The following is a 114,291-nucleotide window of genomic DNA, read 5'->3' as shown; positions in this document are numbered from 1 at the left end:
GCTACGGATAAAATTTAAAACCTAGTTTGATGGGCAACTAGACAATGTGAAAGTAGAACTAGAGCAAGATTTGTGAAGCATTTAGGGACTGAGCTATAGCTCCAAGTAGGGACAAAATAAAATCTAACCTACATGATCTGATTCCAAAAGACCTCCTAGCATGTGCTGTTGAGGTTAGTGCCACTTGGGACTCTCGACCACTGGATGAAACCATGAATAGTTTCTCTGCTCATGGACCAAAACGTCCATTTCAATACAAAGGCAATGGGGAGACCAAATGAGACGTGGTGGATTTGCCTCTGTCCAAAGTGGCAAGAACGCAAGTGGTAGGGACTAAAGGTGGCTGAGGCTTGGGGACTAAACAACCATAATATATTCTTAACTGGGACTCTGCTTAGAGGAGCTAGTACATCCCCTATCAAGTGCTTATAAGCCCCACAAAAGGGGTGGCTAAGAGCTTGCTCTCTGGAGCTGTTTGCTAACTTGTGCACTGAGTCGAGAACCAGCATCCGATGCTGTTAGTTACCACCAGAGGGTGCTGAAGACCCAGACAGCAATAGCTGGAGCTTATTTCAGCTGGTCTGAGAATCCAGCATCCCTCACCTGGTGCACAGCTGCTGGAATAGAATCGAGGGGTTCTGCCTGGTACTTGTGCACCAGGCAACCTGTTTTTGGTATTCTGACAGGCCCCAGATAAAATGTTCTATATGCTTGGCAAGAGAGCGATTACTCTTATATGGGCTTTAAAATGTACAAATATTTAGGAGGAAAGAATCCTCAGTGTCTCAAATGGGTGTTTTGGCCAGTTTTTTTTTTTTTCTTCTCTCCCGTGTACTGGGAATATAACAGCCTCTCAGTACAGTAATGCATGTACCAGACAAGTTACTCCTTGAGGTGTTAATCTTTTATTCTATTTCATAGATACCGTTCTCTTCAAGACAATGCAGTTCAGACAGGTAGAGTCAAACGCTCCCTGATGCCTATTTGCAGCTTCTCTGTACCCATAACAAATTCTTTCCCAGCTCTAGTGCCCCCGAAACAGTGAATGGTTCACAAATGAGGCAAACGCTTGACTCGGACTCCCGGGCACCACTTGCTCTGTACTACTGGTAACTAATACATTGGCTCAATGCTTATCAAATACATTGGCTTGACGCCCATCAGATCCTTTGGAAGATTGTCTTTCTACGTACCATGGAAAGCATTGTCGTCAGTGTTCTAACTAGTGAACTGAGCCAATGCTGGCAGCAACAGAGTTGTGAAAGGAAAAATGTGGAGTGGCTTGTTTGGTTGATAGAGAAACAAACGTATGGTAAGTGATTTAGCTGTTCTTCAACTGAAGTTACGGCGCTGGAGCTTCCACTATCCTTAAATAGGTTTATGCTGTTAGAGTGAACTCTACCTGAAATAATCAATTCTTATTGGCAATCAATGCATTTCTTAACTGAAGTGTAAATTCCACTGAAAACCCATCAGAGGCACCCGCACCATCTGGCAGCTAGAGTTGAAAAAACAACCAAGGACAGTTAAATTTACTATTCTGCGTGTCTATCTTGGCTGTCCCTTCCCTGACCCACACTTCCCTCTGTGTCATTTAATACAGCAGCACTCCCTTAAAGGGCTGGCCAGGGTTTAGGAGTGTAATGTGGTTCATTAAACGTGGTTTCAGCCTGCCTGAACAAACAAGACCAAACTTAGAATGGCTGGCGCAGAGCCGTTTGCTGGCTGCCCCATGGGTTGTATGGTTGTATAGACAGGACCCAAGATTCAAGGCTAGTCTACACTGAAAACTTACATCAGCATGTGTGTGTCTCAAGGGTGTGAAAAATCTACACCCCAAGAGACAGTGAAGCTGACCTAACCCTTGGTGTAGACAGTGCTAGGTTGATAGAAGAATTCTTCTGTCGACTTAGCTACTGCCTCGCAGGGAGGTGGATTAACTACAGTGATGGGAGAAGTCACTGTAGCAAGTGTCTACACTGAAGCACTGCAGCTGTTCTGCTGTACCATTTTAAGTAGAGACATGGGGCTTGTCTACAGTAGAAATGCTGCAGTGGCACAGCAGCAGTACTTCAGTGTAGACGCAACCTAGGCCGCTGGGACATTCTCTGTCGGCGGAAGTAATCCACTTCCCTGAGAGGCAGTAGCTAAGTCTACAGGATGATCCACGTCCTAGACCGGGACCAGGAAATAGGCATCAATCTCGTCTCAGTGCTGCTGCACGTCACACCTTAATTACTGTTCCAGTGCTCCACTTGCACTACTCCAAGTGCTACTTAATAGAAGGAGGGTGGAAAGTTGCCCCTCTCTCCAGCTTACAGCTCTTCTAATTGCATTGCAGCTCTCTGGTAGGCCGCATGGCTTAATGGACTATGGGGCTATTACAGTTCTAGTAGGGGGTGAATTCTGTGCTTTTAACTGAAATGTGACAACTCGACCAAGGAGTTAGCACAGTACAGCCCTTTAAACCACACCCTGCCCCCTCATTCCCAAACACCTTCACAATATACAGACCCTCTCATCCAACAATGCAAACTTCTCGTCCATTAAAATCTCCCCCCCCCCCCCCGTGCCATTGTCCTACCCAAATGTTTCTTCCTTTTGATTTCTAAGAATTTTCCATAGTCCAGGTTCTCTGGTGTTGTGTTAACAATGGGAGCAGTGGCTGAGGCCGGGTGTAGGTTGCTAGGTCGAGGGTAAGCAACCCTTGACGGCTGCCTGTGACTATAACTCGCCGTGTGTGTGAGGAGGGAAAGGGTTTGTATCCCTGTAATTACAGGTCTGTTTACATCTATTCTAATTGTCTGGTGCCCTAGCAACTCACTTCCCTTGCCACTATTAAAATAAATACATTTTCTCAGATTTAACAGGTACATGTCAAGGGTCACAGTGTTCTTTCTTAGGCTTATTTATTTCTTCTAGCTAACGTAGAAGGGTGTAACTACTGTAATTTTTATGAGTGTCTCATCATTTTTACGCTTCTCGGCTCTCTGAGCTCTGGTCCCTGTAATAGGATCTCTCTGTAAGTGACTCCAGTTTATTTGTATGTTTTCTTTTGTTGTTTGTTTTTCTTTTACCCAGCTCTGGTACAGTCTATACTGCAACCAGATTGGTGATCAAAATCCTCCTTTCCTTCCTGGATGCTTCAGTGCCTCATGCCCTGCTTAGCAGCTGTGGTTTGGAGTTAAAGTTACGGGCGTTCATAGGCACCTTGACACACAGCCTGAAATGCAGACAGTCCATCAAATGCTTCCCTAGAGCTCAAAACTTGCCTTGATAGAACAAGGAGATTTGAGGAGACCGTGGAATGCCTCCAAACTGAAATGACAGAGTTGGTGCAGTGGCATTCTAACCTTAACTCTGACCCTGACAAAGCAAAAAAAAAAAAAAAAACCCACTCCTAAAAATGACAGGTTGAAAGAAGGGGAGGAAACCCTATTTACCTTTTAGCTGTGTTAGGGGGTGACATGAGTTGCAGGGTTGATTGCTGGGAGGAGGGGATGGCAATTTGCATTTCTATGCCATCTTCCAGCTGAAGATCTCCAACTGCTTTCTGGGGGAGGGTCATTCTTCCCACGATCCCCCTTTTACGGAAGGGGAAACAGGAGGAGGAGAGTGAAGTGACTGGCCCAAAGTCACTCACTGAGTCCCAACAGCAGTTACATTTCCTGACTGCCAACTGTAACCACGGAACCACTTTGTCTCCTTGTTACATCCTGCAGCATGAAGGAATTAAGCCATTGTCTGCAGCTAAAAGGTGCCTTGTTCAGGGGTCTCACGTCAATCTGAAATGCCGCTACCTAAAGAATTAGGTGTCTTCCCTTATCCATAATGTTGGGAATAAATTTGGTTAAACAATGACCAGATTTGGGAAACTTCTCTTCTGACATCAGACTGGCTACAATGAGCCAGACCATGTTCCTGGGACACCTGAAGCTCTAGTTGAAGCCGGTGAGGGGCGGCGGGGCTTTGCCTGCCCTGTGTTGAGTCACATATTCTGATCATTACCTGATACCGTCAGCAGGATCTGGATGTGCTGTGACCCATTGTCAGATCTCACTGACTTCCCTGGTTAGATGGGAGACAAGACCAGGGCGAGAATGAAAAGAATCTGGCGACCCTGGCCGTATGCATAGGGACTCTATTGTTCTCTCTCTATTGTCTTGCTAGGGCTTGGCTTGCTTGAGGGTGGTGGGGTTGCTTGTGATTGGGTTGATCTGCAGTCCATAGTGGGGAGGTGTGTGACAGAGGATGGAGCCTACCCATGTCACTGAAAGGAATATGGGCTTTTCTGGCCACACTGGGATGTTCCATGTGCCATCCACCCTGCCCTGTGGTGCAGGAGAAAACCCTGCAGTGGCTTCACGGACCAGTCCATCGCAGGAGGCCAACGTCTAGCTGGGTAACACGGGGGTTAGACGTTAAGGTTGCTTTGCCAGTGGTGGCCGCAGCTCTCGGCCACCTAATTGGTCAGATAAGGACCCACCCTCACCAGCCACACATCATTCCCCACCTGACTGCAGTGCAGGTGGGCTGGAGAAGAGATGGGAGGCCTCTGACTTGAGGAGGGAGGGGATCAGACCTAGAGATGAGCAGAGACCATGCTAAAGCTGAGCATGTCCATAGGGCTTCTTAGCTTTGAAGTGGTTCCTCCCAGTGGCGGTCAGTGTCATTTTACCCATGGTGTAGGGGGGCTAGTGACCTGCCTAAGGCCATAGAGGGCTTTCGTTTCACAGCTGGAATAAGAATCCAGGCGTTTCTAGCTCCCAGGGCCCTGTGCTAACCATTAGATTGTGCGTCAAAGATCGCCAAACACTGCTCTAACCGCTAGATCGTGCTGCTCCACACGCTCTCCTACCGCTGTGAAACGAGCCATTGCTTAGTTCCCAGCTCTCGGTGCTTTCTGATCTCAGCTCCCCTGCAATCTGAGGCAAGGTTTGAGCTCTGTCTGCGTCCCCAGCTGCAGGCGGAAATGCTAGCCCCCGGCTCCTCCATTAGATGCTGACCGCTGCCGATGCCGCTGAGCTAGTCCTGGATCCCTTGCTGCCGTGGTGCGGGAGGGTGATGGTGCAGCAGGACACACCCACGGTGGCCTCGGGGAGATCCTCCTCCTCTGCCCATTCGTTCATCTCCGGGTTGTAGCTCTGCACACACTTCTGGTATTTCTTCCCACTCTCATTCCAGCCTCCCACTAGGCAGATGCGCCCGTCGAGGATCGTTACCCCGGCCGTGCTGACCCCAGTGGGCACGGGCGCCACATAGCTCCACTGGCCTGTGTCAGGATTGTAGCACTCCACGGGGATCACATCCACCCGCTCACCTCGGGGGCCCAGCTGGCTGCCCCCTAGGACATACGCACGATCAGCCCAGGTGGCAGTGCAGTGCCAGCCCCGGGGGGTGCTGAGCCCAGCCCGGTCTCTCCAGGTGTCTGTGCTGGGCTCGTAGCTGCACACGGTGCGCGAGTAACAGTTGTTGACGTAGCCCCCGGTGACTAGGATCTTGCCGTCAATGACCGTGCTGGCGTGGCAGCAGCGAGGGATCTCCATGCTGGCCTTGCTCTGCCAGCTGTTGGTGGAAGGGATGTAGCAGTCGATGGAGGCCAGGACCCCCTCGGCGTTGCGCCCGCCGATGGCGTAGAGGAGACCATTGTAGGCGCTCAGACTGAAGTGAGTCCTCTTGTGCAGCATGCTGGCCAAATGCAGCCAGGCGTTGAAGCGAGCATCATACCTGCGGAGAGAAGGAAGAGCTGTCACCTAGCCTCTGATCCCATGCTGCGGAGGGCTGCTCTGAACCTGCCCTGGGGACATATGATCTCTCCCGTCTACCCCTGCTTGACAACGACAAGTTACTGATCTTCCTGCATCTCTCAAGCCACAGATCCTACATCACATCCCCCTCGGGCCCCTGCAGCGCAAAGCTGAGCACATGCTGCAAGGCAAACGGCTGCCGTGCGACCCTGAGCCCCCGCTGGCAGATGGCATTGCTGTTACTGTACCCGGAAAGCAATCCCGGGGCAGTCTGGCAATGCCAGAAATGCTGAATAAGATACAGGCTAGAAATAGAAAGGAGGAGACCTGACGGGTGGAATCCTGAGGCCTTTCTCAGCTGCAGGAAAAATACATGGTCCCGTTTTATTGACTTTTGAATGAATTCAGTGGTCGTGAATGGCCTGGGCCAGGCAGGCTCTGAACATGCTGCTTGCCCTGCAGTGTATCCCCTGTGTATTCCTGACCTAGGCTAGCCTGCCCTCCCAATCCTGAGCCCCAAAAGCTTCTAGCACTGTATCTTTACCTATAAGAAGCCCTTCCAAGCCAATCCTTAAACCTATTCTATTCTAGAGGGGTGGTTCTGTCCTCATCCCTGTAGTATTTGAAAGCCTGCTAGTAGTGCATGAAGACACGATTGACATCTGTCCCGTGAGGGGGTTCTTTCTCACATTCTCTCCCTGGCAGAGGCTAGTAACTGGTCCGAACTCTGTGATGGTTTGGTGATCTGGGGACAGTGTCTCAGAGGGATTAGACTGAGACTAATAAACTCCTGTCAGGAAGGCAAACTTGAACACAGATTTCTGGGAGGCAAAATGCTATTAACTGTGCTGGTTTTCCTTCGTAGCATCCACGTTCTTTATTCGGAATCGCTGGGTGCAAGCCCAACCCCAACTGTGTGTCTGGATTTTCAACAACATTCTCCACTTGGTGTTGCCAGGGTTACATTTCTCCTCTGTTAACAATAATCCCCGCACAGTCCAATGACATGTTTCATAAGAACTTTCCAGAAACCCAAACCCTCCACTTAAGCTATGCAACAAAGAAGAAAGAAAGAAGACAAACAATAGAAATTATACAGAGGGTGAATTTAGGGTTTTTTTAAGCTAATTCTGCCAAACTCGGAATCAGCTAAAGAATGGAAACTGATAATTTATATAGAGATTTGAGCAATCTCTAGCCAGAATAGAAAAGATAACCTTGAAGGGCCACAAAAAGGCAGAGAAATTACATGAAAGCTGCTCTTGCTTTCTGGACCTGTATCATTAACTGTCTGACTAAATAACAGATGTTCTTATTATTTATTTGAATTATGGTAGAGCCTGGAGGCTTCAGCTGAGATCAGGGCCCCAGTTGTGCTAGGAGCTGTACATACCCATAGTAAGAGACGTTCCCTGCACCACAGAGCTTACAATCTAAATAGATAAGACAGACAAAGGGTGGGAGGAAAAACAGAGGCAATGTGACTCGGCCAAGTCACACTGCAGATCAATGGCAGAGCTGGGGACAGATTTCAGGTCTTTTGTCACCCACTCCAGTGCCCACTCTGCTGGTCTACACTGCTTCTCTGATGGGATAGTCCTTAACGTAGCAGTATTTCACTCTATCTGCTCTTGGAGCTATATGTGTATAATAGATATTTCTGATTGGTTTAGCCTGTATTTTCCTCCTGCTCATTTACCCTTGTGAAAAATATCCTCAGAAAAAATGATGACAGAATATGCTGTTGCTTAATGCGTGTAATCCTATCTGTCCCTAATGGCCGGGCCCAAAGATTATAACAACCTACTACTCATGCACAGCAAAAGGAGTTCTCCTTTAGCTTATGTGATAGAGGCCTGCATTTGAGATCTCAGGTTCAAACCCCATTGATGATTGTGGCAGGTATGTATGCAGCCACAGGCTTGTAAACTGAGTACTTGAAATGCACTCTCATGGGAACTGTCTTGCCTTGAGGAAATTCTTGTTACCTGCACAGACTGTTGACTGCATGCTTAGCCTGGTTCCTAGCATCGTTTTGATCTTCCCCTCCTGCCACATAGAGGAACCCATCCATCACAATGACACACTGGTTGAAACTTTTTGCTGGCATCTCAGCCATCTTGTTCCAGTTTCCATCCGGGTCCCTGTAGCTAATCTCTCTGCTAAGAGCTTTCTCGGTCAAAGCTGGACGGCCACCAACTGTGACTAGCACCCTTTGGCCTCCACGGATTTTGGTTCTTCTGGACTGAAGGGTATTTTGCTGGTAAGGGAGCAGATGGTAATTCATAGCCTCCACCAGCAGCCTGTGGCACTCAGGATCTTGCATCATCCGTGGTACTGGTTGCACATGGTTGACCAAATCGGGAGCTGATATGGTGCCAAATCTAATGTTGCTCAGGAGGTTGGCAGCATATGTGACTCGCTTAGGGTCAAACTCGAGCCATTTCATGGCAATCTGGAAGGCAATGACCTCATTTGGGATCTGCAGACCATCATCAATCAGCAGCTCCTTCAGCTGGTCAAAGGTGAGTTTCATGAACTGCTCAGTCTCCGAGAACTCCAGGAAGTTTTCCTGGATGAACTTTCGAGTGGCGTCCTTGGTCTGGTTGAGGTTGTACGTCTCCGAGATGTTGGCGATATACATGCAGTTCTCTACATTTATCTCCTGAATGAGGAAGTCACTGCACATGTTGAGCAAAGCATGTATTTGTAGGCGGCTGGCGGTTGAGATGGTGCTGCCAATGGTGTACAGGGAGAGATTCAGCTTACCGGTGTAGGCGTAAGTGATAACGGTGGTCAAGCCCAGAGGGGAGACATCGTTGAATTCTACTTGTGGCAAGTTGGGATCTCTCTTCAGCAGGCTGTGGAAATACTCGCTGCATGAAGCCATGACGAGCTTATGGACATCGAAGGACTTGGTTTTGGTGGCAATGGTGAGGTCACAGAGGAACTGCTTTTGTTGCATTTGACTCATCTCCTCCAGGAGGCTGCCTCCATGGTTGGGGTTCCTGACCTCTGTGGCAGTGCAGCGGAAACCATTGGAGACATTTTCATACAGACCGTTCACGTGGTTGAGGTGATCGATATCCAGCAAAGTGTCCTCCTCCATCACATGGGCCGGGGGATCCTCGCCCTTGTCCACTTTGTTCTTCTTGGGATTTTTCTTCTTGGGTGCCATCTCAGTGGAGGTTGGCGTCAGATGGTGATCTACAGAGACAGGAAAAGTTAGAAGACACTGTAGCAAGAGGTACTGTAGATGTCTTGCTATGTAAGACATATCGCTAAGCAATTGCTATACTACAGGAGTAGGCAAAGGGTGGAGCTGGTTAGAAATTTTTGTCAGAACAATTTTCCATCCGAAAATTCCATTTTGGTGAAAAATTTTTCTTCCTCAAAATCATATAGATTTTGACAAAAAAAATTGAATGAAAAAAATTGAGGGGAAAAATTGAAAACATTGTTTAGACATGTTCAGAATGAAAAGATTTGATGTTTCATTTCAAACTGACTTTTTTGTTTAGACATTTACTTTATTTTACATACAAGAATCTGAATGAATCTTGCATCTGAAGAAGTGAGGTTCTTACCCACGAAAGCTTATGCTCCCAATACTTCTGTTAGTCGCAAAGGTGCCACAGGACCCTCTGTTGCTTTTTCAAATTTCTGTGTGTCTTAGTGTTGTGGCATGACATACTGTTTGAAATAAATGTTGTAAGCAAGAGACTCCAAGGTGCTGACCTTGATATATCTGGAGCAATGGAACAACTGGATAAAGCAAAGTCATACCTACGGTCTTACCGGTCAGATGAGGGATTTCAAAACGTTCTGAAGAGTGCACAGAAGTTGGCAGAGGAACTTCACACTGAAGCTATTTTCCCACCCATTCAAGAATACAAGAGTCACCGAAGAAGAAGACATTTTGATTCCGAGGCACGGGATAATCCCATAAGAGACCCCAAACAACAATTAAAAGTTGAATTCTTTAACCGGGTGCTAGATTGTGCAATACAGTCAGTTGAAGAAAGTTTTATGCGGCTCAAGGAACACAGCAGTATATTTGGGATGTTGTCTGATATTCCAAAACTCCTCACTATACCTGAAGAAGACCTACACCAGCAATGCAGGGCACTAGAGACAGTGTTGACACATGATGACATGCGCGATATTGATGCGATTGATTTAGGTGATGAACTGAAAGCTCTTTTAAGATACATTTCAGCAGGATCAACTCCAAAGGCTGTTCTGGAATATATGTGCACAAATAAGATGACCACCCTCTTTCCAAATGCTTTTGTTGCTCTATGCATCCTTCTAACACTTCCTGTAACAGTTACCAGTGGAGAACGCAGATTCTCCAAGCTGAAGTTAATAAAAACACATCTATGCTCTACAATGACACAGGAGAAGCTGGTCGGCCTTGCAACAATCTCAATAGAGCATGAGCTGGCCCATACTATGGACCTTCAGGAAGCAGTTCAAATCTTTGCGACCAAGAAGGCACAGAAAGCACCACTTTGATTATTCAAACAGATAAAAATGCCAGTGTTTACTATGCAGACGAGAAAAGTTACATTTGCTGTTCAGGCGTTTGAAAGTTAAGTGTTACTTAAAATTTTTTAACAAGGCATTTTAAGTTGTTAGTTCTCCATTATTGGTGTAGGTAGCAGAGCAGTACCATGAGAGGAGTAGAACAGGAAGAAGGCAGAATTGAGACCTTTCAAAGTTTTGGCCCAAGTGAGGGGATGTGGGGGCGTCATTTGAGCTCCCCGCCTCAGGTGCCAAAATGTTGTGGGCTGGCCCTGCCTGGGGCTGGGAGTCAGGACACCTGGGCTCCACTCCCAACTCTGCCACTGATTTCCTGACCTAAGGCAAGTCACTTAGGCCTACATCTTCAACTAATTTTGAGTGCCTCTGGTTTTGGGAGCCTAACTTGAAACATCAAGGCCCAAATGGTCAAAATGGCCAGTAATGTTGAATGCCCAGCCTTGGACAAATTGGGCTTGATTTTGAGAGGCGCTGAGCACCCACAGCTCACAGCAGAGTTGTGACTCCTCAGCACCAATGAAAATTACTTCCAAGGTGTCTCCATCCGGACACCCAAAATCAGTGGCCACTTTTGAAAACTAAGGCCTTATCCCCCTGTTCCTCCATGTCTCCCTTTACAAAATAGGGTAATAATATTTAAGTACCTCACAGGGTTGAGAAACTTAATAAATATTTCTAAACCACTGTGAATGCTTTGGGTAGAAGGTGCTACAGCAGAGAAGTCCATAGTCTCATTAGCCCAGGCCTTTCGAGATATTTAGACACCTAACTCCCATTGATTTCAGTGGGATTTAGGACATAAATAGCGTTGAGGATTTTGATCTTTATTCCTGTTCTAAATTAAATGCTGGGATAGACCTTAAACACACCCTGTGGACACCGAAGGAACATTTGGAAGCCACTTTTATTCTGCGTTAGTAGTAATGAATTGGCCATCTACAGTAGAAAAACAGTGGGGCTGGGGGACTAGATTATAACAGGGAGTGTTTTGATAAGACCAACCTGTTACCACACATTTCCTTGACTAAAGTAATTTTTAGAATATAGGCCAAAGCAAAACAAACAAACAAAACCCAAACCCTGTGAATTGTTCCCAGACAAAATTTAACTTGCATGCCAGTTAGAGACCCTGCAGTACCCTGGCTATTTCTGTCCAGCTCCTACTCGGTGAGCAGAGAGAGACCCATATGCTTGGGTTACAGATGTGTTACAGGCCAGAAATAGCTGCAGCATCTATGTCTCACACATACCGCAGGGCTGTTTATTCCACTTAGACATAAGTTCAGGTTTCTGGAGGGTTGAGCAATTGGGTTATATTTAGAACTGGGGAGATGGATGCTATCGTTCCAGACAGTTAGGGATTCGACTCACATTTAGCACATAAACAGAGAGGGAAAAGTTTAGTGAAAGCCTCTGCTGAGAAAGATAACATGGAACTGCAACAGGGTATTATTGTTGCATTTCCTAACCTGCTGCTCTCCTGTGCCAACCACTGGGGCAGGAGGAGGGGACCAATGTGAGGCAGATGGAGCTTTCTGACTGTTCTTGTGCCTGGCTGCATGTTCCCTTTAGGACATATGTAGAGGCTAGTCGGGAAGCAAGGGAAAGGTGCTGTGTGCCTAGTTCATGAATCCCTGGCGTGGTAATGCTGGGAAGGGGGGCGGGGGGCTGCAGGGATGGTATGCCTCTTTAAGGTGAACAGAGGAAAGTGATTTGCATGGTGCTTACATCTAATCAAATCTGGGTTTAAAAGAGTTCAGCCATTTAAGTGATCCTGCTGCAAAACTATAATCAGAGAAATAACGGTAGTGTGCGCTTCTTCCACTGTTGTGTCCATGTGGATAGAGAATCCAGTCGGGCTCTGCTACTCACCTGCTTCTTTCAGTCCAAACCCAAAGGGTGAAATTCTGGCCCCCATGGAACTAAATGGGAGTTTTGCCATTGACTTCAGGGTTAGTCCCAAGGTGATGAGCATTTTCATTCACCTCTAAGTAGTAAGAGTTTGACCCCAGCTGATATTCTCGTTTCATTTTGTCACTGTCAAAATGTTTCGATAAGGTAAAAACATTTAGTTTCCACTTTATCGTTTCAATTCATTTGACTTTTAGTACAAATTAATTTTAATATTATATCATTTTATAGACAGTATATTCTATTTAATCATATATATATAATAGTTACATTATATTATAATGTTTCAACTTTGTCTAAATAAAACAGTTTTACTTCTCAAAACAAAACGTTCTGATGGTTCCAAATTGAAATTTTTCAGAATTTCTGTTCCAGGGGAACTGTTGACATTTCAGCTTTTCATTCTGATTCAGTGAAAACACATTTCAAAATGTTGGAATTTCCCATGGAACAAAAGTCCGTTTTCTAACCAACTTTACTCAGCTCCTTACAGCATCAGTACCTTTGCTCCTATGGTACAGGGAAGGTATGCCTCTCTGCTGCATAAACAAAGGACGGAGCATCCAGATTTCACTTGGAGTTAACTTGAATTTCCTGCCTCTTGTATTTTGTGTCTCAAGTTCAGCATGACTAACACCTAGTTTGGAGTCTGTAGCTATTATGACATGCAGCTGGTGTAAAATGGTGTAATCCAGTGGAATAAATGTAGCTATGCTGATTCACTGCAGCTGAGGCTCTGTCCCTATCATTTCAGCTTCCTTGTAGTAAAGGAGTTTAGTAGAGTGTTTCTGGTTTTAAGGGTGCTGTTCCGTAGTAGTGGCTAAATTCCAAGTGCCATTATGCAAGACATTTCTAAGGTGAGAGTTCTTAATAATAACGATATTCAAAAAAATCCTTCCTGGATATTTTGTATCTCTGGGTCTGTCTTTTATGCTGTACATTCTTTGGGGCAGGGACTGCCTTCACTTTTGACTTTTATACAGGGACAAGCACATTATCTGCACTAACAAATCATCATAACTGCCCTCCCCAGCAAAGGCACTGTTTAGATTCCTGGTTGACAGTCTCAGCAGGAGGCCAAGGAATTAATTAGTGTCTCACCTCTATAGATGATCACCCCAGGTCAGAGTGGAGGAAGCTTGCACTCTTATGTTCTGTTTAGGGTCTTATGCCCATCACTGTGGTATCTGAGTACCTTCTGTGGACAGCATGGTCACCACATGTGCTATTCCTCCCCTGTGTGTAGATAGGACTGCAGTACCCAAGGCTGTGAATCTGACCCCCTTCACCAATACTAAATTCAATAACTTAAATAAATACATGCAATTGATTTGAAACTGGATGCTAGAGGTTAACCCTGTGAAGGGCCTGGCCTAGATCAACACTGCTGCAGTGCATGACAGGATGGGGGCATTGCATGAAGAGGCCCCTACGGAGGCTGGAGCCTGGACCTATGCGTCCACTGCAAACCCACCTAGATGACTGGCAGGCCACAGCAGCATGATATTTGCACATTTTCCTGACCCTCATTTTAAACTCAGACTCCTGGAGGAAGAGCTGGTCTCACTGGACTCCCAAGGGCCAGATTTTCCCACAGGTGGGCCCAGGTTTTCCGAAGAGCTCAGCATCCAACTGGATCTTTAGAAAATCGAACCCCAGAAGTCTTGCTGATCCCTTGTGTGTGTAGTATGAGTATTGGTTGCTTGCACGCTATCTCTCTCTCTCACAGTGATTATGCTCCTTTGGACTGTCTCAGTAGCTAAATACATAAATAACTAGATACATACATGACTGCACCCCATATCTTGGTATATTAACCTGTATTTCATCCCTGGTGCAACTCCATTGACTTCATTGAGTTTTGATTTATTTTTCATATATATATGTTGCATTTTATTTAAATGAGAGGGAGAATGTGCTTTACCAGCTGTGGGAACTGACCTGGTTTCTGTCATTCTCTAATCTCCCATGTATCAGGATATCTCTAACAAAGTGTTTCATTGACATATCTGTTTTGGTGTCTACACTGCAAAGTTATTCCAGAACAAGTTAGGGTGTGAATTTAGCACCATAACTATTCCAGAATAAGAGTGTTCACACAGTGAGTTATTCCGGAATAGCTATAGTGGAACAGTTATTTGAGAAAAGCTATGGCTGTCAATTTCCCCTTCGTCCCAGAGTCCAAAACTCTCAGGACCTAACCTGTGTCCTGATAGGATATTTCTGAGTTACATTAAACTTTACAGAGATAAAGTGAAGCTGGGATTTTCAAAGGACCCTGAAGGACTTTGAGCAACAGCGTCTACTAAATTACAGCAAGGTGGGGCCCCTCACTCCGTTGTCTTTGAAAAATCCCAGTTTAAAAGACTGGGTTAATGTTGCTCAGGTGTCCAACTGCAAAAGGGAAGAGCAACCTTTTTAAAATACGGTTAATTCAGAGCAGGACAGTTTTGCTGTTTCTGGTCAGATTATTACTGAGATTATTTTAAAAAGAATTTTTTTTTTACAGACTAATCCCTGGCTACGTGAAGCTTGAATGGCCTGATTAGATTTAAAAGGGCACCGATAGAAAATGAAGTAAGGATATTTTATTTTATTTTTAAATCAGTAATCCCTCCACTCAAAATTTTGCTAACCTAATCTCTGTACCAGTATAAGGAGCTGACCAAGAGCATTACCAGGTTAACAGCAAAGATTCACCTGTAGTTGGTTAATATACTCTTCCTCCCGCTTAGGTATTTTGTTTGGATTATTTTCCTTGTTGTCTGATCAAATTGCCCGTGTCACTGTCAACTAGTATTAATACCACCGAGCTGTGTTTCAGCCTGGTCTAATAACACAAAACAATGTGATTTACAAAATAAACATACTTTCCTGGCAAACTATTTGGAAGTCAAAACTCCAGGTTTAATTTAAATGCCAATAAATTGTCTTGACCCACTTTTTAAACCCCACCACCACCGCCACAGGGACACATTCCCTGTGCTATTCTTTGCCATCTGCAATCAAATTAAACATTTCAAATGACCCACACACGAAAATCTCTCTGTAAATATTGAACTTGAAAGGGCAAATATTGACTTTCCGGATCCATTCAGACGAAGTTCTCTCTGCTCCTTACCTTGGTGGTAAGACGGGTTAGTCCAATGGGGACTGTGGCCAGGGCAGAGGCTCTGCGCTCTGCACATCAAGAGACATTGAGAGACCCTCAAACTTTCCAAATGAAACATTCTACCCACCCCTCCCCCAACCCTGCTAGGCCAGCTGAGTGTTCTTATCACGTTAGCATTTACAGCAGCCTTCTGGTGGTGACAGCTGTCCTCAGCACAGGCCTGAGAGACCTGGCTAGAGTCAGGAAGAGGGGGAGCTCAGTTCCAGCCAAGTTCAGCGTGACAGTGGCTGCCAGAATCTAGAGGTAGCAAATAAACTGGATGTGCTTCCAAACAAGTTCAGATTGTTCTCTAATCTGCCACCTGCCCCGAGTGAAAGTGAGTGGCGGTGACTCCAAAAGGGACTGATCAAGGACAGAGACCATTTGAGGACAGGGGAAGGAGGAGGACGGCTCCTCAGTGGTGCGCCTCTGATTTGCACCATCTGAGAATCTGGCCCAATAATCTCATAGACAGATTAGCAGGAACGGAATAAACAAATCACAGTTTGCATCAGGGTGGTGGACATGAACTGTGACTTGGACTATTAACATTATTATGAATTATTATTGATAATAACAATATCTAGGAGCCCCAGTCATGAGCCAGGACGCCATTGTATGCAGTGCAAACACAGACCAAAATGACAGCCCCTGAGCCAGCGAGGTTACAAATCGAATTAAAACTGGCTTTTGGCAACTCTTTAAAAACCTGCTTTTCACATGTGTTTGCACCAGCCACATTTGGATGCTTGGATGCTTAAAACAAATTGGAAAAGAGGCTGAAATTTGTTTCCAGGTTCAAACAGAGATTATCCAGACCATTTTTATGCTATTTTCTTAGCTCTAGGGATGAGTGTTTTATCTGTTAGAGTTTATAATGTCCCTTTGAAGCCCAGGCAGTTCTGGGTTGAAATTCAGCCCCGTGATTCAGGCCTGAGGCCTATGTATCACTAAAATCCTACTTAAGCCCTGTTTTGAGACTTCAAGTGGGACACATGCAAAGGCATTGTCCTTTGCACAGGAGTGAATCTGACCCCCTTAAATGAATGAGGTAAATGAGCAACAGAATTAGTGCCCAGGGATTCTTCAGAACCGTTTTCCAATGATCAGACCTTCTCTTAATCATTGGATGGTATCAACTATTGTCAAGAATATTCATACTAAGGGGTATTTATATTATTCCTCCAATGTCATTATTTTTCTCACTATATTCCACCATAACTCCCAACTACAGCAGCGGGAACTGTATTTACCTATTGGTATGTTACATTGCCCAGTGTTTCGACTTCTGAGCAAAGATTTACCTCAATATATTCCTCTCATTGGATTATGACTATGTTTCTGGCATTCTAAATCTGGTGACAATCTAAGACAATGTAGTGGTGGATTTAGTTGTGGTAATGTATATGAACCAGAGCAAAGCAGCAGTGATAGGTGCTACGGCAGTGGCATGACAATGCTAGGCCAGCAGTGAATTTTGAGGTGAAAGACCGGGATGGTTGAAAGGCAGAAAGTATCAGCCTTCCCTTTCTGAATGCATTTCTTTTTGGTCATGCTTTGTGTAACTTGGACCATCACTTGGTTGTTAAATCCAGTGTGAGGTCATTTATAACCATCTTATTTCACGTTATTGTTTGCAATATAAAGGAAGCTTGAAAACACAGTTTTTGAAAGATTGTGTCCTTTTTTCTATTTTCCATTTTTCCAACTACTTTCTTCCCTGTGTTTTAGTGGAGCTAAAAGTAACGTGGTTGTTTTAACAATTTCATTGTACTCATCCCAGCACTATGCAGTTCAGGTACTAGTATTTGTTAAATTGCTGTGCAGTAGCTAATAGAGAAAGAGTAAAAGTCCCATAGGAACAGTAGCTTTTTTATCTACTTTGTAGATGCGTGAATTAAATAAAAAGGTAACATTTAGAATTGTGAGGGCTTTCTTGGGCAATTAGAATAATTTCAAGACTGGTGGGATCTGCCTTATAATAAGATACCTGAAAATGCTGCATAGGCCAGTGCAGAGCTCAGCAAAGAATCTACACTCTTCTGCAAAGTCTAAACAGTGGCAAAGGGGCCTGGAATTCTCTTGGAAATGACCTTAGCATCATTATGAGCTTGAGAACTGTAAGAAATCTTGAATACAGCCTGGGTGGATGCTGTTAAAAGCATTAAGAAAATCTACATTGTTAGCTGAAAATGGAGTGCTGTGTACAGCGCACATACAATGCCATAAGTAACTTGAGACATTGTAGAATAGGGTCTTCTCTTTCAATACGTATAATGAACATTGATATGTACAATACTAGCAAATGAATACCTATACATTATGGAGTCGGGTGTGCCTGGCTCCTAGAGTTGCCTATTTTGGTTGGACGTATTCCTGGAGGTTTCATCACAAGACATAAGCTTTAATTACAGATTAATCCAGGGTTCGGCAACCTTTCAGAAGTGGTGTGCCGAGTCTTCATTTATTCACTCTTATTTAAGGTTTTGCGTGCCAGTAATACATTTTAATGTTTTTAGAAGGTCTCTTTCTATAAATCTATAATAGATAACTAAATTATTGTTGTATGTAAAGTAAAAAAAGGTTTTAAAAATGTTTAAGAAACTTCATTTTAAAATTAAATTAAAATGCAGAGCCCCCCGGACCGGTGGCCAGGACCCGGGCAGTGTGAGTGCCATTGAAAATCAGCTCACGTGCCGTGCCATAGATTGCCTACCCCTGGATTAATCTTTAATTCCTGGAGGTTCCAGGACAATTCTGGAGGGTTGGCAACCCTACTAACTCCCATTGAGGATCTGTGTCTCAGTGGTTGCAACTCAATTGTTAAGATTGAGTTCCATTTTGTACTTAAAGCAGGGATCAACTTGTTTTGTATAAAAACCACAATGTATTCTCCCCAGTCTTACAGTATGTACTTTATGAGTGCGGAATTATTTCTGTGAGAATTTACAAGTCAGTAATGTTATTAGTTTAAGAGTTAACATTAATTAAAATATGTTTTGTTAAGAAATGTTACATCTGTGTCAGACTTTTCTTTGTCCTGAATGATCTTAACAATGGAATAAAGCAGACTCTTCAAACTTGTCATATAGTTAAGATTATCCGAAATCTTGTGCATAGGCTGTACTTGAAGAAATTAAGTGTGTAATTAAGATACTTTATTAATGATTATTAATACCATGAGGGAAATATGAAAAAAATGAATTTGCTTTTAAAATCCCTTAATTGTAAATTGTACTGTTCATGGGGTCATTATTAGGCTGAGTTAAATTTGTTAACTGTGTATTATGCCTTAACTGTGTATTTCTGACCTTAACATGTTTAGAGTTTTTTTAAGGGTAACCTTAACTCCGAATTTCATGGGTTTTAAAATTTTGATTTTGCGATAATTCCAATCTATTTTTACCCTTTAGCTATTGATATATAATCTTAACCCTGGCTAGTTCTTTGCATAGGTTTTTGTCTGGGAATATAATTGCTGGACCAGAGCAGTATTATCTGTAATCCTAGAACAACCTGCTGCCCAATATGTGTAATTCTGGGTCTGAGCATCGATACATACAATGACAGGATTGGGCTGAATAGTTCTAATTCTGTGATTGTTTCCTGGCTACCTATCATTCTGTAACTGGCACCCAATGCTATTGATATATCTATGTAATTAGGTTTAGAGGGATTAGATTTTTATCAGTAAATGTTGGTAAATGTCAATTTCACCATACACACACAAATCGATGAAAAACTATTTCTGTTGATAAAATTCCAATGTACAGGTAGGCCAAGTAAGAAAAAATGCCGTTTGAGAGCTTATTAGCGTTTGAGTTCAGAATCTTTACTTTGTGTATTTTGACACACGATGTTAACACTTTGTGTTTTAACAGTTATAAAGTTTCAACTTGTTGAATCTCAGCACCGACTGTCAGGAAATAATTACTATCTGATATTCCTTTCCCCTCCCCCCCAAATTTCCCACAAATGTGAAAATTTAAATAGATTAAAATCTAATTAAAATGCTTAAAAATGAGTATTGACGCTCTCTGTCAAAATGATGAAAACAATTGAAGTCTGCCAAGCCTGTGTGTAGTGATCCCTGTGCCTGCCGAGCAATGGGGTCATTATGAGACATTACACAACGCCCCCGTCTCCACCTCTCCTCAGACTGTGTGTGTGGGGGGGAACCGCATTATCAGGAATAACTCGAAGGGGGTCCCTGGGTGCCACCATGTAGCGGTGCCATGGCAACTCAGTCTCTGACATGGCACGGGGGCAGCAGTGCAGATATGGGCCTCCTGGTGCCCCAGTCGATATGGGTATGAGGGATGGCACCTGTCTTTATAGTCCCCAGTGAACTCAGTTGGGTTTGAGAGGGAACCACTGAAAAACCAGTAGAAAGGGGGTAGCTGGCTCTCAGTGGCCCATGGTGGTAGACAAGCCTCTTGCCAGCAACCAAAATGGCGATTGCCCCTAAGCACAGACGCTTCTTGCCAATATCCAAGATGGCAGCGTCTCCTGTCACTACAGAAGCTTATTGCCAGTATCCAAAATGGCGGCTGACCCCTCTCGGCGCAGTAGCTTCCTTGCCAGCACCCAGGATGGCGACTGGCTGTTGACCAGACGTCTGGTTTCCGTTTCCTGCCAGGAGCGAAGATGGCGGCGGGGGACGGGGAAGCTCAGTGTTGTCGGTGGGCGGTGAAGCCGTTTCCGCCACGGAGGCCTCTCCAGCAGTAAAAATGGCGGAATCGGTGCTGGAAGTTGTGGGGAAGCTGCAGTCGCGACTCTCGGGCAGTTCGGAACCCAAGAAGGTAACGGCGCCGACGGGAGGGGGCAGTGTGGGCGGGAGGCGGGCTGGGGGGCTGCGAGTGCCAGGGCCCCCTCCGGCGCGTGTCGGGGCGGCAGGGCACGGGCCCCCCGCGAATACCCCGAGCTGAGGCGAACCCAGGGGAGTGAGGGGCCGTCCGAGGGCCACTGCCAGTCAGAGGATCCAGGGGCGGGAGGGTTGGGGGGCCCTTCCAAGGGCCACGGGGCAAAGGGGGGTCAGGGATCCAGAAGAGGGAGGGTTGCGGGGGGGGGGCATTCCAAGGGTCATTGGGGGCAGGGATCCGGGGGAGGGACAGTTTCTGAGCTCTCCTCTAAGGGCTGCTGTGAGGGTAGAAGGCGGGCTGGGGTCCCATTCCAGGGCCCCAGGGGATCAATGGAGGTCCACCTTCCTGGGACCCAGGCTGGGGATGTGGGGAGAAGGGATTGAGAGAAGGGGGCTGGTTCAGCTCCTGAGAAGACTTCTGGGGGAGCTATAGGGAATATATGGGGAGGGGGCCAGGAAAGGCTCTAGGAAAGGGGGCTTTGGAAGAGGAACTGACTGAGAGGAGTTGGGTCTGGGGGATATCGCAGTGGGGGCGGTCCTGCTGGGGATGACCCTTCTGTGGGCTACATGTGTTTGAATGCACAAATGGTTTAGTATGTGCCAAGCAGTGGGGAAGTTGTAGCAGCGCTCCTGAGTATGCTTGCAATATTTTTAAGGGGTCCATATCCAAGCCCTAACCAGATAAATAGGCTCTGGAGACATCTGGGCCCCTAACTTGCGTCCTACAAAAAGACTCTTAAACAAGGAATACATTCAATAGGATTTCAGAATGGACTCCGAGGGGAATACCTGCCCCTCTGGGATGAGTTATTCTCTGTGTGTGGCTGTTTTTTATGTCAAGATATGGACTGTAGTTAGTGAAACAAATAACATAGGTCTGGTGAGGGAGCTTGTTTCTGGAAGGTACAGCTGGTCCTTCCCCAGTGATGCTGAGAGTTATGGTGGAAACCCATCATTCCTAATGTAATATTCTGGGTGTGATCATAGTGAAAGACAATGGTAAACCAAAGCTTTGGCTGTTCGGCTGATGCTGCTCAGGGGAATTTAAAGCAATTTCATTTAAGCCATGGTGGGCTCTGCTTTCTAGAGAGTCGTGGCCTGAACTGGAAGCCTAGAGCTCCTGGGTTCTAATTCTGGCTCTGACTTGGAGACTCCCTCTCTGTTCTCTGGCAAGTTGTTTAGCCTATGTAGCTTTGTCTCCACTAGGAAAATTATGTTGCAGACATCCATTGTCAGCAACAGTTGGGGAACTCAGTTCACTCTGATCTGTCCTTGCAGTTAAACTGTGTTTAGCACCAATTCAGCTGTACCCATTGCTGGCTCCCATTGTCAACAGTTGATAATTCCTGCTATAGACAAGGCTTCTGTGCCTCTTCTCCACCTGTAAATGCAGGACTCTGACTGACCCTGTGTACTGGCACCTCACTTATGCTGTTACCTTGTTCTCCAGAATCCAAGTTTTCATTGGGGGGGCAGGATCAGGGTGGGGGAAGTCTCTGTCTGTTATTGTGGAAATGCATGCACTTGGTTCATAGTTTTTGTTTTCTGCATCTGCAAAACCTAAAACAGTAAGTGCTGGTCTACACACAAATTTTGCACTGGGAGAATTAAATCTTCTTTTAAACTAATTGGCTCAAGAAACTGAGTAAAACAGCCTTAACTCTGAGGGAAATGAACTGTCCTACTCATCTCCAAGTGCTAACTCAGATGCTCAAGGATAGCTGATACTGAGACTTGAAGGTTTAACTATTTCACTGCTCATCAAATCATGTCAGAAAGGAGAGGTAAGTTTATACTATGAAGATCTACACAATCTACTGTGTGTGACAACTCATTTTGGCATTGCAAGGTATTACTCATGGTCGTTATGGGTTAGATCTCTTTTTGTGCACATGCATCAGTGAGAAAACTGCATTTTTAAGGGGTTTATTTTCTTGTTGTTTCTGTCTGGAGTTAACGTGCGATACACTTTTCATAGCACTCATAGTTTCAGGGTGTTAGTAACATTAATCCTCAAAACACCTTTCTGAGAGTATTATCTCTATTTTACAAATCGGGAAACTGAGACATCGTTGTCCAGCTCAAAGTTTCTTGGACCATTTTCTGAAACATCTGGTTACTGGCTGGTGGCCCAGCTTATCTATAATATGGGAATAATAATGTTTATCCGCTTTTGTAAAGTTCTCTGAGTTCTACTCCTGAAAAGTGCTAAGTATTAATATTATTTTTGGGACAACCTCAGAGTGCTGGCACGGAGCGCTCCGTGGGAGACTTTGGATGCTGTTGTCATGGGTTGGAAGCAATCATATTTTCCAGTGGAAGGGGTGAAAACTCTAAAATAGTTAGACTGGAGCTGTATTGTGTATTTTGTGTCACTTCAAAACTGCTTGTTTTCTGCTGAAAGGAGAGACGGGAACATACAAGCAACATAAAATGTTGTTGAAGAGAATGGGACCAGGCTATGCTGCAATAATCTGAAATATACTTGCCTCGTCAGCATTGCAATGGTCTAGTTATTTAAAAATCATTTAAAAAGGAAAATGAGCAGTTAAAATAAACAATATGGTGCTTCACAGTACTACTTCATAGGTGGGTACCTGCTAGATTAGGCTCAAGTTTATTAAGCAAATAATCCGAAAGTTTTGTTTAAACATTCTCCACACATGTTTTCAACAGCAGTGTTGTGGTAGGGCATGAGACTTGGGAAGTGAAACTCTTTTTGTTTTGTTTTGTGGTACCTAAAGGCCACAATTGTGCTGTAAAAACACACCTGAATATGGTATCCCTGCTCCAGAGGTCTTGCAGTCTGTCCATTCTCGTTGGACAGTAATACATAAGCAAATAATGTGTATATAGTGATCAGTGAGTTAGACTATTACAGACAACCGTTTTAGCAACCTAAGGCTTGGCCTACACTGAAAAGTTTATGTTGGCATAGCTACATCGATCAGGGCTGTCAAGGAAAAACACACCCTGTCAGTCATAGCTATGCTGACATCACCCCCATGATAGATGCTGCCGTGTCATGAAAGAGGGTTTCGGTCGACAGAGCTAACTTCAAGGAAGTGGTGTTCCTATACCAACAGATAAACCCGTTGTGTTGGCGTAGGCTTCGTCTGCACTATTGGGCTATGTCAGTATTGTGAACGTACCCTAAGGTGCTGTTGGCGACAGAAGTAACCAAAAGAAAGTCTCGTGTCTGACAGTGTTCATTTAAAAGTTTGCAACTCATCCTGAAAACCTGCTGAATTACAGATTATGAAAACAGCATGTAACGTATATTTATATATGCACACATTGAAAGCTTAGTGAAATGAAAACTGCCTTGATGGGCAAAGAGGGATGTGATTCAATTGTTATATCGATTCGTGTTAGGGCTTTTCAATCATGCTAAGCTCAAATCTTAACACAGGAGGCTTTCCAAGCATGTTAAACTAACTTGATTGAAAAATGCACCCTTCCTGCTCATCAAGACAGGGCCCTAAAAGCTACAAATAACCAAGGAATGAGAGGAATTGCTTAGGATGCTGCAAGAAAGTATAATTAGAAAACTTGGAGTAAATATAAAGGGAAAACTTCCTAATCGTGGGATCTTTTAGGTGTCTGAATAGTCTCCCCATGAAAGTGGTGGATGTTCCATTGCCTGAGAGGTTTGAAATTAGATAGGCCAAACCTCTAGGAAATGTACAATGGGGAACAATCCTAAATGTCCAAGCAATTGTCTGAATGGTTCCAGTATCTCTCCATCTATAATTTGCCATGATTCCTTAACTGAGATTGGTGTCTTAGGGCTTGTCTACACTTACATTTTATAGCGCTCTGACTTGCTGGCTCAGGGGTGTGAAAAATCACCCTCCTGAGCGCAGCAAGTCTGAGTGTTTCCGCAGCAGCGCTTTGAAGTTTCCAGTGTAGATCTACCCTTAGCTGACACTGCAATTGAACAGGTCCTTCTCAGCAGGAGCCCTCTGATGTAGACCTTAAGGCAGTGGTGGGCAACCTGCGGCCCATGGGCCGCACGCAGCCCGTCAGGGTAATCTGCTGGCGGGCTGCCAAATAGTTTTTTACATTTGCACGGCTGCCCGCAGCTCCCAGTGGCCGCAGTTCACCATTCCCGGCCAATGGGAGCTGAGGGAAGTGGCATGGGCCACAGGGACATGCTGGCTGCCGCTTCCTGCAGGTTGTCCACCACTGCCTTAAGGAATGCAGAGCTCATTCCAATGGGAGATGCATTCCCCATGTCGTACTCAAACTGTCAAGATGGCAGCTTCCTATCTGATTTATTTGGGACCCTTTAAAAAATATTGTCTTCTCTGTAACTAGATGGAGTGATTAGAGTATCTTGTTACATTGCCGTGATCTACAAGAGGGCTGGTTACTGTTCTTGGTTGCACTTATTTCTAGGCCATCAAATGTGAGATGCAAACTTGACCTGCCGTGTTGGTGCCCAGTTTTGTCAGAGATCCTTGTGTGGAGCAGCACCAGACGGCTCAGTAGGCCCTTGTTTCCCCAAACTATCTGTTGAGGAGTATCATGGTAATAGAGCTGTGGTGAAGGAAGAAGGAACATTGTTACTCAACAGTAGCACCTGCTTCTTAATTAGCAGCAACCTAAACGATCTGAAAGGAGTGCAGGTCACCTTTCTTGCCCATATCTTGGGAGAGAAGATGATTGGTCTCCTTGTTGTAAATCCTTCTATCAGTCAAAAATGGAGGTATAGTTTCCATCCCAATGCTTGATATCCAGGCTCCAGACCTCATGATCCGATGGGATTCCTTCACCTGCATGTATACACTGGGTGGGGTTGCAGGTAGGGTGAATTTAAGAATCAGTTAATTATTGTTGGAGCACATGTGGGATAATTCAGTGTCCCCTTCAGTATTTTAGAACAACAGTGCTAAAAAGCCATGGTTGGTTTAAATACTTTGAGGCCAACAGAAAAATTAACCTTCAACCATGGTAACTAAACCTTAAATGAAACATGGAGAAGTGGTGATCAGCCCTCTGCAGTGAGCAGAAGCCATCCCATTAGTTCTTTAGGATAGATGAACTCCTGCCTTCCTTATGTTAAGCTTTGTAAAGTCCAAAGCATCTTTCAAATATATATCAAAACACATTTTGTTCAATGATCAATGTATAACTTTTATAATCTGGCATTGGAAGGGTACTTCTAATGGCTGAGGTTAGTAGAATGTCTAATTACACCCCAAAATTAACGTTAATTTTAAAGGTAAGTGCTTCTGGGTCATGGATGTTGTCATATTTTGTGTTTGTATGGCACACAACACAACTGAGCGCTGAGCTATGATGGGAGTGTATAGGTGCCTCAATTTTAGATGCTGAACACTGAGACTTTTGAAAGGGGCCTGATTCTTGGAGGGGGGTGCTCAGGCACGTTTTTAAAGTGCCCTTTAAGAGATCTCAAGGTGGGCATCAAAAATCACTAGACACTTCTGAAAATGCTGGCCCTGGGTTTTGTATCGAGCCCTTTTACAAACTTGCTGTGTGATTCTAGATAATATAATTGGTGTCTCCATTCCGCATGAGTAAAATGGAGAGAAGACTTAAGGCTTAATGCACTTTGAGAGTCTCAAATGACAGCAGTGCAAATTACCCAGTGCTGCTGTCTTGCAGACTTCCCCTCTCTTTCTGCAACAAAACGTTACATTTCTTTGAATCAGTCCTCTACATGTTCACCACCTTAGTAGCTTGATCTGAAGTCAGATAACAGCTGCTTGTGGATATGAGTTAAGAGACGTTTGCTGCTCAGACATCTCGAGCAAGCTCCCATACAGTGCAGAATTTTCTTCCTTTCTAATCTCAGTATGTGATTAGTATGATAAATCTGAACACTTTCCTTGTTGTCTCTGCAGCTGCTGAAAAGCCTGAAGAGACTTTCTGAGTTGCCTATCACGGTTGACATCCTTGTGGTAAGAACTATAACAATCTTCTATTTTTACAGTACCCTTCATGGAACAGAATAACAAAATGTCTCCTGAAATCGAAATGTGATCGGGATATTGGGGCTAACACTCAGTTCTTGTGGAAAATGCCATGTAGGGCTTGTCTACACTGGCAATTTACAGCACTGCAACTTTCTCGCTCAGGGGTGTGAAAAAACACCCCGCTGAGCGCAGCAAGTTTCAGCGCTGTAAAGCGCCAGTGTAGACAGTGCACCAGCGCTGGTAGCTATGCCCCTCGTGGAGGTGGGTTTTTTTTAGCGCGCCAGGAGAGCTCTCTCCCAGAGCTCTGCCGCGTCCACGCAAGCTACGGTAAAGCACTGCTGTGGCAGCGCTCTAGCATTGCCGGTTTAGACTAGCCAGTGTAGACTCTAAAGACAAGTGAAGCTGAAATCAGCATCAATTTGGAAACAAGGTGTAAATTGAAAGTGATCAACCGTTGCAATGGATTACCAAGGAATGTGATGAATACTTCATCACCTGGAGTCATTAAATCAAGATTGGATCTCTTTCTAAAACCGATGATCTAGTTCAACCACAAGTTATTGGGCTCAATGCTGGAATCCCTGGGTGGTTTCTATTGGCCTGTTGTACAGGAGGTTCAGACTAGATTATCATGATGGCCTCAAGACCTTAAAATTAGGGCTGTTGATTAATAGCAGTTAACTCACGTGGCTAACTTAAAAAAATTAATCACAATTAAAAAAAATATTTACGATTGATCGCAGTTTTAATCGCACTGTTAAACAATAGAATACCAATGGAAATTTATTAAATATTTGTGGATGTTTTTCTACTTTTTCAAATATATTGATTTCAATAATAATGCAGAATACAAAGTGTAGAGTGCTCACTTTATATTATTTCTGTTACAAATATTTGCGCTGTAAAAAATGATAAAAGAAATAGTATGTTTCAATTCCCCTCATACAAGTACTGTAGTGCAATCTCTTTATTGTGAAAGAGCAACTTACAAATGTAGGGTTTTTTTGTATTTGGTTATGTAACTGCACTCAAAACCAAAACAATGTAAAACTTTAGAGCCTACAAGTCCACTCAGTCCTGCTTCTTGTTCAGCCAATCGCTCAGACAAACAAGTTGGTCTACATTTACGGGAGATACTGCTTCCTGCTTTTTATTTACAATGTCACCTGAAAGTGAGAACAGGCGTTCACATGGCACTTTTGTAGCCGACGTTGCAAGATATTTACGTGCCAAATATGCTAAACATTCATATGCCCCTTCATGCTTCAGTCACCATTCCATAGGACATGCTTCCATGCTGATGACGCTCATTAAAAAAAATAATGTGTTAATTATAATTTTGACTGAACTCCTTGGGGGAGAATAGTATGTCTCCTGCTCTGTTTTACCCACATTCTGCCATATATTTCATGTTATAGCAGTCTCGGATGATAACTCAGCACATGTTGTTCAATTTAAGAACAAGTATCAGAGGGGTAGTCGTGTTAGTCTGAATCTGTAAAAAGTAACAGAGGGTCCTGTGGCACCTTTAAGACTAACAGAAGTTTTGGGAGCATAAGCTTTCCTGGGTAAGAACCTCACTTCTTCAGATGCAAGTACTTATGCTCCCAATACTTCTGTTAGTCTTAAAGGTGCCACAGGACCCTCTGTTAATTTAAGAACACTTTCACTGCAGATTTGACAAAACGCAAAGAAGACACCAATGTGCGATTTCTAAAGATAGCTACAGCATTTGACCCAAGGTTTAAGAATCTGAAGTGCTTTCCAAAATCTGAGAGGGGCAAACTGCGGAGCATACTTTCAGAAGTCTTAAAAGAGCAGCACTCCGATGTGCTAACTACAGAACCCGAACCACCAAAAAAGAAAATCAACCTTCTGCTGGTGGCATCTGACTCTGATGATGAAAATGAAAATGCGTCAGTCTGCACTGCTTTGGATTGTTATCAAGTAGAACCCATCATCCGCATGGATGCATGGTGGTTGAACATGAAGGGACATAAGAAGCTTTAGCGCATTTGGCATGTAAATATCTTATGACACCGGCTACAACGGCACAATGCAAATGCTTGTTCTCACTTTCAGGTGACATTGTAAACAAGAAGCGGGCAGCTATCTCCTGCAAATGAAAACAAACTTGTTTGTCTGAGCGATTGTCTGAACAAGAAGTAGGACTGAGTGGACTTGCAGACTCTAAAGTTTTACATTGTTTGATTTTTTTGAATGCAGTTTTTTTTTTGTACGTTCAACTTTCATGATAAAGAGATTGCATTACTGTACTTTTTTTTTTTAATCGTTTGAAAGCCCTACTTAAAATCGATAAATATCTGAAAGTGGTCATGACCCTTTTTCCTGTGGCTTATCTGACAGATGACCTCCTAGCACTGTGATGGAACATTCCCGACTCATCACCATCAACTGAATGTGAATTTCTTTCTCCTTACTAAAATATTGAGCACAAGTCTGGTACAACTCCTACCCTAAACAATCAGTTGGTTTGGCCCTCTCTCTGTTGCACCATGGTGATTTCATTAGCATTCTTGGAATGGTTGATGAGAGTTGCGTTCTATGTTCTTAAACACTGATACCTCCTGGAAGAAGTTTGAGCGAAACCATTCTGCTTATCGTATATTTTTTTAAGGGTGTTTGTTTGAAAACAGACTAGTTGAGTTTGCATTTGTTTGTTGCTGCTCCCCTCCTGAAGCTATCATTGGAGCTTGGTGGAATTCCAGATCTTTTTATTTAAACCCTTTTAGTTAAAAAAAAGTTTCATAGCAACTCTAACATGGCCTGGTGTGAACTCTTGCTGTGGCCGCTCACTTTCTGTTGCCAAATTGGAAGCTGATGATGCAATAGAAGCACACTTGGCTTGTGTATCTCGTACGTTAGGTAGCATTGAAACGGTTAAATTTAGTCTAGCTTTCTTGAGGCTGTTAACTTGAAGAGGGTTCTGGGTAACGAAGCGGATCTGGGAGTTTGACTTTGACAAACCTGTTTTTAGATGACCAGTGCTGACAATGTTGACTGGTTTGTGGAGATCAGCTGATGTCTTGCATCTTTCTTGCAGGAGACTGGTGTTGGGAAGACTGTGAATGGCTTACGGAAACATGAGCTGGTGGGAGACTTTGCCAAGAACTTAGTAGCCAGATGGAAGAAGCTGGTGCCAGTCCCTCAAGAAGTAGAGCGGTAAGCTAGCTTGTCCATTTGTCTCGCTGGATAAGTTGCAGTAAATCTCCCAGTGGAGGTGGTGCTAGATTTCTGTGGCCCTGGAAATAAGGCTATGCTTCAAAATCATCATAACATCAGAGTGATCACTCTGCGTGAGGTGCTTACCTCATTGTGGGGTAAGTTTCCTGCCTACGGTGGCCACAGAATTGCTGACTACTGCAGTTTCAGGTCGGAGTAACGTTTTTCTTTCAGGAAACGGTAGTGTGATGGAGAGAGTGACTCTAGACACCTAGAAAATGTCTTCACAAAAGCAGGAGACAAACCCTACAATCTCACTTCCCTAATGTTGTAACACTAGAGAGGAAGCTATAGGCACAAAGCAGAGTGGAAATCCTCTTTCTGAGAGCCAGTGAAAACAGCTGTTATGAAAACTCAGCCCTTCGGTTAATACTAGCAAGTGTGTTGTAGGAACAGTGCTGTGGCTCCAGGGAGAAGGATTGACTGATTGAATTGACCGCTTCTGTGACCTAATGCATGACTCTGTGGTACTAGAGATTGGATTGTAATGGTTGCTGTAGCCCTGCCTGCTGGTGTGTGTAATTAGGAGAATGTAGCCCAGTATGGCCCCATGCATTCTTCCTCTGTCTTGAGGCAGCTGCTTTGCTCTCTCCCAGATTGCTGGGAAATCTTCAGTCCCGGTAAGTTAGGGCTTGGAGATTTCTGTACTGGAGACACTACCACTAAAGCCCCAAACTTTATGCAGGAAAGAATCATCAATGTTTTTACTATGTTCAACCTCCAGATGCTCTTATTCTTCTGTGTACCTGGTTCCCATCCACACTGTCCTCAGGAAGTCGCTCCGTTTATTCTTGTTGATGGATTTTTGTCTAACTATTGGGTTGTCTTTGTCTCTTAGAAATAACATTGATTCAGAAGAACGTGACTATGAGAGAAGCAGCTCTAGGAAACGGCAGCGAGAGCCTTCCCCAAAAGAGGACGAGGAAGCTGAGCAGGACTACTCGGAAGCATTCCAGCCTTCCTGCAGCCAATCATGTGAGCCAAACTACAGAGAGAAGAAGGCCAAAAGGTATTCAGAGCCTGAGAGAGCCCATGAGGCCGTCAGCTATGGCAGCGAGGAGGACAAGGGCTGGGGCAGAGCTTCCCCAGTGCACTCCTCAGATCAGGAATACTCGGACTATGGACACGCTTTGTCACCTGAGCTGAGGGAGAGCCCTGAGGAACTGTACATGGATCACTCTGCCTCTGAGGAACAAGAGGTGGAGCAGACAGTGTTTCATCGGAAAGCTAATAAAGGCCACAGCTTTCAGGACAAGCTGGTGGGAAGCCATGAAAGGAATCCCAGCGAATCCCAAGACAAAGGAAACCTGACTCGGAGCAAAGAGCACAAGTCCTCTCACAAGGAGAAGCAGCGACTGGACTCCAAGGGGGAGGTGAGGACCTCTGCCTTTAGCCCAGAAAGACTTCACAAGTCCTCTTTCAAGGAGCAGGTCCGAGAGGCTCCCTCAGCAGGTGGCAGCAAGGAGAAGCTCAGGACTTTAGACGGCACCAAGAGAGAGAAGAACAGAGAAAGTGGGGGCTCCAGGAAAGAAAAGTCACAACCTCACTTGGAGGAGGCTGTTGACAACCATAAGAAGCAAAAACACCGGGACTCTGAGAAAGCCAAACTGGAAAAGTCCAGGCTAAGCCTGGAGCTATCCAATGTGGATCGGGAGAAACGGAAGTTAGAGGGTAACTCCTCAAACAGGAGCAAAGAGAAGGGGCTTTCTAGCAGCTTAAAGACTACTGAGGGCAAATCCAAAGCCTCTGACTCAGACAAAAAATCTGTGGCTTTCTCACCGGGTTTTGGTGAGGTGGAAGTGGAGGATGAATATGAGCAGCCTAAAATGTCCTTTGAATCATACCTCAGCTATGACCAGCCCCAGAAAAAGAAGAAAAAGGTGGTTAAACCCCCTGCTCCTCCAGCCCCTGAGAGAAACAGAGGGCATGGCAAGCAAAATGGGTCTAAAGCCAGTACCAAGAGCTCAGACTCGAGCCGAAAGAATACAAGTCACAAGCAGACAAGCGAAAAAAGGGCAGAGAAGAAGCAATCTGGGACATCCAAACCGAAAAAGGTAAGATCTCAGAGAGTCTGAATATGAACCAACTGTGGCATTGGTAAGTGCCACCTTCCATACCGGGCATGCTCTGTCCTACTTGGCAGGTGCTTAGGATTAATTCATGTCCTCTTTGCCATCTCAGATCCTGAATTTAGCATAAGGCTGGTGTTCTGTGGAACCTGATACGTAGGGATGTCCCATCAGGTACTTCATGGGACCACATTCTGTAATGCCTCCTTGTGAGTGACATTTCTGCTGTTGGGTGGGATTATCCATCCCACACTTGGCTTCTCACTAGGGCCATTGAGCACAATACTCTGTAGCATATACAGGTATGAGTGACTCTCATGTTAGTGAATGCGGGGATGCTAGGAGGCTCATGCTTGTGTTCTGTGCTGAAATTGCCTTGGGCTCGTCCACCGATAACATGGACAGGATTGAAATCTCAGTCTGAGGCTATGCCCTGGTGCAGGCTGATCATCGTCATGTGGGTTATTAAAATGTTTTCAGTGAATACATCTACCAGCTTCTGTGCATGTTCTCTCCCTCTTCTATCTCTGTTCAGTTTTGTGTTCTCTCTCCCTCCAGATCCCCATTGATGTGATGCCAACGTTACCAGATATCCCTTTGCCTGCAATTCAGGCCAATTATCGCCCACTTCCCTCTCTCGAGTTGATTACCTTCTCCCAGACAAAGAGGAAAAGTATGTGCTGGTCAGGGGATGGGGCAGAATCTTTGGGACTGGAAGAGTCCTTGGGTGCTTTGTGGGGGTAAGGGAGGAGGGAGAGATTGCTGTGATTAACCCCTGTGTGCAGAATCCAGTATGTCATTTGATTAACTTAGTGTGACCTCTCTCTATCCAGCCTCAGTACCAGTGCAAAGCTCAGGGGACGAAAGGCCTTATATACTCAGGGGCCACTGTTCTGCCTCTGGCAGGGACCAATACCTGATCTTTCAGCGGAAGATGACTCCCCTCCTCCCCACTTCATACATTTTGGGAGGGATGGGGGAGTTGGCTTATTCTGTAGCATGAGCTTTGATTATCTGTCCTTTGGCGCATGACTCAATTCAGGCACAAGTAAAGGGGTTGCAGTCACATTAGTGGTCAGCTGACCCGGCTACTCATGTGCCTCTGAGCCTGGTGTATTAACCTTGATCTGTCTCAATAATTGTTCAGGACTTGCTCTGCAGTTCAAGATGCTCTTACCGCTCAGGTGAAACCATGATGCTGGTCTTATTTCTTTTCTTTCCCATCTGTCATCTGATCACAGCGGTGTCCTCGCCCATTGAGGAGGGTGAGGCTGGCTTTACCGGACGCAGGCTGAATTCCAAGATGCAAGTGTATTCGGGCTCTAAATCTGCCTACCTCCCCAAGATGATGTCTCTATACGAGCAGTGCATCAGAGTCCTCAACAACAATATTGACTGTGAGTATCACTCCCGCTTTGCTTTAAAGGTGCAATCATCCACTGTCCGTGTGAGGAGAGTTCTGTGCATCTGCTGGCCTAGTTCTGAATACCGGTGGAATGCTACTCATAGGTGTCATGCAGTGCAGTGAGTTGTTAACTTGCTTTTCTATCTCCAGGGAGCACCTGGCTTTGTACGCTTTACAGCCATATCACTTAGCAAGCTAAGCAGGAATGGGATAGGCTAATACTAGGATGGGAGACCGCGAAGGAACACTAGTGCTGCAGGAATTGGTAGAGGGTGCTCTGTGTCAGTACCGAACCAATGCCCCAGCTTACTTCTGGGGAGCACTGCGCTCTTAGAAATAAGGTGTAGAATTGGGGTCTTGACTAGGGATGTGACACGTGACCACATATGGTTAAGATTACCCATAGCACTCTTTTGCAGGAAGAGAGCTGTTGGGCCCAATGACTTGCTCAAATTCTGCTGCCTGTAAATTCTCTCTGCAGCAGGTGGATACAGTATATTCCCCTTTCCTTCCCTTCCTGTTTTAAACTGCTGTGTAGTATTGCTGTGAGCTATTCAACAGCTGCCATGATCTTCTGCATTTCTGTGGTGGCCGCAATGACCCATGTGTTTATCGGTAAGCTCTGTTAAACACTTTCCCTCAGGCTGAAAGGAGTCAGATAAACATTGTCGGTGTCTCTCTCTCGCTCTCCTGTAGCAATCTATGAAGTCGGTGGAGTTCCTTTTTCGGTGTTGGAGCCAGTATTGGAGAGATGCACCCCTAATCAACTGTACCGCATTGAGGAATGTAATCACGTAGGTGTCTCCAACTCAGAGGCGGGAGCTGGGCAGGAGGGGAATGCTGATACTTCCGTGCATGCGTAACATTCTGTCTTCACTGGGAGGAGGAGAACGTTCATGAGAAGCCATGGACCATGGCTGAAAGGCTTTGGGAGAGGTCCCCCAACTCTTCATTCTGGCCACGGTTTATCTCCTGCCACCGAGCCTTGCTTCCCTATTAGCAGCCAGTATTCCAGGTGTGACTGTGGTGCCTGGAAGGGCCACCCTGCGATTGCTCAATCAGGGCAGACAATCCCCAAAACTGGTGGATTATTCTAATAATTAGATTCACCAAAACAGCTTCTGCAATACCTTACTGGTTACCCAGAAGCCAAAAATACAGCTCCCTTAAAGCAATCCAGCCCTGGGCTTCCACCCGACAGTCAAGTCAAATATGAGGATTACTTAAAATCTTGTTCACCGTATATAAAATTCTACCAATCCCAAGGGATCAGACGTATTGCCCACCAGGTCAATGAATGTTTCATACTTTACCCAAATACACGCTTACAGCCACTTATTAACTAAACTAAGATTTATTAAAAAGAAAGAGTGATTATGGTTAAAAGATTCATATCTGTATGAATAACGATAAAGTTCTTAGGTTAGTTTCATAGTAGAGATGGTGAGCTGCTGAGTTGCAAAATGTTCTTTCAGAATCAATTCCATTGGTTATATACAACAGGCAGTCCATGTGCAGAGGCTGTATATATTCTCGCTGAGAAATAGCAGGGTAATCCAGATAGGGCTTCAGCTTCCCAGTCTGGCAACTCAAAACCTCCCCGATAAGGTTCAGGCATATTTGATGACAGGATCAGGCCCCAGAGTTCTTGTATACATCTCTGACCGGCTGCGCTAGCCTCTTGACATCCGACAGCACAGCTGATATTCTTTGGGTGAAGAATAGGTACTATACATTGTGGCTTTGAAGCAAAATCTATTTCCTATGTATACACAAGTAATTAGTTGCATTCATCAGCATAAGTTAATTATCCATCCAAGCAGTTCATAGACAGTTTGCAACAAACTTCAAAGAGAAATATAGACATGATATTATTACACCCAAGTTTCATCTAAATATTAATATTCCCTTTTGATCTCTAAATTAATAGAACATAGTAACAGATGGGAAGAGAAGTTTATCATCTACCAGTTAATGAGATCACATTGTGAAGTTTCTAATAGATAGGTAAACACAGACAAATACTATTCATTTACTTCTAATTCTTTGACAATACAAAGTTTTAAACACTCTGGCCTATGTAACATGGCTTTGATAACCATCTACAAGAAATGGCCCTGTTTACTATTTCAATTCTTCTCTAATATGCTCTTAAAGGTTGATCTGGGTCATGTTAGCCTGCTGGTTGCTTAACTCTTTCTGGCTCATTGTCACACCAGGATATCCCACCCCACAGATGAGGTGCTTCTGGCCAAGGGTTACTGTTAAAATCAGCCTTGTTTGGGTCCCAGGCTCATCAGCCATCTCCTGTCTCTCTTGAAATCAGTTTTCCCTCAGTGGCAGTGGTTTGCCACGCTACCTCCCAGCACGGTGCTTACCCTCATGGTGCTAGGAGCATGTGGCTGGCTGCTCAGAGCTGCATGTGAATCCGACAATGTGCAGTAACATTAACAGCAAGAGGTCCAGAATGCCAGCTGGAGAGTCTTGCTGGTCTGTCTGATAGGGAAAGTGCCTTATGAGGCTGGAAATGTTCTGGTTTTGAACTAAATGCGGCTGGCTGGGTCCCAGGTCTTTGGCAGTGGATTGTCTGGGGAAAATCTTAATTGTTGCTTTGCACTGCAGGAAGCCACTGTTCGTAGCACCAGGCCCAGCTACTGAGTGGGTAATGAGACTGACGGAGCTCCCAGCCCTGGGCGCTGAGCTGGTGTCCCAGATGTCTTTCAATAGCACCCCTAGCCTGGTCATGGGTTTTTGCATCCCCCACTTCCTTCTAAGTAGTATTGAGGTCCTGCCTCCTTGTTTACTCTGGTTAGGTTAATCTCAGGAGGGGGATTGGTGCTGAACATCCTAACCGCTCCTACGGCGGTGCGTGTTGCTTGCCACGTCTGTTAGTGAGGGCAACTAACTGCAGCACAGGCAGCTGAGGCTTGAAGATGGATCCACTTGTGCTCATACTAGCACATGATGGTACCCACTGTCACTCTGAGGGAACCTCTCCAGTGTAAATCAAGGTGAGAGCCAGAGGAAAGAGAAATGCCACCACTTCCTTCTCTTTCCTCTGCCCACCAAAGATAACATGAGAGCAAAATACATTAGCAGCCTGTTTCCCTGCCGCACACCATGATTTCCCACACGTAAGAGGGATAGCGAATGCCCTCTGTAAAGACCAGTGCGGGATCTGGCCTGGAACTCATCGTAAGCTAATCACGGTACTTCTGAATCCAGTCGGGAGGAGCGGTTTGCATTAAAGCAGATGCTCTTTCATTTGAGAAGAGCCTAGCCAGTTGTATAGCCTCCTCCTTTGCTGTGGCCAAGTTTCTAGCTCTACTTTTTGGAAGACAACAGCGGGTTTTGACACCGCACCTTTGGGCTAATGCTTTGGCCCTTTGCTGTGCTGAACTTGTGATGTGAAATAGGTAACTGCCCCATAGGGGGAGAATAGGCTTAGGTACTGAGGCTCCAGTGAAATTCTGCCCTTTGCCGAAGGTCCCTGCAGTCTGATATTGGCAGGAGGGCAGTGTGACACAGCCCTTTAAACTGGGATGAGCTGAGTGTGATAGGGAACCTAGCTGAACCTCTTGAAAAGAGTCATTCCCTCACTGCGTGATTCATGTAGATGGGACATGCTTACTATTGTGAACTACTTAATGGCACTAGGGGTGATGGTATGTGAAGGGAGGAGGGCCACTAGGTGGCACATGGGTTAAAGGTCTGAGTTTGTGCTCTCCAGAGAGATCCCAGAAAACTGTCTCTGAGGTAACTCGCGGGTCTATCTCCAGGTTTTAATTGAGGACACTGATCAGCTGTGGCACAATCACTGCGTCCGGGACTTCAAGAAGGAGAAGCCAGAAGAGTTTGAGTCCTGGAGGGAGATGTACCTTCGGCTCCACGATGCCCGAGAACAGCGGCTGCTCATGTTAACACAGAACATCCGCTCAGCTCATGCCAACAAACCCAAAGGTAAAGCAGGCACTGGGTGATGCAGGGGCGACGGTCTGGTGAATGGGGTGGGTTGTGATTCTTCGTGCTGGAATGAAAAGAAAGGGCTGGTTGTCTAGGTGGCTGGTTCAAATCTGGCCCAGGTTAGAAGTTGTCCCAAATCACTGTTGTCTGAATGATGGTCCCATTTAAATGACTTTGCGGGCCTCAGTTCAGTTCCTAGGAGATTTGTTCCATGGCAAAACAGCCTACTGTCCCTTCCTGCGGGGACATCAGAGGTCACAGAGACTGAAATCTCGTTTCGTTCTTAGGGTCATTTCCCCAGGTTGGGATTGGAGTATATTGATAGGGCACTCCAGGGCTGTTCTGAAATTCTCTGTCCACAGGTCTATCAGTGTGGCCTCTCTCAAGCATAAAGCTCGGTAGCAGAGGGGTACAGGGTCAGGGAGGGAACTCTGCCCCATGTGATGGAGTGAAAGGGTGAGGATGTGGTGGCCGGTGCTTCCACTAGAGAGCATGAAGGTGGACTCGCTGCTTTGTGACAGTGAGTTCAGAGGACCTACTTGTGGCTGGATCCTAAAGGGTGTGTGTTCTCTCCCTCTGCAGGCAGAGTGGCCAAGATGGCATTTGTCAATTCAGCAGCAAAGCCCCCTCGGGATGTGCGGAGGAGACAAGAGAAATTTGGAACTGGAGGAGCTGCTGTACCAGAGAAGATCAAGTGAGTCTTAAACCTCCCCCACCTGTCTGGTCAGGACCTTTCCTTAGGGGGCTGGGCAGTGGGAGAAACCCAGCAGGTTGTCCCCTGAGCACAAAGAATCCCTCCTGTCTTATGGAGGCTGGAGGGACGGGAACAGGAGAAAGGAGATTCCCCCTCCCTTCAGATCCTTCTCTCTGTCACTAAAGGGGAGGGAGAGGTTTGTCAGTCAGTAGCAATCGATGGCATGTGTATAAGTCTAAAAACAATGGACAAGCATCTATCTCACCTGCCAAGCTCTTGAGTTCAAGCTCTCCCAGTTCCCTGGTTTGCTTCAGGAATAACTTAGGCCATCAGTTCTGGCAGGAGAAACTGGAAACCTGCAGCACAGGTCTGGTCTGGTAAGGAACTTCTCAGGTCCCCTCTATCTGTGGAATGTTACTTGGCAGCCATTGAACTTGTAGGGATGCTATACACAATGCTGAGAGTGGCCTGGTCTGACGTTTGAGCACTGGACTAGGAGCCAGTTTTAATCTTGGCTCCTCTACTGACTGACTCTGTAGCTTTGGGCAAATCACATAATCTCTGTCCCTGTTTCCTAAGCTGTGAAATGGGGCTAAATGATCCCCAGTTCGTTGGACACTGAAGATGAATTGTTTGCAACGTAATAAGTGCAATTCAGTCATGTTGCTGTGGAGTTCCACCTCAGATGTGCAGTAAATTGTGCAGTTGGCACAGAGAGAAGAGAGTATCCACTCAGCACCTACCCACGCATGGCATGGAAATGAATTGGTTCCATCATTGAAGCTCTTGGTCTCTCCTCCATATTTCTCTGAATTGCAGGATAAAACCAGTCCTGTTCTCACCCGGTAGAAGTTATGCCCAGTCTGAGGAGGAGCAGTCCTATGATGGGCCCAGCACCAGCAGTGCCCATTCTGGTCCATCCCCAGGCAGCACCACCTCTGGCTATGACCCCAGGAAACCACCAGTGAAGAGTGAGTGATGCAGGCATCACTGTCTGTGCTAGTTATTTCTAGCTGTTGTTACTATGAGCTTTAACCACTGACTGATCATGCATGGAAGAGATTGATATAGGGTTAGCAGGGGGCTGACTCAAGAGAGGGGTGTTTCTTTTCCAACCCTCCTGTTAAAGGGAAAGGTGACAAAAATGGGTCAAATTGCAGCAAAGGGTCTTGTGATGGATACATTGGATTGGGAATAGAGACTTAGGTTCATTACCCACCTCTGCCATATATTTGCTGGGCAACCTCGGGGGAAGTCAATTTCCCTTCCTCAGTTTCCCGGTCTGTAAAACTGACGATACCAACCTGTCTCCGAGGGGTCTTGCAAGGATCAATTCTTATATCTTGGGTGTCTGAAACATTCAGCCGTGGCAGGCGCCGTCACTAAACCCGTTAACAAAAATAGGCTGGGAATTTAGTCCCAGATTTAAGTGAGGTCTGTTGGATTGTGGTCATGGACTGAGCCCAGCCCTGAGTATGTTCAGCTTAAAATGCAAATCCCGCCACTTTTGTTAATCTTCCCTTGATGGGTAGCTCACCATGGAGAGGAGGAGGAGGGGGAGAGAAAAGAACTGGCAGAAGGCAGATGCCTGTAAGAGTGAGCTGAAAGCCCCCTGGCCACTTCTAGCATTGCTGTACATTTACTGCTTAGATACCACAGTGATAGGCACCTTAGATTTATGGCCGACAAATGAAGAGGGTAAATGCCTTTCAGAGGTTTGCCGTGTTACCAGTGGAAAGACCTAGTTGACCAGATGAGGTTCTTGGTCAGTCAGAGCTGACAAGTCTGCTGCTCTTTGGAAAATTCTGAGGGTGGCACATGATTTGAATGCTCCCAAAAATTTAAAGCTGTTCTTCAAAATCCTCTGGCATGCTGGCCAGCCTTTCTTTTAAAGGCAGCACTAAAAGATGCTGATATTGTGCGGTTAGTACGGGGAGGATGGGTGAACCTTGGACTGTATGGCTCGTAGTTAGTTCAATCCCTTTTCCACCATGTTGGGGCCGGGCTTTTCCCAGTGATGGTCAGATCGTGGCATAGCCTCCAAGGAGGCAGTGAAAACCCCATTGCTTGAATTAGAGCCCTGCACAGATACAAAATTTTGTATCCGCATCTGATCTGCAAACATGGTCTGTGGATATAAAGCGGATATCCACAGATTTGCAGGACTCTAACTTGAATCATATAAAACTAGCCTGGATAAAGCACCGGGGAATGTATTGTAGGGAGCAATTCTTTACTGGCCTGGGGCTGAAATAGAAGATCCCAATAGGTCTTCTCCATGTAGCTGCCAATTCTATTGGCTGAGACAACATTGGGTTGTGCTACACCTCTACCCCGATATAATGCTGTCCTCGGGAGCCAAAAAATCTTACCGCATTATAGGTGAAACCGCGTTATATCGAACTTGCTTTGATCTGCCGGAGTGCGCAGCCTCGCGCGCCCCCACCCCCACCCCCCCGGAGTGCTGCTTTACCGTGTTGTATCCGAATTCGTGTTATATTGGGTCGCGTTATATCGGGGTAGAAGTGTACTTGGATGCCAGTGGGATCATGAGAGATGCAGCTAGGTAACCAGTTCTATGTTCTTCTGATTCTTTGTACCACTACTCTTCTGTTTTTTTCCGTTGTTTCAGAAATTGCACCCATGATGGCAAAGACTATCAAAGCATTCAAAAACAGGTTCTCTCGAAGATAAGCTGCCCAGGAGAGAGATGGGAATTCCTCTCTTGTGGGGGAGTGGCATTGAAGGTGGAGGGGAAGGAAGGCACCCAAGGAGCACCGAGTCCTTTCCTCAACATGCTCCATGGAGGCTGCAGCAACTGTGAGAGGCTTAAAAAACCTGCACAAGGATGACAGCACACTATTTTTCAAGCCAGCCCTCTGGTCCCTTTCTCTGCCTCCCCTGCCTTGCCTCCAATTTCTGTCAAAAACACCATGTTCAGAATTATAAAACCTTCAGAAAATGTGAAGTCTTGGTATCTGCTGAGAAGGGAAGGTCCAGAGACTGATGTTGCTATTTAATGTCTTAATAAATTTACAAAATGGTTTTAATTAATATTTCCCCCCAGATATTATGTCACCTCCCCACCCCCACCCCAGTCCTGGTAGAAGGACCCTGCCTCTTTCCCGATTACTTGAGTTGGAGCCCCTTCCCTCCATGTGGACGCTGTTACAATGGGAGCCTCTTCCTTGATTTCATGCCCACTACATGTCAGCTCCTATCTGGGACAGGTAATGCTGGAGGCCAATCTGCTCACCAGTCCTTCAGCAGGCTGGGTTGGGTCTGAGGCGGCATTCTCCAGTTGTGTATGTTAATGAATCCCAGCTCTCAACCTCTCTGAACTCCTTGTACAGATGCTTAAACTGTTGTGTGGGAATTCTGAGAACTGCTGAGGTCCCTTCTCCCGCTGTTTGTTCTCTTCTTCTTCTTCAGCTTATTGGAAAAACACGAGAATTCTTGGGGAGAAATATCACTGTGCCGAAATTGAAATTTTAATCCCTCTTTTGGGTTTTAGATCGGTCTCAGACTCTTGAAGCCAAAACAATTTTAACAAAACCAATGAAGGAATTGGTTTTATTTCTTTTAGCAGAAGGAAGCAGCTTTATCTAGTTTCCCAAGCATCACACAGCATTGGAAAGGATTTTCCCAGTCTAAAAGCTGGCACTTAAATCCTGCCTTTTCCCCTGTAAATTATTGCTGGAAAAAGCAAAAGCTGTAGTGTTTTTTATTTTAAAGTAAAACCACTTCATGGGGAAAGTGAATCTTGTCTTATGTTGGTGCAAACTCTACAATACAAATTCAAACCACATGGCAATTTGCGCCCGATGTCCGAGGGGAAAATCCCAGCTGTGGAAGGGAGGGGTGAGGTTTTACCTTTCAGTGAGCAGCTTCTGCTGAAAAGTAACTAGGGGACTTTGGAGCAAAACTCCATCATGAAGGTGGTCATGGGTAAGGATGCCGAGACTGTGACTTCAGTTAAATGAACAGAATTTCACTGTGGCTGCAGCTGCTTCTGGCCCAGTTTCAAGTGAGCGACACTACTAGGAAGTCACTAGGTTATAAAATCCTTCTTATGGCCGCCAGTTCAGCACAAGCACTGAATCTCTCTCGACAGATGTGAAAGCAAGTTTACCTGGAGCACTGCTGGCAGAGGTTGGACTGGGTTAGAGCTGGTAGTGCTCTGAGGGAACCTGTCCTGCTGTTGATGGATCAAGCCTATCCGATGGGCCCTGTAACTGGATCTGGAAATGGAAACTGTCCAGGTCTAAGACCCGTTTGAAGTGCTCCTAAATGCAACTGCTGTCTCTGACTCTGGAGGACATTCTGCTCTCCTTGTAGGAAAGGAGGCAGGGCTGGTTGCTGCTCTTGGTGGTAGCTGCCCAACAGCATGACCATATTTTCTTGACTGGAAAACCCTGAACAAGTGGACTTGGGTGCGTATGCTGGCCTGAGGGAACTTTGCTGTGAAGTATATACCACAGATGACTTGGGGGGGGAAGAAAACCCTTTATGCTTTGGGTTCTGTCTACTTAGGCATTTGAACATCATGGAAGCCCTAATTCTTAATTTTGAAGATCTTGGAAGAGTTTTCTCAGAATCTCGTGTGCCGTAAATTTGTTAAAGTCCCAGACGCTTTAATCATGTTCCTGTGCAGCATTTCCGTGTGTATTGTGCTGTAAAATAATGCCTTTTTGCTCTTGCATTTTGCTGTATTTAATTTGCTGTATTTTTAATTAGGTAACAATATATAATCTTCTGCCAACTGTTGTGCTACCATTTATTTCTGTTTTTTACTTGGGGTGTGGGGAAAAGGGAAGACTCATCTGTGTCTGGGCCACGGTGGAGCCACGGTTAAAGAACCTTGGGTAAATCTGAGAATTCTCTCGGGCACCATTAAATTGCTACCTAGCATTATTACAGTTAGATATTCACGTCTGGACTGTGGGTACTACTTTTAGCTGTGCAGTGGGTATATCATCCCATTAAAACCAGTTCTCTCTTTGCAGACCCTGCCATCTGTCAGTATTTTAGCCTACTTAGGTGGATTTTTGGGGAAAGATACAATACAAATATTGTTGCCTCTAATCCCATAATATTTCAATCCACTTTCTCAATGAGGAGCAGATCCTTCTTCACATGAGACCAACACTCATCTCGCCCCTGCAAGGTGCTCTCTTTTTTTCAGTCAGACACTAAATCTCCCAGGCTGAAAGAATTGGAATGCTTTTTACAGAGGGGGAGGAATTATTTTAGTAAGACATGAACTAAGCCAACTGTAGAGTAAAATTGCTTGCTCAGTTTCCAATCTCTTCCAGCATTCAACATGTTAAACTTGTGCAATTTTCTGTGCTATACTGTGTGGAAAGAAACCATCCAGGACCCAACACCTTTCTCCGCCTCCCTTGAGTGCTTTGGCTGGGTGGAATGAGTGACATGGGCAGGAGGGAGAGTTATGCTGACTTGCATTTGTACTTTGGTCCCCAACTCTGTATATACAATTTTCTATGTTACTTTTTTGTGGTAACTACGGAGATTAATATTTTAATTAGATAAGTTATATGAAAAGAAGAAAATCATGTCTCAATAAAAGCCAAAACACTGGACCGTGTCTGTCTATTCCTTTCTGGCTCTGGGTGATAACTGAACATAATGAAATAGCAAATTAGAAAGTATGATTGTTTGGTATTGCTGATGAGCTGAAGTTTGCTCTTTAATCTGACAGCCCTATTTCCTGTTTACTTTTCATTCTCAAAAGTCCCTTGTTCTCTAGAGGCTATAGATAGATGGATGGAAACCGAAAAGCTTTGGCAAATAAGTGTGAAATCCTAGGCTTGCAACAGAATCTAAGTGGCTGTCTGTCATGTTTTCAGATCCTTTCCTCTTTATCTGTCACAGCCTGAACCAAGGATCATACATTGATATTAAAAACACCTTTAAAGCAATATAAGAAAATGGCCTCTCCAGGTGTATGTGGGAATGGCTTGTAAGAGAGGAAGGGACAGAATCATGAGTCTGCCTGTGGCTGCTAAGAAAAGAAATGGACTTCCCCTGGGGAGGGCCTGCTCCTGCAACTTATTAGTTACATGACTATTTCTGAGAGAGTGAGCATCTGAGTAGGGTTTGCAGGACTGGGCACGGTCACAGTTCAGGACAACAGCATCTATTTTCCTTCAGTGGTCCAGCAAGGGGCACCCACTGTAGGCTCCCTAGCCATTGCCTCTCTTGGATGGAGATCTGTGTCACCCTGATCAGAAAGGAGACAATTTCCAGGCTGAATAGTTCTTTGCCTTCAGTGTTATGCCCAGCAAAAAATAGTCCGCTTAAAGCAGCCTGCTTCACTCCTCTCCTCAGAGACCAGTACCCAGGGTAATTGCCTTGGTTATATTACCACACGGCTCTTTCTAAGCAAGCCTGTTTTATTAAGGTAAAAGCACTACAGAGAAAACATTAAAACCAATAAAAGAACCTACACACATGCTAATTAGTGTACAAGAGATTACCCCCCACCCACCCACACACACAATTCCAGCTGGAGCAGTCCTCCAAACCCCTACATGGGATTTCCTGCGATTTTAAGTTCACCATATGCATTGTTCAGAAGGGGAACCTAATTTTATGGGGCTTCAGTAGGCAAAAATCCTTCCATAAGAATAGGGGCCTTCCAGGGACCAGAGATCCTGTCCCTTTGCTGGATTGGAAAGAGGGCACTGAGTATTAGGGCTTGACTACACTTAAAGCTAAAGCAACACAAACTACTGTAGCGCCTTAGCATAGCCACTACAGTGATGGGAGGGAATCTCCTGTCACTGTAATTAATCCATCTCCCCAGGAGGTGGCAGCTACACCTCTTGGGGAGCTGGATTAATTCTTCCACCGACCTTGTGTTGTCTATACAGTGATCAGGGGTGTGGATTTTTCATACCCCCTGAGCCGTGGAGCTGGGTCAACCTAGCTTTTTAGTATAGACCTGGCTTTAAACTCAGGTTATTTATCCCAAAATCCTTTGTCTGCTGGTCTCAGAGAATCCAGTGTGAACCTTTGAAGAGACTGTGGATGGGTAATCAGCCAGACAATGGATTCCCTCCCCAGGGCAAAGCTTCAAACCTCTGATAACCAGAGGACTTACATTCATATTCCTCCTCCTCCTAAAGAAGTTAGGTGCAATGACAATCACACAAACAAATGCATTTTTTATACAATGGACCCAAAATATATTACATTTAATTCAATAAGATTTATCCAGGATATTGTTATATCTGTCACAGGCCTTTACGCTGCAGTTCACAGTAACCGTTCTGTAGGGCTGTTACAGATTGAACAACCTAATACACCAAAATACTGCAGTGTCTCTTTAAAGCAGGGGGAGGACACTGAATATATGAAGTAGCTGAATGGCTTTATAGCTGAAAGTGGCTGTTCCATTGGATATCTAGTTCAGCGGTTCTCAACCAGGGGTGCACAGACCCCTAGGGGTATGCACAGGGTCAGATTAAGGTTATGAGGGGCCTAAGTATGAATTATATATTGCAAAAAACATCATGAAGTCATCAAACATTTAGCTATATACATATTTATGTAAAATTAACAAGTTTATTCTACTCTCACAACACTCAATTCTTCAAACAGATACTTCTGAGTAGCACAAGGGATGCTACGCTGTCCTTCTCTTAGGCCTCCTTCCTCCTAGGTAGTGGAGTGCTCGTCTGTACGAGGATGAACACTGCAGCATTCCCCATCCTGCTCACCTCTTTCAACCTTGTGCTTCTACCCTCAGCTCTCCCCTGGCACAGTGCAAAGCCAAGCCCTGCTGATGTTTTCCCCAAGCTATGGCCTCTACACCCACACCGCATCTCACTCTGACTGCAGACTGGGAGGCAGCCAGCTTTTATTATGTAAAAGAAAACCGCTCAGGTGTAAAATCCACTGAAGTAGAGGAAGTAAGAGTGGGGAAATTACATTGGGTGGCGTATTTTAGGCTGTCTTGCTCTGAAAGCTGCCTCCCAGTGTTGCACTGGCTGAGGAGAATGTATTACTGTTTTCACATTGAACCCAAATATTATTTGTGGGATGCAGGGCCAGCTTTAGCAGGTGCGGGGCCCCATGACGGGACGCAAATTGTCTCGTGCCACCCCCCGCCCCTCCCTGCCCCATTGGATCCCTCCCCAAATCCCCTCCCTGGTCCCGCCCCCAGCCCTGCCCCCTCAATGCCCCATTGGATCCCTCCCTAAATCCCCGCCTGGCCCCAGCTCTTCCCCAAGCACGCCCCATTCCTCCTCCTCCACCCCTCCCTCCCAGGCTTGCGCTAATCAGCTGTATGGCGGCGCAAGCGCTGGCAGGAGTGGGGAAAAGCAGGACACGGCTTTTTTTTTTTTTTTTTCCCTCTCCGACGGCAGCCGCGGATGTTGCGGGGCCTTCTTAGGCACGGGGGCCCCATTCCGGGGAATCGGCCGAATCAGCTTAAAGCCGGCCCTGGTGGGATGATACCCAGTTTGTGTAGTTAATCTCCCGTGATTCACCACATCAGGCCAGTCTGTCACCAAGCTCTTCCACAATTAGAATAATGGAATAGAACCATAGGACTGGAAGGGACCTTGAGAGGCCATCTAGTCCGGTCTCCTGCACTTATGGCAGGACTAAGTATTATCTATTTTAGAATGTGTGATCAGCAGCTCTGACATGAGTTTTTTTTTAAGAATAAGTTCTGTGTGCACCAGCCCCTACGGTTTGCATTTGTTTGTTTTACGCTTTCTGTAAGAAAAAGGTAACAGCTAGAAGTGACACACATCTTTAGATGGTTGCCCAGTCATAATATTTAGCACTTCTGTGCTATGTTAGCTCTTCAAAATCACTGTACAAACATTAAACAAACTTAATCTAAAGCCTTTCAGCTTTTGAGTGACTAGGAGTTGACAAAACAGAGCTATTTCCTGTTGTGTTCTCTGCCCCGTGAACAAAAAGACTTCACTGAAAATCAGTAGCTTAAAAGAACCATTAAGGATCCTTCAAAAGAACAGTCCAACCAAGGCTGCTGTAGTGACACCCTTGTTACAGCAGGTCTGGTGTTTGTTTAAGGCTGGTGTAGAATGAAAGGAGAGCTTCCTGTATGTGTAAATCAAGCAGACCTTGCTTATTTTTGTCCTTAAAGTGCTCAGAGTTTAGGAGAGGAAAGTGGGTGAGATTCTGCTTATACCAAGTATGAAAAAGCAGAAGGGACCAAAATCTATTTTTGTGCAAAAATCTGTTCTCCCTGAAGTCAATAAGGCTACACAGGTGTAACCATCAGCAGAAATTGGCCTGTGTTCTTATTCCCTTCTCGAATCACTTCCCATGCTTACCCAACATTTTCCACTTGGGAAAGAAGTTAGTTTGAGTTGGGGCAGAAAAATGAGGACTAACTTCAGGTTTATTTAGCTAAGTTTTTGGAATGAAACTCAAAAGAAATCAAATGTGAGGTACTTTTATGATGGATTGACCTGCTAGAGAACCAGCCTTTAGCCTATTCAGCCAGTCTTTCTATCATAGCTTGCTAAGAAGTGGATTTAATATCCTTGAGGGAGAGGGGAGGGAGAAACCTACAACATTGTGTGTTGAGCTTCCTCCAGTGCTTTTGCAACCCCTTAAAAGTACAAAGATGCGTTGGCCTGTGGAACTAGGCTGAGCATAAGTGGTGGCCTGTGCATCCCAGTACAGAAAAATACAAAGAAAAAAATGGGACGTCTTTATTTTTAGTACAGTTCACTACAGTATTGAACACGATGCATCATAAATCTGAAGCTCCTCGATGGAAGGTTCTGTAAAAGTTAAAGGACCGGTATCCAGAATGGGATGGTTTGTTTTGTTTTTCCTACAAATGTGTGGGAATTTGTTCCTTACCCATGGGAGGGGCAATAGTTCTGGCTGGAGCTGGATAGAGTGTGTGCAGGTTCTGTGCAGGCTTCCCACTCTACTGCTCTGGTACTGCCTCTCCTCCCCCTCCCCCCCAGGCACTCACCAGTTGTCCAGAAACAGGACCCAATACACATAAAAAAGACGGTGATGTGCACTAGGACCCCAGAGGCAGTGTCCTGGAGCTGCCTGCCAGCCTCAGTCGAGGAGAGGGACAGAGGGAGCTTCTTCCCTCCCTGACAGGCAGCTAAGCAGAGCTCCAAAAAATTGGGGGGATGCCTGCTCAAACTACACCCACGGCTGGCATGGGTTCTCATGGTAACCAGATTTTTAGTGTCCGGTCACCAGTGTTAACCGGATCCCTGGCAGCGTGTTCCTGCAGCGCGGGGAGATGCAGCAGGCTGCCGGCTGAGCTCCTTCCAAGCCACAGGGGGCTGCTTTGCCTTCCCTGCTGGCAGGTGCACTCCAGCAGGGCTGCATGAGCAAGTTCGCTCCCCCCACTCACCGGGCACTGTCCGCAACCCCTGCCTGACCAGTAAACCCTAAAAAATAGGAGAGCCTAAGGCTATAGCTTTATTAGCCTAATGGTTAATCCGGCCCTGGGTACACAGAGCTCTTCCAGGGGGTACATCAACCCATCTAGATACCTGCCGAGTTTTACAACAGGTTACATAAAAGCACTAGCGAAGTCAGTACAAACTAAAATTTCACACGAGTTGTTTATACTGCTCTATATACCATACACTGAAATGTAAGTACAATATTTATATCGCAACTGATTGAATGTATAATTATATGGTAAAAATGAGAAAGCACTTTTTCAGTAAGGGTGTGCTGTGACACTTGTATTGTTATGGCTGCTTTTGTAAGCAAGTAGTTTTTGAGGATATGCAAAACAAATCAGACTCCTGAAAGTAGTCTGGAAAGGCTGAGAGCCACTGATCTAGTTAACTGAAGTTTGAGAGTGGAAGGACCTGTCTGGCTACAGCACTCCAGGAACAATCTCATTTCAAGCTCTCCCAGAGGAGAGCGGTCAATCGATCCCTGCTGACTGCCTACCCTCATAACTTGTTCTTATCAACCCACATTAAGTTTTCATTATAGCCTAACACTTCCCCTGTGGCTTCATTGCATCTACTGTGACACTTCCACAGAATCTAGGTTGAGCTCTTATCAGTGCTGCGTCTATGTGCACTCCCCCCTTGCTCCCCAACTACAGCTTTGTTGCCTTCCAGTCTCTCCTGAAGCAAGGGACAATCTTACAGTGAGAGGATGAGAGAGTTTGAGCTCTTTTGAAGTACTTATAACACACACACACACCTGTCCCACAAATCACAGTTGTCTGAGTGCCTTACAAACACTGACTAAATTTATCCTTGCAGCACTCCTGTCAATAATGTAAGGACGTATACTCCTCATTTACAGCATGGGAAGAAAGTGATATCCTGCTGACAAGCTAGGAATGTAACCTGTATTTCCCTCCCTCCAATGCCTTAACTGTAAGACTATCCTCTCCTTCTTGACCCCCCGCTTGGTAAGGCAACCCCCGTCTTTTCATGTACTGTGCATTTATACCTACCTACTGTATTTTCCACTCCATGCATCTGATGAAGTGAGTTTTAGCCCACAAAAGCTTATGCCCATATCAATGTGTTAGTCTCTAAGGTGCCACAAGGACTCCTCGTTGTCTCTCATTCTAATAAATTCCTATGAGTCCAGCAGGACTCAAACCCATTAGACTTTTAGCATCCTAAACACAGCACAGTTCTGAGTCATGGTCAGATGAGGATGACTGTAGGGGCTACAGTAGTAGACCCTGATACCAGAAGCCCATTTTAAACTTAAATTGATACTCTATGATGGTTTGGCTAGATCAGGGGTCGGCAACCTTTCAGAAGTGATGTGCCGAGTCTTAATTTATTCACTCTAATTTAAGGTTTCATGTGCCAGTAATACATTTTAACATTTTTAGAAGGTCTCTTTCTATAAGTCTATAATATATAACTAAACTATTGTTTTATGTGAAGTAAATAAGGTTTTTAAAATGTTTAAGAAGCTTCATTTAAAATTAAATTAAAATGTAGAGCCCCCCAGACCGGTGGCCAGGACCCGGGCAGTGTGAGTGCCACTGAAAATCAGCTCACATGCCGCCTTCGGCACCCGTGCCATAGGTTGCCTACCCCTGGGCTAGATTATAGCACCTACTGTATCTTGCACTTGCTTAAACTTCTAATGGTTTGCAGCAGTGTATCCAGCTAACTTATTAAGAAACTGTTTCCAGATGTGTCAAATCAATGTCAGTGTGCTTTGTTCAACTCAGTGCATACAGGCAGTGGGTAGATATCGGGGGTTGAGGGAAGAGGTGCTGGCCTAGTGCTTCTGCTACTGTAGTCTTCTGAAAGGAGAAAAGGGGACGGGAAGAAGATTCTATCACTCCAGGCCTGCCACTCACTTTGAGCAACCGTTCCAATACCAAAACCATTTTATGGTAGATACAATCAACTGCATTGGTCTCAAGTGTGTCCTTTTAAAAATCCAATAGTTTACGGCTCTGGTTTGAATAACTTGGGCCAAATCCCTCTTTAATGTAACTTTATTGAAGTCCATGTATTTCCACCAGGGACCAATTTAGTCCCCTGCATATGATTCCTCTTCTTGCTTTGCAGCAACCAGTGGACAAAAACACCATTTCCAGAGCGCTGCACATTCCTGTCAGTATCAGTGACGCTTAATGTGCAGCTAGAGCTGGAAACAAAGGTGTGACACAATCACTGTTCTCCCAGATGGAGCGTGCTCCCTGAGTGGCACAAAAAGGTTCTGAAGTCAATCGAACAAAATAAAAAATGTATTAAAAGACTGTCCCTGTCAATGGTGACTAGGAATCAATTGGCAAGAAGATGCACTGCTGTCCTACCGAACAACAGTTCCAGCTAGGGTTTGACTCTGCCATTTAAAACCTATGGAGCTAGGTTTGCCACGTTAGAAATTGGTTTGCGAAGTTGGCAACGTCAGAAATTGCCACACAACAGACTAACAACAGGCTCATCCATTATCCCATCTGGACTCCTGCCTAAGTCGGTAACTACAGAAAGTATAAACCTCCACAATGAGTTGGATTCTGCCCCCGGTTATTTCTAACCCCATGGAGTTGCTAATGTATTGCTTGGGTGCAGAATCTGATCCATTCACCTAGTTGCAAAATTGTACAGAAAACTACTTTTTGCCCTTAGCCCCTGAGCCGGGAATCAGCTGTAGTAGCTGGAGCAGTAATCCTTTGCCTCTTCCCCTAGCAAGTGTGACTGTAAATGTTACAGGTTGCACAGCTAATGGGTCTGTCCTTAAATCTAGAGGAGTGTTTTGCTATTCAGAGCTAAAGCAACCAGAGTATCACGCTGTCAAGCCTTTCTCGGGCCAGGCTCCACTAACTACTGAATTAAGCTTCTCGGAGAGGGGGCTTGTACCAGTGGGGATGAGTATTAGTCCCGCAACTGATCTAGCCTGACAGAAATGCTGTTAGCCTCAGTTTACAGCCATGGAATCTGAGCCAGTAGAAAATAGTAAGAAGGCCGCTCTAGTTCCTGTCATCAATTCAATTCCTTCCCCACGGGCTGTAGAACTCACTGCCACTTTCTAGCAGGGACGGAAAGAGCTTAGTAAGAGCGGTAAAGTGCAGGCCCCATGACAACATGAATAGCTGCAGTAACAGTGCATGGGATAAACGTGTATCAGGGTTTAAACACTGAGCGTACCTGACACTTGCCTGTCCCTCCCACCCCACTGCAGGAAGCCACCTTCTTGCCCTTGCCCCTTCACTGAACTTTTAGTACCTGCCTGCGCCTGCCCCCTTCCCGCTGACCCCTGGGCATTTGCTGTCCCCTCTCCAGACCCACTGACTTATGGACAGCTACTACCCCCCTCCCTGCCGAGTCCAACCCCTGAGCACCTGCTACCCCCCCCTCCCCTGACACCTGCTGCCCCCCCCAGCTCCCCTCCCTGCTGACCCCATAGCACCTGCTGCCCTCCACCCCCCTCCCGCTGACCCCTGAGCACCTGCTGCCCCCCCACTGACCCCATAGCACCTGCTGCCCTCCACCCCCCTCCCGCTGACCCCTGAGCACCTGCTGCCCCCTTCCCCACTGACCCCATAGCACTTGCTGCCCTCCATCCAGCTCCCCTCCCCGCTGACCCGACATCTGCTGCCTCTCCCACTGCCCCCCACCCAGCTCGCCTCCCCGCTGCCCCCCAGCTCCCCTCCCTGCTGCCCCCCACTGCTCCCCACCCAGCTCCCCTCCCTGCTGCCCCCCAGCTCTCCTCCCCGCTGCCCCCTGCTGCCCCTAGGGTGACCAGATAGCAAGTGTGAAAAATCAGGATGGGGGGTAATAGGAGCCTATGTAAAAAAAAAAGACCCCAAATCGGGACCGTCCCTATAAAATCGGGACACCTGGTCACCCCGCCCTGCCGACCCCTGGCACTAGCCCGTCCCCATCCCAAGTGACATGCCTGGACCAACGGGGGGGGTCCCACGGCGCATCACGTGACGGAGGAGCAGCTCCCTCCCCGTCACGTGAGGAGGCGGCGGCGCTATTACGTCCCCCCCGCGCGCCAGCAGCTGGGCCATGGCGCACGGACACGGGCACGGCGCGGGCGGCTGCTGCTGCGGGGCCGAGCGCGAGGAGCCCCCCGAGCGCCGCGGCCTGGCCTGGGGCCTCTACCTGCGCATCGACCGCGAGCGGCTCCAGTGCCTCAACGAGCGGCGGGAGGGCAGCGGGGCGCGGGTGTTCCGCGCCTGGGAGGAGCGGGGGGACCGCAGCCAGGTACCCGCCGGGGGGGCGGGCCTAACACCATTGCCCCGCCCCTTCCACGAGGCCCCGCCCACTCTCTCCCTCCCCCCACCATTGCTCGCTAGCGCATTTTCACGGGACGGGGAGGGGAGTGGGGCAGTTGTGGGTGTCAGGGCTCCGGCTGGGGGTGCGGGCTGTGGTGTGGGGCCAGGGATGAGGGGTTTGGGGTGCAGGAGGGGCTGAGGGGTGTGGGCTCTGGGAGGAAGTTTGGGTGCAGGAGGGGGCTCAGGACTAGGGTAGAGGGTTGGGGTGCAGGAGGGGCTCTGGGCTGAGGGGTGTGGGCTCTGGGAGGAAGTTTAGGTGTGGGAGGGGGCTCAGGACAGGGGTAGGGGGTTGGGGTGAGGGAGAGGGGTGTGGGCTCTGGGAGGGAGTTTAGGTGAGGGAAGGGGCTCAGGACAGGGGTAGGGGTAGGGGGTTGGGGTGAGGGGTGCGGGCTCCAGGTGGCGCTTACCTCAGGTGGCTCCTGGGAAGCTGCTGACATGGTCCTCTGGCTCCTAGTGTGCTGCGGAGCCGGCGCTCAGGGTGGGGGCAGCACATGGAACCTCTGTGGCCACCCCTGCATGCCTAGGGGCTGCAGGGACATACTGGCTGCTTCCAGGAGCCTGGTAGGGAGCCTGCCTGCCCTGCAGCGCCGCTGACTGGACTTTTAACGGCCTGGTTAGCAGTGCTGAGCAGAGCCACCAGGATCCCTTTTTGACCAGGCGTTCCAGTCAAAAAACAGACACCTGGCAACCCTGGGGGGGGCTGTGGCTCCAGGTGTGCGGGGGGCAGGTACAAGAGGTACCAGTGCAGCTGGGTGTCACTCTAGTCTAGGGAGTCCCTAAGGTCCACCATGTCCTGGATGGCAATGGGTGTGGCTGCTTGCCAGGGAGCCCAGCTCTGGGCCCCTGCCACCCGGACCTAAGAACAAAGGGCTGGGAGAGAATCCCCTGGGTGTGGAGTTTAGCGTGCGCCCTCCCCCCTTTGTCGCAGCCACCCACTGTGCAATCCCTGCCTGCCTCCAGCTCCTGTGCTGGCTGGGCTCTGCAGCTGCTCCTGGTGCTCTCTCTGGTGGGAGTCTGGGCACCTAGCGCTCATCCGGCAGTGGGGGTTACACCATGAGGGAAAGTGAGCAGGGCGGGCTGAGAGATTCCAGGCTGTCTCCAGTGTCCTGGCCCTGAGGCACCAGCAGTGAAGGTCCACACTCCGTGTTTGTGGACCTCCCTGAGAGCTTAGTTCCACCTGGGACACTGACCTTTCGGGAGTTCGGTTCCTCTATTGATTCTGGTTGCTGCTTCCCAGATGATGCTGACGCATTCACCATACCAGTTCTTCCTTGGCTTTCTTTGCTTTCTCTTTCCTCCCTCGGGTACCTGATTCGATGCTTGTTTGGCATTCAGTGTTCCAGTCCCAACCACCTGAGCCTTCTTTCTTTGTTGGAGGTTTCTAACATGCCCTGCTCTGTCCGCTCCCTTCCTTTCGCATTTGGGTATTCACCCACGAAAGCTCATGCTCCAATATGTCTGTTAGTCTATAAGGTGCCACAGGACTCTTTGCTGCATTTTGACACTCTGTGACATGTGTAATGTCTTCCTCAGCCATCTGTGGTGGGCAGCCTCCTATCTGTCTTTGTTAGCCATAGCCAAGGGCCCTGTCTCTGCTCCATACAGCACCATGTTCAGTACAGTCGCATAGTATAGTCTGACCTGTAGTTTGTGGAGATCTCTGTTTGACCAGTTGTCATTCATTCTATTTGTATACCAGCATAACTGTATTTGTTGGGCGGGGGGGATGACTTTACCAAAATAATTATACTAGTACAGCCCCACTGTGGATACGAAAGGGTGGTGGTGGTGGTGATGATGATGATGATGTTTTTTTTTTTTTTTAACTGGTATAGTGTATTGCACTTGGGAAGGCTGGAATAAGGTCTACCAGTAAAAGGGCAGTTCTGCCTTTATAAGCTGCATCCACACCAAGAGCACTTGGCTATAGACTGAGGTCTAGCAATACTGTCCATGTGTGTCTAGTGTAGACATGGCCAAAGGCCACGTCTATGCTATAGACTTCTGCTGGCACAGGCTTGTCAGTCAGGAGTGTGCTGAGGTGTGATCCCTGACCAATAGAGCTGTGCTGGCAGAAGCCCTTGGTACGAATAGACAGTTATACGGGTAAAGGTGTGCTTAGACTGGGATAGCTTGTTTTGCTTGTAGCGGTGGCTTTACTGTACTGATACAAAGTGAAACTTTACTAGGACAGCTGAATTCACACTAGGAGCACTTCGCTGGTATAGCATACTGGCATCCTTATACCAACAGTGCTCCTAGCGTAGCATGACATTAGCCATAACAAAAAAAGGCTCTCTGTCTCACGCCTCAACAGATACTTCCTAGTGGATGCTTCAGTGGGTTATTGAATTAAATCTCTTTCTAGTGAATACATTAGAACACTTACTAGGAGGCAGAGTATCTGTATAAAATACAACTGAACTATAATTTTCAGTGTAAACAAAGTTCATTGGATAATGCATTGTCCATATTGTTCATTCATAATTCCCAAAATAAAGTAGTGCGTATTAACATGGTTCTACAGTAAGTGTATTAGCACAAAGCTTCCAATGGAATGCAGATATGAACTGATGCAGAAGGAAGTGCATGGGAAGCGTAATATACGGCATTACAGAATATCTTCATTATCTGCTCCTAAAGGATTTTTTTTAATCCAGTTTTGTATCTTTTAGTTTGTCGAAAGTGATGATGATGAAGTAGAACTTCTGTTTAATATCCCGTAAGTACCTGCTTGGCACCATTTCATGCCCTGTTAGCACCTGATGCACTTAGTTTTATTTGTGGCTGGGTTCTTTGCTCACAATAGTCTTCCTCGTATGCTCTTGGGAAATAAACTAGAAAACCAGTTTGGGTGATGGCAGCTCTTCTTGACTGAGATTTATTGAATTGTGTGATGTATAATCAAGACTAACTAGAAGTGAAGTCACTGATTCTGTGTTTAATGGCAGGTTTACAGGCAACGTGAAGCTAAAAGGGATAATTGTGATGGGAGAGGATGATGATACACACCCGTCAGAGATGAGACTGTAAGTGGAACTGGGCCTGGCCATCAGGAAAGCTCATGTTGGACAGATATTATATAGAGTATCTATTTGCACAGCTGTTTTAGAGCAGCGTTTTGAAATCTCTAAGCAATGTTTTTACCATCTCCTCAGTGATGGTCTTCCACTTGCCGTGTGTAGCTGAGACTGAACACTAGAGTGACTCATACTAAGGGATTGTATTTTTTTTACCTCATTGCTTTTTAAAAAAAAAAAAACGAAATACTTTAGCTTTTCCTTTCCCACTGCAAAGTTCTCATTGCCCAATGACATCAGTATTCCTATCCCCATTTTACAGATGTCAGAGCGCAAATCAGAAGCCAGGAATACCTGACTTCAGGCTAGGCTGCCCTTTCATATTGCTGAGTAGAAGCTCCTATACTAGATTAACACTAATGTAATTATCTGGTGATAAGCATGATTAAGGCCCTGTGAAAATTGCCAGGGGGGTGGTGGGTGTTAATTCGTGGCAGCGTCTCGGGTAGGGGTTTGAATTTCACAGGATGTGCATGGCTGCTGAGTTCCCCCACAAACTACTACCATTTTTCCAATGGCATGCTGGTCCTATTTCAGGAGGTAGGGGTGTGGGACATGGGGGAGGGGGATGTATCATCACTAGGCACCGTCCCTCTGTTCTAGCCTGCTCTGGGTCCAGGATTGGGGCCTAGATCGCTAGAGCCCTGCATGGATGCAAAATTTGTATCTGCATCCGATCCACAAACATGGTCTGTGGCTATAAAGCAGATATCTACAGATTTGCAGGGCTCTATACATCATGCTGTGCTCCGCTGAGACCTGGGCCACTGCTGCTGCTTCCTGCCCTGGCTGGGGGAGTGGTGTGGCAGGGATTAGGAGCTCTGGCAGGCCCCGGGGGAGACACTGCAGTGCTAGCTGGCAAGGAGCTGAGACCAGGATCCACCACTTGAAGCACTAGCGGGGTGGGTGGGTGTAGCGGGCTGTCTAGTTTATCCCCCTGCTGGGGCAGAGCCCCCTCACAGACCTGTTTGTGCTCCAAACAGAAGATTCCAGTCTCAGCTCTTTGCCAGCTGGTGCTGCGGTGTCCCCTGCAGGCCTGCTGTGGGCCACCATGAGGCAGGCCGGGGCTCCTAATTGCCGCAGGTTGTCAGTGCCACACGGCCTCCCAACTGCTGGCAGGACAGGAAGCAGCAGCAGCAGTGATCTGGACTGGAGCTGAGCTCGGGGTGAACTGGGACCTGCCCTGGGCCAGGCAATTGTTGCTGCCAGCCTACTGCCTCAGGAGCAGCCCGGTACCGTGGTTTTTCTAAGAGCTCGGAGGCAGAAGCAGGAATGTTGTTTGAAAAATGATGGTATTGGGCTAATTTTACAATTTCTGTGAAACTGTGACTTATTCAGGGCCCTAATCATCACTTGGCTTTCCACTAAAGGAGCTTTTTCCCCTCATCTTTGCTCTGTCTCTAATGCACTAGAATCCTAACCCCTCTCTATAGAATTTATAGAAATGTAGGGCTGGAAGGGACCGTGGGAAGTCATCAAGCCCAGCCATCTGTGCTGGGGCAGGACCTAATAGACCTGGACCAGCCCTGACCGATGTTTATCCAACCTGTTCCTAAAAATCTCCAATGATGGGGATTCCACAACCTCCTTTGGAAACCTATTCCAGAACTTGACTACCCTTAGAGTTAGGAAGTTTTTCCTAATATCTAACCTAAATCTCCCTGGTTACAGATTAAACCCATTTCTTCTTGTCCTGCCCAGTGGACATGGAGAACAATTGTCTTCTTTATAGCAGCCCTTAACATATTTGTAGACTATTATCAGGTTCCCCCATCAGTCTTCTTTTCTCAAGACGAAACATGTCCAGATTTTTTTAACCTTTCATCATAGGTCAGGTTTTCTAAACCTTTTAGCATTTTTGTTGTGCTCCTCTAGATTCTCTCAAATTGTCCACACCTGGCACCCAGAATTGCACACACTGTTCCAGCTGAGGCTTCCTCAGTGCTGAGTAGAGCAGGACATGTACTGGAAGTGATGTGGGTGGCAAATGCCTTAAATCTGCAGCTCTGTTCCTTGCTCGTGTTTACTACTTGTAGTGTGTTGACAATTCCTGATATGATGCAAGTGCTGTTTTCTTGGCTGATCCAGTTGTGTGTGTTCCACAGGACACAGCCAGTTTAATAACCCAGTGGTGGGAAGAAAGGGGAGATAAATAAATCAATTAGCTGAGATGCATTTTAACCACTGTTGTGTTTTTTTTGTCCACTCCCAGGTTCAAGAACATTCCTCACATGTCATTTGATGACACAGCCAGAGAACCAGATCAGATGTTCAGTCTGAATCGAGATCTAACAGGAGAACTGGAGTATCCCACAAAGTATGAGACAGGCTCTTCCCTTCTCTGTGGTGCATCTGTTAGGGATGCACTGGAGTTCATTCCTCCTGGAGCCAATGAGTTTGTGTTCCTTTTATCAGAGCCTACTCATATGCTATTCAACGGTTAGAAAGTGTTAAGAGGGGGAGAGTAGTTCCTTCACTCACATCATAACATCTCATCAAATAATAGAATGTGTTTTTTAAATGCCTTTTCTGGCTCTTCCCAGCACTTGTGTTGGAGTGAGAACTTTACCTGTCCCTAAATGGTGTTGAAGACCTTTTTCCTGGGGAGGGAAGTTCTTGGGTCTTGCATCCTGGAGGCTCCCCAAACTGAATTCTCAATGCCTTGTCTCCTCCACCTCTTACACCAAGGAGGACTGAAGAAGGCTCCTTTTACTGTTCTCCAGTCTACCAGAGGAGTCACATGTCAGACACACCAGGTGCTTCCTTCACCCTCCCTCCCAGTTCTTGTTGATCCAAGGAGTGAATGGCTAAGACACCAGGTCTCCTACATGGCAGTGCTTAGTCTCCACACCCCAATAGGTTTTCCTTTTCAAGTAACACCTTCATCCTCTTTAGTGCAGAAACTGCTCCAGAAATTAGGATTTATTTCCTGGGTGACTGGTTACATGCTGAACTCTGAACTCAGTCTGTTTTTTTGTCTTTTCTTCCAGAATTGCTCGTTTCTCAAACGTTTACCATCTCTCCATCCACATTTCCAAGAATTTTGGAGCTGAGACAACAAAGATCTTTTATATAGGCCTGAGGGGAGAGTGGACAGAGGTGAGTGAGAGCAGGGAGAAAATGAGCAAAACACATCACAAATGCAGAAGTCGTCTTGAATTGCAACTTGTACAGTTGGGTCTGTCTAGGTGTGGTTATTTATAAGAAACTTGGAAAGCGCTATGGAGATTGATCAGTAACTGAGTTAATTTGCTGAACTGAATCAACCCAAATAAGGCTTGGTTAGTTTCCTTTCCTGAATCCAACATGAACTGCTGTGATTCTGGGAAGCTGCCTGTTAAGAAGTGGGAGGTGCTGGCATTGCTGTTGGATTTATTTAAGGGATATATTTTTGTCACAGGCATGATTGTGTTAAGAACCAGGTACACGCAGAAGAGGCTGCAGTCTTGCAAGTACAGATTTAAAACATTGACATAGCATAGGTTCAGCATTAATCGAGGGATGACTTGTAATGTAAAGCATTCCTTGAGCTGGGGCAGGTGCCTGGGCCTCAGTGGCTGGCACCAAATTCAGTTTGGGCAGATCTTGGGGAGGGTGGGAGAGACTACTTTGGACAGAAGTGAAATGGGAAGTGCTGGTCAGATTCCATTTTTTGGTAGACTAAACTGAGCTTTAATGGGACTAAATATGTTTGCCTTGATTCAGGCTTATCGACATGAAGTGACCATCTGCAACTATGAAGCATCAGCAAACCCAGCTGACCACAAAATTGATCAGATCATGCCGGAGACCCACTTCATTTCCTAACAGTAGCACCGGGATGCTCCCAAAGGCTTCATTATCAATACACTGAGTTAATGGACTGACTCTGAAGAGAACAGATTCTTGGGGCGCTGGAGAGAGTGGTGAAATTGCTTTTATTTCTTCTTGTCTTTGCCCTGGGAAGAAGAGTGCCAATGCGTGAAATCTCTTTATAAAGTTAATTGATTGCTAATGGCAATCATCTGTTGGGTGCTTCAGCACTCTGAAGAATCAGGCCTTGACATAGTGGAGTGTCTCTCCTCCAGTGGCAACCTAGTGGCCTAATTGTTTATGTTGCCAATTGAAAATAAAAGCATATCCTCTCACTGTGTATGCCCCAAGCTTCAAGATTGGTTTGTGTCTGACATGCTGGTTATTGGAGACAAACAACGCCGGGAAACATCCTCTGGTTGCTACTCTGTTGTCCCTGGGTGTTGAACAATTGGTGCTGGTGTGTGAAGCTTGAGCCTAATGGTGACTTGATGTAGGGTTATTGCTGTATTGAGGAGAAAGGAATTGTAAACTAAAATTTGCATCTTGAGATTCTGTTCCCCTGAAATGTAAATTCTGAGGGAAATCTAAACCTATGGGAGAGATGCTGGATCCTTAACATATATAAAAGTGAAAATACAGGACTGTATGGTTGAGGGGGCTTAGCAGAAAGTGTTCAAAGCATTGTGTGTGTACATTTAAAGTTGTGGCTTTTTGCTGAAGGTATGGAGCCTCCACTCCATGTTAGAAGCCAGAGCTGGAGACCTAGGAGTTCCTTTAGGCACAACTTTATAAGGAATGTAACTAATCTTTCCTAATAAATCTATGGCAGATGTAATTTGTTTCATTTCTTGTGTCCCTTCCTGCTGCATCTTGACTTATGTGTAGCCATGTACCTGTCTAGTTGCAGAAAGGGTTTAATGCAATTGAGTGTACCTCTCAGATGTGGGGTGCTTTACAGCCAAACAATACTATCATTAAATAGAGCATGGTTACCATGGTGTAACAGTCAAAAGAGCTATGAATCTAGCAGCTCAAAACCTCTTTATTCACCATTAATGGTTAAGCCCCAATAAAAAGTTTCTGCAAACAACTATGAAAAGTGTGTGTGTGTGTGGGGGGGGGAACCAATGTGCAGGCTTATAGGTCCAAAGCAGTGGTAGTAATTAGCTACCACTGGAGCAACAGCCTCAGGCTTCTTTCAGTGTTTGCAGAAATAAGAACTGTGATGGATAACCTAGCTGTACATTCCATTCATGGCATATGTATGAGGCTGGCAGCTGGCGTAATCGAAGTGTATTACTTGTGTCGTCTTGTATCCTCAATGAGGATGACATCTGGGAGTGATTGGAGTGGCACACTGCAATCTGTGTTTGTTTCCTGTGGTGCTCAAGGAATGGGGAAAACATTAGATCTTCCTCTCAATTGCTTTATGTGAGACATCCAGTTGAAGTTGTCTGCAGTTATGTATATACAAGCTGCTTTTCATACCTTTGCACAAACTCCCATCAAGAAGAGCAGGCTGTAACTAGAACAGTGTGCTGAGGTGACATACAACTAGCCTTTTGTGGCTGGAATCGAAGTTCAAAATTGCCTTAAACTGCAGTTTTATGGCATTAACTCCCCTTCAAGAAGGGGTTTAAAATATCTTTATCAAATTTAATCCTACCCGTTAGGGGGAGGGATAGTTCAGTGGTTTGAGCATTGGCCTGCTAAACCTCAATCTTTGAGGGGGCCACTTAAGGATTTGGGGCAAAATCCGTACTTGGTCCTGCTAGTGAAGGCAGGGGGCTGGACTCTATGACCTTTCGGGGTCCCGTCCAGTTCTGAGATGAAGAGAACTTTCTCTGAGGCAGCAATTTCACTTTATAGTCAGAGGGCAGAAATTGCAGGATCAAACTTCAAACTGTGATACTAACTTTGTCCTTTTTGAGTGGGGCAGTCTGGGTTTCAATCCAAAAAAATTACAGCTGTGCTGATGGTTGGCAGCATTTTTAATTCTTCAGTAATGCAGTGACAGGAAAGGGGTGTGTGAGAGAGTGAGACTTTCTCTAAAGCAAAGAAATAGCTCTGCCAGCTTGCTCAAGCAGTGCTGCTCCTTATCTTCCCCCATCCACTCTCAAATTGCTGTCCTAATATTGTCTTACCGCTCTGGGACATTTTATATTAGGAAATAGCTGCTGTCCCCCACCCCCAAAATACTGCTGGCGCTTTCAGCACCATTCCCTAAAACACACTGAGAACGTAGTAGAAAATGGTTTTCCACAAACTGTGAGTGGGGGGAGAGTTCAGTCCCTAAGGCTTAGTAGGGCCTATTCTGGATAAATCACCCTGGGCCTTTGCCCGGATATCCGTGTGTAGGCGAGGAGAACCTGCTTGGCGAGAAGAGGAATTAGGCTCCCAAAGTACGGGGTGGGAAAATGACTCCTTGACTCAGGCATCAAAGCACCCTGTGGGCTGGGAAAGCTGTTCCCCTGCTCCTGGCACGGTGACTACGGGCCTAGCGCACGGGGAGCGGAGAGGCGCTGCTGGGTGAAACCCATGTGTGGCGGGGGGGCCCTGCCCCCTTCCAGGCCGATCGCCCCTGGCAGGGCCGCGACCCCCGGCAGGCTCGGGGCCATGATCCCGCTACGCCCGGGGGGGGGTCCGTATCCCCCGCGGGGCTCGCGCTTCCCCCGGGCTGAGGGGCTCTGAGGGCCGGTCCCGTTCAGGGGGCTCCCCGCGGGGCGGAGGGGGCTGGGGGGGGTCTCTCTCCCGCCCCCTCGCAGGCCCAGCGCCCCCCCCCCCCCGGGTAGGACCAAGATGGCGCCCTCTTCCGGCTTCCGTGCCGTGTATGCCGTCACTTCCGGTGGGCTGACCCGGGGCGCCCCGACCGGTCGGCGGGCGGAAGTTCCGGTCGGAGAGGCAGGAGAGTGTGTCTAGGAGCCGGGGAGAGAGCGAGAGAGGTGCGGAGCGGGGCGGGTCTGGGGAACGGGGCCGTGGAGGGGGAGGTGGAGGGGTCGATGGGGGGGAGGGGAAATGAGCTTTTTGGGGGGGGGAGCCAAGGGGAGGGGTCGATGGGGGGAGGGGAAATGAGCTATTGGGGGGGGAGACGTGGGGGGGGAGACATGGGGAGGGGTCAGTGGGGGGGAGGGGAAATGAGCTATATTGGGAAGCGGGGGGAGGGGAAATGAGCTATTGTGGGGAGGGGGGAGACATGGGGAGGGGTCAGTGGCGGGGAGGGGAAATGAGCTTTTGTGGGGAGGGGGGAGACACAGGGGAAGGGTCAGTGTGGTGGGGGGTAATGGCCAAAGTATTTGTGGAGGGAGAATGGGCCATGGGGGGGAGGGAGGTAGAGATAGGACCTTGATCTAGTTCGGAGACACACCTGAGGTGGGAGGATGATGGCTGGGACTGAGACACATCTCAGGAGATGGTAATTGGGGGGGGGGGGGGCACCAGGGGAGTTTTGGGCTATTGTGTCAGGTGGAAATGGCCCCAAGAATTTCATGAGCCACATGTAGTGGGACGTGCTATTGAAGCTACTAGAGATGCTCTGTGAATGAGCTGTGCAATCTGTGTGGGGTGTGAGGGTGCTGTGCTATTGGAAATCGATAAAGGGATGTTGCAATTGACTGTATATGATGATATAGGGAAAGTGGTGTTTGCCTGCAGGCTAAGGAAGCACCTGGTGGCTCAGGGTAGGGGAAGTGTAGGGATATGCCATGGGGATCATATCCAGGGAGAGAAGACATGGTAAGCACAGGCGGGGGCCAACCTGAGGCTGAGAAGGAGCCAGAATTTACCAATGTACATTGCCAAAGAGCCCCAGTAATACATCAACAGCCCCGCCCTGCCTGCCGCCACCCGGCCATCAGCGCCTCTCCTCCCTCCCTGTGCCTCGCGCAGGAGGCTCTGGGGAGCGAGGAGAAGAGCGAGGGCATGGCAGGCTCAGGGAAGGAGACGGGAAGGGACAGGGCCTTGGGGGAAGGGGTGAACTGGGGCCAGGGCCTGTGGCAGAGGCAGGGGTTGAACAGTGAGCACCCCCGGCACATTGGAAAGTTGGCACCTGTAGCTCCAGCCCCGGAGTCGGTGTTTATATAAGGAGCCGCTTATTAACCTCTGAAGAGCCTCATGCGGCTCTGAAGCCACAGGTTGGCCACCCCTGATGTAGTACTTGGAATAATGTAGGGAATCTGGGAGCTGGGTCAGTGCAAGGATATTGCAGGAGACAACTCAGAGAAGTTGGTGTAGAATGTATTATTCTGCCAACTATACGCACTCAAAACACAGCACAAGGTAGCAAGCACCATAAATGACAGTCAAACAAGAGTCAGGTTTCAGAGTAGCGGCCGTGTTAGTCTGTATCCACAAAAAGAACAGGAGTACTTGTGGCACCTTAGAGAGTAACAAATTTATTTGAGCATAAGCTTTCATGGGCTACAGCCGAAGAAGTGGGCTGTAGCCCACGAAAGCTTATGCTCAAATAAATTTGTTAGTCTCTAAGGTGCCACAAGTACTCCTGTTCTTTCTTCAAACAAGAGTGTTGATCATAACGCAGTAATCAATGAGGAGGCAAGGCAGGAGAGAGATGTGTGTCTGGATGACATTTGAGAGCAGATACACAATTGATCCAGAGCATAGGAGTAGCAGAGGAGAAGTCTCTGGTATTGATTGGGTAAGAGACCAGAAAAAGGGATGAGAGAGAAATACACTAGAAGGCTTTAGAAGGGTGTTGGGGATCCATTGAGTGGGGGCTGTGTTATAGATGATCCATATGTGAAGCAGTTTTCTGGGTTTTAGCTAGGGGATATGATTATTTGTATTGTATAGTAGAAAGGATTGGATTAATTAGGGAAGATTGAATTGCTTTGGATCAAATAAGAACTGATGCAGATTGTTGCCACAAGCTCAGAGTGAACCTCTCCTGGCCAAATTCTATTAAGGAGAAAGTAAGGTTAAAAGTAATGGGGCCAAATTCTCCCCTGGTGTAATTCTGTTGACTTTGATGGAGTCACATGAAGGATGAATTTGGCTCAGTAGGTTTTAAAACTGCAGGCTATCTTATATTTTTGTCTTTTGTGACATTGACACCTCTGTAGTTGAGTGAATCCAGGGCTTACACTCAACTTGATGGCATTTCTCTGACTGCATCTGACATGATAACTTCTGAAAACTGCATCTGATCAATTCCAAACTTTCAGGGAATGTTTTAGGTATCAATGGGCCAAACCCTACTAATTTTGGTGAGGATCAGAAAGCCAGAAAAGCCTGATTTCCACTAAAATCCAGCCTACAGACTGCCCATTTGGTGCTGTAGGCAGGGCAAACTCTCTGGTGTCTTCTGCTGCTACCCACACACATCACAGGCAGCTGCTTGCAGTTCATTGGCAATGTAAACTGAGCTGTGCACCCATTCAGCCCTCTTGAGCCTGGCCCCTTACCCCTCAACTCTGTCCAGTTCCTTCCCCCCCGAGGCACCTCACCCCCAATTCTAGCCAGTTTCCCTCCCTCCCTCCCCCAGCTGGGCCCCTCATCCTCCAATTCTGGCAACCCACGTCCCCCACCCTGCTTGCCAGCCTTCACTTACACTTAAGTTGGCTAATACATAGAGTTTGGCCTACTTGAGCAATGAAGTGTGCAGCTCTTTAATTAATAATAATAATTAATGCATTTCTTAGCTTTGTTACTGATAAAACATGAGACTTTTAGAAAGGAAAAACTATTCAAAATTTCATTTACTTTTCAACATTTATGCTATTTATTCCCCTCCCCACCTCACCCCCCACTACTTACCCCAGAGTTGGACTTTGAAAATAGACTGGTCAGTTTTTCCTGTCATTTCTAGTCCGGTTTTCTCTCAGGTCTCATGTAGGAGCATAATATGCCAATGACTGAGTGATGGCTACTCCAAGGGCTGCTTACATTTAAGCAAAAAGCCACATTAATTGAAATTTCCCAAATCTTGCAAAGGTGTCTTTTAACATTTGTGGGTTTTTTTAATTTACTTTTGATTGTTTTGCATAACACACGTTTTGGGGCCTGAGAGAGTGTCCCTGAACGTCTTGTTTTTGTGGCTGCTTCTGCACTAACTGTGAGGCGTAAATGCTCAAACGTTGGGGCAGTGGGCTATTTTTATGGCATTTCTGACCCCACTGAAACCATAGAGCATTGGAGATCTTAGGAGAGTGCTCCCTGGAGGTTCCCAGCTCAGAGAGGGTTGAATATACTGGGTGCTTCTCTGAACTGCCATACCATCTGTTAGCCCCTCACAGCCTGTGTGAGCAGAGTGGGGGGGGGGAGGGGGATTGGGGAATCAGTTCTTATCAATATAGGGAGCACATTTTAACTAATCTATGCATCCATCTTAGGTTCTTGTAGGGCCCCCATTTTCATAGTACCTGAGTGCCTCACATTCTTGAATGTACTCAAATAGTGGCTAGTCTCAGGACAGGATAGGCTATGCTGGACAGTGAGACTCTCCTCTTTGGGGCTGTCATCTTCTACCTTTTTGGCAAGTGCTGTTCCTCCCCGCTTGTTTCTCTGAACATGGGAAATGCAGGAATATGTGGGTTCTGTCTCAGCGGCTGGTTAGGTGGCATTTAGGTGCCAGATCTGATGAGCTCGTTCGTCTAATATTTGATTAGAGTCTGAAAACATGACTGTTTATTGATCCGTGAAACTAGTTTAATGGATCTGGATTTAGTTTCTGTTGGGCAGGTTGCCACATCATCAAAATCACTGTCACGGTTGGCGGTGACTGGCACCCATCTGGGCAGTTTCAGCAGAGAGGGCAAGGACTTTACTGGGCCATGGAGATGGCGCTCCCTCCAGGCTATAGCTAAGAGACGCTCGCTGGTGGAACAATGCGGGGAAGTGCCCCGTGCCCACGCTACACCCGTTCTGTGGCTGGATACGATATCGATGTCCAGGATTGTCAATAACTGGCAAACTTGCTTGGCGAGGTTAAACGTGCCGGCAGTGTTTGCCTGCTCTTTGAGGTGGGCGTGATGGTGATTGTATTAACAGATGCAAAGAAGATTTTGCAGGTGATGTAGCTGTAATGCCAACAGATGAATGTTGCTTGTTTTCTATCCAGCTGGGTCTGTGGGCGTCACTCCGCTCGGTAACAAAGGACTGTCTGGTTTATTAGCATTGCAAAATGTGTGTCACTGGTCTGTTTGAAAAGCTGAGGGCTACAGGCAGAGCTTGCCTTTGAGACCTTTTCTGTTGTACCTCCTCAGCATGGCTCTCACGACAGCCAGAACTGGCCCTTGACTCCTCCAATCCCTGCATTGTTACCAGTGAGATCAATAACCTTGACCTTAAAGTGCAATGAACAGAAGCAAGAGTCAATTTTCACCATCCAATCAGCCGCCCATAAGTGGGAAACATTCACTGATTTCTGACTCCCAAGCAGCCAGATTTGAGCTGAATCTGTTCTGTCGCAATGAAATATGATTGGATGGTGCTCCCAGAGATATCCTCCCTGCAGAGCCTCCCAAGGCCCTTTGGAGGGTGCTGCGCAGAGCCCTGGTCTGGGCAGGAACGGAGGCACAAACCCTTGCCATGAGCTGACAGGCAGTGATCGGCAGACGCAGAGTTCGGGGATTATTAAGGTTGCAGCTATTGGTGAGATGTCCTCAAGGGAGAATAGAGATGATGAAGCTCAGGACCTGCTTCCTATCCTCACTTCCAACACTCCCCCGCCCCCCAAAACAGCTTAATTCAGAAGTGCTGTTTTCTGTGTCCTGGCTTTGCAATTCATCACGTGCATGTTTCCCTCTGTATGAAGAGGCAGGAGCTTTGAAACTAGTTCAGTATGAGCTCTCTTGCCTTTCCTGAGCTAAGCCTGGAGTTCTGCTCCACGTCACCCTCTCTGAGCATCCCTGGGGCAATGCATTTTGGGCTGTCCACTCAGGTCAGTCTAAACCCTGGGTTGGTTTAGTCTGGGGACCTGTAAGCGATCTCCTGACTGCTGACGCTGCAGTGTGTTAGTCAATATGTGACCAGCATGCGTGACGTTCATGTCTTGGACGGCATGTATGTGCAGGGTTCATTAGGATGGCGATTGCAAAGTTCACTTCCTTTTTTGTGCATGTTTATTTCTTGTGAAAGCTGCCCAGTTGAGAGTCCCGGAGACCAGATCCCTGTTAGTCCAGGCAGGTACAAACTTCTCCTGTGTCCCACAATATGCCTCACCCCCATCCTGAAGGGAGCAGCCTTAGGGGAGGAGGAGAATGTTGGTTCCATGGCCCATTACGAACTGAACTGAGCCCCTCAACTCCTGTTCCACACAGGACTCAGTGGACAGCCATCAGACGGCAGCAGCTTCCAGGCCACCACTGTGCTGAGCTGGCTTTGAGCTGGTGTTAATCTGTCGGTACCAGCCCCATCTGACCGCCAGCCCCTCAGACTGGAGCTGGGATTTGCAACTTGATTTTGTGTCTCTTCCCTGCAGGTGCCAGCTGTTGGAGTTCCTTTCAGTGTATGTGTGGTAACAACATGTCTGTCCCCCTCCTTGCTGATGCGGTGACTGTTTCAGGGGCAGAACGGGAGACTGCAGCGGTAAGGCTGGTCTCTGCTGTGTCCATCTGCTGTAGCCTCGGCTGATTAGGGAATTAACTGGCCTTTTTCTTTACCACTGTCCTTATTAAATGCAAAGGGGATGCTGTCCTCTAGCTCAGGCCCATCTTGAGATAGTGATGCGCTCGGATAGTGATGTGCCTTCAGCTCTTGAAATTAAAAACTCACACTGCTGTTTGTGTAGGGCCTGTACAAAACCAGTGTGCTCTCTTGTACCTGCTGGGAACAAGGAACTAGCCCTGCTTCGCTGAGTTGTGCTGGCCCTATTGGTGGTGTTGCAGCACGAGCAAGGAAGTAAACGAAACAGCCTTATTTCCCTTCTTGGAAGTGGAAGCTGCCAGTTTGACAGCCCTGGAGCTGAAATCCTCTGAGCCACCCAGTCCCCAGCGAGAAAGCCTTGCCAATTTCAGGTGTCACTAGGAACTGGGGTGAGGGGTTGGATCCATGTTCGCTCAGTGGAAAAGGATAAAACTGGAGGAGGAGGAGGAGCTCTCTCCAAGCCTCTGAGTGGATTAGTGATTACTGATATTTATAAAAAGAACAGGAGTACTTGTGGCACCTTAGAGACTAACACATTTATTAGAGCATAAGCTTTCGTGGACTACAGCCCACTTCTTCGGATGCCCACCGCTATCTAAAAGCTAACAGTGAATAAAGAGTGGGGTCGGGGAGGTTTTCAGAGGCACAGAGTGCAGGTAAGTGCCCAACTCCTGGAAAGTCAATGGGAGTGGGTGCTTAACTCCCCTTCATGCTTTCAGAATCATCCCTGCAAAGTTCCAGAGGCAAACCCTGCACAGGCGCCTTTAAAGAGAACCCTTTTGTTTCCCCCAAGGCAGCTGTTTAGATTCGGTCCTGCTGCAGAATCAGAAGTAGTTGGAATCTCCGGGGCCCAGGCAGGGTCACCTCCCGAGATCACACGTTGCTAGAGGGCTGTCTAGTCTAGTTTTAAAAATCGCAAGTGATGAGATTTCTGCCCCTTTCTTAGGGCGAGTGTAAATCGCTGGAGAGCACCAGCCCAGCCCTCAAATCTGCGCTCCCCAGAATGATCGGGTAGACACATTAGTGACCGGTTCAACAGCCCTGGTCTAGGCGGTTTAACCAAGAAGACCGCTTGACATAGCCAGTGCCCATGTGTCAGGTGGTGATAAATAGATCCTATAACACTAAATCTGTGTGCCTGTCCCAACTCCGTGCATCATTCTCAGATGGTCTAGATAATACTTAGTCCTGCCATGAGTGCAGGCGACCGGACTAGATGACCTCTCGAGGTCCCTTCCAGTCCTATGATTCTCTAAGGCACGGGGACATGTCATTAGCTTGGGTAATTCCTGCTCGGAGTGTTGCATCTGCTTTTGTTTGTGACTGAATAGCCCTACACAATGCCCCACATGGCTGCTTTTTAAATCCCAGACCTGCCTCACCACCAATTCACCAGCTGTTGTGCTGGCTAATACCTTTGTTTTCTCCTTAATTTAACAGGTCATTTTTTTACATGGGCTTGGAGACACAGGGTGAGTATTTCTGGAGCACTGGCCCTTGTTGTCTGGCTGTAAAGTGGTACAATACTCCTAGAATCCATGCTGCCTGCTTTCCCTAGGATTGTTTGGTAGCGGCACAGAGCAGAGATCAGGCAGATAAGCCTGTTGGATCTGTGTTATTTAACTACATGGAACTTGCTTCACGGCCTGTCTGGCAGGGGCATGGTACTGCTCCTCCCCAGATGGAGAGGGGATGGTAATAGCCTAGCGAGTGCAGCAAGTTATGATCCCATGATCCTAGTGTGGGTATCTCTGGCCAACAGCTGTCTGGATTTCAGCTTGAATATTTGTGATTTCCAGCAGCCTCACAACATCTGCTCTCCTGGCGGGAGGACTTGTTTGAAGGCTAGCAAAGTATAATTTGTTTTTCCATGACCCTGGGTGGGGGACGGGAATCAATTCTCTGCCTAGGCAGGTGCTTTATCGTTCATCGTGAGAGGCTGATTTAAGGTAACCGAAGGCTGCTGCATGCAGAGAGCCCCTCTCGCTGCAGAACGCCTTCCTCTCCGATACCAACCCTCCATGACTAGCCGTTAAGCTTTGTGTGACGTTTGCTGTAGGTCTCTCTGCCTAGCTGTGCAAGCGACGGGCATTTGAGAAGCTCCCCCTGGCTTTGTGCTGCCGGGGTTGATACATCATGGTGCTTAGGCAGGGAGATTGATGGTGTGGCCGGCCTCTTCGTGAACTACTGCCAGTACGCTGAGCAGAATGGATTGGGATCCCTGCTCCAGAGCATCTGCCCCTCCTGAGGGGGACAAGAGGGTACCCAGCTCTGGCTCTATAGGGATGACATGGCAGTGATGGAGTGAGGGTGCCAGTATGCAGGGTGGTACCTTGCCTCACTGTTTGTAGCATGCAAGACTTCAACTGTCTCTTTTCTCCCCTGTTAGGCACAGCTGGGCTGAGGCGCTATCCTCCATCCGACTCCCATATGTGAAATATATCTGCCCTCATGCGTAAGTATCACCTCTGCCCCTGAGCGGGGGAAATTCTGAAACAATCTGCTAGTTAGTGGGGGGAGGATATCTCACCGGGTAGTCACTGTCCTGAATGGAAATTAGCATTGGAGCCTGTCCCGCTCTGCTGCTCCCAGACAGGGATCACCCCCCCACTCTGAGCTGGCTGGGATGGGTGGTGCTCTCACTGGATGTGCTCCTGTTCTGGTCGGGGGGCAGAGCTGTTGTTGTTCCTTTCCTTTGCCCCATCATCTCTTCCCACTTCCCCTCCTTGCTATGGACCTTTCCCCTAGTAGATCACAGTGACGGTGAAGCTTTCAGAGGGCGCTGACTGCGGGATGGGCTGCTAGGTTGAACACATGGCACCCAAACTTTGTGTGATGGATCCGTGGCCACAGGCAGTGGTCACCAGTTAAGCCCCATGCATACAGAGCTAAAGGAGAATTGGTATCAGCTGTGCTGGGATGAGGGCTCTCATCCTCTGTAGGCTGCAGCCACTTGAGGGCAACATGATCTCTGTCCCTGGAGTAAGCCCGATGGTGAATCCAGCAGAGGGTGAAGTATGCACACGCTAGCCAGTGCCTGTGATGTGCCACTCTGGAAAGGCCTGTCTCTCATGACCGGCCACGTCCCACTAGAGCGCAGGGCGAGCTCTCCTCAGCTGGGCACTTGGGAAGGAGGAACAAGGGATTTTAAAAGAGCCAAGGAAAACGTCTCCCCAGCTCTGCAGGCAGCTGACTGCCTTCCCCTCCAGAGTCCAGGGAATGTCCCCCAGTCTCTGGTCGAGAGGCAGATAGTTGGCTTCCAGGCACAGCGGTGTAATGAGTGAGATGCTGCTGCCCAGGGTCTGATTTCCTCCCTGTTCTGCTGCTTAGCTGTTCTCTGTGGCTGCATTGAGCGGCCAGAAGCACTGGGAGCATCGGCCTCTGGTCCCTTCTCTGAGCAGGCCAGGTCAGTATAAAGCAGTAGCGCCTGACGTGCCCTGCGAGGCCCTAGCACTGATGCCTCAGCAGCTTCTGGGTTGTTAGCAACACAAATGTGCACTCACCCGTCCCGGGGAAGCACCGGCGCAGCGTCCTAGTGAGCAGAGACCCTCCGTTCCTGGGTGTCCCAGCCTAACGGGACAGGAGCGAGCAGTTGCTGCCCTGTCAGCAGCTCCCCAACTCAGCAGCAGAAAAACAAAGGCAAGAGTAGAGCCAGTCCCCAAATGTCGGGTCCCTGGATGGGCTGCTAGGCAACAGCACACAACACTGCCTGCTCCAGGAGGGAAGCTGTATGTGCGTGACCTCTGCACGTGTAACCGTGCCAGTGTTAGCCTGAGGGCGCATGGGGACTCAGCAACTGGGGAAGGGGGAGGCAGTGAGGATCGGGCATATGTTAAAAAGGGGAGGATCCCAGCTGGACATGGGGGTGCTGCATGTGGAGGGGGCGGGAGGGAACCAGATTGCTGTTCAGCCCTGGCAGGGTGGTTCCCCAGGCCCACCTGGATCGGGCGGGGGATAGAGGGGGATCCTTGCAAATGCTGCCCCGGTTCCCTGCCAAGTTCTCTGGTCCCTGGTGGAGGAGAGCGAGGCCTGGTCATGCCTCGCCATAGGCAGCGAGTGTTTGTCTGAGCTAGCGATGCTCTAAGGGATTCTAGCTAAATCCTGTTTCGCCCAGGTGAGCCTCCAGCTGGTGGCAGGATGTACCACTAGGGGGTGCGTCATGCTGCTTCATTCACTTGCTGCTGCCTTGTTACAAATTAGTCTCTCTGGTGCAAGGCTGGAAGCTTGTTGGCCAAAGTGCCTCTCTGAGGCTCGCTGGGCAGCCTCTCTGGGCTGGATTCCTCGGGCGGTAGGTCCGGGATCACTTTTCCTGCTGTAGGTCCCCTGCACTGGGACAGGCTCCCACCCGGGCTGTTTCACTTGCCTTTTAATCTCTCTTTCTCTGCAGGCCCAGGATTCCTGTAACCCTCAACATGAAGATGGTCATGCCCTCCTGGTCAGTTCGTGGGGCTGCTGGCGGGGTTGGGGGGGAGGGCATGTGGGTGGCTTGTGTTACAGAGGGAGCCTGAGGTAGTGGCAGGTGGAATCAGGGGTCTCTCTCCAGCCACTCGTGGAGGAGAGGGAAAGGTAGGTAGGGAGATATCTGAAGCCCTCCCAGGAGAGAGGGGGTGGATGTATCTGGCCCGGAGACTCCCCTGTGCCATGGACACTGGGAGAGTGAGGAGGGGGCTGATCTCACTTGGGTTCCCTTCCAGGTTCGATCTGATGGGGCTGAGTCCGGACGCACCTGAGGACGAAGCTGGAATCAAGAAAGCAGCTGAAAACCGTAAGAGGAGTAGGGCTGAAGGCCTTTCCCCAGCCTCTGTCTAGCCCTGTCTTCATCCCTTTTCCACCTGGCTCACCACGGCCTCTTGTTCTCCTGGAGACAAGCAGGATCTATTCTCGCTTCTGCCTTTGCCTCTGCTCCTCCCGTCCTTTCCCTTGTCCCTCATCTCAGATTTTCTGTGCCTGTGTCCTCTGCCATGTGTGGAGAACTCACCCAGGGCCTTGCCCTGATTCTGCCCTGCGCAGATCCCAGCTCCCGTGTGACACTGTAGGACCCCCTGGCCATCCTGAGCTGACCCACCTCTCTCTGGCTTCTTCCAGTTAAAGCAGTTATCGAGCACGAGATCAAGAATGGCATCCCACCCAACCGCATCATCCTCGGGGGCTTCTCGCAGGTGAGCACTGATGGTACAGGCTGGGGCCGGGGACTTGGTCCAGCCCAGCTGTCCAATAGGAACAGCAGCGTTGCCTGGATCCAGCTCCCTGGCCGTGTTGGTGCAGGGGGATGGCTGGGTTAGACTCCGTGGCTTTCTCAGCTTCATTCACCAAGCAGGGGGACCATGTCCTCCCGGGGCGGTTTGTGCATGTAGTTATACACCAGGGGGCAGGGCCCCTGGTTGGGAGGAGGTGGTGTCGCTTGCACCGGGAAGGGGGGTGGGGGGGCTCCCCTCTCTGGGTTGGACTCCGCTGGGCTTGCAGCTCCAGGCAGCAGCTCTAGTGCATGGTCCTGTGCTTGGTATGTTCCAGGGCGGTGCCCTATCGCTCTACACGGCGCTCACCTCCCAATACCAGCTGGCTGGCATCGTGGCTCTCAGCTGCTGGCTCCCGCTGCACAAGGCCTTCCCTCAGGTACCGGCGCTCTGTCTGTCTGCCTCTGGGTCTGTTATTTGCTAAGGCACCATGTGGGATGTGAGTAGATCGGGGGGGGGGTGGAGGGGGCTTTGCTGCTGCCCATCACAGAACCTTCTTACTCAGCAAACTCCACCTGGGGCTGCGGACAGCAAGCACCCCAGCGGAGTCGGTGGCACTGGGGGTGATGGCACAGGTTGGCCGTAGGCAGGACACTGCATCAATCACTCATCTGCTCCCCAGCCAGGCATCCCGCCATGCCCTGGCACCGCTAAGCCCTCTCCTTTGTGCTGCAGGCAGCGAGCAACGGTGTGAACAAGGATATCGCCATCCTGCAGTGTCACGGGGAGATGGACCCCATGATCCCTGTCCGCTTCGGAGCCCTCACCGCCGAGAAGCTGAAATCCGTCGTCACCCCCACCAAGGTTCAATTCAAAACCTACCCTGGAATGATGCACAGCTCCTGCCCTCAGGTCAGTCAGCTGCAGGCGCAGAGGGCTGGGGTCAGGGGCATCTGGGTATCGCGCCTGAGCCTGCGGGCCGCACAACATGGAGCAGGTTGTGCCCATCCTCACGTTTCCTGTAGATGTGGACTGCATGGACTACAGATCCCAGCATGCAGTGCCCTGGTGGGATCCAATCAGAGGGCTGCTTGGCTCATGGTGGTGCATTGCAGGCTGGGATCTGTACCATGTGAAGGCTGCATCTTTGTCTTGAAGAGGAGGGTGGCTGGGGCTGCAGTTTAGCTGCCACGGCTCCGGATCACGAGTCCGGGGTGAGCGCAATGGCCTTTGCAATGAGGCCTGGAGTGGGGGAAGGTGGCTATGGGCCCCGAACTTCCCTGGCCCCAGGAGGGGGGAGATGGTCCCAGCGAAGGGTGTAGAAGCCTAGATTTGAATGAACCTGGGGAGCACCAGCCCCTCCTTCTAGCTTGGGGGTTGTTCCCTCATTCAGGTTGGGGGCTTGCGCTGCTCACTGCCCAAGGAGCACCCACCTCAGGGGATTGTCTGCAATGGCAGCGTCTGCCCTTGGGCTGTTGAAAAGCTGGGCCCAAGGCACCCCCTGCAGTGTCCTCCCAGCCCTAGGCCCTGCCCCTGAGGGACGCTCCTCTGCGGGCACCGGGGCAGGCCCCGTGGGTGACGGGCTCCTGTGGTCTGTGTCCAGGAGATGATGGCGGTGAAGGAATTCATTGAGAAGCTGCTGCCCCGGATCTAAGCAGAGCCACTCGAGACTGTCGCAGGGAAAGGACGCAAGGTCACCACCTCTGATCTTTCCCACTGATCCTGTCTGCTGCAAACGGAAGCCATGGCAACCAACCTCAACTCCAGTTGTTTTCCCTCCCTTCAATCCTTCCCTCTCCTGTCTCTTCTGCACCACGGTCCCTCAGGCGTGTGGGGTGTTGCTCCCCGGTGCTCCCTGAGTTGAGAGTGGAGCTGTTTAAGGTAGAGACTGTCCCAAGTCCAGGGTGGCCTTATCTCTCGCTCTCTTGTTTTCCCCTTGAGGATTTCGATCCCCTTGATTTTCCTGTATCAGACCCGGCTGTGGAGGTAGGTTCAGCACTAACTCAGGCTGATTTCCATGGTCTCCTGGCTTTTCTCTCCTGTTACAGTATTAGCAGGGAGTCCCTCCCCTGGAAAGCAGGAGATATCTGGGATCGCGGGGGGCTGCTGGCCCATGGTCCCCTGGGCTTGAGCTCGAGAGCTTTGCAAAGCTACCTAGAAAGGCCCGATGACCCTGCTGTGTGGCCCAGCGTGGCTGGGGAGCGGCTCAGTGGGGTCATGGCCTCTCGGCAGCTGCACCGTCCTTTGGTCTCCATGGCGGGACGATTCCGAGGTTTTTAAAACAAATCAGCCTCCCAGCTCAGGGGCCGTTGGTCCAGAGAGCGCTACACTGGGACTGTACCTTAAACCACTGGGACTGTACCTTAAACTCTGCTCCCTCTCCCAGCAGCACAGCTCGGGGAGCTGGCAGCACACGTGGGTTGGAAAGTAGCTACCTACGTTCTCCACGCTCACCCCCCCTCCTGCCATGTGCTCTGTTACACGCACACCCCACAAGAGGAAGGCAGCCATGCCCACGGGCTCCACACTGCGTCTGATTGTGTCTCCGCTGCCAGGGCGCAGCGGCTCAGCTGTTCTAGAGATAATCGAGGGATTTCCTTCTCCTTCTGTTGCTTTTTACAATCCTCTCCGTTCTGCGTGCTGGGGCATCCCCGCGCGTCTGTCTCCTCTCATCGCCGCGCTGCTAGAAGCTAGGCAAGGAGGCAAAGACAAATCGCTGCAGTTTACAGCCAGCTTCCTAGTGTATTTCCCCTGAGAGCTGCCCTGGGGGCCGGCCCAGTCAGGAGCGTCTCTTGCTGCTACTCCTTCCTCTCACAGCAGGGTCAGGTCAGGTGAAGGACAGAAGGAAAAGCTCCAGCCGATGCTCTTGTCCTGGGCTGGGATAGATGCAGGAAGGAGACTCGTTCCCAGCCTCCTCCTCTCACCAGCATCTGCAATTGCCCACGTCAGCTCAGCTGTCTCCTCGGCCTCTTCTTTAAGGGCAAATGCTGGAGAGCCTTTTCCCACTGTCCGGGGGCTGCCAGTCCCGGAGCACCCCTTGGGGCCAGTCGCTGCTATGCCCACATTGCCCTGAGGGCTCTGCGTGCTTGCCCGTAGGCAGCAGCCTGCTGGCCCCAGGCGGGGATCGTCCCAGCAGGGAAGGCGAGAGCATCCCTAAGAGCTGGGGGTGGAATCGCCTGCCTTTGCCACAGGGGCCCTGGCCCTCTCCATGGAAGGCTGGGTCCTTCCTCCCTGTTCAGCTGAGCCCCTAGTGCTGGCACAGGGATAAGGGGATGTGGCATCCAGTGCTGGCTGATGTATCTTGGCAGGCAGAGCAGAGGACCCGTTCTCTCTCCCTCAGAGGATCCATCCTCCTCTCCCGCACCCCTTCCAGCTGAGGGCTGGCCTCTCCCTGAACAGGCAGAGGGTGTTTGCTGTTGAGCAGCACAGGCCTTCTCCCCCCGTGGGCTCTGCCCGCTGCATTATCAGCTGGAGCATAAGTGGGGTCTGGAAATCAAGCTGTAAATGTCTTTTAAAGAAACCTTTTAGGCTAAGGGCTGAATTCCTTATTCCTCCTGCAGTCGCTGTCTCCATCAGCTGAACCCCCCCACCCCTCCCCAGCATAGACTTAGCCAGCAAGGCTGCATGGGCTGCAGTCTGCCCCCTGCATGGTCAGGGCTAGAACTGCCCTGGGGATGCACTGGGGCCTGCTGTGAGCTCCCAGGGTGGAGGCAGGGCTGGCTGTTCACAGCAGCAGCAGGGGTCTCTCTGCAGTCCCAGCAAGAGCAGGGCATTGCAGTGGAACTGACTCAGGCCCAGCCTAAATGGGGACCCCCCCACCCCCTCCAGGAAAGAGCTGGGTTGCAGCTTCACAGAGGCAGGAGAAAAGGGGGCTCGACCCTGGTCCATGGATGCAGCTGTGTGTCCTAGGCTTGCCCAGCCCGCCAGCGCTGCACAAAGCAATAACCCTCTCGAGAGACTCAATCATGTTGGACCCATTTTTTAAAAGATTTACTTATGTCGCTGTTTGCCTGGGGGAGCTGCGGGTGGGGGGAGGCGGGACGACTAGCTCTTCTCATTTTGGACACAGCCCTTCTGTTTCTCCTCCTCGTGTCTGTTTAAAGCTGCCCCTTCCCTGGGCTGAGGCAGCGGCAGGGGGAAATGCAGCTCTACCTGATTCTGTGACTGTGAATTGGAACATTCTGCATCTTGGCTGGCTGGGGGCTGGGCCTCATGTTCATTCTTATGTACAGTTTGGTTGAAAGTACTGGCCTGTTCTCAGAGCATTCCACGGAGCTGCTCTCTCCCTGTGTCAGCAGCAACTTCCTCTGGGCCAGGGGGCTGCTGAGGCCTCAGGGGGAGAGAGAAAGAAGCTTCTGTCCATTCCTGAAAATGGCTTTTAGTTCTCTGTCTTCCTTGGGGAGGGTTTGTGTTCCACACCCTTGGATATGAGATTAAAGAAAACGTAAACCTCGCCCAAGCCGTTGAGCCGGTCTCTTTAATGCAACGAGATCCTGGGGCACCGCAGCTCTGTGCCACCTCGTCTCTAAGGCGGGAACAGTTTGAATCACGCTGGCCCCTGAGGCAAGTCAAACTCTCAATGCATCATTCAGTAGCATCAGTTGTGAGCTGTAGGAAGTGGGAGCGCAACAGACTGGCCCGTGTTCCCGCTCGCTCCCAGCGTTTGCTGTAATAAAGAAAAGCTTTAGGAGCTACGAAAACAACCCGTTGCTCCAGGCAGGCTTCGGTGAGTCTGACTGTAAGTAAATAGCTGCCGCAGCCATGAAGGGCTGGTGATTTTCCTGTCACGTACACGCTCTGTCCCACGAGAGTTAGTGACTAAGCCGCGCCCGGCCATTCAATGCCATATGCTAGCTCAGCGCTGTTTGACACAACGGACTCGTCAGCACCAAGCCCTGGCTCCTGTGTCCGCCAGACACAATAAAACTCTCATTTGGTCCCTTCCAGGCAAGGGTGAGGGAACTGAGGCAGGGAGCAAACTGCTCCAGGGGGAAGGGAAAGGGCAGTGCACAAGCCCCGAGGGTGGAATATGGAAACCCCCCCCCCAGGAGTGGGGAAGATGTTCCCATGCACAGGGGAATAGGACCCGGGGGCAGGATGGGCTCGTGTATACGAAAATGCTGCCGAGATGGCCTGGCCCTTGGGAAGCTGCAGAGTGTGTGTGGTGTCCTGTCCTTGTGAGGTAGGTGAGAGGGAAGGGCCCGTGCTCAGCGACCATCTCTGCAATGAGGGAAGGAGCAAGCCCCTCCGTGCCAGAGCCCTGCAGGGCTTGGGGGGGGGGGGGGGGTTCTGTTCCTTCTCGGAGGGACTCCACTGAATCGTGCTGCGATGTTTTAAGCTGTGCAAGTTCTGCTCAGCCCTCTGCTGCTGTAGAGCCCGGGGCTTCCCTCCCCCCGAAGGCCAGGCCAGGCCCTAGGCTGCTTCTTGACTGCCCCGTGCCATGAGTAAAGTCAGCTTCTGGTTAAAAGGTGGGAAAATGTCACAGGCCCAGTACGACTCAAGCTGGCCCCCCGGAGAGAAAGCAACGGCAGCTCCCCGGGGACCAAGACTCTGGCAGGCCGGCACCATCCTGGCTGCTCCCCGGGGCCGACGCTCTAGTTGTTGCTGAAGCCTGTAGGATTCTGCACCTGCCACCGCCACAAATCTTCACCTGCAAGACACAGAGAGAGACTCAGGCTGTGGCTGGACTAAGCCAGCTGGGGGGAGCATTGGTGGCTGTAACTCCAGGCCCAATGCAAGAGTCTTGAATCAAACCCTCTAGTTCCTGCAGGTGTGTCAGTGACTCTTCGCACCAATCCCCGGTGCCAGCCTCCCCCCAGCGCAGCAGCTAAGTGACCAGGACAAGGAAGAAGCTCTGGCGAGAGCTAAAGTAGGGTGGGGACAAATGGGCATAAAACTGAATGATGCCCTGCATGCTCCCCTCCCCCGAGAGTCACGGGGAGAGGCCAGAGGAGGCCCAGATAGAGTGAGGGGTGGGGGTAGGTCAGAGCACGCCCGGAGGGGTTGCACTTACACATCTTGTCCAGCCCGAAGGCAGCTTTCCAGCCCAGCTCCTGCTCGGCCAGGACGGGGTCAGCGTAGCAGGCGGCGATGTCCCCCTCCCGCCGTGCAGTGATCTTGTACTTTATCTGAAAGGAAAGGAAAGCAACGTGTCGGGGGGGCGACAGTCCCAGAACTTCACCGCATGATGGGCTGGGGGGGGGGGGGTCCCCGACTTCAGCACAAGGCACAGTCCCATGTAGCTAACAACCTGCCCCCGCAGACCTCAAGGCAGCACCTCCCCCAGGCTGGAAGCAGGGACAGCTGCCCTGGCTGCTGCTTTACCAGCATAAGAGGAAGAAAGATGCCCTGGAAAGCGCGGCTCATGCAGGGCCAGGGGGCTTGGGTTAGCACCGTACCTCTCTTCCCGATGCTTTCTCCATGGCTTGGATCATTTGCAGGACAGAGTAACCACTGCCCGTGCCCAGGTTGTAGATCTGCAAGTAGGACAAGAAACTTGGTGGCTCTTGCTGTGCTCAGGGCCTGGGGCCCGCCCACCCCCAGCCGCCCAGCCCAGCCTTCAGTTTCACTTAAGCACCAGGCCCCACCCTCAAACTGTCCTTGAGACAATGGGGCCTGATTTCTGAGGAGCAGCTGCAGCTAACGGACTGCAGGCACTTGCATGTCTGAAAGTTGGGGCCCAGCTGGCTCAAGGTGGGCTCCCAAAATCAGGGGCCACATGTGAAAGCTGGGCCCTGTCCAGCCCCACCCTGGCACTAACACCAGACTCACCCTGACTATAGGCTCTTTTAACGGACAGATAAGGGGCCTTACTCTTATTGCCCAATAGAGGGAGCACGTAGGGTTACCATATTTCAGCAAGCAAAAAAGAGGATGGGAGGAGCCCCGCCCCTGTCCTGCCCTAGCTCCACCCCTGCCCCTCCCACTTCCCACCCCCCTCAGAACCCCCAACCCTCCCCCCGTTCCTTGTCCCCTGACTGCCCACTCCTGGGACCCCTGCCCCTAACTGCCCCCCCAGGACTCCACCCCCTACCTAAGCCTCCCTGCCTCTTGTCCCCTGACTGCCCCCTCCTGAGACCCTCCCCCCATCCTAACTGGCCCCCTAGGACCCTACCCCCTACCTGTACCCTGACTGCCCCAACCCTTATCCACACCCCTACCCCCAGACAGACCCCTGGGACTCCCACGCCCCATCCAACCACTCCCCACCCCCTGACAGCCGCCCCCAGAACTCCCGACCCATCTAAACCCCTCTGCTCCCTATCCCCTGACTGCTCCAATCCCTCTCCCCACTCCTGCCCTGACAGCCCCCCCCCCCAGAATTCCCAAACCCCCCCCGATCCTTGTCCCCTGACTGCCCCCTCCTGGGACCCCTGCTCCTAACTACCCTCCAGAACCCCACCCCCTACCTAAGCCTCCCTGTTCCTTGTCCCCTAACTGCCCCCTCCTAAGACCCCCCCAAACTGCCCCGCAGGACCCTACCCCCTACCTGTACCCTGACTGCCCAAAACCTTCTCCACCCCCCCCAAAAAAAGCCCCCCCCCGAACTCCCGACCCCCCCCCGTCTCTTGACTGCCCCCTCCAAAATCTCCCTGCCCCTTCTCCTGCCCCCTGGCCCCCTTACCCTGCCGCTCAGAACATGGTGTTGGGCTCTGTGCGGAGCCGGACACGTGGCTGCACTCCCCAGTGCAACACACAACCCGGTCCCTGCCCCTGCACAGTGCTGCCGGAGCGGGGCGCTGGGCTGCAGGGGAGGAGGAGCTGCCGAGGCCCGATGCAAACGGCCCGGCAGGCCGGCCGGCTCAGAAGGGGGGGGGGGGGGGAGGAGGAGGAGCTCTACAGCTGCTCCGGAGTCCAGCCCGGCAAGCTGCGGGGGAAGGGCTCTGGCTGCTAGAGCCCCATGCGAGCGACTGACTTTCCTGCAGCCCTCCCAGCTGCGCCTCGCTCTGCATGGGGGGAAATCCCGGACATTTTGAGTGATTTACAAATTCCCCCCCGGACGCTATTTTTAACACAAAAAGGAGGACATGTCCGGGTAAATCCGGACGAATGGTAACCCTAGGGAGCAGGGCAAAATGCTTTTGCCTTTATAATCACCCAGCGCTAGGGGTGTATATAATTCCCCTTGAGCGACAGCCCCTACTTTGGAATGGGGGCTCAGGCCGAAGGAGCTGGCTCAGCTGAGCCCACGTTAACGGCGGTGAGTCGCGGCTCTGCTAATCCCCAACACCCGGACTAGAGCCATTTCCTACCTTGCAGCCACAGTTTTCTTTCAGTTTCTTCAGAGCAGCGATGTGGCCTTTGGCTAGATCCACGACATGAATATAATCCCTGACACCTGCCAGGAAACAGGAAAATAATGCAAACCGGGTCAGTTATGGAGCTGCCGGGAATGCGCCAGGCAGCTCAGTCATCCTGGGCCACCGGGAGCAGGATTTAACAGGCACCATCTAACGTAACAGGGTTTAAGATAAGCCAGAAACACTGGGTAACGCACCTGTTCCGTCAGCTGTCTTATAATTGTCCCCAAACACGCTCAGGTACTCCCGGCGCCCCACTGCCACCTGCACAAGGGAATGGGCTCGTGAGTTCAGTCTGCTCATGTGACACACACAGGGAACACGTACAGGGGCTCTTACACAGAGCACTAATTAAAGACAGTCTGCAAGGCGAGTTCATACTTGAGCAACGTAGGGCATCAGATTGTTGGGGATTCCCTGGGGATCTTCTCCGATTCTCCCTGATTCATGGGCTCCGATGGGATTGAAATACCGGAGGAGAATGGCATTCCAGTCCTGGGAGAGAGACAGCACCAGTCACACACACTGCCTGGGAAGTGCAAACAGGGCCCCAGGAAGCCGCTAGGATTCTCACGGCTCATGCAGCACCCCCTTCCATCCCTCCCCACCACGCTGTTCAAAGGACCCCTGGAATATGAACACAGATGTGTGAACGTTGCCTGGTTCGTCTACGCATCTCCCATCCATATCCCAAGCCTTGAGAAAGTTCTGGTGGGAAACAGAAGGCCCAGATTTCCTAGTCCCCTGGGGAAACCTGTAGATGGGAATGGGTCACTCGATGGAAAATTCATCCCTCATGCAGGTTGCTCCCCACAGAAGAAGCAAGGGCCTTGGCCTCTAAACTCCACAGACTCCCACCCTTGTAGGTTCTACATTAAGGGGCCAGTATGTGTGTGTCCCCGATCTCCCCTAACTCCTCTGCATGAGCAGACTGGGGCTTCGGGGGGCTTTCAGCAGCGCTGCAGGAGTGGCTGATCCCCTTCCCCACAGGCTAGAGGAGATCTGGTTCAAATGCTGGGGAGACACTTCAGACTTAGGACCCAGCTGAGGGGAAGCCCAACCTACTTGATTCCTAGTCTCCCTGGTTCAAGGGCTGAGTGGGTGCTTCTTACCTTCTCGGCCTTGCACAGGTCTCGGATCATCTCCTCAATGAAGTACTTGGATTTGCCGTAGGGGTTGGTGCAGCCCCCAACTGGGTGGTTCTCGTCCAGCGGGAGGTAGGCTGGGTCTCCGTACACTGTGGCTGAGCTGCTGAACACAATGTCCCTCACCCCGTGTGCTTTCATTGTCTGAGAGGGGAAAGCAGGAACCGGTCCAGTGCCGAGCCGCAGGGAGAGCCTCTCCCGTGTGCTCGGCAACGGGAAGCTCTACGTATATGCTAGCGAGTCCTGAACTGCCCACTAACAACGAGCCCTTTATACAGGGAATGAAACAAACTGATGTATAGCCAACCTATCTGGGGACCAGACCACCTACCACTGAAATGCAGCCACTTCTGGGGTGAAACTCAGCAGCTCTTTAACAGCGGCCGCCAACACTGAGTACATGATTTGGGACAGGAAGAGAGGAATGCCGCTGCCAACTGAACAACTGGGGGAATTTAGGGAGGCAGAACAGAACTTCAAAACGTAACTGGGCCTAACACCCTGACTCTTACCAAATGTGCCGGGGACCATTAATAATCTCGCTCAACCAGACCCTTGGTTTTGCATCACATCCAAGGCACAGCACCCCCTAGTGCCATGCTGGGGTCAGTTCTGACTTGGAAGAGCCATCTACTGAGGCCTTGGCTACACTTGCAGCTGTACAGCGCTGTGAGGTAAACCTGTCTTCGTACAGCTGAGTAGGGAAAGCGCTGCAGTCTGTCCACACTGACAGCTGCCAAGCAGTGGTGTGGCCACACTTGTAACATTTGCAGCTGTGTTGGGAGCAGTGCATTATGGGCAGCTATCCCAGCATTCATGTGGCTGCAACGTGCCTTTCAAAACGGGGGGGTGGGGTGGATTGTGACAGGGAGTGTGGGGGGAGAGAGAGTGCTTTTTGGAGCATGTCAGCTCTCTATTTTGCAAGTTCCGAACTCCCGGCCCCCTGCTCATTCATTCACTCACTCACTCAAAGCAAGCTGCAATCTGTTTGCTTTTCTCTGTGATAGGAGCTTTGAAACCGACACTTCCGCACTCCTGCAGCCGGTCACAACAATGGAGAGGATTGGCCACTTGACAAGGTGATTAGTACAGCGCTGCAAGCGTTTACACTCACACCCGTGAGTCGTAGCCACTCCGCTTGGGGAGGTGGAGTATCTGCAGCGGTGTACCCAGGGAGATACAGCGCTGTAAGTGCCCTGCCAGTGTGGACGGGGAGTGAGTTACAGCGCTGGGGGAGGCTTTACAGCGCTGTAACTTGCAAGTGTAGCCAAGGCCCTAGTCTAGAGAAGCATATTAATTCGACCGTGAACTGGGAGAAGAGATCCTGAGGTTTCTTCCCAGGCAGCCAGAGGGGATTTTCCATCCCTCCCATTCTCTCACACTAATTACCTTCCAGGCTTTCTCCTCTGCTCTCCTGTATGCAGCTGATATCCCCTTGTTGTAATTCTGCATGGGGGTTGGTGTCAGCCTGCATGAGTCCCTACTGGACTGGAACTCGGAGTGATGGAGGGCACAGGGTTACCCCCACAGCTGGGCTTACGCCCTGGATCTTCACTCCCCATGATCACTAAGCGGGGCCCACACACAGCTCCCTGGGATCTCCCTGCATCCCCAGCCTCGTGTGCCTTTGAGTCCTTTGCACTGGGGAAGTTCTGGGTACTCCAGTGCCCTGCCTCAAGGGCTCTGCTTACCTCCAGCAGTCGAATGGTCCCCGTGAGGTTCACCTTGTAATACTCCAGGGGTTTCTGAACAGACTCCCCAACGGCCTTCAGCCCTGCAAAGTGCATCACAGCTGAAAAACGGTGCTGCAAGGAAACAAAGAGGCCAAGGGTCAGTGCTGGCTGGGAGAGAACTTGGGTTAATGACACCAGCAAAAAGCCCCTAGGGCTGGTTGGAAATTTTCTGTCAAAACTGTTTTCGACTAAACAAAATGTCTCTACAAAAAGTGTCTGCTTGCCACAGAAAAATTCGACTTTCGGTCAAAAGAACCCCAACACCTGAAAATTCCAAATTTTGATTTGGAAATGCCACCATAGTGGCTCTTGGGAGTTGTAGTTCAGGTGCCTCATGCTCCCATTCTTCTCTATGAGCCATGTTCCCCGGCCAGACTGCATCTCCCATGGTGCACTGGGGCAAGCCAGCAAGAAGGGAGACTGTTGTGAGTCAGGGGAGGTGTACGCACCCAGCCCATAGAGAACAGGGACATGAAGCATCCAAACTACCAGGAGGCCCTGCTCTAACAGTTCCAAAGCCACATTTTTGGTTTGCATCCTGCTTCTGGCAGGAATTTTTCAAGTTTTTGATTTCTTTTGCCAGAAATGCTGACATTTTCCGTGAGGGAAAAAAAAAAAAAAAAAAAAAGACAATGTTCTAAAACCTCCCTGTGTCCCGTGGTTACGTTTGTCTCGCTGCTCCCAGTCTAGAAACACCATCCTGCTCCCTCAGCACATGCTCCAACAGCTTCCCCTTGTCAGCACAGCACCTTGCGCAGCAGGAAATGCATATTCCCCCCTTCCCCGGCAGGATCGCCGCGTGCTCACGTGCTCACCTTCTGAAAGAGCTCCCGCAGAGCTGCCTCGTCAAGGATATCCAGCTCCTGGAAAAGAATCTTCTTGCCCACAATCTCCTGCACGCGCTGCAGGCTTTCGGGAAGAGTATCTCCCCCTGGGGAGACAGGTTATTCTGTAACGCCAGGAGAGATCAGGCCTTGACCATGGGCACTCAAGTGGGACTGAGGGTCACCAGGGGCCACAGGATGACAGGACAGAGCCCAGGGGGGCAGTGGCAGTGGCTCTCCTTACCTCGGATGGCATTGTGGAAGTTATCGATCACCACCGGGATATAGCCGGCTTCCACCAGCTCCAGCACGCAGTGGCTGCCAATGTACCCAGCTCCACCTGTCACAAGGATCTTCTCTGCCATCCTCACCTAAGATGGGATGGGAAAACCCATTGAGTGGGATGACAAATGGAGAGAATGGAGTGAAAGGGGCAATCTTGGGGGCCGGACACTACAGTGACAGAAACCTTAGAAATAATTAGACAGATGGAGCATAGGAATTGCCTTAGTAGCACCCGTAGGTAGGATCATCTAGCCAGGATCCCACCTCTGACAATGACCAATCCCAAATCATTGAAGAGAATAACCTGTCCAGAGGGTAAAACCCAGGCAGCTAGACACCTAAATACCTCTAAAAATCTGGCCCTTTGTGCTTGTCTTATGCCCTAAATCATGAGAGTTTATCTCCAATCCCCTAGAATGGTCATCCAAGGAACTGCTCATTCTTTTTTGAACCCTACTAAGATCTTGGCCTCATTGATACCTAGTGGCAATGAGTCCCACAGGCTAATTTCACATCATGTACAAATGAATTCAGGTTTAATTGTGTTGCCTCATATTTTAACTGATGGTCCCCTTGTTCTCATACTATGAGGAAGGGTAAATAGCCGCGCCCGATCTGTGTCAGTATCAGTCTGGAATCAGAGCTCAGGAGCTCCTAGCTCCCCACCCTGTGCTCAGGCCACTAGCCCATGCTGCCTCGCACGAACGTGAGCTCATTCTCAGGTTAGTCACCTGCTTGACATCACAACCAGTCCCACAGCAGCCAACAAGGGCGTCGCCAAGGAGGGATTAGAGCTTGAGCCAGATCAGATGAGCTCTGAAAAATAAAGCTCTCTGCACCATGCAAGCGAACCAGCCAGCAAAGCACGGGTAGCCATCCAGACGACCCTACCCTGCCGCAAATGCAGGATTGGCCCCGACAGACTCCAGCCCCAGGTGGGGGAGAAAAGCAGCATAAATCTACACCCAGGTTAACCCCATCCCCAAACGGAAAAGGTCGGGACTACAGCAAACCACCTGCTCCATATCTAGCCAAACAAACAAATAAGCCCAGCCCCATTTCTCGGCAAGGGAGAGAGCCCTGCCTGCCAGGAGGAGCAGGGACCCAGCTGAGGGTCCTTAGCCAGCTCTTTCTGTGAGTGGCCAGCTGGGGAGCTCGAGGAAGGAGGCAGCGGAGTCAAATCACTTCTCTCTGTAGTGGGGAGAGTAGGTTCCACCGAGGGGACGCCCAGCGAAGCCGTTCTCTCCCACTCTTCAGGGTGTAGCTTATTCAAGCAGTCTCACTTAGGAGTCAGAGGTTACCTTCCACGTTTCCTAGTCCTTCGTATGCCCTGCAGGGAAAGAGGCTCCAGAGAGCTGGAGCTGGGGAGGTCTCTGACCTGGCAGGAATGACTAAGTCTATGGGGAAATCCACCCTCTTTTGCCCAGGAATAAACATTAGCTGCTTGTCTGTGCTGTCTAGTACAGCCAGCCGGCCGGAAACGCACTCCAGCCTTCCCTCACACACAGGCCGCTCTGAAGCGCCAACAGTTTAGTTCTAAATGCCCTGATGCCAACCTGGCACAGCCTTCCTGAGTCATTCCTCCTGCTCAAGGAGGCTTCTGTCCTTCTGCTCTCAAGGGAGCGGGAAAGGCTGAGCAGGAAGTGATGCAAGGGGCTTCTTCTTCAATGGACTCTGTTAGCAAACAGAGCCACTTTCTTCTGGGCTGGACAGCGTAAGGCCCCCCATACAGACTATGAGAGTAAAAGGAGGCTGGGTGGGCTAAAGCCAGGAAATACAGTGAGGTCTGGCCTGGCCTCCCCGTCCCATCCCGCCTAACAGCTCAGTCCAATCAGCTATCACCTGAGGCCCCAATGGAGGTATGTAGCTGCAGGACCTGCCCATGACTCAGGTGTGTAAAGCACTCACTGGCACCTGGCACTCCCGGCTTTGCAACACAGGTTAAGTCCCTGCTATCTGCTCTCCCTCCCAAGGCAGTTCCCATTCTCCCTCCTTTTCAGATAGCATTTAACTATCCAGATTAAGTCTCCTCACACACCTAAGCACACATACCACCATCACCGGCATGGATTTTGCACCAATTCTGGGGTTACTAGCGTCACTTGCTTTATTAGGTTGTACAGTCCGTTGGTGGGAGGCTTGGCTAGCCCCCAAAGCCATCCCCTTTGCCCTATGCATCTGGGTGTTTAAATACCCCTAGGGTAAATCGAGGCACCAGCCTCCATCACAGCCTATGAGTTGGAACCAAGCAGCTATTGAAATCCTGAGCTACCTGCTGGTGTACAAAATTCTTGCTTATTGACTCACATAAGCCTAAGGCATCACCATCTGCACGCCGGACTGGTTCAAAATAAGAACTGGAACCTTTGGGCTGACACTTCATGCAGGACATTGATTTGATTTCTTTTTCTAAGTCGTTTTACAGGAAAGGTCTGAAACGTGAGCTCAGCATCCGCTTTCAATGGGCACGGCTGCTGGGAGGAAGGGGGTACAGCACACAGCACATGACGTCTGCAAATCTCCACCTGCCAGGTGCACTTTCTCCACCTTCAGCAAACTTCTCCACGAAAGAGGAAGTGGGTAAAAGAGTAACAGGGAAACCTGAACCGTCTGCAGGCAGCTGCATGGAGAGGACAGTCTTTTGCTTATGTTGCTATATAATAAATTAAGGGGAAGGAAAAAAAAACCAAACGTCTAAACCAAATCCTCAAATTACATAACCTAATTTGAATATGGAGCCCAGGGGCCTGGGAGTAGGGATTCCCAGCTCTGCCACTGTGGGAATTAGACAGGTGACCGAACTTCTCTGTTCTTCTGTTTCGCCATGTGTAAAATGGGATAAGGGTAACTACCTCCCAGGGTGTCAGTTAACGTTTGTAAAGTGCTGCCTCAACCACCCTTAAAAGCTCAGTTAGGGTCCAAAGCAGGTTTCCAGTCTGTTCCCCCTGCGGGAGGCGATCACCCTCTACGCTTAGCTGGGAGTCTGAGCTGGAACCTGCCGCCCCCTCTGCACCGGGGATGGCAAACGCATCCCACTGCTACCGCTGCCTGAATCCCTGTTTCAGGTCAGAACAAAACCAATGTGCCTAGCAGGACCAACAGGCTCCCTGTCCCGCAGGTGTGTGAATGGGGCCACGCGGTCAGGCAGTAGGACTGCGCTGGCTGATTAGAGGGACAGGAGCCGGTCTGCCTTCCGGGAGGCGATATGGGAAGGTCAGTGACAGCCACACCCTGAGCCCCTTGCCGGCCTGGAACCTAGGCGGGTGTGAGGCACGAATGGCCTTGGGGATGGGTCTGTCCTTCGGGAGGGGTCCCCTGAGAACAGAGCCTCCCTGGAAAGGGCCTGACTGCAGCCTGTGTTCCCAGGGCTCAGCCCCTCTCTCTGTGGCTCGGGGGGTGGCGTGGGCAGCCCCTTCCTCACATGGCCCTGCGCCCACCCCCCATGCCCTGCTGCCAGCTTATGTGGATGTGGTGAAATCCCCAGCAATGTGGAGGGGCAGGATTCGGATTCACCCCAAGATCCAACTTCTCTCACCACGGGTGTCGGTGCTCCAGGAGGGGCCGGACTCTACTGGGGCAGCCGACCCCTGCACTAACCAACACCCCCACGCTGACTAGCCAGGATCCCTGACCCCCACCCACTAGCCAGCACCCCCCCCCCGACCTCTGCACAAGCCAGAATCCTCGCCCCCCCACCCACTAGCCAGCACCCCCCCCCCCAGACCCCTGCACAAGCCAGGATCCCCACCCACTAGCCAGCACCACCCCCCACCTCCCACCGACCCCTGCACTAGCCAGGATCCCTGACCCCCACCCACTAGCCAGCACCCCCCCCCCCGACCCCTGCACAAGCCAGAATCCTCGCCCCCCCACCCACTAGCCAGCACCCCTCCCCCCCCCCGACCCCTGCACTAGCCAGGATCCCCACCACTAGCCAGCACCCCCAACCCACCTCCCCCCGACCCCTGCACTAGCCAGCACCCCCCCACCGACCCCTGCACTAGCCAGCACTCCCCCACCAACCTCTGCACTAACCGACACCCCCCATTTGGCGGGGCCCCCGAGCTGTGCCCCCCCCCCCCCCGTCCTGCTACCACGTCCCCGGCAGGGTCACTCACCGCGACGGTCTCGGCTCTTCCCGGCTCCCGCCAGTGGCGCGGCCCCTTTAAGAGAAGAGGCCCCACCCCGGGCCTCAGGGACACGCAGCCGCTTCCCCATGGGAATGTGTCACTCCCGCCCTCACGGTACGGGCACGCGACATGGCCAAATCGAGCCAAACGCGGAGCGCTGGATCAAACCACTTAGCTCGGGGCGGGGAGAGACGCGGGGGAGGGAGCTAGACTGGCTCAGACCATCGCTGCCTGTGGAGGGAGAGAAAGGACTTAGACCAAACCACTCTGGCTATTGGGGGGGGGGGGGGAGAGAGAGAGAGAGAAATTGGAGGAAATCATTCCTTCCTCCGAAGGGGGTGGTAACTTGCAGTACTACACTCAGAACTGGGGTCAGGCCATTGCCCTGCCCCCAGGACTTGGCCTTGGGATTTCTGCAGCCTCCCCTTTGCAACGGGGTGGCAGCTGCATCCCTTGTGGTCCCAGGCTGCAGCACAAGCAGGCAGGGCCCTGTGCAGTATTGCAGCCTGGGGAACTGGGCCCTGCATGCTAAGCAGGGTTGCCAGTTCTGGTTGAAGTATTCCTGGGGATTTCATCACATGACTATCTTTAATTAAAGATCATTTAATTCCTGGAGACTCCAGGACAATCCTGGAGGGTTGGCAGCTCGGAATCTGAGCCACTAGTCAGAGGAGAGTAGGGCAAAGAGCAACCTCAATCACTCCCAGAGTGTGCCCCCCCAAATCTCTAAACCACAAATCAGCCTGGCCTGAGCAAATAGCCCCAGCGAGGTTTTTCCCTAACCCCTCGGCTGGTTCACGAGAGATTTTGTATTTCCATGGAGCTACAGAGAGGGATTTTATTCCCACTCTCCAGCCTTGGAGTTTGCTGAATTCCAACATTAGCTCTATGGCTAGAGCGAGAGCAACTACTGCTGTGATTGCCGAATGCTGCCATCTAGTGGCATTCACTGCCAAGGGGTTGATGCTGTACTACAGTAACTGACAAACAGTACTACAGTAACTGAAACAGTACTACAGTAACTGACAAACAGTACTGTTATGAAAACACTCCCATCCCTAGGAGTTAAAGCCAAGTGGTACCCGCAAAATGCTCCATTCCTGTGTCTCAGGGACAGATTGAGACAGACAGCTGTTAAAACAGAACCCCGCTCCAGGGCAGGAGCACCAATGTCACTATTACCCATGCTGTAACAATTTAATGCATTTTTAAAACTAACCTGCCGTTATTGGCACATCAGCTGGACACTAACAGGCACTGAACATGGTCATTTTAAAATATAATTTATTGATGTTACATAAACATATTTATGATTCCAGTGTTTTGCAAAAAGGATGTTGGTGCTGTAAAGATCATCCCCGTGGAAAGTACGTAATAGTGAGCAGAGGTTAGCCATGAAACAGACGCCCACCCGCCATCAATACAAGCTTTGTGTATTAGTAACTGGCTCAGGCTATTGTTAATAATCCATATTTTTATGAAAAAAATAATAATTTGTTCAGTGATCAGAGTTCCGTAGAAACTGAACGGCTGACAATTCCAGCTGATATGAGAAATTCAAGCGAAGTACAGAAATTACACTAGTTCTGTTTAATTTCTTCTTGCCCTGTTGGTCTAGATCAGCGGTTCTCAAACTGTGGGTTGGGACCCCATTTGAATGAGGTTGGCAGGGCTGGCTAAGACTTGCTGCCTGGGGCCAAAGGCAAACCCCACCATCCGGGACCAAAGCTGAAGCCCAAGGGCTTCAACCCTGTGCGGTGGGGCTCAGGTTACAGCCTGGGGCTGAAGCCCTTGGGCTTTGGCCCCCTGACCCGGGGTGTTGGGGCTCAGACTTTGGCCCCACCACCTGAGGCAGTGGGGCTTGGGCAGGATCAGGCTTTGGTCCCCATCCTGGGGTCATGTAGTAATTTTTGTTGACAGAAGGGAGTCGCGGTGCAATGAAGTTTGAGAACCTCGGTCTAGATTTTCTCTGCAGGGCAGTAACCATGAGGCACTTCTTCCACACTCTCCCATTAGCATGCTGCTCACACAGTAGTTATCCTGATACGATTTCCTGCCACACACTTAGTACTAAGTTGTTCTTCCCCCCTGGTTTAATCACACCAGATTTCTGCTACTCTAATATTTTTGATGATAAAATCTGTATCTTTCCCTAACACAACTGACAATTAACTGAAAAGCATCTTATGACCCCATACCCTCCTCCACTACCGAATACTCAGAGCTAGATCCAAAGCTGGACCTACACCCTTGATATTCACTCCGATGTATAGAATAAAGGTGCTTCCTTACGTTTTCAATCGTAACTTTTGCTTGTGATGCGAGGAGAGGATTGCTCCATGCTGTTCTGAGAAGCTAGCACAAGTCTGACCCAAGGAAAGTGCTCTAACTGGGTGCACTGTAGTGTTAGTCCTATGCGGACAATCCCCTGGAGGTGGTAATTAACCTGAGTGGCTCATCTTCTGAGCTCCCTGTTAATCTCAAACAAACAAACAAACAAACAAAAAACATTACCCCCATCAAGAAAGCTCAAAGAAATTTCCGAGGTGCCTACTGCCTTCTGTTCTCTGCATAAAAGCAACGGCGTGTCCCTTACTCTTTCCTCAGATACAAGTTTGTCCATTTCACGACAGCGCTGTCAGAGGCCAGCTCCCCTCTCTTTAAAGATGTGTAACATGTTCATGGAGGTCTGCTAAAGCATTCTTGTTTATTTCATTTCTTTGTAGATTCTACTATATATAGTCTCCCGTTCACCAAGTCCAAAGCCCAAAAGGGAATATTTAAGAACAACCCAGACAGCAAATGTAAACTTGGCAAGGCTCAAGATCCTCACTGAAGCTTTCTTCACTGACTTGTCGGAGGAGAAACTGATGCGTGTCACAGTCTGCTGGACGCCTGAACCACTTTGGAACTGGTTCTTCTGTTCAGTGCTTTGCAGATAAACACACCTGCCTCCATCAGCTTCTGTAGATCCACTCCCTTTACGAGATAGAAATACAACAGTTTGTACATGCACCTGCTGGGTGGGCTGCACAACTATGCCACCATGTTCCAGACCGGTGGGCAGCTTTGGAAAATGGTATGCTGTTTTGGTAAGACTCTTGGCAACTGATCACTAGTGGGAGGGATAGCTCAGTGGTTTGAGCACTGGCCTGCTAAACCCAGGGTTGTGAGCTCAATCCTTGAGGGGGCCATTTAGAGAACTGGGGTAAAAATCTGTCTGGGGATTGGTCCTGCTTTGAGCAGGGGGTTGGACTAGATACCTCCTAAGGTCCCTTCCAACCCTGATATCCTATGATTCCATGACAGCGGCATTTAAAGTCATGCATTCCTTAGTGTGCACGCAGGGAAAGGAGCAGGGGAGGGAGAAGCTCAAGATCAAAGGCACCATAAAGGAGCGAGGCTAAAACCAGAGGAAGTGGGGTGGGGGGAGGGGACACAATGACCTTTGAAGCTGGAACAAGGATCAGACGGGCCCATATTCTTTCCCTCGTGCACTCGTAGAAAGGTGGCGTGTAGGAAGTTCGTTCCTTATTACTGCTCAGTGTGGGCTGGGTTTTCTGGCTGTTTGCTTTAACAGCCCCAAGTCCAGGCTCACTGATTCCAACTCACTCCCTTATCCTTGCCGTGCCAGACAACAAGGGCTCTTTCAGCCAGACAGAGCCTCACTATATTTGTGTGGCAGCCACGTGAGTACAGGGAAGCTACGTCTGCCGGTCAGGGTGTCTGTAGGTCAAGTTTCAAAGCCATGTATTGAGCCCTGATGGAAGCCCCATTAGAGAGAGCAGTGTGAGCACGCAGTGCCGTGACAGCTGTGAGCCCGCTGTACTTACGGTATGAATCCCCAGGCCATGTAGCATGTACACTAAGTCTTCTGTAGCTACATTTCCTGATGCTCCTTGTGCGTACGGGCAGCCTCCGAGACCAGCAACTGAGGAATCGACCACACTCACCCCCATCTGAATACAAAACAGGCATCTGTAAAACTGTCTGCGGCTCTGGTCCCATCGTACTGTAAATCAGAGCAATAACACTGCCCACCTTTGGGCCAAAGGTACAAGCATCCTCTGGCCTGGGGAAGAGTTTTAATAAAGAACTGAACAGGCATTCTGGACAGTGCCCCGGTCAGTCCCTCGCTCCTGGCTGGGTAGGGGTGAGCTGTGCTGCAGATCCAGCCAAATCCAGGCAACTGACAGCCCTGAGAATCGCTCGTCTGGTCTCTAACGCAGCCCAGATAGGTGAAGCACCCAGCACGCTCGTTTTACTCTCATGTATCACATGACACGAGACCAGCCCATATCAATGATGTTCCGAGAGAAACGTCCTGTACTAGTTTGCACATACGCCTGATCTTTTATTAACTCATTCTCAGGGCCATGAAGTGCTAGTAACACCTCCCTCGCTACAGCAGTTTGACTGTTGTAATTTGTGAGCAAAGCATGGGCTGCAGCAAACTTACCAAAGTGCTTGTTTCAGATACCGCTCACTGCAAAGAACGTTGAGTCTAGTTACTGCAGCCCCTATGGAACCCAGCATAATCCATTACTCAGATACCTCTGGGTGAAGAACCCCAAGTGTGAACCAAACCGAGGCATAACCACGGGACTTGTGACAGTTTTCACTCACACCCACCATGATTTTCTTGGTTTGCATATATAGCTACACATGCACACACAGGAAAGGGGAGGGTGAGAGACCCTCGGCACACGAGGGGAGACAAAATCCACAGAGACTGTTCACTGAAGTAAAGGAACAGTTACCTGAAGTGCTACTAAGGTGTTGGCGAGAGCCTGCCCATAGGTATCATGGCAGTGAACAGCAAGGGCCCCGACGGGTACCTCTTTCATGACTGCAGAGAGCATTTCCTTCATACTCCCAGGGGTCCCAACACCAATGGTGTCACCCAGGGAAATCTCGTAGCACCCCATGGAGTACATCTTCTTGGATACCTGCCCCCAAAAATGACACACTTGATGAGAAAACAGATTTGCTATTAGGATCCCAAAGCACTTCACAAATTGAGACACAAGCTATAGAGAGGGATTGTTTCACTTGCCCTGAAAATGCAGCCACCTCTGGGGTGGAACAGAACAATCATTAGACGGCACCCAGGAACACTAGATACACACAGTTGAGGACAAGAAGCGATGAATACTACTTCCAATTAAATCTGTCTTAGCATTCACTTCCTCACTGAGCTGGCAATTGGCAAGAACAACCCTAATTCTTGGTGGGAGATGTGGTCATTAAATTTCCAGGTGCATCTCCACAAGCAAACAGCACCCTATTCTGTCTCGTGCAAAAAGCAAACCTCCAAGCAGCTCAGGGCACCAGATTCTTGTCCCAAGCGTACAGAGGAGTAGATAGCCTCTGGCTACATTTATTGTGTACTCACCTCTGCAACCTTAGCAGGGGCAATCTTTCCTTCATAGGGACAACCAAGAACACAAGAGACGTACCTGCAGTTAAAGCCTGAGATTAGCAGGGGGAATTTGGAGGTGGTGGGGGAATAAAATACAGGCTAAGTCAGTCACAGTACATGCAGCATTCTAAATAATGGGAAATTTCTACTAGTTTTCCAAAAGCCAAAGGGTGGAATTCCGTGGACAAAGGCTTATGGCCTCCGTAATAATTCCCTCTGCACAAAGAAACAGGCAGCCATTACTGGGGTCAGGCACTCTGCTAGCCATTGAATACGTCACACCACAATGCAGGGAGTATTTGTGTGAAAACTAAAATGTAATTCTGGATCCTTTGATATAGTGGCTCTCAACCTTTTCAGATGACTGTACCCCTTTCAGGAGTCTGATTTGTCTTGTGTACCCCCATATTTCACCTCACTTAAAACCAACTTGCGTACAAAATCCGACATAAAAATACAAAAAAGTGTCACGGGACACTGAAAAATTACTGACTCTCTCATTTTTACCATATAATTATAAAATAAATCAACTGGAATATAAATATTGTCCTTATATTTCAGTGTATCGAGCAGTATAAACAAGTCATTGTATGAAATTTTAGTTTGTACTGACTTTACTCGTGCTTTTTATGTAGCACGTTGTAAAACTAGGTAAATATGTAGATGAGTTGATGTACCCCCTGGAAGACCTCTGTGTACCTCCAGGAGTACATGTACCCTTGGTTGAGAACCACTGCTTTGATAGAGCCCAAGATATAATTAAAACATTAAGAAAACTGAAGCTTAAAAGCGGTGAAATCTGCTTTCCACTGGGAAAGGAAGATTTTATTATTGGAGACCTAGTCACATGCATCCCACAGCACTGAGAGAACCAAATTTGAGAGACCTAGTCATTGCTGTACAGTACTCGTAGCCGGGAGCTCAGTTCAGGACAGGTTATGCTTACAAGTGGCCTCACCATGGTTTGACCATTGCAGAAAAGAGGAAGATTACTCAATAATGGTATCTGGTCAATAAAAGGGATTCGGGTTCTTTTGTTTCCAAAGTCATGCAGGCAGCACCAATGCAATTTCCAGGCTTACTCGTGAGAACAGGAAGCAAAGTAAATAAAATCAGCATAAAAAGAGATTGGAGTAAATCCCCCTCCTCTGCTCCTGGGAATTTAAGGCGGGTCATAAGCAGCAAATGGGACGGATGAGAGGTCCCAGGCTTCACTGTTGGCTTCAAAGGTCATCACCTCCCCAATTATATTAGCCTTGGGTACTTCTAGCCTGCCCATGCCCCAGTCGTCTTACTTTTCCTATATGGTTTGACATCATTAGCACAGGTTAACAAACTGGTCTGATATAGCACTGGGCTCTCTTACCCTCTGACTGCAATACCGGCCGCTCCTGCTGCATGCATCACTTCACTGAACCTCTGCAAACTCTCCTCTATGGAGCAGTTAATGTTCTTCTTAGTGAAGAGTTCAGAGGCTGCTCCAAAGATAGACACCTCCTTGGCCCCTGCTGCCACCTTCCAACAGGGAGATGAGAAAGAACCGAAGGACTCATTTCTGCTGCTAATAAAGCACTTGTGAAAGGTCTGATCCTGCAAGGTGCTGAGCATCTTCCACTCCCATTGACGTCAACCCTAGGGTTACCATACATCTGGATTTTCCCGGACATGTCCAGCTTTTTGGGCTACAAATCCCCGTCCGGGGGGAAATCCCCAAAAGCCGAACATGTCCGGGAAAATCGGGACATGCGGGACCGGTGCTGGGCCGGGGGGGCCGAGCCGGGGCCCCGTGGAGTGTCCTCCTTTTGGAGGCTCAAAATATGGTAACCCTAGTCAACCCCAAAGGACAGGCCCAGCTCCCACCGACTCAGCACCAAGCAGTTAAGCTCAGTGTTATCACTGGCTGCCTTGGACAGGTCAATATTCTTCTTGTTATACTTGCATGATTTATTGTGGAGCTTGGATTCTTGCACATCACTGGGAGAGCCATGTGATAATACTACCACTTCACATTTTGCCAAACAAGTATGTATCAGCAATAACCTCAATGGAATGAGAATTTGTGCGGCTGTAGCAGCCTGTATCAGTGACAGATATACGCTGAAGGGATAAAGCTATTTACTCCAGAGGTGCAGTTACAGATCATTACTGGAACAAAACCTTATTCTACTGAGGTTATTGGTCTTATAGGATTTGCAATTTTAAAATGTATTTTCCCCTAGAGAGAATTTTTCACAAAGTCATTTTGTACAGAGTATGTTGAAAAAAACCCGAATTTTCTTGGTCAGCCATGCTCTGTAGACCCTTTGCGATTTCTAAAGCTGTCTGTTTATAATAAAAGAGCTTTCTCCCTTACAAACCAGATTCTTATCTCAATTCACCCCACAGCAAAAACAATCCTTGGTTTGCAACTTCTGAGAGCGTCACGGAAATGATTGCAAAGCCATAAATGCAGCACTAAAGCCACCTCTGCAGGATATAGTGGAAGCAGAAGTTCGGTTGTGGGACAGAAGGGTTTGTTTAGACAGAAATCCCACTGCTGATTACCAGAAATGGGGGTGGGGCGGGAATCAAGAACACAGATTTTTGCATTCTAAGTGGCGTGTTTCAAGTTCCCCACTAGGAAAGACCCTCTTTAGATAAACTACAAGCGCTGCCCGCTGCACGTTGATATAAAAAATTCAGAGGAAAGTACAATTTCTACATATCTCCCACTTGTTTGAAGTGCCCCCACCCAGACAATGACATGCATAATGCACACTAGAGAACTCAGACCCTAAACACAATACATTTCTCTTACCGCTGCTTGAAATCCTTTAAGATTAGGGGTCAGTACTGGGTAGCTGACACCAGGAAATTTCTGAATTCCCTGCAAGACTTCTGTGTGGTCAGCCATCTAACCAGCAAATGGGAGAAAAACTTTAGAATATACAAACAGGCTACTTATCCAGAAAGTTAAAAAAGCTTCTTAAAACCGTGTCTCAAATAAGAACCAAAGGACTAGCAAAAAATCAAGACTTAAAGAGATGGCTCTTTAAAAGCCAAACAAAATTGTACTGGAAACATTGGGGATATTTTAAAGTGATCACTTAAGAGTCATCCACTCAAGGAGGGGCTCTCTTGTGCTCTTTTTCTTGTGTTTCCATTTGAATCTGCATTTATTCTTCACTGGGGTTCAGAGGGAAGCTCTAGTCTGTCCTATTAATATTACATCAGTCATAACTGCCTCATTATCACCCTATGCTCCCTCACTCTACCTGTCATCTCTTGTCTTATATTTGATTGCAAACTCTTTGGGACAAGGACTCTTTGTTATGTGTGAACACAGCATTCTGCATCAGGCCCTAATCCCTGAGACAAATATTATTTGGCCTACCATAATACAAATAATAATAAATGCTAAAAGTGATCTAACTATAAGAGAGAACGGGCCGGTGAAGCAATGCTAGGTTATTCCAGACTCAGGAAAGTTTAAGACCAGATCGAACAGTGTAAAAGATAACATTAACAGGCTAACAGCTAACTTTCTGCAACCATATTGAAATCCACTTTCTGATCACACAAAATCCCCAAATAATCCCAGCTACTGACCTGAGGAACCCATTTGGGAGAAACAAAGCTGGTAGCCTCTATGACTGGAAGTCCTGTTTCGGATAGCATATTAATTAAGCTGATTTTGACCTGTGTAGGGACAATATTCTACAGGGAGGAAAGAGAAAAAACCTAGATTAAAGTTACTTTACAACAAATCTTGTTAATACAACAAAAAATTATACATCTGTTGAAAAACCCCTTTCCCCAGAAGAAACTAAAAGTGATAATACAGACCCGCTTTATTAAAGGATTTGTTCTGTTATCTATTATAACATGATCTTTAAGTAAAATGTGATGCTTTATTCTATGAGTTTCTAAGCACAGTACTATTCAGAATTTGGAGAAGATTTTCCAACAATCCCCATCAGTTTCACTCTGCTGCTAGCCCATCCAAAGCAGAACACTTGTGCCTTGGTTGTATGGAACAACCTCAGAAGCAGCAGCCAATCACACAGATAATTAAGGGGCCAATCCTGCAGACTACTTGTAATTCCCACTGAAGCAAAGGCACTGTCTACACAGCCAAAGCAACTGAATTTAACTATGGCTGTTAACTGCTGTGACTGAAAGGGGTTATGATAAATTTGGTCTGGCCTGTGTGGACAGGACCTAAATCACAAGATAAGCAAATTAACAGGGCCAAGCTTTAGCCCTTGCCTAGCTAGGCTGCAGTGAGTTCAGCTACAACTGAGTTAACAGCCATTATTAAGTGTGGTTGTGGTGCATGCAGGGCCTCCCTTCATTTTGTGCACTGCAGTCAACTCTGGTGAACGGCTGAAAAGAAGTCTGACTTCCCCTTAATAGGGGATATATCACAGCTATGTCATCACAACCACAAACTGGAGCTCTCCAGCATCAACCACAAAACATGGCTCTTTCCCAACAAGCTAACAATGGAATTTTTGCTATACCAAAACTCTCACTCTTGCTGCCTAGACTGTACAGACTATACCCTACTGTATAGGGTATAGTCTATACATAATGTTCAGCGCGGATAGATTTTTTTAACAGGTAAACAAGCAACTGACTTAAGACAGAACGTAACACCCCTTGGCTTAGCAGCCTTGCATATGTCCTCGGTAGTTTTATTTGTGTTCTCTCTCAGGAATTTAATTACACTAGATATTAGGCCCTAATATTGCAGAGTTGTAAGCAAAGCTTAAGTTTACACATGTGGGTAGACCCATTGAGTTCAATGGTGTTACTCAGGTGCATCAAGTCATGCATGTGCTTAACTCTTTGCAGGACCAGCGTAGTAGCAAACTACCCTCCTGCAGCAGACACTAAAATCCATTTTGAATACAAGAGGGAATTCTAGTTCAACGTAATTTGTAATACAAATACAATACAAGCTCACCTGTGAGTTAATTATATCATCCTCTCAATATATACATAGGGGAGGTATAAATAACAGAAATTAGATTAGGCTGAATGCCTCAAGAGAATGACTCAAGAAACAAAGGCAAATGGACTCATTAACAAAACACATTTGGCAATTCGTATGGCAATAAACGTATTGGAAGTGGAAGAAAAATGTAAGAGGATTTTGGGGATGAGGAGATTGTGAGCTACAAAAATATTCTGACTGGAGAATGAAGTAACGCAGGGCAGTGTTGAAACAGCAGACTCACAATGTTCAAACCTTAAATCAACAAGTTATTACAACACCCTCTCTGTCATAAGCCAAGCACAGAGAGCAGCGTCCCTTACTTTTTCATTTTGCAATCCATCTCTGGGGCCAACTTCAACTATTTTCACTTGCTTGGGAAGGGAGCCAGCTGCCGTAGAGCTGATCTACACAGAAGACAGAGAGAGGAGGGAAAAAAAGATCCTTTATAAACCCAGGGCCGGCTCCAGGCACCAGCTTACCAAGCAGGTGCTTGGGGCAACCACTTCAGAGAGGGGCGGCACGTCCAGCTGTTCGGCGGCAATTCGGCGGACGGTCCCTCACTCCTGCTCGGAGCGAAGGACCTCCCGCCGAATTGCCGCCACAGATCACGATCGCGGCTTTTTTTTGTTTGTTTGGCTGCTTGGGGCGGCCAAAACCCTGGAGCCAGTCCTGTATAAACCACATAGGGCAACAGTTTTTCATGTTTTTCTTAACATTAACTGTGTCTATGATTGTTTCACATACTAGGAAACATACAAAAGGCATCAGAGTACTGTTGATCCCAGGCATTTAAAAAAATCACAAGTCAAACCCCAAAAGCATGAGTTTTTTAATAAAAATAAATTTGGGTGTTCTTTGTATTTGCCTTCTGCTTTCCGAGCCTTTCAGGGGAATCTGGGTCACATATTCAGGCTTTTTTCTGCCACCACTAAAAACGTTTGTTTTGTTTTGTTTTAAAAAATAACTGGGACACTCACATATGAATCCAGGAACCAGAGCTTAACACCAAACATCATGACTCTCATGATGAAATCAGAAGAGCTGGCAGCACTTTAATTAGCCAGCATGGTCCTTGTAGACCTACTCTTTATCCAGCAGTCTCTCCATAAAGGGGACCGGAAGAGCTACAAGGACCAGCGCGATAAGCCCATAACTAAATACCTGCTCCGTGACCCCAGTGGCCAGGCAGTGAGAGCAGCATCACTACGTAAATTCGGAACTGTTTCAGAGTTAGACCAGGTCCGCACCTTTTAGGTCAACGTAGCTACTTCGCTCAGGGCTGTGAAAAGGGACTGCTCTGAGCGCTGTGGTTGTTAGGCTAACACCCGGCCTAGAGGCGGCTCGGTCAGGGGAGGGATTCTTCTGCCCACCGCCTCTCAGAGAGGTGATTAACTACCCCTGTCTGCCGCTGTAGGACTAGAGTGTGGGCCTGGCCCCGCGGCCTCCATAGTGTAGACGGGCCCCGAGCTCTCCGGAGAAGCCGGCCCAGGAGCTAGGCCGCGGCGTTGCCATTCGCTAAGCAGAAGGGGGGGCAGCCCGGGACCCCCAGTGCAGCGCCTGGGGCCCAGCTAGGCCCTGGGGCAGCCCGCAGCCGGGGAGCGGGGCCGAGGAGCGCAGGCAGCCGGGGGAGCCCGGACCCCCGCAGTGGACGGGGAAGGGGAGTCACTCACCGGGCGGAGTGAAGCCGCTAACCACGGAAGCGCCCGCTTGGCCGCCACCATCTTGGGACGCTCACGTGACAGACGCCCCCTTGTCACGTGACCTTCCCCCCGGCCAGCTGCTGAGCACGTGACCCAAGTCCCGCAGCTGCCCCGTGCAGGCGCCGCTGCCTCGTTAGCGACCGTCAGCTCCGCGCTAGTGGGAAGCGGCCGTGGCAGAGTTAGCCCCAGGCCCAGCATCCCCGGCTCTGGAGCTCCCTGCGGCCCTTGCACACAGGGGAGGGGAGGCGAGGCGAGGCGAGGCGGGGACTTAAGCCCCAAGGCTTGTAAATGTGGCTGAAGCACATCATGGTTATAAAAAGCAACAGAGGGTCCTGTGGCACCTTTACGACTAACAGAAGTATTGGGAACATGAGCTTTCGTGGGTAAGAACCTCACTTCTTCAGATACTTGATAGGTTTCAGAGTAGCAGCCGTGTTAGTCTCTATCCGCAAAAAGAACAGGAGTACTTGTGGCACTTTAGAGACTAACAAATTTATTAGAGCATAAGCTTTCGTGGACTACAGCCCACTTCTTCGGATACTTGACACTATCATGATTATAGAAGCACGGACTGTAGGACTGGATGGGACCTGGCCAAATCAGACTCCTGAAAGGGGTACAGGTGTCTGGAAACCTTGAGAGCTATTGCTCTAAGCCACATTTACAGTGAGTCTGGTACCTTCTGCTTTGCAGCACAGTGGTGGTGGGTTGCTATAGAGCACTTTGAACAGTGACACTTGTGTCTACAAGCACTTTACTCTCACCTTGCTCTAGTAAAATGCAGACTCTCAGAACAGAGTTTCATAGTTTTAACCTGGAGTTGCTATGAAATCCTTCCTTTACGAACTTACCAATACAAGTACTGAGGGGGGCTTTTTTGTTTAACAAAACTGAAAGAGTTATCTTGATTTTAAGTCAGACCAATGGTACCTCTGCAAAGACTTACAAGAACAGATTACCTTCCGCCTACAGCTCTTTCCACAAATGTAACTACACCCACATCTTAAGGACAAGAATTTAAAATCAGTTGAATTTATGAGTATTAGAGAGAGAGCAGATGCATTCTTTAAATTCATTACATCTAATCTCCTTATTTTACATTATAAATATTTGTAATCACACTTAATTCAGCTTTAATTCAAATGAAATGAATGCAGCAGTGTTTTAATAGGATTTTATTTTTAAAATTTACATATGAAAATACATTTTACATATGAAAATACGTTGCACATAAGAATCTGAAAAAGTGCTTAATTCCAATTAGACTTTAAATGGCATAATGGACTCACCCTGAACAGGATGTTTAATAATTTCACACACCAGAAAATAAAGTTAGGCTATTGCATTTTGATTAAAGATTAGTTTCAAGAAGATTACACTATTTAAGTGACATGAATATTCAAATCAGTCAGAAGATTCAGTTTCAGAGTTCCTGAGCTGATAGCTGTTAAAACACAGGTGCAGTGGACAGCTTCAGGGGAGACCTGCTCCTGTCCTGAAGCCGTGGATGTTTTTTCCTGCTTTATTTTGCCTAGTTCTATGGTGCAGACTTATACACCAGTCCAAGGCACGTTCCTTGATCATAAGTAAACATGAAAATAGTTGCATCCCTCCATAGTTTGGTTAACAGCTATATCTTGAACATTTTGATAATTAAAAATTTGAGATCTCTCCTTTAGCAGGTAAGCACCCTCTTGGTAGGGTGACCATCGCTCATTTTGTCAATCTTAAGCATTTCTAATGTACCCATCACTGTAGTAACTAAGTGCCATTTATTCACAGTCTGTGTTTGCTGGCAGCAGATCCTAATTCAACCATCTTTATAACTGTCCCACACTAAATTTGTTCATACTCCCACATACCTTATGTGACTGTCATGCCTATTAGGCTGTAGTGCAATGGTTAAAGGTGGCAAAGTGATAACATCTGCCAAGAAGCCCAGCTAAGGATATCTCATCACAGTTGTCTGACCACACTCAGCGGTCAAAATCCAGCAACAGAACATTACTATTGCAGGCCACGTCTCTCAGACAGATCAAAGGTTGCGTATAGGTCAGGCCTTCATTCCCACCCAAGCTAGGTCGGTGCATCTGTTTTCTTGGCCAGAGCGGCTTAGAAAGGTATTCTCTTAGATGAGCAAGAAAAACAATTTATTAAGATTCCTTCACCTTCAAAAAAAAAAAAAATCAAAACAAAGCAAAAAAAAAAAAAAAAGATCTAGTTCCTCGCTTTTCTTCAAAGTCACTATCACGCCACACCTTCTAGCTTGAGAGTCCAGCAACACGGGACTGGGAGAACAGATGGAGGTACATAGGGCAAAGCGATCAGCAACCCTTTATCTACGGCCTTCTCCCACTTCAGCGTCTCAGAGAACCCCAGCATAGTCACCTGAAGAAAGAGGGAAAGAACAATACACTCATCTATTGCTTCATGCACATCCTTCCTGTTTAAATACATCACAGCCAGCAAGTTCAATGTATTTGCAGACACTCAAGGGGTAGAGGTAGCCCCAACTACTTTCCATCCCGCCAGAGTTTACAGAGCTGCAAGTACTGTACAAGGTAACATTTTTGGCCCAGCATCTGCCTATGGTTCTTCACTAGGGAGATTTTTCTTATGGTGGTTTGGAGCTGACACAGCCCGCTCGCTGGGCCATTTGCAGTGAGTAGTTTCATAGGGTTTTTTTTAGTTTGTGTTGCCATGTCAGAGTGGTCCTACTTCTTTTTGGGCACCTCAGTTAATTTCACAGCAAATCAAGTCAATAGAGGCTGGGAACGCTGTGGAAGAAATGCCCCTGGCGGTACTATGGCAGGTTAACAAGCAGTGCTGACAAGTCCTATCCAGCGTTTCTTAGAGAATAATGGTGGTTTAAAGCAAGTTGAACACACAGAAGGAGGGATCACAATTCCTTTATGACCTCTCCCTGATAGAGAAGACCCAAGACTAGAAGTAAGGGAAGACAACTTTATATATACAGTACTTTCACCAGATACTTAATGGAATCCAGGTTGGGCCATCTCAGCCTTTATGTACCAGAGATGGACTCGTGAGATTCATTATCTACTCTTCAGATTCCTTACTTGTGTGCTTGCAGATGGAATAGGTGAAGACAGCTTCAACACACCACCCTCTGGCCAGCTCAGAAAGATAGCATATACAGTTGATCCTTTAGAAGTGTACCTGAGGGAATATAATGATGGTGTACAGAGGTGCGTAGATCACCACAAAATACAGAGGCAGAGAAGCATCTGGCTTTGTCAGAAGTAAAGCAAAAAGTACATGCCTCCCCCCATCAATCAGTCTAGTCATATTGGGAAAGCCAGCCACATAGGGGTCACCTGCTTTCCTTGCATACCTCAATACTTTGGAACCAACATTTATCCAGTCAGCAGGGACTGAGGAAGGCTAAACGAAGTCCACATACGCTCCCTGAAAACAAAGGTCACCTTGCGACATGGCCTTGCTTTAGGCTGCTGTGGTCAATAGTGTAGATTAAGCTCTTGTGAAGCTTCATGTAGGTCATTTCATTATTCTCTTTAAAAACAGGTTAGGTTTGTAGTGTTCTGGTCTCCTTACACACTTACTATACATCTCTTCCTCTGAGGAAATGCAGTTGCTGGGTAACAGTGCACAGATCTATTACACAAGAATCTGAGAAGTAAATACCACCGTACCAAGCCAACCACAGGAGTTTAGGGAGACAAAACGCAGTCATGCAACTAAGAATTGTAGCCAAAACCATGAGGTTAAACATTCCTACTCAGAAGAAGCACATGGAATCTTTAGTGTTTTACTATTGATTTTTTTTTTTTTTTTTTTTTTTAAAGCATGGGGCAACAGTCCAACACTCAGAGAGTAGAGGGCCACTTGTGAATCAATGTCTTTCTAGTGTTTATTTTTCTTTGGAGCTCTCAGAGTAGCAAGATCAACCCTTCTTTGCTCATGAGATCACAGCCGGAGATGAGTGGCTCTTTCAGAGTGGTCTTGTGTAAAGTAATCCTTACCATGCATCGATTGTGGTGTTCTCCATCTGCACCCTCCATGGCTTAGAAGCATAAATTGCCTCCCCATTAACACGCAGCCATTTTCCAAGGGACAGAAGCCTTTCTTGAAAGATTGGAACAATCACCCCTTCTTTTGTAGGGCCCACATTGAGAAGATAGTTGCCTCCAAAACTCACAGTCTGCACTAGTTCCTGTGACAGACAGGAAAGTAACGTGAATCCACTTTACTTTCCCTCTTGACTATGAAAGAAAAAACACCTGCATAAAGCTTTATTCTCATTGTCCCAGGTACTTTAGCCACCACCCGGTCCTACTGTTTTGCCAGATAAGTAGACAACGTCTAATCCCCAGCAATCCCCCTATTTATATTAAAATGTTCTTACTGAGATAATACTTGATTCATCCATGAGCTCATTGAGTTGCATGTTGCTTCGATAGCCCCAAGATCTTTTGTCAATAGACGTGCACATCTCCCACTTGTGCTGTGGCAGGGTGCCCGGCTTGTATTTATCAGCACAATTATAGTATCCTCCATGATGGCAGGAGCAGTTATTGCACCAACGGTCATTTACCACAACAGTATCCTAGAATGAGGAGAGACAGTTCAGAGTAGAAACTATTTTGACTTAGACACTCAATCCTTCTGCTGCAGTGTTTCAAAGGAACAAGTTTGTGGGTTTTGTTCTGGGATCTTTAGTTACTAGTCTCCTGGATAGCTCAGTGGTTTGAGCATTGGCCTGCTAAACCCAGGGTTGAGTTCAATCCTTGAGGGGGCCAATTAGGGATCAGGGGCAAAATCAGTACTTGGTCCTGCTAGTGAAGGCAGGGGACTGGACTCGATGACCTTTCAGGGTCCCTTCCAGTTCTATGAGATAGGTATATCTCCATAAATACTTTAGATGCCCTCGACAATTTATATGCTTTGACTGATCCTGAGGTTTTGACTTAGATTCTGCCAGTACTAGAAGCTGCCTGATTTTCCATATTTATGTAATGGCCAGAAGACATGAAGGAAATGCTGACAGCAGTACCTTGACAGGACTATCATTGTAAAGCCAGGCAAGGAAAGAGGTAGAGTTCCAATATGTTTCCGGACCCTCCCAGTCACCATCTGACCAAACCAGATCTGGTTTATACCTAGGAGACAGATAAACGTTACTAGAAAATTTAACATTCCCACTTCTGGTTCAGTCCAAAGAGAAGATTGTCACAAGGCAGTGTTTTTAATTCTTGCTTATGGAGTTCAATTATCTTTGCTTTCACATGCTTCTCCTATTGTATGACATAACCAGGAAATGTGCCTGGTGGGGGGAACAAAAACACACACCCATGAGGGAGATCCTTGCAGCAGCAAAGGATGGGAGCATCATTCATTCCCAAAGTGGGGGTGTAGTACTAACAAAACAGGGCAAGTGCAAGTTGTCTCTGTGCAGGCATCATGGCCAGTAAATAATATTGAGGAAAAAGTGTCCCCAAGCAGAGATAGATAACGCGATCCCCTTCTCAGACCACCTCAAACCCCAAATTGCTACTGTAGGAAGGTGAGATCTGCCTTGTGGTTGGCACAGCAAATATTAAAGTGTTTCCCTTCCTTTGCCCCACATCCTTATCCCCCTAACAAATAAAGAAATACAGTAATATTCACGGGTGCTAAAAGTTTGCAGCTCTTACCTTAAAACAAGATCATAAAGCTCTGGCATAGTTTTTGAAAAGACAAAATTCTGCGTCTTGAAGCCATTTTTTTTGTCAGCTAAATACAGAGGATTAAACCACTCTAGGAGAGAATGGTACAGTCCATAGCGTATGTTCCTTAAATATTAAACAAAGCAAGGAAAGAGATGAAAGTTGGGTTAACAAAAAAGTACCAGTCTGAAAAAAAGATCTCACTGCATATTCACTGCACTACAATATTAAAAAACAAACAAAAAAAAAAAGACAAGAACCTACTATTGTAGTATTCAGTGCTGAGTCTGCGTTAGAGAATGCTATATCTATACATAGGTTTCAAAATACTTCCTAGAAATGGGTAAATATCACACTCCTTTCCTCACACGAGACAGAGATTGAGCAACTTGCCTAAAGTCACACAGTGAGTTAGTGGTAACGTCAGGAATATAGCCCAGATTGTCAAACTCGGATTCCCATGCCCTATTCACGGGACCTTACTGCCATCCTGTAGGAAGCCAACAGGAGATTTGGGTACAAGAGTTCTCTTACCCTGAGGCAGAACACTTTTGTTGAAAAGCATGTGCTTAGTGACAAATTTATCAAAAAGAACTAGGAGACACTAATGGGCATCTACTCCAAGAACTGGAAATAGTTCTTGGGTAACAAAGTTTTGCCAGTATGTACAAGAGCAGTGACGTACCTTTCTCGGAGAGCTTGTCCCAATTCACCCACTAGGTCTCGATGGGGTCCTGTATCCATAGAATTCCAGTTCCAGGACACAGGAGACCCCCAGTTTGTGAAGCCCTCATGATGCTTTGTAGTCAGCACCACATACCTGTGGAAATCAAAGCCCCTTGTTCAGAAGGAAATAAAACCTACCTAAGATACCCCAAATCATCTGAATAAAACTGGTACTTGGAAAGCAAAGGACATGGTAACAATGGTGTCAAGAGCTGTCTCAGATTCCTTTTCTAAATGTACCTGTTTGCAAAACTCTCCTAAGAGTTTAGGAGTTTTAAATGAATTTTATTGCTGATAAAAAGTGACAGATTGATACCCTATGCAGACAGAACACAAGTAGTGAAACAAATGCCTTACCCTCAACGTGGAGGGAGAACTTTTAAGGGCAAAAGGGTAAACCTAAGAATAAAAAACATCAGTGCTGTCAGAGTGGCATCTTTCAACAGCACTAAATCCATGTTCAAAGTTAGATACTTTAAAGCCACTGACTGAGTGATAAACCACCACTTCCAAGTGCTTCCATGGTTCCAGTGAACGTAATGGTTTTGAGACTCATTTTACAAAACCAAATCATTCTTGCTTTGTGTAAGTTTGTAGAAACCCTATCTCACTAAGTTCTCAGAAAGGGACTGTCCATTGGCTAAAGGAGGAAGTAAATCACCTGACAGCTGCTTTAGTGGAAGGCAGCAGAAACTGGTTCCTTCTAGTATCTAGTTTCGATTAATGCAAGATTTAAAATCCACAGATGTGTTCCTTTCCTGGGAATGATGCATCCTCGGGGTGCTACGATCCAGGAGTCAGCCCCAGCAGAGAAATACACTATAGGAACCAGGGTCCTGCCCTATGTACACTCTGCCCACTGGAGTGGCTCTGCATCTGGGATGGAGCAGACCAATGACCCGTACAGATGCTTTATGTGCACAAAGGTCACCAGTGACTGCACCCACTGCACTCCTGCCCCAAGGGACTCCCCTAGAGCTTTCTCCCCCAGCAGAGCCCAGGCCTCACGCATCCCTTCCCCTCCCCACCAGGCTACTCCCTGCTCCGCCCCTCAGGGTGCCCCCTTGCCCTGATTTGTACTCTCAGGTCTCAGCCCATCCCCCAGGCTACTCCCCATTAGAGACCAAGGGGCCCCACACTTCCCCCCGCCCCAGGTCACCAGTGCCGACAGCCCCCCCCCAGGCGCTCCCGCCCGGACTGACCTGGCGCCGGCCTGCTCGAAGAGCCAGGCCCAGTAGCGCGGCCGGAAGTCGCGGGCGGTGAAGCGCGAGGCGAAGTCGGCGTAGGTGGTGTTGGGCGGGAAGTGCTCCCGCATGAAGCGGTCGTAGTCGCCGCGGCGCTCGCCCTGCCAGTGCCACCAGAACCACTCGGAGCCATAGGCCGGCACCGAGAACACCCCCCAGTGCACGAACACCCCCACCTTGGCCTGGTCGAACCAGGCCGGCAGCGGCCTCGCGTCCAGACTGGGCCAGTCCGGGGTGTAGCGGAGCCCGCAGGCCGCCCCGGCTACCAGCAGCAACAGCCAGCGCGCCGCTCCCAGCGACGCCATCTTCCCCGACCAGCTGTGCCCGGGCCCCGCCCCTCCGCACACGGGACGGGAGCCGAGACGGGCCAACAGGCGAACACGGGGACCTAGGGGCTTACCACGTGATAGGCACCGTCCACGTGATGAGCAGGTCCGACGCCGTTGCTAGAGAGGCACTGACCACGTGATGTGCAAAGGGGACGCCATTACTAGAGAGGCACTGACCACGTGATGTGCAAAGGGGACGCCATTGCTAGAGAGGCACTGACCACGTGATGTGCAAATTGGACGCCATTGCTAGAGAGGCACTGACCGCCTCATGTTGAGGAGAAAAGCCGTCGCCAGCGAGGCAATGGCCTCGTGGTTCCTGGGGCATGCAGGCGGCACGTGCTGCCCCTGGGAGTGTCACAGCTCAGGCACTGAGGGAGAGGGCAGGTCCCAGGAGCTGGGGGCGCTGGGAGCCCATGTCTAAGGCTGGGAGGAGCTCGTGCACCACAGAGGGCACCACCCCGTGGGGTGACCCACTAGCACCCTGCCGGCTGAGTCTGACACAGGCCGGCCCTAGGTGTAGCTGCAAAGCTTGGCTCTTTCGCCCACAGCAGCAAGTTGGTCCAATAGAAGATATTACCTTACCCACCTTGTCGCACTAGTATCCGGAGACCAACACAGCGACAACTCAGCATATAACTCATGTAGTGCAATTACATATGTGGATCACAGAAACCCCCTTGGGAACTGCCAACCGATGTGCCAAGACTACTTCTGCCCCTGCTTTCCCTGCCAGCCTGGGACTCCAGCACCCTGTCCTGTTGAGCCAGACCCGCCCGTCTGCTCCAACACAGACCCAGGGTCTGAACCACGTGCCTCAAAGCTGCAGACTGCGCTGAAAGCGACTTGAGAAGTGTTCCCGTCTTTAACACTCAGAGGCCCAACTCCCAATGGGGTCCAAACCCCAAATAAATCCATTTTAGCCTGTATAAAGCTTATACAGGCTAAACAAATAAATTGTCCGCCCTCTATAACACTGATAGAGAGATATGCACAGCTGTTTGCCCCCCACCCTTCCCCCGGGTATTAATACATACTCTGGATTAATTAATAAGTAAAAAGTGATTTTATTAAATACAGAAAATAGGATTTAAGTGGTTCCAAGTAGTAACAGACAGAACAAAGTGAATTACCAAGTAAAATAAAATAAAACACGCAAATCTGAGTCTAATACAGTAATAAAACTGAATACAGGTAAAATCTCACCCTCAGAGATGTTTCCAGGGCCGCCCAGAGGATTCAGGGGGCCTGGGGTCTTCGGCGGCGGGGGGGCCCCGCCACCGAAGACCTGGCACTTCGGTGGCGGGTCCCGAGGCGGAAGGACCCCCCACCGCGGGTCTTCGGGGCACTTCGGCGGTAGGTCCTGGAGCCGAAGGACCCCCCGCCGCCGAATTGCCGCCGAAGACACGGAGCAGAAGAAGCTCCGGGGGCCCGGGCCCCACGAGAGTTTTCTGGGGACCCTGGAGCGAGTGAAGGACCCCGCTCTAGGGGCCCCGAAAAACTTTTGTGGGGGCCCCTGTGGGGCCTGGGGCAAATTGCCCCACTTGCCCCCCCTCTGGGCGGCCCTGGATGTTTCAATAAGTTTCTTTCACAGACTGGTCGCCTTCCTAGTCTGGGCACAATCCTTTCCCCTGGAACAACCCTTGTTTCAGCTCAGGTGGTAGCTAGGGGATTTCTCATGATGGCTGCCACTTTTGTTCTGTTCAGGGCCGGCTCCAGGCACCAGCTTCTCAAGCAGGTGCTTGGGGCGGCCGGTCGGGAGAGGGGCGGCAGGTCCAGGTATTCGGCGGCAATTCGGCGGACGGTCCCTCACTCCGCCTCGGAGTGAAGGACCTCCCGCCGAATTGCCGCCGCAGATCGCGATCGCGGCTTTTTTTTTTTTTTTTTTTTGGTTTTGGCTGCTTGGGGCGGCCAAAACCCTGGAGCCGGCCCTGGTTCTGTTCCACCTACTTTTATATCTTTTGCATAAGGTGGGAATCCTTTGTCCCTCTCTGGGTTTCCCACCCCCTCCTTGTCAATGGAAAAGCACCAGGTTAAAGATGGATTGCAGTTCAGGTGACATGATCACATGTCACTGCAAGACTTCATTACCCACTTGCCAGCACACACGTGTACAGGAAGACTTACAAGTAAACGGAGCCACCTACAGTCCATTGTCCTGGTTAATGGGAGCCATCAAGATTCCAAACCACCACTAATGGCCCACACTTTGCATAATTACAATAGGCCCTCAGAGTTATGTTTCATATTTCTAGTTTCAGATACAAGAGTGATACATTTATACAAATAGGATGACCATGCTCAGTAGATTATAAGCTTTGTAATGATACCTTACAAGAGACCGTTTGCATGAAGCATATTTTAGTTACATTATATTCACACTCATCAGCATACTTTCATAAAATCATATAGAGTGCAATGTCACAACATAATTTTGCAAAGGCATCCTTATTTCTATCGTAGCATCCACTGGTAGCAAACAGCATAGACCTACGACAACACTGCATATAACTACTTATGCATCCAATGAAGTGGGCTGTAGCCAACAAAAGTTTATCCTCAAATAAATTTGTTAGTCTCTAAGGTGCCACAAGTACTCCTGTTCTTTTTGCGGATACAGACTAATACGGCTGCTACTCTGAAACCTATAACTACTTAGTTACTCTAGGGCAGGAGTGGGCAAACTATGGCCCGGGAGCCGCATCCAGCCCTCCAGATGTTTTAATCCAGCCCTCTAGCTCCCACCAGGCAGCGGGATCCAGGGCTTGCCCCACTCCGGCACTCCAGCCGGGGAGCGGGATCGTGGATTTGCCCCACTCCACATGGCTCCCGGAAGCAGTGGCATGTCCCCCTCTGGCTCCTACATGTAGGGGCAGCCAGGGGGCTCCGCACACTGCCCCTGCCCCAAGTGCTGCCCCCGCAGCTCCCATTGGCCTGGAACTGTGGCCAATGGGAGCTGCAGGGGTGGTGCCTGTGGACAGGGCAACATGCAGAATCGCCTGGCAGTGCCTCCACGTAGGAGCCAGAGGGGGGACATGCTGCTGCTTCTGGGAGCTGCATGAAGTGAGCACCACCCGGAGCATGCACCCCGACCCCCTCCCGCACCCCGACCCCCTCCCGCACCCCAACCCCCTTCCCCAGCCCTGATCCCCCCCTCCCGCCTTCCGAATCCCTCCGTCCCAGCCCGGAGTAAACTTCTGCACCCCTAACCCCCCATCCCCACCCCCACCCCAGAGCCCGCACCCCCAGCCGGAGTCCTCTCCCCTCCCCTCCCCTCCCCCCTTCACACCGCAACCCCCTGCCCCAGCCCAGAACCCCCTCCCACACCCTTAACTCCTCATGTCTGGCCCCACCCCAGAGCCCACACCCCCAGCCAGCACCCTCATCCCCTCCCACACCCCAACCCTCAATTTCGTGAGCATTCATGGCCCGCCATGCAATTCCCATACCCGGATGTGGCCCTCGGGCCAAAAAGTTTGCCCACCCCTGCTCTAGGGTTTCTAAGCCACAGAGAAAATATTCTTTATTCTTACTCTGTATAGAGTTTAACTATTAAAATAAATAAGACATTTAATGATGTGCTAACAGATTTATCATGACAGTTTGCTAGCTAAATACAATATAGTGGTTTATAGTATGTAGCACAAAAGGCATATTTACATATACTACTGCAGGTAAGTTTTTGTGCCACCGGCATGATTGAGGTCAATTATTAACAGCCCGAGTGTGCTTTGTTAAGTTTCAAATGTTGTTCTCTCGTGTTTGTCAGGAGTTGGGAGACCGACGTTATAATCATATTAATATGCTGAACCCAAGGGGGCAAATTCAGCACTGGTGTAAAGTAGGTGCAAGTCTTTATGACATGCCCTTGGCCACATGTACTGACTGGGGCTTGTGTTATTTTGTCTGTGTCCAGTTGACATGTTCTGCAAAAGATACTTATGGAATGTCTTATTTCCTAGGCACAAATATCCAGCACTTGCCTGCCTAGAGTATAAAACATCTTCAGCACATATTGCATTTCTGGACAAAACAATACAGCACTTTCTTAAAACAGCTCCTCAATAATTCCAGCCAAAGGGCTTAATTCTTCGTTGGTGTAGTCTCAGTAAAGTTGGTGAAATTACACTAGGGATAAATGTGCCTCCTTAGTTGGATGAGAAGTAAACCACATTCATACGTTTCCTTTGGAGCCATACTTGGCTGTAAATGTTCCTGGAATCAAACTCCTAAACACTGAGGTTCTCAGACTGCCCAGTTCCTCAAAGCTCTTTAGGCACCAATTGATTTCAGTGGAAGTCAGGAGCCTAAATACCTTTGAGTATCTGGGCATAAGACCCACTGAGGGCTCCATCCTGCAAGGTGCTCAACTTCCACTGAGTTTAATGGGAGTGTGGGGCTCTCATCACCACTGCAGTGTGCTCGATGCCTTAGCATATTGAACCACAATTGCATATAAAATGTTGCAGTCCCAGCAGCAGAGTGGCCACAGACCAGCCTTGTGCTACAGCCACGTGGGTCAAAGCACATTTTACTTGGACCAGAACTTCATTTTAGAGTAGGGATGGAAGATGTCATTGACTGCAAGATAAGTGAGTCAAGATCACTGGTTGACACAGTTGTGGACTCAGTCTGGTAAACCGGGAGGGTTGCCCTAAAATAAGGGGACTGCTTCTGTTGTTTATCCATCCATCCATGGTGTTTGTAGAGCACCCATCACTGTAGTATCTATGAAAGCCTGCTATGCTATCATTGTAGTATTCGTATGGTAGAGTTGGTCCAGTCTTCCTTTGCTTGGGTGTATCTGCTCTTTAGAGGGTAGGGACCAGCAGCC

The 114,291-nt window shown here is 48.6% G+C and overlaps 7 protein-coding genes across 12 annotated transcripts; 3 read left to right on the top strand and 4 right to left on the bottom strand.

Moving 5' to 3' along the window:
* Nucleotides 1-889: 889 nt before the first annotated feature.
* On the bottom strand, nucleotides 890-15,458 carry LOC101941225 (kelch-like protein 31). 2 transcript variants are annotated; one of them, XM_005302087.5, is made up of 3 exons: nucleotides 15,325-15,458; nucleotides 7,736-8,954; nucleotides 890-5,727 (listed from the first exon to the last, which is right to left on the bottom strand). In XM_005302087.5, the coding sequence occupies exons 1-3, from the start codon at nucleotides 15,431-15,433 to the stop codon at nucleotides 4,995-4,997; spliced, it is 2,061 nt and encodes a 686-aa protein (XP_005302144.3). In that variant the 5' UTR covers nucleotides 15,434-15,458; the 3' UTR covers nucleotides 890-4,994. The 2 variants fall into 2 exon arrangements, with proteins under 2 accessions (XP_005302144.3, XP_065433145.1); XM_065577073.1 differs by lacking the exon at nucleotides 15,325-15,458 and adding an exon at nucleotides 13,305-13,440 and having other exon boundaries at nucleotides 3,049-5,727.
* A 4,522-nt stretch (nucleotides 15,459-19,980) lies between these two features.
* Nucleotides 19,981-42,293, top strand: ELOA (elongin A). Its single transcript, XM_005302086.4, has 11 exons — nucleotides 19,981-20,156; nucleotides 26,086-26,142; nucleotides 29,222-29,340; nucleotides 30,239-31,454; nucleotides 32,028-32,142; nucleotides 32,711-32,866; nucleotides 33,571-33,668; nucleotides 36,654-36,834; nucleotides 37,420-37,531; nucleotides 38,351-38,502; nucleotides 40,164-42,293. Exons 1-11 carry the CDS (start codon nucleotides 20,085-20,087, stop codon nucleotides 40,223-40,225), a joined length of 2,340 nt encoding a protein of 779 aa, XP_005302143.2. The 5' UTR covers nucleotides 19,981-20,084; the 3' UTR covers nucleotides 40,226-42,293.
* Nucleotides 42,294-44,706: 2,413 nt separating this feature from the next.
* Nucleotides 44,707-60,011, top strand: PITHD1 (PITH domain containing 1). The gene is made up of 6 exons (XM_065577077.1): nucleotides 44,707-52,230; nucleotides 54,977-55,023; nucleotides 55,253-55,330; nucleotides 57,594-57,698; nucleotides 58,372-58,480; nucleotides 59,087-60,011. Exons 1-6 carry the CDS (start codon nucleotides 52,033-52,035, stop codon nucleotides 59,186-59,188), a joined length of 639 nt encoding a protein of 212 aa, XP_065433149.1. The 5' UTR covers nucleotides 44,707-52,032; the 3' UTR covers nucleotides 59,189-60,011.
* Nucleotides 60,012-61,990: 1,979 nt separating this feature from the next.
* Nucleotides 61,991-77,404, top strand: LYPLA2 (lysophospholipase 2). Of its 3 annotated transcripts, none has more exons than XM_065577076.1 (10): nucleotides 61,991-62,118; nucleotides 67,614-67,720; nucleotides 69,218-69,249; nucleotides 70,167-70,232; nucleotides 72,165-72,212; nucleotides 72,472-72,542; nucleotides 72,863-72,936; nucleotides 73,289-73,390; nucleotides 73,687-73,863; nucleotides 74,555-77,404. In XM_065577076.1, the coding sequence occupies exons 2-10, from the start codon at nucleotides 67,643-67,645 to the stop codon at nucleotides 74,603-74,605; spliced, it is 699 nt and encodes a 232-aa protein (XP_065433148.1). In that variant the 5' UTR covers nucleotides 61,991-62,118; nucleotides 67,614-67,642; the 3' UTR covers nucleotides 74,606-77,404. The 3 variants fall into 3 exon arrangements, with proteins under 3 accessions (XP_065433148.1, XP_023963452.3, XP_023963453.1); XM_024107684.3 differs by lacking the exon at nucleotides 61,991-62,118 and adding an exon at nucleotides 67,131-67,314; XM_024107685.3 differs by lacking the exon at nucleotides 61,991-62,118 and adding an exon at nucleotides 67,258-67,318.
* Nucleotides 76,915-89,511, bottom strand: GALE (UDP-galactose-4-epimerase). Of its 3 annotated transcripts, none has more exons than XM_024107683.3 (11): nucleotides 89,357-89,511; nucleotides 85,198-85,324; nucleotides 84,945-85,060; nucleotides 84,088-84,201; nucleotides 82,364-82,540; nucleotides 81,633-81,746; nucleotides 81,449-81,515; nucleotides 81,204-81,289; nucleotides 79,350-79,427; nucleotides 78,965-79,079; nucleotides 76,915-78,601 (listed from the first exon to the last, which is right to left on the bottom strand). In XM_024107683.3, the coding sequence occupies exons 2-11, from the start codon at nucleotides 85,316-85,318 to the stop codon at nucleotides 78,546-78,548; spliced, it is 1,044 nt and encodes a 347-aa protein (XP_023963451.2). In that variant the 5' UTR covers nucleotides 85,319-85,324; nucleotides 89,357-89,511; the 3' UTR covers nucleotides 76,915-78,545. The 3 variants fall into 3 exon arrangements, with proteins under 3 accessions (XP_023963451.2, XP_042700640.2, XP_065433147.1); XM_042844706.2 differs by lacking the exon at nucleotides 89,357-89,511 and adding an exon at nucleotides 89,262-89,301; XM_065577075.1 differs by lacking the exon at nucleotides 89,357-89,511 and adding an exon at nucleotides 87,546-87,569.
* Nucleotides 89,512-90,635: 1,124 nt separating this feature from the next.
* On the bottom strand, nucleotides 90,636-101,710 carry HMGCL (3-hydroxy-3-methylglutaryl-CoA lyase). The gene is made up of 9 exons (XM_008171010.4): nucleotides 101,442-101,710; nucleotides 100,092-100,175; nucleotides 98,379-98,486; nucleotides 97,588-97,683; nucleotides 96,157-96,305; nucleotides 94,764-94,827; nucleotides 94,129-94,317; nucleotides 93,202-93,327; nucleotides 90,636-92,347 (listed from the first exon to the last, which is right to left on the bottom strand). Exons 1-9 carry the CDS (start codon nucleotides 101,667-101,669, stop codon nucleotides 92,246-92,248), a joined length of 1,146 nt encoding a protein of 381 aa, XP_008169232.3. The 5' UTR covers nucleotides 101,670-101,710; the 3' UTR covers nucleotides 90,636-92,245.
* A 921-nt stretch (nucleotides 101,711-102,631) lies between these two features.
* Nucleotides 102,632-109,576, bottom strand: FUCA1 (alpha-L-fucosidase 1). The gene is made up of 8 exons (XM_005302077.5): nucleotides 109,087-109,576; nucleotides 107,844-107,978; nucleotides 107,147-107,284; nucleotides 106,507-106,612; nucleotides 105,859-106,059; nucleotides 105,476-105,666; nucleotides 104,552-104,651; nucleotides 102,632-103,859 (listed from the first exon to the last, which is right to left on the bottom strand). Exons 1-8 carry the CDS (start codon nucleotides 109,431-109,433, stop codon nucleotides 103,719-103,721), a joined length of 1,359 nt encoding a protein of 452 aa, XP_005302134.2. The 5' UTR covers nucleotides 109,434-109,576; the 3' UTR covers nucleotides 102,632-103,718.
* Between the last annotated feature and the right edge of the window lie 4,715 nt (nucleotides 109,577-114,291).

Source organism: Chrysemys picta, chromosome 23 (genome assembly GCF_011386835.1).
Source record: "Chrysemys picta bellii isolate R12L10 chromosome 23, ASM1138683v2, whole genome shotgun sequence".
NCBI classification, from domain to species: Eukaryota; Metazoa; Chordata; order Testudines; family Emydidae; genus Chrysemys; species Chrysemys picta.
The sequence above is the reverse complement of the archived record's forward strand: the minus strand, read 5'-3'. Positions and strand labels throughout refer to the sequence as shown.

What these genes read in the sequence shown, in the direction of transcription:
- LOC101941225 (XM_005302087.5), bottom strand. Translation starts at nt 15,433, where the DNA reads ATGTTTCATTTGGAAAGTTTGAGGGTCTCTCAATGTCTCTTGATGTGC. An exon ending in TAACCCGTCTTACCACCAAG is followed by an intron (nt 8,955 to 15,324) that starts GTAAGGAGCAGA and finishes CTGTCTCTGTAG; the next exon opens with ATCACCATCTGACGCCAACC. An exon ending in GCAGTCAACAGTCTGTGCAG is followed by an intron (nt 5,728 to 7,735) that starts GTAACAAGAATT and finishes TTCTCTCCGCAG; the next exon opens with GTATGATGCTCGCTTCAACG.
- ELOA (XM_005302086.4), top strand. Translation starts at nt 20,085, where the DNA reads ATGGCGGAATCGGTGCTGGAAGTTGTGGGGAAGCTGCAGTCGCGACTC. An exon ending in GCAGTTCGGAACCCAAGAAG is followed by an intron (nt 20,157 to 26,085) that starts GTAACGGCGCCG and finishes TTGTCTCTGCAG; the next exon opens with CTGCTGAAAAGCCTGAAGAG. An exon ending in GGACATCCAAACCGAAAAAG is followed by an intron (nt 31,455 to 32,027) that starts GTAAGATCTCAG and finishes CTCTCCCTCCAG; the next exon opens with ATCCCCATTGATGTGATGCC.
- PITHD1 (XM_065577077.1), top strand. Translation starts at nt 52,033, where the DNA reads ATGGCGCACGGACACGGGCACGGCGCGGGCGGCTGCTGCTGCGGGGCC. An exon ending in GAACTGGAGTATCCCACAAA is followed by an intron (nt 57,699 to 58,371) that starts GTATGAGACAGG and finishes CTTTTCTTCCAG; the next exon opens with AATTGCTCGTTTCTCAAACG. An exon ending in TGAGGGGAGAGTGGACAGAG is followed by an intron (nt 58,481 to 59,086) that starts GTGAGTGAGAGC and finishes GCCTTGATTCAG; the next exon opens with GCTTATCGACATGAAGTGAC.
- LYPLA2 (XM_024107684.3), top strand. Translation starts at nt 67,167, where the DNA reads ATGCGTGACGTTCATGTCTTGGACGGCATGTATGTGCAGGGTTCATTA. An exon ending in AAGATGGTCATGCCCTCCTG is followed by an intron (nt 72,213 to 72,471) that starts GTCAGTTCGTGG and finishes GTTCCCTTCCAG; the next exon opens with GTTCGATCTGATGGGGCTGA. An exon ending in TGCACAGCTCCTGCCCTCAG is followed by an intron (nt 73,864 to 74,554) that starts GTCAGTCAGCTG and finishes GTCTGTGTCCAG; the next exon opens with GAGATGATGGCGGTGAAGGA.
- GALE (XM_024107683.3), bottom strand. Translation starts at nt 85,318, where the DNA reads ATGGCAGAGAAGATCCTTGTGACAGGTGGAGCTGGGTACATTGGCAGC. An exon ending in TGCGGGAGCTCTTTCAGAAG is followed by an intron (nt 84,202 to 84,944) that starts GTGAGCACGTGA and finishes GTTTCCTTGCAG; the next exon opens with CACCGTTTTTCAGCTGTGAT. An exon ending in AAGAAAACTGTGGCTGCAAG is followed by an intron (nt 79,428 to 81,203) that starts GTAGGAAATGGC and finishes TCCTACTTGCAG; the next exon opens with ATCTACAACCTGGGCACGGG.
- HMGCL (XM_008171010.4), bottom strand. Translation starts at nt 101,669, where the DNA reads ATGCTGGGCCTGGGGCTAACTCTGCCACGGCCGCTTCCCACTAGCGCG. An exon ending in TAGCGGCTTCACTCCGCCCG is followed by an intron (nt 100,176 to 101,441) that starts GTGAGTGACTCC and finishes TCTTCTGTGTAG; the next exon opens with ATCAGCTCTACGGCAGCTGG. An exon ending in TTAAAGGATTTCAAGCAGCG is followed by an intron (nt 96,306 to 97,587) that starts GTAAGAGAAATG and finishes CCCTGTTGGAAG; the next exon opens with GTGGCAGCAGGGGCCAAGGA.
- FUCA1 (XM_005302077.5), bottom strand. Translation starts at nt 109,433, where the DNA reads ATGGCGTCGCTGGGAGCGGCGCGCTGGCTGTTGCTGCTGGTAGCCGGG. An exon ending in GGACAAGCTCTCCGAGAAAG is followed by an intron (nt 107,285 to 107,843) that starts GTACGTCACTGC and finishes TTAATATTTAAG; the next exon opens with GAACATACGCTATGGACTGT. An exon ending in CTTTATGATCTTGTTTTAAG is followed by an intron (nt 106,613 to 107,146) that starts GTAAGAGCTGCA and finishes TCTGTCTCCTAG; the next exon opens with GTATAAACCAGATCTGGTTT.